A 112163-nucleotide genomic window follows, 5' to 3' on the forward strand; every position below is an offset into this window, starting at 1 on the left:
ACAGAGACAGACAGAGACAGAGAGACAGACAGAGACAGACAGACAGACACAGACAGAGAGACAGACAGACAGAAACAGACAGACAGAGACAGAGAGACAGACAGACAGAGAGAGACAGAGAGGCAGACAGAGAGGCAGGCAGAGCGGAGGTTCCTGGGCACCGGCCCTCAGGGCCTCTGGCAGAGCCTCGGGAGGCCCTCAGAAAGGTCCGTGTGCAGGGGACCGGTGTCTCCTCCTTGGTGGGAGGCCTGGCAGCAGCCTGAGTGGACACCCCCCGCTGGACACGCCCTGGGGTGCGGTGGGTGGGAAGGTCAGTGCTGGGGAGGCAGGCAGAGCCACAGCCCATGTGGAGGGCCACCGACCCAGGGGGCGCAGGCCGCGCACACGAAGGGGTGGAGGTGCCAGGGACCAGACGGCATCTGGACAGGAAGTCCGACCACTTCCAGACTGGAAGCGAGCTGGCTGAGATGGTCTGCTCCACGCGGATACATTCATTCAGGACGTGTCTATAAACCGTTCCCCTGACCTCTGCGAATGGACACAGCCATGCACGGGTTCAAGCTGCTGTGTCCCAGAAAGTGGTAGGGTGACTGGTACCCTTTCACGGTCCGGTCCTCGGGGTCACCGCTGACGGGACGGGTTTGGGGTGTGGGCACGACCCCGCCCGGCCACCACGTGCTCACGGGAGCCCTGCCAAGCCCCTGTCCTGCGCGTGCTCGCCCATCACGGTCTAATTACTCTCATTACCAGGAGGCTGTGATTAGATTTTTCCAGGGAGCTTCATTAGGATGAGAAGAAATCAGATTTACCCAGGATGGGAGGAAACAGTTGAAGAAGGAACCGAGCCCTGATTAAATCTTGTTCCATGACCCCGGTGTGACTCAGCTCCGACTCGGCCGAGGGACCAGGCCTGGGGACAGCCTGGCGTGGGGCCAGCTCACTCGGCAGAACCTGGCCCTTGCAGGGGGCGCTGGTCCTGGGCGTCCCTGGGACCTGCGGGGTCGTGCTGTACTGTCCCCGGCCCCGCACGCTGGCCGAGAGCTCTGTCCCCGCCCTGCCTCAGGATGGGAGACGCTGATCTAGAAGAGGCTGGGCCAGACTTGCAGCAGCTTCCGGAGGGGCTTCCCCGGGGAGAGACCCCGGCCCGCGGGACCGGCTCCGTCTCTGCTCCTCCCGCACGGGCCGCTCTCCTGCTCCACGGCCCTTGTCCAGGTCGGCCGCACGGGGAGAAACACTGTTTGGAGGGGCTCACAGCCCATCCTCAGGGCAGCTCCCCGAAGACTGAACCCCGTTTAGAAACCCACTGGCGCCAGTTCTGAAGGAGCCGCCCTGGACCCAGGGTCGGGGCCAGGACACACCCACGCGCTGAGGAGGGCGGCTCCTTCATCTCCCCAGAGAGCGACGTGCCATCATTTCGGGCTCAGCGGGGTCCCCTCCAGGCCCTCAGGGGGTGGGCGGAGGGACGGCCCGCTCGGAACTTGCCGGTGTCCTCCGTTCGGAGAGGCAGGACAGTCGCTGTGACCGGTGCTTTGGGCACTTGTGCAGGGTGAACGGATCCTGCTTAAGCTGCCTCTGGTTGTGTGGCCCGGAGCAGCCCTGTGACCTCTGACCCTTGGCCAGGGAGGACCAGAGAATAAACCTGAAACTGTCCATTCCCTTCCCCGAGGGTGACGAATGCCAGCCCCCCGGCCCCTTATCACTGCTCTGGTTTTAGGGCAGACAAGAGCCCCGCCCCTGCCCAGGCAGCCTGTTCGCCCCGCCCGCCAGGACAGACACATCGTAGATCCAGAGCCTGTTGATCCAGAGCCCACGGAACGGATGGGGCGTCACTCAGTGAGGACGCATTTCGAGGGGTCTTGCGACTTCACTGTGGAGGGAGGTGTCCCCTGGTAACCAACAGGCATCGCACTGACCACACGCCCAGCCCCACGCTCACGTAGGGACCTCCTTGTCCTATTGTCCTGTTGTAGCTCAGAGATGTAAAATGGGGCCTCATCCCCCCAGAAAGTAGCCTGTTAGTCACGCACTTGACTCCTGGGGGAGACCTCTGTGCCCTCGGATGCACTGACACCCACGGAGACCAAGGTACGCGCTCTGAGTGGACCAGCTTCTCGTGGATGGTCACTGACTCTGGTGAGTCCGCCCAGCAGGCTCCATGGTGCCGTGTCTCAGGTGGTCCATGCGGTCAGGGTCCACCCGACCCTCCCCAGGGAGCGTGGCCCAGCCCCGCCCCCTCTGCAGCCCAGATGCCGGAGGACCTGGAGCCATGCCCCCCTCTCTCGCCCCCTCTCATGCACTCCAAGCTGGGCATTCTGAGCCTATTTTAAGCCCGAAAACATGAGTGCTCCAAATTCAATAATCTTCTTAGCAGATCCTGATCTGAGCCCGTCGGTTTCTAAACGGCTTCAAACATCAGCCCAGCCAACCTCCAAGTTTCCGTTTGATTAAGCATTTTAGATTGAATTAGTGAGTCAGGAAAAACGAGAGTTATTAATCCGGCAAGATTCAATTGTTAACTTTACAAAATGAGGATTTCATTTCAAAATCTTATTGAACTGTCAGAATTCTATCCGGGCCATTTCATTGCATTTATTAGATTTCTCAGATAACTTGGCGGAACAGACTCCGTAGATAGAACAGACATTCCACAAAAAAGGTTTTCGTCTTTGATGCCGAGACAGTCGGTCAGGCAGACGCGCAGGCGAGTCTCCCCTCCGTGGCTCTAGAGTGACTGCAAAGGGACGCCCAGAAAGAGCGGAGGTGGATACCCCAAGCTGCGCCTGCACCTGGCCTCCACCTCGGCCTGTCCCCACGCGTGTGGCTGGCGCCTTCTCGGGACCCTGGCCTTCCTGGTGCGTGAAGCCATCTGCGCAGACCAGTTGCTCTGTTAGGGGATCCGTGTCATAAGCTCCTGAGCACAGCCCAGGTCCCCATGGCTCTGCAACGCCTGAGGGCTGAAAAGGAAAGACAAACACATCTTACACTGAAACGGATCCCAAATGGGCCTGGTATGAGCAGCAGAAGGAAGCATCAATCAGTGCCGTGTGGATCGGGAGGGGAAGGGCTCCCTGGGCACCTGAGCATGGCACACCCAGGCGAGACCTGTGCGACGAGGCAGGGAGCCTGGTGGTACCTGTCCTTGTCCCCACCTCCCAGCGGGGACAAGGCACCTGACCCTCTGTGCGTCCCTGCAGAGCAGGCTGAGCGGCGGCTCACCCAGCGGACACCGGGCAGGACCTGGGCTGGGGTCTGCAAGGGGAAAGCAGGGCAAAGTACAGACGGTTTCGCCCCAGCTGGTGTGGCTCAGCGGTTAGAGCGTCGGCCTGCGGACCAATGAGTCCCAGGTTCGATTCTGGTCAAGGGCACGTACCTCGGTTGCAGTTTGTCCCCGGCCCTGGTTGGGGTTGTGCAGGAGGCAACCAGTCAATATGTCCCTCTCACATCCATGTTTCTCTCTCTCCCCCTCCCTCTCCTTTTCTCCTGCTCTATCTGATGCTAAATGTAAAAATATCCTCAGGTGAGGATTAAAAAAATAAATAAATAAACAAAACAAAATACATACAGTTTCTTAGTGTCAGCTGTTAACAGAGACACATTAAAAGGCAAAAAGTGGGCCAGACAGAATACTTAGTATTCTTCCTGCTACAGGCTGGATTGTGTCCCCTTGAAATTCACGTTGACACCTGGCACTGGCCCCAAGTCAGAGCCCCAGGGTGCAGCTGTGCTTGAGAGGAGACCGTGAAGCCCTGATCAAGGTCAGACGGGGCCACTAGGGTGAGGCCATGATCCAGTGTGACTGGTGTCCTTGTAAGATGAGGACACACACACAGAGGGACGGCCACGTGAGGTCACGAAGCAGGCAGCCGCCTACACGCCAGGCTCCTGTGACACGGGCCACAGACCACATGGAGGGAGCCACAGCTCCTAAACCTGCTTCCAGACACGCTGCGAACTGGAAAGTCACGGGAAGAAGTAGAAAGTCCGCCCTCCGGGTGGGTCTGTGTCCTGAATGTCACTGAGCCTCGGGCTTGGGCCCAGACCTCTCTGAATCCTGGGGCAGGACCTCAGGGGCACCGGCCCACTCTACAAAGCCACACCGACTGTCACAGTGGCCCTGACGGGGAAGGTAACACCCGTCCCACAGCCAGACAGAGCTTCCCCACCCCACATGGCAGGGGGTGGAAGGAATTACCCTGCGTTCTATAAAAGGCCCAAAGCTAGCCCAGGTGGACTGGGTACCTTGAGGGCGGGCGCTGGCCTTTCTGGACGTTCCCCGGGCTCAGCGGAGGGCAGCGGAGCACGTCCGATGAGGTGGAAACCCTCCTGGCATTGCTGACTTGCATGCACTCCCCCAGGCTGGGCCTTGACATTTCGGAGGGAGCCGCTCAGGGGCAGCGCTCTGCCCTGGCAGGAGGCCCCTGCCAGCAGCTTCTCTCCTGGTGCGGACGGACCGCCGAGGAGGAGGAGCGTCCAGGAAAAGTACTGGCAGCCGCGGCATTTCGCTGCCGTGAGTCACGCAGACACACAGAGAACAATGTGAGTGCAGGTGGCCCTGCGTAGCTGCAGGCGTCCAGCCTGCACTCATCCGTGGCGATAGGGATCTGCACTGGGGGGTGAGGGAGAACCACGGCCTTGAAGTTAGGAAACTCGGGTGTTTTCTGAACCGGCGGCACACAAAGGCAGGCCTGTTCCCGGGTGCCAGCCACACCACCGTGGAGCCCCGGTCCCCGCACACCTGGGGCCAGGTGAGGGCCGGCCTGGCGGTGCTGGCTGCTGTGGGAACCCCTGTTCCGGGCCTGAGAGAGCAGCAGGCCGGGACCCGGCACCAGTGTTTCGCATGGAACTGAGTTCGGGTGGAGACTGCCAGCTGCTGACGGCTTCCCACTCCCTCAGAACAGGGGGGAAGGCAGAGCCCCCGCTGCCGCCACAGGCCACCTGAGTGCCTGCTGGGCCGTGAGCGTCTCGGTGCCCACCGGTGCCTGTGCCGGGACCCGCAGTGGCCACGCTGTGTGCGCAGCAGGGTGCCCCTATAAATTCACGGTGCAGTTCCCTAGGACCGGAGGGAGCTTCTGCCGGGCACACAAGAGGAGGTGCTCCCAGCAGCGAGGGAGGTCTGCCCCGGCACGGTGTCCTGGGACCGGAGCTGAGCCCGAGGGACGAGCTGCCCAGGGCGTTGGCAGACGTGTCACTGGCTTTTAACTTGACATCTTGCTTTAATCACTGCAATTCCTCTTTTATTGTGATATGTCTCACACTTGATCTTAGCCGAGAGGCCGAGAAGTGATATGACGGTGTGTTTTGGAAACTAGATGTTGAGTTTATCAGAGGCAGTCATGGAGGAAATCAGATGGTACCCCATGTTGGGTGAAGATTATTCATGTATTTTCTAATACTAAAACTAAAACTAAAACATTTTTGTTGTTGTTGTTCAGATAGAGTGGGAGGGGGAGAGAGAGGAAGAGAGAGAGAGAAACATCGATGTGAAAGGGACAAACCGAGTGGCTGCCACCCACACGACCCCAACCAGGGCCAGGTACAAACTGCAACCGAGGTACGTGCCCTTAGCAGGAACCGAACCTGGGTCTCTCTGGACCGCAGGCCGACGCTCTAACCGCTGAGCCAAACCGGCCAGGGCGAAAAACTAAAACATTTCTGTTCCTGATTCAAAACTCATGATCGTGGCATATTCATCTTTGTTTTTTTTTTATCCTCACCAAGGACATTTTTGCATTTATCTTCAGATAGAGCAGGAGGGAGAGAGGGAGGAAGAGAGAGAGAGAACCATCGATATGAGAGAGACACATCGAGTGGCTGCCACCCACATGACCCCAACCAGGTCCGGGGACAAACTGCAACCGAGGTAGGCATTCCTAGCAGGAACCGAACCCGGGACCCTGTGGTCCGCAGGCCAATGCTCTATCTGCTGAGCCAAACCGGCCAAGGCGCATATTCATCTTTTAATCTGACATTGGACTGAATTTGTCAACATTGAATGTAGATTTTTTTTCGGTATTAAAATCAGTAAGACAGGCATGTGGTTTTGTCTTTTCATATTTGGGATTTTTTGGTCTGGTTTTGATATCAATATATTGGTTTAGCCCGGCCAGTGGGGCTAAGTAGGTTGAGCCCTGTCCTGTGCACCTAAATTCCCACAGGGCACATGCCCAGGTTACGGGCTGGATCCCCAGTAGGCAGCGTGTAGGAGGCAGCCGATCGATGTTTCTCTCTTCCTTCCTCTCTCAAAAACCAATAAAAGCATATTTAAATATGTGTATATATATTGCTTTATTTCATAAAAACACATTTGGAAGCTTCTTCTCCACCTCTAGACTCTGGAACAGCTTGAGAGTGTTTGAACTTCGGAGCTTCTTAGCGGTTTGGTGTATTTCACTGGTGATGCCCCTGGGGAAGGTGCTCCTGGAGGGCTCATCAGACGCTGCAGCCAGGGCCCTGTCTCCGCAGGGCAGCTTGGTGCGTGAGAGCATCCACAGCTGTTCTCTCTTCCCGGGTGTTTGCCATTCTTTTTATTCTCCCTTTTTTCTTTCTTTTTTTTTTTACCCTCACCTGAGGGCATTTTTCCTTTTTTTTTTGTTCAGATAGAGTGGAAGGGAGAGAGAGGAAGAGAGAGAGAAACATCGACGTGAAAGGGACACATCGAGTGGCCGCAACCCGCACAACCCAACCAGGGCCGGGGACAAACTGCAACCGAGGTACGTGCCCTTAGCAGGAACTGAACCCAGGTCTCTCAGGACCGCAGGCCGACGCTCTAACCGCTGAGCCAAACCAGCCAGGGCTCATTTTTATTTTCTATGTTATACTCACTTTCCCCACCATATTTAGCTATTATTAAAAATAATTTAATTATTGGTTAACAGGGTCATCTCTTGGGTCAATTCATTTGTGCTGTTGATTTAATTAAATCAGACTTTTAGCTTGCAAATTCCTTCTTTGTGCTCTTAGTTTGTGTGTGCCTGTGTGTGGGTGCGTGTGCCTGCATGTAGGTGCCGGTGTGTGGGTGCGTGTGCATGTGTGTGTGCCTGCATGTGTGTGTGGGTGTGTGTGCCTGTGTGTGGGGGTGTGTGCCTCTGTGTGGGGGTGTGTGCATGTGTGCGCCTGTGTGTGTGTGGGTGTGTGTGCCTATGTGTGGGTGTGTGTGCATGTGTGCGCCTGTGTGTGTGGGGTGTGTGTGCCTGTGTGTGGGTGTGTGTGCATGTGTGCGCCTGTGTGTGTATGGGTGTGTGTGCCTCTGTGCGGGTGTGTGTGCATGTGTGCGCCTGTGTGTGTGTGGGTGCGTGTGTCTCTGTGTGAGTGTGTGTGCATGTGTGCGCCTGTGTGTGTGTGGGTGCATGTGCCTATGTGTGGGTGTGTGTGCATGTGTGCGCCTGTGTGTGGGGGGGTGCGTGTGCCTCTGTGTGGGTGTGTGTGCATGTGTGCGCCTGTGTGTGGGGGTGCGTGTGCCTCTGTGTGGGTGTGTGTGCATGTGTGCACCTGTGTATGGGTGTGTGTGCCTCTGTGTGGGTGTGTGTGCATGTGTGCGCCTGTGTGTGTATGGGTGCGTGTGCCTCTGTGTGGGTGTGTGTGCATGTGTGCGCCTGTGTGTGTATGGGTGTGTGTGTCTCTGTGCGAGTGTGTGTGCATGTGTGCGCCTGTGTGTGGGTGTGTGTGCCTATGAGGGGGTGCGTGTATTTTTCCTGCCCACGTGTGTTGAGCACTTAGTTCACCGTCATTTGTTGCTGGCCCAGAGCACATGCCACAGATCCCCCTCGAAGCACTGATCCAGCAGCAGATGCAGCCTCTGCTTTAGCCCACACTCCAGACATGCCTTATGGTATGAAGATGAATGCTCGGTCCTATTTCTTCTAATTTTGTAATTTTTTGATGTTACAAATGTAATAAGTAGTACCTTATCTTTTTTCTTTACATATGTTCTTTTCCTTCAATATTTTTACATAATTGGTCACCATGTTACCTATTCTGTAAACGGTTTTTCGTGTCGTTTGCTCAATTTTCCACTGATTTGCTCATTTAAAATTCTTAATAATTTAAAAAAAAATTTTTTTTTATCCTCACCCGAGGATATTTTTCCATTTTTTGTACAGATAGAGTGGGAGGGAGAGAGAGAGAGAGAGAGGGAAACATCGACGTGAAAGGGACACATCGAGTGGCTGCCACCCGCACGACCAACCAGGGCCGGGGACAAACTGCAACCGAGCCACGTGCCCTTAGCGGGAACCGAACCCGGGTCTCTCCGGACCGCAGGCCGACGCTCTAACCGCTGAGCCAAACTGGTCAGGGCTAAAATTCTTAACAATTTAAATGGTAATTGATATGTAACTTCGAAGAAACTTAAACAGTTTTTGTTTGCTGGGAGGGGCCAGGCTTGGGTCTGGAAAGGCGCTTGGGGTCATCTCTGTTTCTTCATCCAGTTGCTTTAGGAGGATTTGTTCTGGTTTAATAGCGCTGAATCCATTTCTTTCCTGGATACGATTTCTTTCTAAACATGTGGATCTGTCTTTCTCTCAGGAACGTTTTCTTAAGTTACATCTTCAGACACTTTTCTGCTCACTGTCCGGGCTCTGAGGGAGGAGGAGGAGCTGCTCCATGTGTCCTGCCTGTGCCCCCCGCCACGGGGCCACCCTCCCACAGGCGACATTAGTCTCTCGTCTCGTCCTGCTGACTTTCCTCCAGCCGGTTGTCCGCATCCTCACTCTTCTCGGAATCTCGTCCTCTCTTTCTGTTGCTTCACCTGTATTCCCTTCTCTTCCCCACTTCTAGCCTCGACTCTCAATTTCTCATGTGTCTTTTTTCCTCTCTTAGCTCTTTTGCCTGGGCTTTGCCCTCTTATTTTGAAGAGGGTGCATTTCCATGAGCTGTCTGTGTGGAGACCCTCAGGTCACCGCGGACTCTCTGTGCATCGTCTCAGAGGTCTGGCCTCCACGTCCTTCCCCGAGGTCCCTGCAGCACATTTGCACAGGCCCAGACAATGCACGTCTACGCGGACAGTCCCCTCACATCAGGGCCTTGCCATGCATGGGGAGCCCTCCCGGGGAGGGCTGGGGCAGCGACGGGCACCTCTGGCTCTCTCTCCCCTTCATGGGAGACACTCACTGCCCCAGACGTGAGGCACGACAAGGCTGGGCTAGGGCGCCTCCCCAGATCTCAGGAAGCCACCCCTGGGTGCATTCAGCCCTGGGCCCGGCTCATCTTCCTGCCCAGGGAGACCTGGTGTGTAGCTCCAGGTGGGAGCTGCGAACAGCCCCTCCTCTGGCTGCCACATCAGTGTCCTGACAAAAGTGGCTTTCCTTCGGGCCTGGTCCCCAAACTCCGCGGGGTTGGGGCCCAGGAAGATTTCATGAGCCCTTATTTGCTCTCTTTTCTCCCAAACCAGGGGTCTTTGGTGGGCCCTCCGTGTATGCCTCCGAGGTAGAGAACTCGGGTGTTCCTGGACATGGCAGCATCCTCTGCCTGCGGCCAATGTCCACTCTGTTAGCCACCATCCTGGGGATTCCTGGGCGTGTCTGGGGGTGGAGCCTGTGTCCCCTCTTCGCCTCTGCTGATTCCAGTTTGAATCAGGAGTGAGGGAGCACACACGTGGTCACCATGTGGGGCTGAAGTCACATCACACATCACACATTGTGCTTCAGCCCTGGCTGAGTGCGTCTCACCGTCGGGGCCACTCACCCTTACGGAATAGTTACGTGTGTGGACCTCAGGATTTGAAACAGCAGCTATTTCAAACTTCCTTTCAGACTTTAAAAAATAAAGAAACGTGATAAAAGCTTCCTTTGCTTACCCAGTGGCGTGGTCCTCAGCAGCTCCCTCCAGGGGCCTTCCTTCTGCCCGAGCTGGCATCGGGCCATGGGGCTGCTGCTCTGGAAGGGGCTGCAGGTGCTCGGACAGACCCTCGATCTTCAGCAGGAGCTCATCCAACAGGTCTGCAAACTCGTCCAGGGCGTGGTTCTGAGGGCACATGGACCAGTCAGCCCCTCCAGGGCCTAGCGTCTCCTCCCCCTCACCTGATGCACTTCGTGGTGCCGACTTTATTATTTTATTTTATTTATTTATTTTTTGGCATGTGCCCCTAGCCGCTAGGGCCCAGCGGGAACTGAACCTGGGACTCTACGATCCGCAGGCCGATGCTCCAACCGCTGAGCCAAATTGGCCAGGGCCCGTGACTTTCTACGGCATGTGCTGTGTGCAAGCACACACTGACCCTGGGTCAGGAGACCTGGTGGTTGGGCCTGATTTTCCTATCTCAGCTGCCTCACATGCCACGGCACACACAGGTGTGCACGCCTGTCCCTCAGGCGCCACGGCAAACACAGGTGTGCACGCCTGTCCCTCAGGCGCCACAGCACACACAGGTATGCACGCCTGTCCCTCAGGCGCCACAGCACACACAGGTGTGCACGCCTGTCCCTCAGGCGCCACAGCAAACACAGGTGTGCATGCCTGTCCCTCAGGCGCCACGGCAAACACAGGTGTGCACCTGCGTTATGGCTCAGATGCCCACGTGGAAGACTATTAGATGGATCTGAAGGCAGGAATCTATGAGAAGGTACATGACAAGCAGTGAAGCCCTATAAAAACGCCCAATGTCACGGTGACATTGGCTGGCTCAGAGCTGCCCAGGGTGACGCCTGACTACCAGCCATGGCAGCAGCTGGCACCAGTGTGCACACACCTGTGTTGGTTTGTCTGACTCAGGCCCTGGTGCGGCACTCAGTGACTAGGGGACAGGTGCTGTGTGCATTGGGGTGAGTACTAACGCCCCCTTGCTGACCCTCCAGGGCCACTCTGAGGCCAAAGGAGTCAGCAGGGAGCGTGGCTTGGCAGCTGTGACCTGCTCAGAGCTGTGAGAAGCCCTGTAGCTTGGCGATGCGAGCGCACAGTCAGTCATGCTCTGAAAACCGAAAGCAAAATTCTGCAGCGAAGCCTCATCTCGGATGCGCTCACTGGTCAAGCCCCAGGCTTACAGGGCAGGCGGCGGGTTCGGTCTCCTCTGGCGTCCACCTCTCCAGCCCCAGCGCAGAGCGGGCTGTCCCCCACATGGCGGCCGTCACATCTCCAAGCCTCACAAGAGATTGGTTTCGGAAACATTTTCTTTTTGGGGTAAAAGCCATGAGGGAACCTCTCAGCTGGGAAAAAGGCAAGAACACTGTCAGGAAGCTCTCGCTCAGAGGCAGAACCGCAGCAAAGTGGAGCCCGCAGTGGGAATCCGCCGCCCTAGGATGTTCTCAACACCACCTGGAAGACCCAGGCTGAGCTGGGCCTGCGTTTCCTTTGCAAAATCCTCAGCTCTGTTCTGGCGCCCCCTGGTGGGCCCCGCAGGCAGTGTGTGGGCCCCACCACGTGCTTGTGAGAAAGGCCAGTTTGCCCTGAGCCCCAAGCTCCTGGAACAGCCCACAAAGGCCCAGCCAATCGGTCCGGGCTGCGTGTCCTGCCACAGGCTGAGACCTGTGAGCTGCGTGTTTTAAGAAGAGGCCAGACAAAACAAGCGCTGTCCTTTGAAGCCTGCTTTGTGTCCCGCAAAACCTCGCCAGACAGCTGTCACCTCTGTGAAGAAGGGCTCTGCAGGTGTGAGCCCCAAATGCTGCTGCCCTCGGGAGCTCTCTGACCCCAGACAGGTTGTGTGTCACCGGGTGCCACCCCCCCCCCCCCACGACACCCCTCCCCTTCCCCCTACACACAGCCTCTGGCCGGTCTCGTGGCGCCCACGGAAAGCTGCATCTGTGGGGGTTGGGTGGGGCAGCCACTGGGATGTAGGCTGGTGGAGCAGGGAAGCTCCTAGGGGGACCCTACACTGAATGCTGTCTTCTGAGGACCTTTCAGACTGGGTGGGCGGAGGGGAGGGACCCCAGGGGAGGCAGTGACATGGAGCGAGCAGCTGTAAGTGTGCTGGCCAGCAGAGCAGGGCTCCAACACTGCGTCTTCACAGGGACACCTGGGGAGTTTGCAGAAAACTGGGGTGCCGGGCCCCGCCCTGAAAGAGGACGCAGCTAACCTGGAGGAGCTGGGGAAGGCCCGCTGAACGCTCAGACCAGAGTGCTGGTGCGGGGCGGCAAGGTGGGCGGGGTGGCAGGAGCACAGGAGGCTCCTACACTGTGATTTCAGGTGGGCGACGAGACATGGCTACATACAGGTGTGTCTGAACTCCTGCAGGGACACAGTAACACTAATAATGGCCCGCTGGCCCTGGCCGGTTTGGGTCAACAGTTATAGCATCGGCCTGCAGTCCAGAGAGACCTGGGTTCGGTTTCTGCTAACGGCATGTAACCTCGGTTGCAGTTTGTCCCCTGCCCTGGTTGGTCGTGCAGGTGGCAACCACTCGATGTGTCTCTCTCTCTCTCCCTCCCACTCTATCTGAACAAAAAATGGAAAAATGTCCTCAGGTAAGGATTAAAAAAAAAAACCACACAAAAAATGGCCTGCTGCTTACTGACACGTAACTGTTTCTGATGCCCTGTATCTCCATCTGAGTGCGAGCTCCAAGCAGGGTGGCAGGGAAGGTCGGAGCCGCCGGGGAGCTGGAGCCAGTGGCTCTGTGTGGTTGTGTGGTGTGTGTGAAATGGCAGGTTTGCAAGAGGCTGATCAGCAGGAGGGTGGGACACAGGGAGCCCCATTCCCAGCTCAGCCCGAACCCAGAGAGCACACCGCAGGCAGGCAGGCCGATGGAGTGACACCTTGGAAGACAGGAAGAGTGAGAAGCCAGGACAGGAGACAGCCTGCAGAGCAGCCATGAGAGGCTGTGGAATCAGAGGAGAGAGGGGTGGGAGGCTCCCTGGAGGCGGCGGCACCCTGGAGTGATGGGCCATCTTGCTGGAACTGGCGAGCCAACTGGACTGGTTTCAGCACCGCCCAGCGCAGGAGAGGGGTCTCGGCCATCATGCCCACAAAGTTCGGCCGGCTGGTGGAAGCACGTGGACCCAGGAGTTTCACTCCCAGCGGATGAGATGTTTGCAGACCTGGACTCACATCCAGGGTGGGACACGTACCATTGCACACCACAGAGCGGCCGCTGCTGCAAGAAGGCCCAGGTAGCACGCAGCTGCGGCTGGCCAGCCAGACGGGGAGAGGCTGTTTCCAGGAAGACAGAAGAACAGCCGGTGGAAGGTATCGGTGAAGGTGCCAGATGGAGGAGCGGGGTTGGAGAGCGGAATCCCACGCAGGTGGCTGTGGGCAGCCAGCATCAGGACCCCCGCCAGCTGCCGGGAGGAAACCGGCCACACTGACCTCCTGAGCCCTGGGTCACAGGAACCCAGACTCAGGTGGGGGCCTCTAATCTTTAAAATACGGAGAAACTGGGAGAAGCCGTTTCTGGATTGTTGATCCCATCACCCGGTGGGACCTAGCCCAGCGCCCTTCTCTCTTGGTCCTTCCCTGCCAGCCCGCGCCTCCCGGCCCTCTGACCCAGCTGCCAGAGGCCGTGCCTGCTGCCAGGGGCACCTGTCTCATCATCTCTGCTCCTGGCACCTGCAATGGCTCCAGAAAACCACCCCCCAGGAGAGGACGGGGATGCACACTCCTTCACGGAGGTCAGCTCAGGGGAGTCCCGTTGTCTGGTGGTGGTAACAAACCAGCAACCTGGCCTGGGCGCGTCAGGCAGCATCACAGCCCAGGACAGATGAGCCCTCCATCCACCCACACCGGCAGGATGTGAGGGAGGCAGAGGCCCGGGCACGGTTCCGGCACTGAGGAGGATCTCGAGGCGACAATGACCACGCACAGTGGCAATAACAACAGCTCGCCGTGTAGAGTGCAGAGCAGGGTCCGCGCTTTAACTTATCATGTGACTATGGCGGGAGAGCTGAGAGCGAGAGGCTCTGCATGCTGGACGGTGCTCCCCAGGAAAGGGCTCCCCGGAGAGAACACGGATCCCACAGGGAGACGGCTTGAGGAAGAGAATTCTCACCCCTGGCGCGCAGACTCCCGAGAGTGAGCGGTGCGTCCTGACGGCACAGGGCACTGTCCTGCTTTGCCAGCCGAGCAGATGGATGCACCTCAGGGTCAGGAGGAATGACAGGGTTCCCTGGAGCCACCGCACTCTCTGCGGCAAAGAACAGGAGTCCCAAGTGGCACACCCGCAGGCGGGCACTAAGGAAGCATGCCCCAGGTGTGCGGGAGGCCACAGCCTCCGATGCAGGAGGGACAGTGCACGGCAGGAGTGCTCAGGGCCGAGGAGTCCGGGCAGAGCAGGTGGAGCGAAGATGCTTTCAGAGGGCCGGCTCCGAGCTCTGACCTTGCTGGCTCTGCAGAGCTCAGGCCGCTCAGCCCGGCACTTCTGCGTCACAGCCTCAGGTGACGGAGCAGTGACAGGCCACGACCATGCAGGCTGTGGGCCCTCCGGCTCTGTGTGCAGGGGCTGGGCTCCAGATCGACGACATTTCTCACGCACATTTTAACACTTAACCTCCGTGAAAACTAGAAGCACTCCCGTTTTCTACTGATAGAACCCGCAGTTCAGGTCAATGAGATGGCCCAGCAAAAGCCACCTGGCTGGAGAAAGAGCAGGTGGGTGGCCTGACCTCCCGAGTCCACGCCGGCATGCGCACTCCCCACAGGCGGTTCAGGGGACAGCATGACAAGCGTGTGCTCCCTTCTATTCTCACCATGATTACTGGTCAGAGAGGAAAATGCAGCTGGTGTTTAAAGGCCACACGAACAGAGGACCAGGCCTCTGTGTCTGTTCCTCACTCACTGGTGAAGGTCAGCCCCAACCTTGGACAACCGAACCCAGACGGGCTATCCCCGCTTGGCCAGCCTGGGGAAACCGGGCACCGGCCAGCTCTGGCCGAGACAAATACCAGCCGCTCTGCAGGTGAGCAGAGGATCTTCTCGCTGTCACAGGGGACATGTATTTCATGATAGATTTTCTTCAGCCAATTATGTCTAAAATGTTATCACGTCAACATATGCTCAATAGAAAAGCCTCCTTCCCTCTGCCCGAGGGTCATGCTGCCAGGGCAGGGCCCACGCTCTCCAGCTGGGCTCCACCCACATCACAGGGCTCCACCCACGCCACAGGGCTCCACCCACATCACAGGGCTCCACCCATGTCACAGGGCTCCACCCACGTCACAGGGCTCCACCCATGTCACAGGGCTCCACCCACATCACAGGCAGCCCCAGCTGGTGACACTTGTCCTACAGACCCAGGCCGTCCACTGTGCAGGCCACCCTTGCCTGACAGCTCAGAGCACTGTCTCTCAGTGTGGGATGAGCCCCTGGTCTGGAAACTTCTGGAACATGTCTGAGCTGTTCCTTTGGGCCGCATCACAGAGCAGGCCCTGTCTGGGAGGCCGGAGTGCCTGTCATACCTGGCTCCACGCCGCCATGTGACTGAGGTCCACAGGCTCCTGCAGAAACCCCTGCTGCAGCTGGTCGGCCGCCTCCCCTGCCAGGGAGAGCAGGTGGCCGGAGGCTGCGCACCAGGTGAGGCCCGTCCCGGCGATGGGCAGCTGCCAGGTGCAGAGAGAAGGCCGTCAGACGGGCTGGCCGCAGGGCGACTGTGCCCGGGGCCCGTGCAGCGGGAGCGACTGGGCTCTTGGTGCCCTGCAGGCACTAACAGGGCGGGAATGGCACTAGAGTGGGACTCGAGGGGCATGATCAGTTTCCTTCAACACCGGGTTTTGTTAGAATTTTGTGACGAACACAACAGAGCGGCTACCTCCAGCCAGTTCCCAGGTTCTCGCCAGTAGCCGCGGACGCCCTTCTCCGCCAGGCGGTAGAGCTGGAGGCACAGGTGGGTCAGGGCCAGTGCCAGGAAGGCCAGCTGAGGGGCCGCGAACAACAGACAAGTGTGCTGATGGAGTGTGAGGAGCCCTGTGCCCGAGAGTGGGGAGCCCTGTGCCCCGAGAGTGGGGAGCCCTGTGCCCCGAGAGTGGGGGAGCCCTGTGCCCCGAGAGTGGGGAGCCCTGTGCCCGAGAATGGGGGAGCCCTGTGCCCCGAGAGTGGGGAGCCCTGTGCCCAAGAGTGGGGAGCCCTGTGCCCGAGAGTGGGGGAGCCCTGTGCCCAAGAGTGGGGAGCCCTGTGCCCCGAGAGTGGGGAGCCCTGTGCCCGAGAGTGGGGGAGCCCTGTGCCCGAGAGCAGCCACAGGGCTGGGAACTCACCTGGGGAAGCACGAGGTGGTACCTGGGGGCTGAGTCACTGTGGAAGATGGTGACCGACTCCACAAGGGGGGAGAGGACAAGGCCCCCGGCCGGGAGCACCTGGGCGCTCAGGGACACGCTGGAGAAGAGGCGGGCTGGCGGGTTGTAGAGGGTGAAGTGCACGGACAGGACCCCGGTGTGGCGGCCGACCCACCGGCGGGCCCTGAGGCTGGTCAGGGCTTCTCGGGCCGCAGGCCTGCAGAGTGTGGGCGTCAGAGGGCGGGAAGGCCAGGCGGGGACGTGTCCGGCCCAGGCCCTGCATCTCCTGCCATGGCTCCTGGTCCATGGAACTGCACAGGTGGCCGTGTGTGTACCCCAACCCCTAACTGTCCATGGTGCCCTCCCCTTCCCGGGCAGAGCCCAGCCTGAGGGAGCCCTGGAGAAAGGCAGCCTTGTCCCCCAGGGCACACCATCTCGCCGCAGGACCCCAGGACACTTGCTGTCTCTCTGCTGTGGACCCCATCCTTGGAGAGCAGCCACCTCTGCCATCTGTGTCAGTAATTGACCACTTCCCCTGCTTGGCGTTGGCCTGACTCAAAGGCACCGTCACTGTCACCACACAGCTCTGGGGTGTCGGCACTCAGGCCGACGGGGAGGTGCAGGCCGGCAGGCTGAGCACGGCTGCGGCTGCCACGTGAGTGCTGATCTGCCGGGCTGTCCCCAGCTGTAGTCAAGGGGGATCCACCGTGGCCGACCTCGCCCCTGAGCTCACACAGAGGCCCACTAGGTTCTGGGCCCCTAGGGCAGTGATTTCAACCAGTGCCACAGAATTTCCAAAACACGCAGGACCTGACCCTCGGGTGGGGGCACCGGCCTCTTCTCCGTAGACGGCCAAGTGAAGGAGGACAGCAGCCAGCGCGACAGCCGTCTGGCGCGAATGCCCGTCGGGGGCACAGCACACAGGCTGCAGGGCTGAGCTCCATCCATGTCATGTCGCACAGTGAGGCGTGTCTGACTGCTCAGCTCTTGGCATCAGAAATCCTTACATATGAGTGTAGGCACCTGATTTTTTAACAAGTCGCTTTGGAGCCCAAAGGATAGGTAATTACCATTGTTATTTTTTGTAAATCTATCAAAATTATACCTATTTTGTCAGACTGACAAGAATATACTTTGCAGCAATCAGTCTACGCGCCGTGAGATGCGAAAGGCTGGGAATAGCGCTCTAGACCTCCCAGCAAATTCTGCAGGGCCGGCTTGTCCTTCGCACAGGAGACAGGCCTGCTGTGCCTCCCGCCTGCAGGCTGACCCACGGCTCTGTGGTTGCACAGGAGTGATGGGCGTGGTCTCCGGGCGTGGTGTGACCCTCATGTCCGGTGGCCGTGTGAGAGCCATAGGTGAGCAGGCACGGACAACACCAACCCCGTCACACTGACCCCCCGTCCACCAACCCCCCGTCACACCAACCCCCCATCACACTGACCCCGGTCACACCGACCCCCCGTCACACTGACCCTGGTCACACCGACCCCCCATCACACCGACCCCCCCCGTCACGCCGACCCCCCTTGTCATGCCGACCCCCCATCACTCTGACCCCTGTCACGCTGACCCCTTCGCCATGCCAACCCCCCATCACCCCAACCCCCAGTCACACTGACCTTGTCCTGCCCAGGCTGAGCTCACAGTCCTCCCTGTGGGCAGAGGGGTCCCTTGGGGGCACTCTTTGTATCTCTGTGTCTGTAAAGCAGGGGGCCTTGGGGGCTTCAACTTCGGGGTGACAGGTAGGCAGAGAGTCTCTGATGAGCCCCGCGAGTGGCCCTGGCAGCTGTGGAGCAAGCAGAACCAATGCAGGGGTTCAGACACGCGTGTCAACATCCACCCTGCGTCTGGGCCGCACGGGAACATGCACCCACCTGAGACCCGGCCCTGGCCCTGCAAAGCCTCCATGTGGCCCCAGGGCCCAGCTTGAGCTCCAGGACCAGATCCCCCACCCCCCACATAAAGGCTGCACCTGCGGCGACCCCCGTCTGAGCTGGGTCATCGGGGTTCCTGCCAGACGCACAGGGGACGAGCTGCCTGCACTCACACCCTCCCGTCAGGAGTCAGGGCCTTTCTCGTTGAACATGAAGTGCCCTGGATGCGCACAGAGCCGGGACGGGGGAGGCGGAGGCAAAGGCCGTCAGCCCTCCTGAGCCCAGCACCCATGATTCACCCATCATAGCCAGCGATGGTGCCCAGGGCCTGCGGTTCCCTGCCCACGGGCCACCCAGACTTTCAGTCAGTTTTAAGAAGTAAAAAGAAAGCGCTTCTTACCTCACACGAACTGCCAGGAGGAAGTGTTTGCTGCTTAACGATCGGTGGGCCGATCAGGTAGCACTGTCCTCCCAGGGCCCCGGGCTGCACGGAGAGAGACCACACTGACCCCGGGGCACCCTCGCCGGCCGCCCGGTGGGCACGGCCACCGGTGAGAGATCAGAGGCCAGGCCTACTTCCTTTCACAACCTTCTAGAGTCAACCAACATCCTCAGAAAGAGAGGCTGCCTCCCCGGGCTTTGGACCAGATCTGAACCATCTCTCTCTCCCAGGCTTCCCCTGTGTAGGGCACAGTGAGAACCCCTGGGTTGGAGAATGCGGGACTGTGCCAGTTTTCTTAAAAGGTAGAAACTAAAACATAAGCAGGAACTGGTCATTACACAAAACCATGTTCACTGGGAACCTTTTCTTCAGGACTCGGGACAAGCCCCGCCTCCTTCTAGAAGGTTCCTGGTGCTCCCGTCTTAGCTGTGCTCCCCCTGTCCCCAGGCACCTGCATCCCTTGGTCACAGCACGTGACATTCTGAAGCCGCCTTCCACCCACCGGCCCACGGGCTCTGTGGACCGGCAACGTCCTGCCTCCAGCCCCCGTCTGGCAAATGCAAGGCTCTGGGGAAGCCCCTGTAGTGAAGGGGGCGTGCTGGGCACAGAGGCAATGGCCTTCAGTCCAGCCATCGCTCCTAACCTACGCCGTGCTGAGGGGGCACTTGGACGGTTTCGCCCACAGTGAGTGGGCAGGAGCAGAACCACGCCCACCTGAGCGCTCGGCATGCCGGCTGCGGGCGAGCCGTCCTGGTACAGGCCGTCCAGCAGCGTGGTCAGGCTCCAGTCCCACCAGGCGTCCACGCTGCTCAGGCCGCCCAAGGAGCTCCTGGCACCTCTTAACAAGAGCAGAAACCAAAGTTACTCTCCGGCGTGGATTTCAGGTCTGCAGTACAGGCAGAGCGCAGGAGCGCCCGCTGAGGGGCCGACAGAGGCAGCACGGTGCACACACTGAGAGCAGGTGCTGAGCCAGACAAGCCGCGGGCACCTCGCGGGCCGGCAGCAGTTGAGTAAGGTGGGCCCACGAGGCCGCAGAGCCAGGCACAGATGGAACCCGCAGGCCCTCCTGTAGGCACCCAATACTATTCACGTGTCGCTGCTCTATTTGTGGCTCACTTTTTAAATGTTTTCATTGGTTTTAGAGAGAGAGGAAGGGAGAGGGAGAGAGAGCAATATCGATGTGAGAGAGAAATATCACCCATCAGATGCCTCCTGGACGCACCCCAAGGGGACTGAACTCGAAACCCAGGCACGTGTCCTGACGGGAATAGGACCAGCGGCCCTTTGGTGCGTGGGAAGACACGGGGCCTGTGGTTCACTCAGCTTGGAATCTCATGAAGAGTTCAGAAAGACTTCAAAGAAAAGTTAAATATGTAAGAATCCAGTAACATGATGTTTTCCGTTAAGGCACAGGAACCAAGCAGCCCAACGGCTCACTTCACAGATGAGTCTATTAAGACTCAGGGTCAAAGGATTTGTCCAGTCACCTGGTTGCCAATGGAGGGCTGCAAGTCCAGGGCCCGACCCTGCAGAATCCACCCCTCCCGGTACTCCTACCTGGGGATTCTGGCAAATGCTAAACCCTGCGGAGCTGCTGACATCCAGGATTAGGTCCTGAGGAGGGTGGGGGAGGGTCTATAGTAAGGTTTTGCATCTTTGTGGGAAACATGGTCTATGCCCACCAGGGAGCAGCCTGTGCCTTCAGTGCAAGCACCCAGCTCTGCACAGCTACCGTGGCACAGGTAAACACCCCAGCCCCGCACAGGGGTCATGGCACAGGTAAACACCCCAGCTCTGCACAGGGGTCATGGCACAGGTAAACACCCCAGCTCTGCACAGGGGTCATGGCACAGGTAAACACCCCAGCTCTGCACAGGGGTCATGGCACAGGTAAACACCCCAGCTCTGCACAGGGGTCGTGGCACAGGTGAGCGCCCAGCTCTGCAGAGGGGCTGTGGCACAGGCATGAACTCTACTGCCACACTGCCAACGTCACCTTCACACGACAAATGCGTCGGGTCTTGCTGGCCTCCAGAATGAGACATAGAACGTAAACTAGCAGAGGCAGAATTTTCTAAGGGTGAGATTCCCAAGTCCAGAGGGAACCTCCCAAAGGGTCACCTTGCGCACACAGCGTCACCTGCCAGCAGGAACTGCCCTGCACAGGGCGGGGCTGAAAGGCGGGTCATTGACAGAAGCACTGCTTCTTGGGGGGGGGGGGGGGCAGAGAACACCACTTCCCGCCAGGAGAGGGTGCTGCAGAGCTGTGGGGACGCAGGCTGACTGCTGGCCTCTAGGTCCTGCCCCCTGGTGGGTCTGCAATCTGCACTCACTCCCACCATCTGGGTGGGTGTCAATCACTCTTTCTCACAGAAGATAAAAACAAATGACCTTAAATAACAGACATGATTACAGTCATCCCTCGCCACTTCGCGCTTCGACTTTCGTGGCTCTTTCGTGGTTTTTTCAAATACATTAAAAAGTTGATCGAAACAGTGGAAATGATACAGCACACGCTCGGCTGTCTGAGTCAATTATACACCCCTGCATTACAATTACAATTACAATTACTGTGTGTATGGACTGTAGGCCTATGTATTGGAGCACCCCAGGAATCCTTCAACGCCAGGTGCAACCACTAGAGTCTGGAACCGATTAACCACGATAAATGAGGGACGATTGTAAATGGATTTGCCAGCCACCTCCTAAGCCAAAAAATTCAACAAAAATACTTTACATCAAAATAAACTACCAAGTCAAAGGCAGCCTATTCACAGAGGAGCTGCAGGAATGTGTTTTTGAATCTGCTCCAGAAAAAGTAAGCCCTGCAGCATGCTATTTCCCGCCACTGAAGCCGCAGGGGAGAACCAGCAGGAAGGCGTGTTGTGCCCTTCAGAACCCGAAGCCAAGCTGCGTCACAGACCAGCCGGACTACACGCCTAGCAGTGACACTGGGGTGCACCCTGATCTTGAGACAGTGCTCAGGAAGGGGGTGCCACGACAAGGACACACTGACCGGCGTGCCTGGTCTCAGAAACACTGAGTATGGAGAGGAGCCCGGGGGAACCAGGGTCCTGTGGGAAGCGCGGAGACTCTGCTCCGGTCTGTCGGTTCTTCAGTGTCTGCACACATGGACGTCACTCCTTTAGCAGGAGGAAACAGGTGGACCCTGAGGGGCCAGGGGCTGGCGGGGGCCTGACGGCTGCTTGAGGCTGGTGTCACTTACTGTGAATTGACAGCTTGTGATGGAAGAGCTCAGCTGTTTTCCCTAAGACGGGACTGTGACACCGTCTTGCCACCGCCTCTCAGCTCCCAGTGCTTTGAAATGCCCTTGCTTCACTATTTACCGAACAAGACCCTGTGGGGCACCAGTCTGGGGAAGGAGGCCTCCTCCGACCGGTGGGGCATGTGTCCTCGGGCCGGTGGGGCATGTGTCCCAGGCACCATCTCCGCACTTCCTCCGAGGGGCGTGGAGAAGAGCCTCCCCGGGGAAACCTCACTGGGAGGTGGGTCAGGGGTTCTGCTACGCCCCTTCCTCTCCCTCCGTGGGCGTCCTAGGGCAGTGGCCCCGGCCCAGAGAGCTGGCCCCCACGTCCTACCTGGTGAACGTGTCCCGCAGGGCCCTGTTGAGAGAGTGCTCGTCCCGGGAGCGTGTCCCATGGACCACAAACAGGTGCAGCAGCAGCATGAGCAGGTGCATGCCCGTGTCTCTGTGGGAAAGACATTAACGTGAGCGTCTCTCAGACCCGCCTGTGCAGACCGGCAGCCATGTCTAGCAGAAGTGGTTTTCACAACCCTGGGTGGACATGTGTGCAAGGGGTGAGGTCCCTTTATCTGCACAGCGACATCTACTTTTTCTAGCACCGTTTTTGAAGTGAACGGCCTTAGTGCTTTGGTCAAACAATCAGTGGGGTGCATCTGTGTGGGTCTGTTTCTGGGCTCTCTGCTGTGTCCTGGTCTGCACAACTGCCTATCACCAAGCCCGCGGTGTCCTGGTCACAGGGCTTCGTGGCGCATCCTGAGGCCGGGCAGGCAGGGCTGACACGTGTTCCGTGTTGAGAACTGCTGTGGCTGGTCCAGCTCCTTGCTGTGCACGTGGGTTTTGGAGCTGGTTTCTCAGTATCTGTGGAAAATCTTGTGGGGTTTGGTTGGAACTGACACTGGGTGATGCGGGGTCGCCAGTCGAGCAGCGTCTCTGCATCTCGTCGAGTTTTGATCTCCTCCCTCAGTGCTTCGTGGTTTCGCGGGAAACTCTGCGAGTTCTCTGATTTGCATCTGAGGGCCTCCTGTCTGGCGCTGCAGTGCGTGGCATCGCTGTTCGATTTCCACTTCCCCACCTGAGACTGGCAGGAACACGCCTGGGTTTGTGTCGACGGATCCTGCACCACACCCACCTGCCGGTTCCAGGGCCTTTCTCATCGACCACTCGGGATGTCCTTCCAGACGGTTCATGCCACCTGCCAGCAGCCTGTTCCGTCTCTCCCTCCGAATCCGGATGTTCTCCGTTGAGCCGGGCTCAGGGCCACAGACGTCCTTTGTGAGCTTGGGGACATTCCCCTCTGTTCCGTTTGCCGAGGTTTCTTTGTTTTCGTGCCGGAATGTTGCGTTAAATGCTTCTCGTGCATCTCTGAGAGGCTCGTATGATCTGTCTTGCTGGTCTGTTCACGCAGAGACTCGGTGAGCACTTTCTTCTGTGTGTCCAGACTGCAGGTGGCAACACCTGTCTCCACTGGCTTCTCTGTGCCGCAGCCTCTCCCGCCTCCCGGGGGCCGCGGGCACTGTCACTGGGGGCAGCAGGCTGGCACAGTCTGGTCCTGGTGGAACCCAGCTGAGTGGGGTTGGTCACCCCACAGGGGACACGTTTTCCATCAGGAAACACTTGTCATCTGGTTCTTTCTCTTTCCCTTCCTTTATGTTGGCTGCTGTACAGTTGATGCCTGGACGTGTGAGTGGGATGAATGCTGCAGGTGGCCATGGCCGGGGGGTCGGGGGTCCTGCCAGTCCCTTCGGGGCTGCAGCAGCTCCACAGGGAGACATGCCCCCTCGTCTCCCGCCACTCCCCGGGCGCGGAGGCTGGGGAAGACAGCCGACCTTCACTGCCAGCTCGCTACCGCTGGTCCCCCGTGGGTGGCTCGGGCGCCTCCTGGCTGCCACGCCAGCAGCACTGTGTGGGAAGACGTGCAGGGATCCCCGAACGCTCGACATGTGGCATCAGCCAGCTGTGAGGGAGCTGATGACCCCGGGACTAGAGACAGGTCAGCTGCTAACTGCACGAGTCTCCTACAGCCGTCAGCCCACCCCAGGCAAGGTGTCCGAGGCCACGCTGGGGAGGGCTGCCCTGCACACAGCACACATAGTGCTTGTGAGTCAACAAAAGATGTCCGCTTTGCAGAGTCCGCAGCCTTCTGTGCGTGTTCAACAGTGCGGTTCGCAAGTGCTGACCCCAGGCTCCCCCACGCCCCAGGCAGGGCGTCCATCTTACAGCTCCAGCACCATGGGTGCTGCATGGAGGAGCAGAGGCTGGTGCAGATGCCCTGGGGGCAGACTGTCTGTCCTGACCCTGGAGCCCTGGCCAGGTGGGAACAGTCTCCCCCCTTCTCGCCACTGGTCCTTGCAGAACCCAGGTGACCCCAGTCAGTGTCTGGGCATCCCATTAACTGGGGTGCATGGGGGTGGCTTTGGGACCAACAAGGTGTCCCCCCTGCCCCCCCAAGATGCTGGCCTGCTGCTTTAAAAGGACAGGTGGACCAGAGCGTGAGGCCTCCACTGACCTCAGCACCGCCCATGTGTGTGTCTGTCTTCTCATCCTTCCCCGGGCAGCCCTGAGCCGGGCTGCAGACGGAGGACGTGCCCAACGCAGGCGCCGCGTTCGCTGTCGTTCAGCTACAGCCTGCGGGGACAAGAGAGCCATAGCCAGGGCTCCAGAGCAGAGAGCAAGGCTTCGGCGACTGTTAAGCCTAAGAGGACAGCGTCACGGCCTTTGCACTCGGCCTGGGTTTGGAAAGTCACGCAGTCACTCTTGCGGGTCCCACACACCAGCTTGTTGGGCAGCTGACCAGGGAGGGGAGGAGACTGTTACCACTCTGTCCTGTCCCCATGGCCTCGCTGCAAGGGACCACTTGGCCCTCACACACTCCTGGCCACCAGCCAGCTACAGGGCAGTTTTCCTCGAGACCCTCAAAGTGTGGAAAGACATTTTAAAGTGTGGTCTCAGCAAGAAATGACCTTTGTTTTCCGTGGCCAGAGCTGCCTCCATGTGAGCCACAAGGCCCACGCAGGCCAAGCCACAGCACGCTAAGTTCAGTCAGGACCCCAGAGCCGTCCTCACTCTCTCAACTGTGCCTGCGCGGCAGGGACTGCTGCAGCGGGGCGCGTGGGTGCTGGGGAGTCCCTCCAGGGTGTCCAGGTGCTCAGTGGCCTCCCATAACGACTCAGTGAAAAAGTTCTCGTCGTCTCTCCTTTTCCAGGCAAAGCCCAGAGCCAGCAGGCCCACCTGCAGAGAGACACGGGCCACGCAGTCACCGCACCCTGGCCGTGCGCCTTGGAGCTGGCCCTGCTCCCTGTCAGGACCCCGCTGCCCAGCGTCAATGCCCCGTGCCACTTGCCCTCAGTTCCCGGCCCGCCTGCTCCTTAGCGTGGCATCTCCTGGGCGCAGTGTCCTCGACAGGACAATGGGCACCGAGGACCGCGGGAGGCTGGCGGCCACCACAGCAGCCCTGCCTCCCGTCTCACACGCTCCCAGACGGAGGCACCCCCTCCCTCCTGAGCCCCCTGGGGCTGCTCACCAGGAGTGGCTGGGTGACGAAGACGCAGCAGGCCACAGAGACGGTCAGCAGGCACAGCCACTGTGCGCACTGCGTGGGGCTGAACCTGCCCGGAGACCTGCCGTCACCCACTGTCCAAGCTCAGGGCCCCGGGGGTCCATCCACCCTGGGGCAGGGACTGTGAATGTAGATGGGGGAGGGGCGGCAGGTCTTTCTGCTCAGAGGGGCATCAGCCCCCTGAAGCTGCTCAGTGGAAAGAGAAAGGAAAACCCACAGACAGAGAGGAGGGCGGGGTCACACCACCAGGAGAACAGTGGACCGCGAGCGAGCAGACCCAGCCAGCGCACAGGGTGGCCAGCACCTGCTCCTCCTGAAACCCTGCGGACGAGGCGCCACCAGCCAGAACTCTCGTCATGGGTGAGGGTAACCTGGGCCCTGGGAACCACGCTGCATGATCTGGGGTTGCTGATGATGGACTCAAGTTGTCCCGGGACCAGGCCGAGGCAGGTGTGTGGTAGGACAGAATCACAGCTGAGGACAGGCTCAACCCTCCTGTCTCACAGGTGTGCACCTTCTCAGATGACAGGTGAGTCAAGACATGCCCTTCGCCTCCCCGGGAGCTCAGCAGCTGGGTTCCCTCCTGCGACCTCCCATAACACTGGGGATCCCGTCAGTCTGGGGACAGTCTCCAAGTGGCCAGGCCCAGCCACCCTGTAGGACGTGCACAGGACATCCCTTGCCCCAGCGATGGGGGAACAGGAAGGGCTGAGACAGTAAGAGCTATGCCGGGGCCACACCTCACAAGTCCCCAGAAACGGAAGGGTTTCCTTATAAACAGTAGACTTGCTGTCCAAAGACCTGAGGGTGTTCTGTGGCCTACCTGTATCCTAGAAATCCTGTCCCCAAGCCACAGGCCATGGAGACCATCCCACAAATGACCCACGCTGCAGAGCGCAACCACGGTCGTGGCGCACTTGGCCGCTGGGATGTGGCGAGTCCTTCAAACGCACGGCAGGGGGCTAGGGAGGAGCAGACAGAGTCCAGGGTATGAATAGACCTCATCATTTCCAAATGTAACCATACCCCGTGTGGTCACTGACTTGTATGTCCCCTTGCCTGGGTCACAGGGACCAGACACTGAGTGAATATTATTCTGGAGAGTGTTTCTGAGTGAGCTGAACATGTGAATCAGTGCACGGAGTAAAGCAGATTGCCCTCCCCAGAGTGGGTGGGCCCCAACCAATCAGGTGAAGTGGGTGGGCCTCATCCAACCAGGTGAAGGTCTGACCAGAACAAAGGCCGGCCTTCCCCCAGTAAGAGAGAATTCCTCTTGCTCGGTGGCATTTGAATTAAGACATCAACTTTTTTCGTCTTTGGACATAAACTAAAACCTGGGTTTCTTCTTTGGGCCACCAGCACAGGCCTTGCTGATGACTGTCCACAGAGCAGTGACCCCGGCCAGTGCCAGAACCTGTTGCTCAAAGGCCTGGGGGCCTGGAGCTGTGAGAGCACCTTGCTTGTGTCCACACCACCTCTGGGTCCTTAGGCCACGGGCCTCCCTAGGCCAGGCCTGAGACGGCGCCCTCGGACATACTAAATGCTAGTTGGCTGTCCCCAGGACCCAGTGTGCAGAAGACCAGCCCCTGGGACTCAGCTCCGGGGTTCCTGCTGCGCTTGCACAGTCTGAGCTGGGGACGGCACTAATCTGCAGCAACAACGTGAAGCCTCGGACTCTGGCTGCTCAGGGAAAGCAGAGCACCTAGCACTGACTGTTTAGAAAGACATGACAAGCCACGCAAGTTCACGCCGGAATCACCGGGCCTCGGGGATGCTTCAGTTCAGACAGGCCTGGTTGACACGGGACCAGGACCCTCAGTCACAGCCTGCTCCACTCCAGGTGTGGCACCCCACCACCCACGTCACCTCGTAAACCGAGAACGCAGTGGTCACTCTTCTCCCTCGGAGCCTGCTGGCCAAGCTCAGCCCCGCAGGCTTCCAGCTCACAGGGCGGACGGCTGGCCCCACTGCCGCTGGCCGCGCTCTGGGCCTGGGAACCCCCAGAGGAAACGGTTGCTGTGTTTTGCTAGAAAAGACAAGGTCAGGATGAGGTCGTGCCCCATGGAATAGGGTGCTCTCCATAGCAGCGCCCTTGTGAGCCGCTCGGGACAGCATGGCCCAGCCAACTCGCCATGCTTAGGCTGAGGATGGATTCTGGGGGGGCTCAAGGCAGACTGGGGCAAAGGGACGAGGCTCAGGCCAAAGAACAGGGGGCAGGATGGCTCTGGACAGGGCAGCAGAGGTAAGAGCTGACTGGGACGCGTGCCCCCCAGGAACGGGCCCTGACCAGAACGCAAGGGACCTCGTGTGACGGCACGCTGCACAGGCAAGCGTCCGCTGGGCTAGAGTGTGGCCGAGGCTGGGGTGACGGGCACCCGCATGGGCAGCGTCTCCTGCCCCCACGCCCTCCCCTCAGGCCCAGCTTCCAGAATGTCACCCCTTTCCTCTGGCCTCACAGAGATCCCTGGCCTCACAGAGATCGCCCATGTCCTGGGGGTCGGCCTTCTGTCTCCACAGGACCCTCATGCACTCCCAGGCTGCGGCCAGCACGGGGCTCCTCGTCTCCATCCGCCCTGGACCTGACCATCGTGGCCAGACCACAGCCAAAAGAAAACGCCAGGAAACCTCAGGGAGAGAGTTTTCAGAAGTAGTCGCCGAACCATTCACCTTGCGTGTCTGCGCTCCTGCCATCCTCCGGGAGTCGGGGTCTGGTGGGAAAACAAGGCAGATATGCGTGGAGGCAGGGAGGACAGGCTCCCGGAGCGCTCCCCTCAGGAAACACCCTCCGCCCCTCGACTCCACGGGTGGGCCTTCCTGAGACGCAGGGTGGCTGCCACCCAGGTGGGGGCCTGGACACCCTTAAAACGTCTTGTGAACATGTGAACTGAGGCTGAACATCCCCCGCAACGAACAGAGGGTGGGAGCAGCAGATGCCATGCCGCCTCCCCCGGTGGGTGGGACTGTCCGACCCTCCTGCTCAGACGTCCCCGCTCTCCTGTTGCTGTGATTCTAACAGCAAACACCTCTCCAGCTCCTCCGGTGCGGGCTTACCCTCGGCAGCTGGGGCCGGCATGGCTCTCAGGGACGGGCGTGGCTGTGCTGAGGGGCATCCGTGGACTTCCTGAGGGCGAGGACAGGGCTCAGGGAGGGTGTCCTGGGACCCGCTGGGGACAGAAACGCACAGACGGGACACAGGTACCTGGCTGAGCCTGAAGAGCAGCGACAAGAGCTGAGCACCCGGAGAAGCCAGGAGGGTGCACAGGAAGCCCGTCCCGAAGGACCCCAGAGGGACAGCAGCAGGGCCGACACCCGGCGGGAGCTGCGGTGACAACAGCCATGCCACCCAAGTCAGTGCGGCTCAGAAGGCACGGCCACTGGTGCCCACGCGTGCTGCCCACGTGAATACCACATCTGCTCCCCCCAAGCTCTCTGCCTGACCCTCGGGCCCCCATCTCAGGGGTGAAAATGAGAAAGCTCCCAGGAATCCTCTGCTTTTCTCCTGCACAGATTCCTCTGGAGCAAACAAGTGTTTGCCGAGCGCCTGCTTGAAGCCAAGCATCCTGCGAGCAAAGCCGGTTCAAGCCTCGCCACAACCCGAGAAAGAGCCATTGACATCCCCAATGCAGGGAGAGGCAGAGATCGGACAACTGGTTGACCTTGGAAGCGAGGCCCACCTTAGGTTTCGTGACTGTGACCGTGGCCTCAGGGAGTCAGGTCTCGTCCCCTGGTGGACACAGTCGTCCCCTTCCTGCTACTCAATGAGACTTCTCTCCCATCTTTTTACGAATTCTACACACTTGTTCTTTTTAAAAGGGATCTGCCGACCCACCACTGTGACCGTGAGCTCTGAACTCTGGTGCCCTCGGTAGGCACACGGCCAAGCCCACCTGGGAGATGGCTGCACACCCATCCTCAGCTGTAGGGGCTATGGATGGGCTCGCGGTTGCCATAGAAGCAAACGTGCCTCCCTCTCCTCGCCCACAAGGGGTGCTGCAGTTGCCCTCAGGAGAGGCAGGGTCTCTATTCTGACTGTGTGCCCTGACTTGGGCTCCGTCTGTCTCACGGGGACACCGAGAGCAGAGCTGCCCACTGCAAATCCACATCTGCAGGCAGGTGGCCACCAGGACTGCTGTTTCTTCATCGGAGAATTTAGAAAACTCGAACTAACTGCCGACCTTCAGAGAAGTCAGGAGCCCCCCAGGACTCCAGGCGGCTGCCCCGGGGCACCATGCTCTGCGGCGGCTCCCACACGGTGTAGTCAGCAGAGGCAGAGCTGGCTGACCCTCGGGTCCCTGGCCCCCGCCAGGCCCACATCTCCAACAGCCTTGAGCACCCGGACCCTCCCCGGCTGTGACCTTCCTCCAGAGGGTCACCCTGAGGTCTGGCACGTGGGAACCATTTGCAGGAGGGGTGTCGTACCTGCTCGTGTCCTGCAGCCGTGACCAGGGCTGCCAGGCAGGCGTAGGCGCAGAGCAAGGTGAAGGCCACACCGAGGCGCGGCGTGTGCAGGAGGCCCCTGCCCGACGGCCGGCTGTGCACAGAGGCCCACACGTGGAGGTCCTCCAGGAGCTCCGTGAACTTGGAGTACAGAAGCTGAAATGACCGTGAGAGATGCTCTTTGGCACCGGGCACTTAAACCAACAGCAGGGCACCCAGGCTGACCACCAGTGACCAGAGCGGAGACCCGGTTTCGTGCTTCTCCGGCCCAGCCCATCCGCAGCCCCGCAGTCCGCCATGCTCTCAGCCTGCTGGACATGCCCAGCCCCACCATCATGCCACTGGGCCCTGGAGCTCTGGGCCCCTATCCGTGGCTGGGTGCCCTTGGGCACACGGACGTCACCTGCCTTCTGGAAGCCGAGGCCCCGGTGCAGGCAGGCCAGTTCTCGCTCCACACGGCCGTCCCGCCTGCCTGCGGCCAGCCAGCACTCGGCGGGGAAGAACCAGCGTCCGGATCCCGAGGGCAGCTCCCTCACCATCACGTGGCTGACGTACCAGGCAGGAAAAGCCCCTCGGCCATCATGCCACAGGCGGATCTTCCGGAGCCGGCCCAGGGGAGCCGGAGTGCTGAGGACACACAGCGTTTCGTCAGCTATGGGCACAGTGCCCCCCTCGTCCTTCAACAAATAGAGGGACACAGGAGGCCCCTCGGGAACACGAGAGTGTGCATGGTGGGTCTCACAGGTCCCCCAAGTCACAGGACACAGAGGCCCGGCTGCACGAAGCAATGACCCCCGGAGCTCCTCCCAAATCCAGCCACTCTAACCTGAGTTGACTTCAGGTAAACCATGAGGGTACTTTGCCAACCGCGTGAAATCGCGGGCCCGGCTCGACCACCCAGCCTTCACCCACCTGCCTCCCGTGCTGCGGATGGGAGCCCCGTACCTCAGGACGAAGGTGTGTCTGGAATTCCGCTCAAACAGGGGCTTCTCTGGACAGCAGAGCTCTCTGGGCTCGGAAAGTCCTCTTTCACCACACAGAACAATGCAGACCTCCAGACAGAGACACGGGGCTGAGTTCAAGGATGGGACGCGGGACCCTGACCAGCGCCAGTCAGTTAACCCTGTGCCCTCTTCCCAGCACCTCCAGCCTGGAAGCCGAGCCCCACGTCGACCCTGAGGCCCGTCCTGGGACAGACCCTGCAGGATGGGTCAGGAAAGGCCAGATCCAACCTCGATGTCTAGGGCACATGGCTGTCTCCCTGTGGGCCCGTCCTCTTCCCTCCACTCAGGGGACCCTGGGGACGTCGGGGACTGGATGGGCCAGGGGCAGGTGAGGGGCCGCACAGACGCCCGTCCCGTGGCTGTTCTGCTCTGCATCGGTGGCTCCTGTGGCACAGATGTGTGTGATTCTGATGAGTAGATGGGCCGACTTCTCATTCCTGTTCTTTTACATCCTTCCCTGTCATAAAGCTTGTTTCCTTTGAGTGATTTCTATGTTTTTTTCCACTTTCAAGTCCCTAGTCCTCAGGAGTTCATTTTTGGGCATAACGGGAAGTAAAGATTTAATATAAATTTTTCCACAAGGAAAGCCATCGTCCCCAACTATTCCTTTGGTGGCCTGTGCTCCCCACTGGTGTGCACGACCCCCACACGCCGGGTCTAGAGCCTGGAGTCTGCCTGGTGCACCTGTCTGTCCACCTCCAGCCACGTGGCACAGTCTCAGCCCCTCGGGGTCCCTGGTGCCCTCAGGCCCTGCCCCACTCTTCTTTCTCCGCAGTGGGCGTGACGGTCCCCACAACCTTCTGCCAGTCTTGCATTTTCCTCCACATACATTTCAGAATCAGTTTTTCAGGTTCCACAAAATCCTTCCTGGAATTCTGGTTGGATTTCATTGACCAGAACCTCTTTCTGTCTTGGTTTTCCATCTGTGAATGGGAGTATTAACGGAACTCTTTCCAAAGAGTGCTTGGGGCTTGGGGGGGAGGGGGTGGTAAGTGACACAGGAAAGTCCTGACTCCATGGGCTGGCACCACCATCACCACCATCACCAGTGCTGCTGGCCAACGGGGAGAAGCGACGAGGAAGCTCTTCCTCCCGGGATGGATGTGCTGGGCACATCCTGGTGCACACGCAGACTTCTCACGACGGCCACGTGTCTGGTGTGGCTGTGACCAGGGTGCGTGGCCTGTCACGTGTCCTGTGTGGTCCCTGTGCAGGGGCCTCGGGGTCTCCTGAACCGAGACCCAGCGATTCTGCTGAGCGCTCCTATTCATTCTGATGGTCTGACTGTAGACCGCTGGGCTCCCTGGAGACTCGGTGCCTGCCCTCGGCTGAATTCCTCTTTCCTTCCAAACCTCGGGCTCTTGTTTGGTTCTGGTCCTGTTGTCTCACTGGTTTCAGGACCATGAACACGGGTGACGGCAGACACCCTGAGAGGCCGTCAGGTTTCACCTCCAGGCCAGTGTGTGCTCTGGGGAGGCCTTCACGAGGCCAGGACCTCCGTGCCATGAGCCTGTCCGTGGGGTGCCTGTCTGACAGGTCGCCCCGGAGGAGGACGACTGCCCTCCAGCAGGCACCGTGCTCCCTTCTGCTCCGATCTCACCCTGCAGCCGCCCCCCTGCCCCTACCTGGCCCTGCTCGCTCCTACTGTGGGGCCTGGAAGCAGCCCAGGCTTTCCTGAGAAAGAGGGTCAGTTCCAACCACAGGGAGCCACCCTCCCAGGGGGTCCGTGCAAGCTCACACCTCTCAGGGGGCCAGGTGGGACAGGCTCCAGGTTCCCTGTGGCCTCAGCTCCATAGACCCACCCGCCCGTGGCCTCCACCTGCCTGTGGCCCACCTCCCACCCCGTCTCTTCATGCTGCCCCGTCCACCCTCCATGCTGCCCCCCACCAGGAACTCTGGGGAACCACTGTCAGCCCAAACTCCCTGCCAGCCATGTCCCTGCCTGTCCTCAGAGTTGGTGTGGGCCGTCCTCAGGCCTTCTCTCCAGGTCTCCCTCTGGTGGCGGGTGACGGGTTCACACTAACTAGAAGCACAACCCGCTTCTCAGTCTCGGGGTTCCACTCAGAGACCATCAACCGGGCTGGCTGCTTTCTGCCGGGGGTGGGGGTGGGGCAGCCCGGGAAAGATGGGACCAACGGCGACAGGGACAGACAGGCGGCCAAATCTCCAAACCACGCATTCAAACCCTCGCACACGCCCGTCCACGCCCACACGTGTCTCCCAGGGCGCCCGGTCACCTTTGCGGTAAAGCGGGCCGGAGCCCGGAAGCCTGTGTCCACGACAACCGCGTACAGCTGGTGACCGGGCGGGGCGTTTCCTTGCAGAAAAATGTAGCCAGTTTTCTTTTTCTCACGAAGATCTATGCGTTTGCTTTTAGTGACCAAAAGTGCATAAAGAATTGTAAAAACCACAATAACGATACTGGGAAGCAGGTTTTCCGGGTGTCTGTGAATAAAGGGGAGGAATAAAGAGTGAATTAGCCACGAAAATAAACATGTAGTCAGAGACCGACAGATGCCCATGTACAGGGCTAATACATAAACACACACATGCACACACAGGGCTAACGCACAGGTGCACACCCACATGTACACACACACATGGCTAACACGTGAGCACACACACATGCATATGCACACAGGACTAACAGGCACATGCACATACAAGGCTAACACACTAGCACATATGCACAGGGCTAACACACGAGCACACACACACATGCACACAGGGCTAACACACTAGCACATACGCACAGGGCTAACACACAGGCACATACACACATGCACACAGGGCTAACACATAAGCACAGACACACACACATGCTCATACAGGGCTAACACACAGGCACACACACACACACATGCACATACAGGGCTAACACACAGGCACACACACACACATGCACATACAGGGCTAACACACAGGCACACACACATGCACACAGGGCTAACACACAGGCACATGCACACAGGGCTAACACACAGGCACACACCTGCAGGAGGGCGCCCCTAACCCCGGTGATGTCTGAAAGCACAGTAGAACCTGCTGCCCTCTGAGTCCCAGTCCCTGGACGCCTGCTGACCCTCAGTAATGACTAATTACTAACTATCGTGTCCACTTCCTAGCCCACGAAGGCGTCAGCCCTGATGACTGGTTAAGCAGTCAAGGTGGAGTTCCCGGTGACATAAACATGAGGGGGAGACGGGACCCAGCACACCGAGAATGCACACTCTGACCGACGCACACAGGCAGTGACCCCATACAGCCACGGGCGGCCCGGAGCCATGTGTGGGGGACGGACGGATGGACAGATGAGGCAGCCGAGCTCCTGCCACTCCAGCTCACGCTCTGCTTACATTTCAGACCTGAATATACTTGTTCTGTCTACACAAGGCGACAGGTCGAGGTGTTTTACATCCGTCACCTGAATGGGGCACTGCTGAGAACGGGGCTGTGGCAACGAGACAAAGGACCCGTGGGTCAGGCTGTCGTCACTGCTGCCGCCGACCCAGCCAGTCGGTCCTAGTCGCCCACATTCATGCTGCACTCCGGCTAAGATAGGGTGACTCCGTGTGTTCACCCTTCTCCTGGCAGCGAGTGTGAGGACAGACAGATAGACGAGGATAACTGCGTAACAGTGAATGACAATTACCTACTAAGACGTGTGTTCTGAAAGCAAAATGATCACCAGTAACACAGGTCTGAGCATCTGCTAAGTTAAGTGTGGGCAGCCGGAGCGGGTGGTAGGTCAAACAAAGTGCTCCCTGGCTGTGGAAAGGGGGACTCACCCCTGGAACTCGGCAGTGTCCCCCGTCTCAAAGCTGGTGTTCAGGCTTCTTCTTGCGATGGCGAAGGCGGTGAAGGTGGCGAGGCGGCTGTAGCTGGAAGGAAGGCACAGTTAGTCCCTCTGTGTGCCTGGGGCACCTGTGTGGGGCCGGGAAGGTGAGGGGTGACGAGGTCCACCAGTTACAGCTGAGGTTCTGACTCAGTTAAACGTGCTTGGCTAACAAGGTAGAAATGTGGGGTGCAGCCGCTACCCTCACATCTGCGTCTGTGCCCGCGGGTCCCGAGGCCGCCCAGCACTGCTGTCTGTTCTGCGGACCTGGGAGCACATCCCAGAAATCTCCGTGACGACAGGGGACCATAGTGCTGACGTCTCCATGGCGACAGCCCCTCCACAGCCCAGCCTTGGCCCTGAGACTGAAGACTTGACAACCAGTCACACTGTGCACTGTGCCTGTGGTCCTGGCAGTGCAGGTGACCATCACCAATAACTGCTGCCATGGCAACTTCCAGAAGACTGACTTTTCAGAAGTCAGCCTGTCTCTGCTCCCTGTCCTGTGAACAGGCCTGCTGCTGGGATCTGTGCCTGGCAGAGGTGTCGGCAGAGAACGCACGCAATGGAGGACAGATGACGCATTAACACGGAAGCAAATGAATCGCTGCGCACGAAACCCGGAGCCACGACCAGCCTGACAGTGCTCCCAGCGATGGCACCTCAGAGTCGGGAGTGGGACGTGAGAAGCCGGGGTGGCGACGGCACCCACGTGGTGTGACCCAGACCGCTGCCTCCTCACAGGCAGCAGACGCAGTCTCCGCGCCTGAGCTTTAAGAAGGGAAGGATGACTTCCATGCCTAAGAGCTCTTGCTCTCCATTCTGAAGACGATGAAACCACAGCCTCACAGCGCGGTCAGCCTGCGTCTAGATGCCAGAGAGCTCTCCCTGGGTGGCCGCCACGGTAGGTGCAGGCGTCTGGCGCCAGGAATTCACCCTCACAGCCACGCTGGCAGGAGGGGCGCACGGTCACAGGGTGGGAGACATCAGCAGTGCAGGAGCACGGAGTGCCCACCGCAGGCCCAGCACCCACCACCAGCTTGCTGACCGTCCAGTGGACGTGGGCTGCACACAACCCACGCACCCCGGGAGGGCGGTGACAGGGACTTGAACCCCGAGCTGCACCCTGGAGGCTGCTACCCAGCGGGAAGGATGCATAGCGGGAAGGATGCATGCCGGGCACACAGACTGGTTTCACTGGGACGAGTCAGGCCCAGGGCTGGGTGGAACACAGGGAGAACGTGGTCGCTACAGTCTCCTGTCCCCCCAAGTGCCTGTGCTCACCTGCAGCTCACTTTCCCTGCAGAGGCGCCAGGCTGTGGGGAGAAGCTCTCAGACTCCCGCCGCCTCCCATCCCACAGCAGGCAGCGGGCCCCCTGCAGGCGCACGGTGTAGTTCACAGCCTCGGCCAAGTATCTGTTCGGAGGGTCCCTGTCATAGTCCGCATCCAACAGGGACAGGTACCCCAAGGCGGGGCCTGAGAGAGAAAAGGTGAATTAAGAATCACAACCTGAAGTTTGCAAAAAGGCCCAGCCCATTCCCACGGGACAGCAGGGACAGGGACTGGCACAGCAGGGCACCTCGACGCAGACACACGCACAGCAGAGGCTTCTCCTGTGCAGGGAACTGAGGGCGAGCGTCCGGCCCACCGACCTTGCAGCAGAGCGGCTGGGACGAAGACCTGTGCCGTGAGCCCTGGCCAGAAGTGCACCTGCTTCAGCAGGAAGTCAGCAGGAGTCGGCCTCTCGGAGAACCTGGGGACGGGCAGCAAGCCATGGCGTCCAGTCTGCTTTGGGTTTTTCCTCCCAAAGACCCTGCCATACCACGCTGTGCAGAGCCGTTCTCACGACAAGGAGGCAGGCTGCACCCGATCCCCCTACATTGTTCACCAGGAGATGAGGGACACTCACCCTCCCCTTCATTAAAGGACTGACACTAGCCCAGACGTGGGGCTCAGTGGGCAGAGCGTCATCCATGGACTGAGAGGTCCCTGGTCAGGGCACAGGCCCGGTTGCAGCTCGATCCCCAGTGGGGGCGCGCAGGAGGCAGAGGTCCTTCCTCCCTCTCTCCCTCCCTCCCCCTCTCCCTCTCCCTCTCCCTCCTCCTCCCTCCCTCCCCCCTCTCCCTCCCCCCTCTCCCCCTCCCTCCCCCTCTCTCCCTCCCTCCCTCTCCCTCCCTCCCCCTCTCCCCCTCCCTCCCTCTCCCTCCCTCCCTCCCTCCCTGGAAGTGGCAGCCTGAGGACAGCAGCAAGGGCGCAGGGAGAAGCTGCTCAGAGCCTTGTGTGAAGGGCTGAGTCAGAGCCCAGGCCCCTCCACTAACAGGCAGGCTTCAGAGGCTGGACGGCTGAGCTCACCCAGCAGGCGCGAGTGAGCCCAGTGCATGCGGAGCCCACGCAGGGCACGGCGTGGACATCGCCCTGCTGACACACCCCTGGGCAACCCCGGCCTGGACAAGAGTGGCTGAAACCCGTCACATGGGTGGCCCGAGCTGAGAGAAGGGACATGGTCGAGGACACACGGCCCAAGCACCTGGCCCTGCAGACCACCTGCCCTCCTGTGCCTGGCCCAGTGCCCAGCCACTCAGTGTCCCGGGTGCCGCCGTCACATGGGGTGCCCGTCTCAGACACCAGATCACTGGGGGAGACTGCGTTCACCACGCTCCTCAACGGTCACTTGGGACACAGCTTCCATGTCTTTGTTTCCACAAGGAAGATTAAGAGAGCCTGGCCAGGTGTGCCCTGAGAGCGTGGGCGTCCTCAACAGGACAGTGCAATGTCACAACAATGCAGTCCTCGCCCGGCACACCCACAGGCAGAGCCCCTCTCAAGACGGAGCGGACGCCTCTGCCCGGAAGGTGGGCGCTTCCACTGCATTTCCTCACTCAGCCAGCCTTATGCTGCCTCCAAGCAGCTTCGTTCACAAGACGTCTGACCCTTGACCCCGCAGCCCTGCCCCGCGCACCTCACCAGCAGCAGGACCGGGAAAGCTCTCGTGGCCGGCTGGGAAAAGTCCACCCGGATCTGCAGAGACTCTGAGGGCGCCGCAGGGAACCCGGTGAAGCGGTGCACGTTCACTCTGCCCCGGCGCAGCACCCAGGCCGTGCCGCCCCTCCCGGCACCCTGCCAGCACAGGACAGCACGCAGGTGGGCTTTGGAAGTGAAAAGGCACCAAGTCCCTGAGGCTGCACCGTCCTTACTGGGTCATCTTCCTCCCCAAACTCCATGGTCACAGGTGTCCTCAGCCTCTGTCTGTGGAGAGGCCTTCTGCTGGAGCAGTTGGACAGGGACAGGGTGAGCACAGTGCCGACCTGGGGACACAGCACGCCCACTGTGGTGACGCCAGCCAGGCTGCTGCCAACCGTTCACAGGGAACGCAGCGGCTCACTGGTTAGAGCGGCAGGACTCGGGGGTGAGGCTTCATTTGCATCACTCTCATTAAATTCATCATCCTTAGTCTGTGAAAGCATCTTGTTTTTCCCTTTAAATGCTCCTGTAGAAGACACAGCCGAGGGCCCACCGAGCCGCTGGCCGGTGCGTCACTGGAGCACACCTGCCGGGGTCGTGTCGGAGGCCTTCCTGGTGCCGGGGACACGCGGGGCAAACAGTGCGTGTTCTACATTTCCTCCTGTATGCGATCTCCAAAGTCACAACGCCCTGATTGACATAATTTAATTGGCTATATATGGATTCTCCTAATTCGTTCAAATAAAAAGTAGACTGACCCTCTGATGAACATTCAGGTTATCAGAACTGATGCTGTTTTGAATAAATACATAAAACACCTTGTTTGAAGAACTTTTCTTGTTCCCCTGGGGGGACATTCCTGAGTGTGGGGTAGTGGGCCTGGGTCTGCTTCTCAGACCTCAGACACCTGCCCGCTCCACCCCACAGAGGTCAGCCTTTCCACAGCTGCACTCGTCAAGCTGAAAACCCACTCTAACCTCTATTTCTTTATTGCTTGTTCGTTGGAATCATTTTCATGTGCTGCTTAGCCATGTCTATGCTCCTCAAAAGAGGGGGTGCGAATGCTTTCTAAAATTAGCATTTTTCGAACAAAATAATGAGTTTGTCAGTCATATGTACTCTCTTTCGTCAGACATTATTGGGGGCCCAGGGAGCCAGGCCCTCAAGCGAGTCCGGGGCATAGAAAATATAAGAACATGGTGCTCTGGCTAGACCCCCAGCCCTACGACCTGGAATGCAAGCAGATGTGAGCCTGTGTCCATACAACCTCAAAACCCGCACCACCCTCCCGACATCCCCATTGTTACACACCCTCTGATCTGGTCCCTCTTCTGCCCAACCTCCTGGGGGCCCAGCGGCCAGCCCTGCTGGGATGCTCCCTTGGACCCCTCTGGCCTCTGGCCCTGATGGTGGGTCGAAGCAACCCCACAGGAAGTACCGAGGGGCCCATTTCCCGGATACAGGGATCCCGAGGGCTGCTGAGATTTTCTTGCAAGGTAACAGATAGCAGTACGTCTGGGGGCCACTCTCGGGACTGAACACAGGGCACACAGGCGCCACCTGGCCCCTCGCTTCATCACCAGAGCACAGTCGCTGTGCGTGTGAGGTCGCCAGGACGACCAGCTGCCTGCACGTTCGTTGTACCTGGTCAGGAGCGCGGCTCCACGGAGAGGCGCTCCTCTTGAGGAGCAGGAGCTGGCTGACGTAGCAGGAGCTCTGCCTCTCCGGCCCAGCCAGGTCTGCAGGGAGGTGCACCTGGACGGGGCCCAGGCTCTGCGAGGTGCTCCTCGGGGGCCGGTGGAGCTGCGTGTGGGCCTCCGTCCGCCCGGCGCTCACATGGAGCTGGTGCTCCCCGCCGCGCGAGGACAGGCAGCCCTGGAACAGCACGGGGGGTGGACGCTGATGGGTGGGGTCCGTGTCCTGATGAAACCAGGAAGGCGGGAGCAACTGGACAGGCCATCTGGGGGCTTGGGCCTGAGCCGAGACTGTCACAGGGACAGGGAGGCCAAGTGGCAGGGACACAAGCCACTTCGTTTAGGTGCCTCCTTCTGTGACATCATCCACTTGTGACAAATGCTGTGCTTCGGGGATCTGAGCCCAGCCAGGGAGCCTGCGGGCCTGGCGGCCTGAGCACAGGCAGGGGCCAGGGTGCAGCTGCTTCTCAGCGTGGGGACAACCTGTGACTGAACCAGGTCGGGCACCCGCCTACCTTCTCATGTCCCCAACATCACACAGAGCATCAGTTAAATGACCAGCGGGACTGGTAGGAGGGAGGGTGAATGGGACAGAGGAGGCTCGGAAGCCTCTGGAAGGTAGCCAGTCAACCCCTGAAACCCTTCCCTGTGGTTACTGCAGCAGAAACACGTGAAGAGGACAGCTCCTACATCCCACATCCCAGGGCCCCAGGGCCCCCCACCCGGGGACGGGACAGGAGCGGCGTTTCACTATCCCACGCAACATAGGCTCACAGGGAAAATTCACAGAGATCAAACTGCCCCGGCATCGCCCACAGTGCACCCCAGGAACCCACTGCATTCTGGATCTGAGAGCAGTTACTGAGCTGCGCCCTGGGGAGGGCAGGGCAGCGCATCGCCCAGAGAGAGAGGACGACATACCCACAGCGCGTCCGAGATGACCTGAGCACCTTCCTCGAGCAGGTGGCCTGTGAGCTCCAGGACCCTGGACACAAGAAGGACGAGCCCCTGCAGCCCGGCCTCGTCAGCCGTGCAGCCTGAGGGGGGCCGGCCAGGGGCCAGCAGCGAGCGGGCGTGTCTGAGGACGAGACGTGCACTCCGGACGCTCAGCTGCAGGGACACGAGGCAGGGACAGAGCACAGGCTCAGACAGGCACACACACTGCCGCCTCGTCCTCGTCTTGTCTCATCTCAGGGAAGTACCACGATGAGCCCAGGCTCCAGGGGTGGGTCAGAGTCGGGTCCACACAACTTCACAGGTGACCATTCACTCCTGACAGTGTTCCCACCCACAAAATGACCAAAAGAGAATGAATGGTCTCTGCAAAATAATCTCGTTTCAGTGAACTTGGCCGAGGCCAACAACTGTTCTGTTTGGTCCTTCTGCGGGTCGAGGAACGGCTGGCTGTTCCTGGCGATGCTGGTCCACCATCAACTGAGACCAGAGCGGGACGCACGCCCACCCTCCGGAGCTGAGCTCAGCACCTCACCCCCGCACTGATGGGGAGACAATGCTCCCCATCATAAGCCTTCCCTTACTCAGAGCAGAATGACCAGCCTCAGAAGCCCTCTGTGCCTAGAGGCAACTTGCTTTGAACCCACAGCCCCCTCACAACCCTGTCCTGAAGGGCTCCCTTCTAGAACTTTCTCCCCCGCATGGCCATTCTGTCCTCCAGCCACACAGACCCTCTTCCTGCTCCCAAGTGACAGACGGTCACCTGTACCCACAGTGCCCCCTGTGATTCCGTCCTGGCTCTGCCCAGGAAAGCCCACTCTCCCCGTCTGTCTCTGAGCCCCCACTGGGCCGTTTCAAGCGGACACAGAGCAGAGAACAGCATATGGCAGGACATGCCCCTCGGCTGTCCTCTCTGGGGGTCTGCCCCTACTCCCTACTTAGCCACTGGGAGCGTGAACAGCGAGCTCGGGCACACCCTGCCGAGGGCTGTGCTGCTGATGGGTAAGGCTTGTTCTAGACACCCACACGGGGCACGGCGCCCAGCAGAGAGGACACCCACACGGGTGCTGTGCTTGCCCTGGTCCTGCAGACCTGTGACTGTCCTGCTGCCAGGACCCGGCGAGCTGCTGCGCTGAACCCCACTTCCCTGCACCTCAGCAGCTTCTGGTAACCTCGAGGAGAGACACTCTGCTCTCTGACTGCTGACGCGGCTCAAAGACCCTCCCGGCTCCGAACCTTCCCAGCAGCACAGCCGGCCCGGTCTGGACTCGCTAAGACTGCAGGAAACACCCAGGCACGAGGTGACTTGCCACCGAAACAGACTAAGAATCGAAAGAGCGACCTTCTGTCTAAACTAGACCCACTGCGGGTTTTCCAGTGGCCACCTCAGGAAAGGCCCCTCACGATGACGAGGGGCGATGCCATGCAAGCCCCTTCTTAGGAAAAGGCCTGTTTCCAGCCCCCGTCCGGGCTGCTCCGCACACATAGCTCCTTCCCCCAGAGCGGACAGAGGCCGTGGGCGCAGAGGGCAGGGAACTGCACAGGGCACTCACCTTGGGCAGGAAGCGCAGGAGGTCCCTCAGCAAGAGGACGGAGTCGGCCACCTCCTCCTGAGCAGGGGAAAGGGGCAGAGGAGGGTCAGCCGGTCCAGCTAACCATGGCGCGATTCAGCTCGCTGTGCAGGGACGGAGCAGATCCCATGCTTTTGGGCTCAGAGACCACGGGACACCAACAGTGTCTGGAGAGACCTCGGCCCCACGTTCTCCCACGTGGGAGGCAGCCCTGCCCTGGGCCCGCTGGCCAGCTCCCAGCCCCAACAGGAGGTGGCAGCCGGAAGGGAGTGGGGCAGTGGAGGGGAGGCAGCCTTGGCCACAGCGGCCTGGGGCAGGGTGCTCTCGGATGGAGCTGTCCCCTCAGTGGTGGCAGGACGGAGGCGCAGACATGCTGGGGCAAGGACAGCCACACCACAGTTCGCGGCTGCTGCCTGGGCTGCTGCGTGGAACCATAGACCTAACTCGACCACACTGTCGTCCCCGAGGTGAGATCAGGTTGGGTTTACACAGTTTTCCCCTGCAGCAACATGGGCATATCCGCAAGGACGGGGCTGATGTCTGTCTCTCTGACTGAACCAGCCGCTCTGGTCTGGGAGACCCAGGAGCAGCACAGGCCACAGCCACGCGTCTCGCCCATGCACGGGCCGGCCCACCTGCTCTACTGATCATGTCTCCCAAGCACGGCTGCTCGCTGGGGAGCCGGCCGGTCCTAGTCCCTGCAGCACAGACAGATGGCGCCCACACCACTCTGGGCCGTACCTGGTCTTGGGGAGCCAATCTGCACACTGCAGAAATGAACACGTCCTGAATGCGTGGCCACTGGGCACACGAGGGGCTTCCGGCCTCCTCAGCCCAGCGGCTCAGGACCCTGGTGGCCATGGCGACGTAGTGCCTGATCTCGGCATCCCTGCCGGCCAGCTGGAGGGTGGAGAGGGTGTCCAGGCTGGAGCGGTACCTGCAGGAAGCAGAAGCGTGTCCACGATCGCTCCGACATGCTCCAACATGCTCTGACATGCTCCCGGCGTCTCAGTCGCCCCGCCGAGGGTGGTTCGGCGCAGAAACACCTCTTGGCAGGGCAGGAAGAGAACGCCCCGGGGAAGGTGGGTCTGTGGGGGAAACTCTGAAAAGACACAGTGAGCAGCAATAGAAGAGTCCATGAGACGCCTTTGTCAGAACTGAACAGGTACAGAAGCCGAGCAGGACGCAGGCGGATGACGGAGGGTGGGCAGAGCTAGGCAGAGACCACGGCAGCGACAGCGGCTGGGGCCTGAGGACTCCAGTAGGTGGACGTGGTGGGGAGCACCCAGACCAACAAGCAGGGGCACCGGCCCTCCCCGTGGGTGACACCAGGACCAGGCGCGGCTTGTCCCAGGGATGTGAGAGGGATTCGAGTCTGAGTCCCACTGTTGACCCGCACGCCAACAGGCCAAAGGACAGCCCCACGGTCACCTCGGTGGGCTGAGCAAAAGCACTGACAAAACCAACACCGTTGCGTGATGAAAACACCCACAAACTACGGACGCAAGGGAACCTCAGGCCGACACAGGACACCCATGAGGAGCCCACAGCGCACGCCACACAAAGGCAGAGGGCTGAGCACTTCCCTGCCGGAGGAGGGGCGGGAGCCAGACCAGGATCTGCACGTGTGACTTCTGTCCAGTAAGAAATGGAGGTGAGAGTGTGCAGGTCGGAGAGGAAGAAGCAGCACTCTTCGCGGTGAGTGATCTGCACAGAACACCCAGAGCACCCTGCAGGACGCCTCGGCAGGGCCAGCCTGGGAAAGCCAACGGTACCCCGCGAAAACTCCAGGTCCTCACGAACACACATCCGCCCACAGCCGCACCAGAAAGCATAAGATGCTTGTGATGGATTTAACAAGAAGTCCAACGCTTGTGCATAGAAACAATAAAACGCAGCTGGAAGAAAGGGGAGATCTGACCAGGGGAAACCCTGCACGGATCAGAAGACTCGTATTGTGAGGACGGCAACGTCCCCACGGTGACCCACGGACCCAGTGGGATCCCCACCAACACCCCGGCGGCTCGTGCGCAGATATTGACCGAATACTACCCGGGAGATTCAGAATAACCGAGGCGACCTCGAGAAGGAAGGACAGAGTTGGTGGATGGTGCTTCCCCGTGTCAGAGTGACTGCGGAGCCACAGGGCTTTGGGCTGGCGGTGCTGGTACAGAGCGCACGCACAGGCTGATGGGAGAGCGGTGACGGCCCAGAGATGAGACTGACATTGGTGTCAGCTGGTTCTGACAAAGTGACTGGACAGCTCAGGGGGAGGCTCATCTCAGCCTGTGGTGCGGGGATACGGGGCAGCCACATGCAGGACAGCCCGGGGCTGAACCTCAGCACACACACCGGTCGGTCTCCGGGCTCCGTGAGTCGGACCCTGACTGTCCGAGGAGAAAGAAGGATGATCTTCCTGGTCTGGGTCAGGTGACAGTTTCTTAGACACACCAACAGCACAGGCAGGGGAAGAAACAGGTCGGACTTCACGAAACCAACACGTCTGTGCCTCAGGGACACCGCCCGGAAGAAAACACAACCCGGGACTGGGAGCACGTGTGAGAATCACACCCACGAGGGACAGGCACCAGGCACACGGGAGGAACCTGGACAGCGCAGTCACTAGAGGACCGTACTACTGAAGACAGTGTGAGAGCAGACCCCTCAGCCAGGAGATGGAAAGCACAGGGACGATGCAGCACCTTCACCACCGTGCGGGCTGGGGTGCGAGCAGGGACGATGCAGCACCTTCAGCACCGCGCGGGCTGGGGTGCGAGCAGGGACGATGCAGCACCTTCACCACCGCGCGGGCTGGGGTGTGAGCAGGGACGGTGCAGCACCTTCAGCACCGCGCGGGCTGGGGTGTGAGCAGGGACGATGCAGCACCTTCACCACCACGCGGGCTGGGGTGTGAGCAGGGACGGTGCAGCACCTTCAGCACCGCGCGGGCTGGGGTGTGAGCAGGGACGATGCAGCACCTTCACCACCACGCGGGCTGGGGTGTGAGCAGGGACGGTGCAGCACCTTCAGCACCGCGCGGGCTGGGGTGTGAGCAGGGACGATGCAGCACCTTCGCCACCGCGCGGGCTGGGGTGCGAGCAGGGACGGTGCAGCACCTTCGCCACCACGCGGGCTGGGGTGGGAGCAGGGACGGTGCAGCACCTTCGCCACCACGCGGGCTGGGGTGCGAGCAGGGACGATGCAGCACCTTCGCCACCACGCGGGCTGGGGTGCGAGCAGGGACGGTGCAGCACCTTCGCCACCACGCGGGCTGGGGTGCGAGCAGGGACGGTGCAGCACCTTCACCACCACGCGGGCTGGGGTGCGAGCACGGACGGTGCAGCACCTGTGCTAGCTCAGAGGGGCTGGACTGCATGGAAGCGGAGCAGCTGCTCCGTGGTCCGGCAGGGCCTCAAGGTGCTGACACAGCATTGCTGTGAGGCCCACGGCTCCACTCCCGGGAGCCCGGCGAGGGAAAGGGAAGCATGCCCACACCGTGTCCACAGTGGCACTGCTCTTCACGGCCAAGTCCAACTGTGCCATCCACTGACGATGGGTAAACCAGCCGTGGCGCATACATGATGTTGTCAGTCAAGAGGAATGATTCCGGCCACAACAGACACGTAACATGAAGTGCGTTTAGGAAGCGTCACAGAAGGCCACGTGGGCACCACGCCATCCGCATAAAATGTCCAGAGTCAGCATGTCCGGAGACGGGAGTGGGCTCGTGGATTAGATCCAGGACGGGCTGGAGGGAGGAAGTTGGGTGGGGCAGGGACGTGACCGCCACTGAGAACCAGGATTTTGGGGAGTGATGTCAGGGTCTCTGACTAGACTGGCTGGGCACACAGGAGTCTCACTCACACGTCCTCGCCGGGGCAGCGGTCCCCATGGAGACGGGGCAGCACAGTCACGGCCACGGTGCAGGGCTGCGTCCGGGAGCCCTCGCCGTCGGAGATCACAGTGGTCAGCAGGACTAGGCGGGCAGAGGAGGGTCGTGTGTCAGCAGAGCTCCTCGCCCAGCGTGAGCGCCAGGGCCACAGACAGAGACCAGGGACCAGTCTCAGACCTCTGCTGCCTTGCTCTGTGCCTGGCTGGAGATGGACCTGCAGGGTGCTGAGCTGATGGTGCCGCTCCCATCCCTCTGGGGAGACCACACGCCACAGGGGACAGGACAGGACAGGGCAGTGAGTGTGGAGCAGGGAGCGGCAGGCGCCACCGTGTGGAGGCCAGGGAATGACCCTGCCTGCTCCGGAGTAGTCAGGTTACAAAGGTGCGGGGTGCTGAGCCAGGGAGAGGATCGAGGCTCGAGGCTCGGGGCTCGGGGAGCAGGGTCCAGGCTGCACTCCTTGCACCAGCCCTGAGTGGGCGCAGGAACACAGCAGGTGCTGAGGATGGCGAGGGAGCGCCCACTGCTCAGGAGTTCCTGCAGACACGGGGCATGCGGGAGGGGGCTTTACGGGGACTTGGGATCTCCTTTCTGCACAGGGCCCAGGGTTAGTGGTGGGGTCCTGCAGGTGAGGGGAGCCAAGTCCTGCCCCATCATCCTCTGTCTGTCCCGACCTGCAGTCTGCGGACCCTGTGGAGGCGGAGGTCTGGGGAGGGGAAGCCCTGTCTGAGGCAGCCCTGGTCTGACCCAGCTGCTGGGAAGGCGGCAGGCCCACAGCAAGAACGGTGAGCATCCATGCTGAGGTGGTCCGGAGGACAGTGGGGCGTCCAGTCTGCGCGCTCCCAGGCGGCCCTGAAAAGTCCCTCCCTCTCCCAGCCACACTTGTCTCACTGGGCCACCCTGAGGTCACGGCACCCTGCCTGAGCAGAGCTTCTGACTGGGGCCAGGCCAGGCCTCCGCAGGAGAGAGATTCACATAAATCAGGTGGAGGAACCAGCTCAGGCTCGCGGAAATCATCTGAGCAGCCCCATCTAGGATCCTGGGTCAGAGACCCAACCTTGCCTCCCCGTCAGAACCATCTGGAAGCTCATACACACTGTCCCCAGAGAGCCTCATTTAACCACTCTGGGTCCTGCAGGCTGAGATGCTCCCACAGTGGCTGTGTCTCTAACACACTCAGGTGAAGTGGGTCCCGGGGGGGCTCGACCTGGAGGGACCAGGTCAGAGGAGAGGCATCCTCTCAGCGAGAGACCGTGACTCGGCTTCGTCGACACGCCAGGCCCTCCAGGGACCGCTATTTCATCAGTAAGCAAGAGGCAGCTGGGTCTCAGGTACTGAGTTCAGATGCAGGATGCTCCCCAGCATTTTATCATTTACATCATATATCAGATATCAGAATTTATTTACATCACTAATGTCCTTTCTGCACTGAAAAGTAGGCAATCAACCTAAAATTAAAAGCACCAAACTTATCCCGATGAACAAATAAGACTTTCATCTTTTTAGTTCTGGGAAACCAAGGGAAAGGTTTGGAAGCACAGCCTGTGCCCAGATGGCCAATGGTGACTCACCTTGATAACCATCCCCGGGCTCCCCAGCGGGGAGCGCAAAGTAGTGCTGGGCATCTGTCCCACGGTACAGGGTGCGCTCGGAGGCGCTTCCTACCCGGTAACTGAATTCGTAGCGGAAGTCCTGCGATCCGTTCCACAGAGAGAACAAGAGCATGGAGAACCATTTAGTTACACCCCAATAACCACTCCTACCCCATCCTCACTCCACCTAAGGGCTAGTCACAGACAGGCTTGGGGCAGGTGCAACAGTGTCCCTGGTGCACACGCAGGGGATGACCTCCTGCCTCCAGGCCCCATTGTCCACAAAGCCTGAGGACACCACACACAGGTGGGTCTGACTTGGGGTGGTAGCTCTCCTGGCTGGGACCTGTGACGGTCACAGCTGCAGAGCATGGGGCCCCCTGGGGTGAAGGGGGTGAGGCTGCACCTTCCCACTGGGGGACAAGGGGACACAGCAGGTGGGATAGGGCACTGTGGGGACCAGTCTGAGCCTCAGAGCAGGGCCTGTGAACTGGTCTGCAGGGCAGCAGGGTGGAGCTTCCTGGAGTGAAGGGGGTGAGGCAGCACCTCACTTCCCAATAGGGGACACAGCAGGTAGGACGGGGCACTGTGGGGACCAGTCTGGGCCTCAGGGCAGCGGGACAGGACCTCCTGAGGATGCAGGGCGGGTTCTGGGGGAGCAGCAGACAGGACAGGGTACAAGAGCTAGTGGGCTGTTCAGAGCGACAGGCCTAGCACTGGCCCCCAGACACTTTGCACCCCCAGTGCTTCAGAGAGCAGGCCAAGACCTCCCCTTTCAGGACAGACGTGGGGCTGCCGTCCTCACCGGTCTCCCTGACATGCAGAAGATGCTGAAGACGGTGTCTGCCTCCAGGCCCTGGTGGGGCTGCACCTGGCAGGCCATGTCCTGTGGAGCCCGGCTGACAGGCAGGTACAGCTGGGCTTTCCCCAGAAAGCTGTGCCCCAGAGCTGCAGATAAGAGATGGGGCGACGCCAACATTGGAGAATAAGAGCAGACCCTGAAGTTCTTAAGCACAGCCTGTGGGGTTCCAGACCTGTGCCATCGGTGTCCCTGTGAACAGCTAGAACTGGGGTTCCTGGGCCCACCCAGACCTGCGGGGTCAGACACCAAGGGGGTCAGCGATCCGCATCAGCTCCTTCTCCAGGGACCCTGGGTCGGGGGTCAGAATGGCAAGCGGAACCCACACCCGGCAAAGCAAACCTCTCCGGTGCGCGCGGATCCCTATTTGGAAACGCACGAGCATCGCTGGGTTGACCCCACAGCACTGACAGGTTCTGTATTTGGCTCTTATCAGCGCGGTGATACTGTACACATTCTGTGATGCTGCACAGCACTCAAAGTCGGTGCATAAACAAACCTTCTCTAACATGCACAGTATGGTCCCGACAGCTAAACATTATTGTCCGTTGTCCGCTATGGTTAATCACCCTGAACGATTATGCTCATACAAGAACTGGTTTTGCACTTCCATGTCCTTCTGTTGTGGGGAGTTACAGGCATACGTTGTTCAGGACCCGGAGGACGGTGGTCCTCACCCTGCAGCAGGACCCGGAGGACGGTGGTCCTCACCCTGCAGCAGGACCCGGAGGACGGTGGTCCTCACCCTGCAGCAGGACCCGGAGGACGGTGGTCCTCACCCTGCAGCAGGACCCGGAGGACGGTGGTCCTCACCCTGCAGCAGGACCCGGAGGACGGTGGTCCTCACCCTGCAGCAGAACCCGGAGGACGGTGGTCCTCACCCTGCAGCAGGACCTGGAGGACGGTGGTCCTCACCCTGGCAGCAGGCATGTTGCTGAGCTCCCGCCAGGCCTGCTCCACCCGTCCCCACCTCACCACCCCACCCTCACACCAACCCCGGGGATGGCACACTGAGCTCGGGAGAGGCACTTGGGGAAGGGACGGGCACCCCTGAAACAGCCGCAGGGGAGACTGAGTGGCGTGCAGGGAGAGGGGTGCCAGAGCGCCAGGGACAGCGCAGAGGCCGCGAGGGGTAGAGCATGGGCGCTGGGACCATCCTCAGTGTCTTCTGGTTCCGACAGTGGCCCAGATGAGAGCAGGCTTCACGCTCATCCCTGGACACATCTCAGAGACGAAACTTGCCAAAGGGCAAAAGGCATTTGTGGAAAGCCACCCAGGGTCCGGGTCTGAGTGCATCACGGTGACAGGAAGGTGCTGACAGAGGTGTCAACACAGCCAGTGAGGGTCACACCATGTGGCCTGGCTGGGGCCCATGGTCCCCCGGAAGTTGGCCTTGTGTCTCCCACAGGATGAGCCGACAGTGAGCACTGACGCGGCAGTGGAGATGCACGCTGGGCCAAGCTAGTGCAGGACGGGGACACCAACCCCACCCTCTGTGCTGCTCCTCAGAACCGAGCACCCCAGAAAAGAGGGAAAGATCCAGAAACTACCTAAGAGGGGGATATTACCCCAAGTCCTGTAAATGCAGGGGAGCATGGGTCAGGTCAGCACGCGGCACGTTGAACCACAGTGGCCCACACACAACAGAAACCGCATGCTGCAGCTTTGAAATGCACTAAGAGCTGCCGACCAGGCACAGGGAGGGGGAGGGCCCAGGACAAGCACACAGGTGCAGTTACAGCGAAGGTGGCTGCTGCAGGCTTCCAAGGGGAGCACCTGCCTGACCCATGGGAACAGCGACCGTGGGCACAGCGCCTCCTTCCCCAGCTGCTGTCACAGGAAGTGATATGGAGCAGGCAGGTGACGGGCCATGAGGGCGGCCAGGACCCAGGGCCCAGCACGGCTCTTTCAGGGACCACTCTGACTCGAACAGAGCCTCTGGCTCCCTGCAGCAGGTCCACCTACCCACCGCGGCTTGCAGGACGTACGTCTCTCCAGGGCTCAGCGAGTACGGCTTTACTGTCACCGTCTGTCCCGTGATCCCTACAGAAGAGGAGGGTGTCGGGGACACGCGTGTCAGGGCCGCTGAAGGACAGCAGGTCAGACACACCCCTCATGTGGTGCCACCGCAGGCCTGAGCTGGCGGCAAAGCAGGTACCGGTTACTCCTGCCGTCTCTATCCGGAAACCCCACAGTTTGCCCGACACCCCTCTTGTTATGCAGCTCAAAGCTCATCTCCAGCCTCCCCCACCCAACAGGGGCCAAGCAGCTCAACCTGACGGTCAGAAAGGATGTGGCCTCACAGACAGGGCAGTCTGAGGGAGACAGCCCACATGTCTGCCTGCAGGCCGGGAACTGAGATGGGGGCCGTCTGGGGACAAGACCCACACGTCCACCCGCAGGCCGGAAACTGAGACGGGGGCCGTCTGAGGGACACAGCCCACACGTCCGCCCGCAGGCCGGAAACTGAGACGGGGGCCGTCTGGGGACAAGACCCACACGTCCACCCGCAGGCCGGAAACTGAGACGGGGGCCGTCTGGGGACAAGACCCACACGTCCGCCCGCAGGCCGGGAACTGAGACGGGGGCCGTCTGGGGGACACAGCCCACGTATCTGCCTGCAGGCCGGGAACTGAGCTCATGCTCTCAGGCAGCAGCTGGGGGTCTGCAGGGCACTGCCTGTGGGCTGACCACTGACCACCGGGCCTGACCCTCACAAGGCAGAGGCTCACTCAGCTGCCACCTTGCTCCCAGGGCCGCATCTGTGCTGTCTGTGGACGGCGCCCACACCCGGCAGGCACACAGGATGTGTGCACAAAGGGGTCGGCCCGTCCTCTGTGCTGTGTCCGCTCAGCAGCCTCTTCCCCTTGCTCTGCACACGGGGCCTCCTGGAGGCTTGGAGCCTCTGCCACTAGGCCACAGAGGGACATACAACTAGAAAAGGCATCATGATCCCAGTCCTTCTCTCTTCCAAGGAGAAGGTGCGGGAGAAATGCAGGGGCTGGTCAAACCTTCCGAAACAGCAGGGGGCCCAGGACGAGGGGGCGCTCATACCCGATGCGGTGTAGCTGCGGAACACAGCCCTGCTCACGGGGGCCTTGGGCCAGTCGACCAGGAGCGCAGGCCCGGCTGCCCTGGTGGGGAAGAAGGGGCCCAGTAGGTTGTCCCCGTCCCTGTGGCTCTTGTCGGCACCGGCACTTGGTCCTGGCCCTGGACGGTGGAGGCTGGGCCCTGGGAGGACACATCAAGCCAGCGATGTGAAGACTGGTCACTCCTCTCAAAGGGAAGAGCTCAGCGTCAAGCCCAGTGCTGCTTCCAGGCCTCTGGACCCTGCTGTCTGTCTGCACCACACCCAGCAAGATGGCGGCGTCACCACAGCCAGCGGGGTGGGTCTGCTCACTCAGCGCACATGTGCTTGGGCGCGGGCCGGCTGCCATTCTGTTGAAACACAGCGCCCGGCCAAGCGAGCCCTGCATGGGGCCGTCTGGGGAGCGCGCTGGAGGACAAGAGAGCTGTATGCCGCTCCGCTGGGTGCCGGAAGCAGGGGGCCTGCGGTGCAGCAGGTGGACGAGACACAGGGCCACCCAAAGGAGCATAGACTCCCCCACGGCCTCGGGGCGCAGGGAGGGCATGTGGGCCTGGGTTTCAGAGGATGGGGTGGAGGGCGGACCGAAGTGAGGACAGGACATGGGCTGCAGGACGAGGTGGGACCCGCAGAGCTCAGTCACCTGGCCTGCCTCTCGACGGCACCGCTTCCTGGATGTCACTGTAAGAGGCTTCGAAGTCTGTGGAAGGACAGTGAGAGCCTCCGTGTGACTCGGACCCCTGAGCGCACGGGACTGGGGTCCGGAGGGAGCACCGTGTTATCCCGGTCCAACCAGGGCCCAAGCCTTGCTCTGAGGGCACCAAACCCCTCAGAGGCCGTGCTCTGCACATCGCGACATCGGGGGGCAGTCACTGTCCCCCGACCCCCAGGTGGCTGGGGCTCCACGTGGTGAGCTGGGGGACACTGAGGCCCGGGACTGTCCTCCTGGGGACAGGCCTCTCTCTTGTCTCTCAGGAGAAACTGACAGGAGTGTCTGGCTGCCACTCTGTCCCCAGAGCACGTCCCTGCCTGTGTTAGAGGGATTCATGGGGGCCCTCCCGCCAGCAACCCCGAGGCTGGGGCTCCGGGGTGCAGCGAGCTTTGCAGGCACCATCACCTCACTGTGACCCTGAGTGGCAGTCAAACGGCGTCACAGGGAGGGCCGGGGGAGGGGTGCTGGCCAGAGCCTGACCACTGACAGCGAAGGTCCCCAGCTTTTAGGCCCAGACATGTGTTCTGTCCGACCTGAAAACCGACACAGGGAGCCTGGGCCATCAGGAAGGACGGTGAGGAAGGTGCACGCCTGGAGCACAGAGCCCGCCGCCCGCCGCCCCGGGTCAGAGCGGACCTGGCAGGGGAGTGCCCCACAGCAGGGGCAGGGGTCAGGAGAGAGCCGCGTGGATGCCTTCACTTACCCGGGGTGTGAGGTGGACTCCCCAGGGACCCCTCGTCCCCGGGGTCCCCTCTGGGGGCCACCGTGTCACCTGCAGCAGGAACATGGTGTCCTGAGACCATGGTCTCCGTGGAGCCTCTCCCCGTGACTGGAAGGTCAGGCCGGCCCGGGGTCCGTGGCCACGGCTCCCTTGAGGACGGCGCAGGCGGGGCGTGGGGCTCTGCCCTGCGTGGCCTTGGGGACAGTGGGTAGGACTCTGACGACTCCAACAAGGCCTCAAACCCCGAGGCACCCAGCAGCCCCGCGGTCCTACAGAAGGGAACTTAAACACAGTTCACCGCGTTAAAGCCTAGACAAACACACTTGGTCCTCAAGTATCCAGAGCACACACGCGCGTCCTGTCCTAAACAAGCCAATGTCAGCGTGAAGACTGCACTCGGGAGACCAGCGCCCCGGGCAGACGGCTGCCGGGACGAATCCGTCTCCCCGGAGCTTACCTCCCTCAGGGCCGGGCCACCGGGAGGGCCCCGCCAGCACTCTCTGCACCCCCGGCTGTTCACCTGGACTCTAGAACTGCACCCGGAGCCTCTCCCGCCCTCCCCCAGCTGACGGTCCGTGCCCGGGCACAGTGCCACAGGACTGAAGAGGGCAGAGGACAAGGAAGGGCTTTGCAAGGACGTGAGAGCAGCTCGCGGGGATGTCGGCTCTCCCTGTCCGAGCGCGAGGCAGAGGCCCTGAGAACAGGGCTGGGATGCACCCGGTGGGTCGCACTGCCCTGTGGAGAGTGTGGCCACCATGTGACCGCCGCAGCCCTGTGACCCTGAGCCCAGGTTTTGCATCAAACCCACGCGGTCACCGGCCAGAAAGCACATGGCCCGCTGTGTGCTTCTGTCCCTTCAGCACGGAGGCCAATCCCCGTGTGGAAGCCTCCCGTGGGCCGTGCAGTGGAGGAAAGACAGACACTCAGGGAGTGTCGGAGGCACAGCCCTGCTGAGGGTGTGCACAGGCCGCTCAGAATAAAGCCCCTGTTGTCTGGTCAGAGTGGCCGGGCACATGCCGGTGAGGACTCCCCTACCCCAGGCCCAAACCCAGAAGCCCACCACCCGCAGGCAGCGCCCGCCACCAGGGCCTGCGTGTCCCACACGGGATTTCACTGGACATCACCTCCCTGCGAAGTCTTAGGACCTACATTTTCCACCCATGGATATGGAGTCTTAGAACAGTGCTCCAATCACAGCCAGTGGTGCGGAGTGAGGACCACCCTCCACGGCCACCTACAGACCCCAAAGACAGGAGACCTTGGAGGGACGGGGCTCCAGAGAGGAGCCGCTCACATGTTATGTCAAAGCTCTCGCTTGTTTCTAAGCCAGGAGGCCGCCTGGAGGCACGGTGCAGCCCCAGGCAGCCCCAGGCTGAGGTGCAACATCTGAGCCTCGGCTCTCTGACGTCAACGCGTCACCCTCACCCGAGGTGAGCTCAGGAGGGCCTGGGGACGTGATAGCTCATGGGCACGACCATGCACAACGGTCAAACAGTTCAACTTCGCAAATTTATAGCAATCTCAAAATAACTGTTTGCTCATCCAACCAAATGAAGCAACGTGGTCTGTACCTTCCTCTCTGTCCTTTCCTGTCGCGTTGACCAAAAAGAGGTCCCAGGAGTAAGAGAGCACAGCCTCCCCGCAGTCCTCACAGGCCGCCCGGAGCGAAAGCCCCTCGTTCCAGTTCACGGGGACGCCCCTGAAGGTGACCCAGGAGATGCGCACCAGTCTGCAAGGTGCAAACCGGGTTTCGGGGTTCAGGGGAACAGCATGAGGCTCTCTGGCTGCATTTTCCAGGTCAGGGCTGTTCAAATCGCTCTCCGTTGAGCCTTCATTATGTGAATCAACAGCAGAATCACAACCCACATGACCAAGCACCTGTGGGTAGCCCAGCCTGCACTGACTCAACCCAGCACCCAGTCCCGAGACAGACGTCCCACCACACCCCTCCAAGCTCAGAGGCTGTGCGGCTTCCTCCAGGGACCTTCTGGAGCTCGCCCAGCCCAGGTTGCAACCACGAGCTGTTTTTACACAAGATGACGGTAACCGCCCAGACCCTTTGCAGGGTCCAATGATGGGGGCAGCCCTGCCTGCCCGGGCCTGCCAGGTGTCCTGAGGAGCTATGGGCATTGGGTGGCAACAACCCCCACCCACAGGGAGGCCAGAGCAGCTACAGTCAAGGACTGGGACTGGAACTGGGACAAGAATTGGGCAGGGGCTGGGGCTGGGGCAGGCCCTCAGGTGCTGCTGGGGCCTCCCTGCTTCGGGACACTGGTCTGTGCTCACAGAGATCCTGAGCCCCTGTGCCCTGCAGTTCCTCCGTCACACTCAGCTGGCAGGTCCCTCCCACCTGTGGGCCATGCTGCCCAGTGGCGCTGGGAGGCTGTGAGCAGAGGCCCTGAAGCACTCGGCCTCCTCAGCCCCGGCCCTGGCCCTGGCCCTGGCCCTGGAGCTGGCCCCCCTCAGGCAGCAGCAGATATGAGGGGCACCGCCCAGTCGGTGTCTCAGCCCATCTCCCGCATGCAGGTCTCTGGAGGCTCCCAACCCCAGCCAGGCATGGAGCACCCAGGAAAACCCACCGATAGGCACTGTGGGGACAGCAGGGCAGGTGGTACCTGAGCGCTGAGTCGGGGAGGGTGGACAGGAACACCTGTGCCTCTGAAGAGTTCTGGCCGTGGCTGGACACGGTCAGCGTCACAAGAAACTGGTCGTAGCTGCTGCTGAGAGAGTCTGCCGCGAAGGACAGGGTGGGGGCGCCCGTGTTCAGGCTTTGTGCAGAGAGCCCAGGGAAGCAGAGGCCCCCAGGGGTGCTGGCTGGGGTGCACGTCCAGTGGTACCTGCAGGGAAGTGTTGGAAGGGCTGATGTGTCTGCTCTGCTCAGTCGGCAGCCATGGTGTCACCTAGGGGCCTTCCTGAGGGCTGGTCAGGAGCCCGGGAGCCCGTGTTCCAGGTCACTGGTGTGGACATTGTCCGTGGAGGGTCTGTGCTCTAGGATAATGGAATGTAGATAGTGTCCACATCAGGACACTGGGTCAGGCCACCCAGAGAGGGTAGTGGGTGGAGAGGAGGATCAAGGCCTGAGCCGGGGATCCAACATCAAGAGACCCACCCTATAGAGATGCCTGCACTCAGGAATCCAGCCTCCACACCAAACGATCACAGACCAGGCATTTTAATAGAAAAATAACATGCTTGCTGTGGACTGGATGTGTATCCCCCCAATTCCTGTGTGAAGTCCTAACCCTGGGGGTGCTGTGAGGAGGCAGGCCTTGGGAGGTGAGTGGATTGTGATGGTGCAGGCGTCGGGAATGGGGTTCGTGTCCTGATATAGAGCCCCACCAAGTCGGCCCTTCCGTGATACAAGGACACCGTGAGAAGTCGGGTCTGTGAACCTGACCCTGCCCTTCCGGCCTGAGACGTGAGGGACCCAGTCCTGCTCTGTGGACATCAGTCCTCTGTCTGTGGTCATCTGTTATGGCCGCGCCAACAGCTAGAGCACTGGTAACCCTCATCTCCACAACCTCGTCTGTCGCACTTTAAATACCGAAGTATAAAGCTTCCGTGTTTATTTCCATCTCTCTCTCTTTTTTTAAATATATTTTTTTCTTTATTGATTCTTAGAGAGAGATGAAGTGAGAGGGAGAGAGATATAGAAACATTCATGAGAGAGAACATCGATTGGCCGCCCTCTGCATGCCCCCCACTGGGGATCAGGCCCACAACCTGGGCATGTGTCCTGACCAGGAATTGAACCAGCAACCTCTTGGTGCAAGGGTAGACGCTCAACCACTGAGCCACACCAGCCAGACTCCACCTCTTTCTTAAGTTCCCCTACATTTCAATCCTAAATGAAACGTTATTTTGATTAATAAAAGTTGAGGTACTTAAAGTTGTTTGAAGTTTGACCGGACGCCCCCAAGCTGAGTCCGGATAGGGCGGCTAAGGCAGAGAAAGGCTGGGGGGGGGGGGGCTGCACGGCCTGGGTGCTCACCTGAGAATGGCCCCAGGCCTGTCGGGGTCGTAGGACAGGGACCCCCTGAGGACGACGGTGGACGAGGGTGTCCTGGGGACGAACAGGTGTGTGCCCTCGGAGATCACACTGACGGGCGCCCGGGCTCGCACCTCCACCCCCACGCCGTAGTCACTGTGCACAGGGCTGCCTTCCACCTGCACCTGGAAGGCGGACAGGGGGCGTCGGGGGCCCGGTGGATAAGGGGGCGTCGGGGGGCAGACGGTGCTCACTGGAGCTGGACACTCGTGAGTCCACATGTGTCTGCAGCTCCCGCCAGAGGCTTCAGGTGCTACACAGGAAGACTTGTTCTTTCAACCAGCCAGGCACCTTCGTCAAAATAAGCGCCCTCCTGTGTGCCCACAGGAGACAGAGTAGCGGGAGTCCCTGGGAGCGGGAGCATTTTCCTACCCAGGTCTCTGTTTGCACGAAGCTGGGGTTCTGGGTCTGTGGACATAAAGCACCCCAACTATTCCCTGGTTTGTAACCCGCTCTGTTGAGAGCACATTTCCCGTGGTCTCGAATTTTGTTTAGCTCACCTTGGGCTCAGCTCCCTTCCTAAACCCAAACATAGAATGGACTTAAACAAATGTCAGCAGATAACACCCCTCTGGGTGAGAACAGGTGGGGTGTCTCGGAAGCCGGTGGGAAGGAGCAGTTTGTCATCGCAGGTCCCTGCCCACCTTGGCCAGTGCAGTGTAGTTCCCAGGCTCCAGAAAGTAGCTGGGGATGGTGACGGTCTGCCTGTGAGTGCTGACGGCCGGCGGCAGGGGCACCTGGGACCCCGCGGAGTCTGTGAGGCTCCAGGCGTAGGAAAGGCCTTGTGAGATGTCACAGAGAATGGGGCCCTCGAAGGTCACTCCCAGGGTCACGGGCTGAGACCGCCACACCTGCGCAGCGAGAGCAAGAGGTCTCCTTCAGGACAGAGCCAGCCTGTTCCCGAGGGAGTGTGAGACCTGTGCTTGCCTAGAGCTCGTCACAGGTGTGTGAGCACAGGCGGGTCTTCCACTAGACCCGAGGCACTGAAGCAGACTGTCTGCATCGCAGAGAAAAGTAAAATGGTGAACTATAAAACCAATGAGAAGAAAGAATAAAGACTTATACTCATACACTCATAGGAGAAAAACCCGTCTAAGCATAAATTAATGGGAAAATATTAAAGGAAAAGGTTAATAGATTTGATTACATTAAAAAATGTTAAAGTTCTGAATATAAAAAATATAATTTGAAAAAGCAATCAGAGAAAAAGGAGAATCATCTTTAAATATATGGGAGTGAACAGCATTTAAAATAGATAGAAAATTTCAGTCTCCACCAGAAAAGCAAGGAGACGTGGATCGGCAAGCCAACAATATAAATTCTTACTTCACTGCATGGTGTTGACTATGAAATCATGTCAATATTTTATACACTCGAAACTCCAGTTGAAGCAAAAAGAAAAAACAGTTTCTGATCATTGGAAACAAAAAACATAACTGCATTTTGAACATGTAACATAGAATAAAGATGCATTTCTAGGGACCTTAATACAAGTGTTTTGAGGATCTAGTCTGAGGGCAACGAGAACATCAGAGAAACCTGAAAGCTCACTAAGGTTTACTTCTCGTTGTCATGTTGGTATTGTCACTCTGAAAGCACTTTAGTATTTATTGGAGAAATGCTGATAAACAGTTGCAGAGCTGAAATGCTGTCAGCAGGTGGGCGGGAGCTTTCTGAAACCAAGGCTGGGGCAGAGCCCCAGAGCTGCCCCCAGAGCCACCCCCAGAGCTGCCCCCCAGCAACCCCCAGAGAAGCCCCTGAACCACCCTCAGAGCAGCCCCTGAGCCGTCCCCAAAGCTGCACCCCCAGCAGCCCCCAGAGCCGCCCCTGAGCCATCCCCAGAGCGGCCCCCCCAGGTGCCCCCGGAGTCGCCCCCCCGGAGCACCCCTCAGAGCAGCCCCAAGCAGCCCCAAACAGCCCAGAGCCCCAAAGGGGCAGCAGAGCATTGAAAGATAGTTACAGCCCAGGGAACAGTGTAACATTCTAGATTATTCAGACCCACTGCCAAGCCAGCCCACCACAGGTGCAGGGCGCCCCCTGGAGGATGTTTTTTTAATCCTCACCCGAGGACATTCTTCCATCTTTTGTACAGAGTGGGAGGGAGAGAGAGGAAGAGAGAGAGAAACACCGACGTGAAGTGGCTGCCACCCCCACGACCAACCAGGGCCGGGGACAAACTGCAACCGAAGTACGTGCCCTTAGCGGGAACCGAACCCGGGTCCCTCCGGACCGCAGGCCGACGCTCTAACCGCTGAGCCACACCGGCCAGGGCCCCCTGGAGGATTTTTAATGAAGATCTTTGGTAAACATTGGAAAGGGAAACCCTCGACGAGCTGGAAAAAAAGATTTTAAAATACACTGGTATGTTACAAACAAATTTTGCTTTTGGCTTTCTTTAAGTGACTTTAGTCATGATTTAAATTCTTTCACAATTATTTTTCTTGTTTCTACTCTGCATATGAAAGCATTGTAACATTTATCTGAACTGCCCAGATTTATGAGCACACTGTAACACTGAGATGCTGATTCTTGGCCCATCAACAATAACAGACAGACAGAACTACGAAACGCCTGCGGTGAGAGTTGGTCCTGAGATGCGGAAACACGTGTGAAGGCTTCTCGTGGCCTGAGGAAGCGTTGGTTCAGGAATTGGAGGGCTTGCCCCATGGACATGCCACAGGCCTCGGGAGACACGTGTGCAGGCCGCCGTGCCTGCTGTTTGTGCTGCTGGAACCCCGTTCTCGGCACACACCATGTATGCAAAGCTCCTCGAGGGGACTGAGCTGCACTCAGAGTAGAGGACACCGAAGGATGGGCTCAAAGGCCAGGGACAGGCGTGTCCCTCCCTGGGGTCCTCGGTTCTGGGGCTGACCTGGATGAGCGCCCTAGTGGGCTCCACCTGGGAGAGCGGCTGCGTGTGGTCAGTGACCGCAGGCCTCACCTGCACCTTCCCCGGCCCTGTGCTCCTCACAGGGGGTGGCTGGCAGGGCCTGCGCACGATGAAAAGGTGCTTCCTGAGCGAGGCGGCGCTGACGGCATTGAAGGCCAGGACCTTGACTGTGAACTCTCCTTCCCTGGGAGGGAGCACAGACACAGACGCTGACTCGGCCCGTGTCAGCAAGCCCTTCACTGTCACGCTGGCCAAGTCTGTGTGATCACAATCACGAGCCCTTTCCCAGAGGCACGGCTGCCCGCCCAGCACAGGTCGGGCCCTGACCCCAGACTGATGCACCTGCAGTGTGAGAAACAAGCACCCATGTGGGGACTCGCTGCCTCCCTCCTCGGGAACCCTCCCAGCCATATGGCCTGGCCACTCTGTCTGCCTCAGGGGCGTCCCCGGCTACCCAGGTGATGGGCACTTGGACATGTGATTGGGGACCTCTAGACATGTTCTTTCTGCTCTGTGTCCTATGTCCAGGCCCCATGGCCTGCAGGTGAGGCCAGACCAGGAAGGGGCAGAGGGTCCCAGCTTCGGGGTGTGACAGGCAGTTCCTGGCCGAGCAGGTGTTCACTAAGGAAGTGCAGTGTGTTATGCAAATACTGCAAACTCCAGGCAGTAGAGACTGCTGGGCTTGAGACAGAGCCCTCAGAGGGCCACCTGTGAGCAGCCAGGACGCACGCCACTGCACCCTGGAGCCTCACCTGCCATAGGCGTGGCTGGCAGAGCTGTTCCCCAGGCCGCCAGTGCCGTCCCCAAAGTCCCACAGGTAAGCAACATCGGTGCCAAAGTTGATTCTGCACTCAAAGGCCACCGTGGCGTTCACCAGAGCTGAAGAGGTGGACGTGAGCCGGTTGGCGACGACTCTCGTCTGCACCTGGACACGGTGGGGCTCCGAGGTCACACTGCTGATCCCGTTGGAAGCCTGGACCACCACTCGGTACCTGCGGGTGCCGGGGAAGGGGCAGCAGGGACAGGTCAGAGAGAGAAACTCTACATTACTTCAAAGAAAGGCAAGAGCTGGTGTTCATCTGCAGGAGTTATCGGAGCACCCAATGAATTAAACCTTCCTGGGGACAGAGGGGTGACACGGTTGACCTCCCTCTTCATTGTGCAGTGACCTCACAGTGAGGGGTGAGCCCTCTCACCCTTCCTTACGAGAGAGATGTGCTCAGGTCACACTGGACCTGGAACTGACTGGTTCCAAGGCCCACCCTCCATCGCAAACTCGAATCCACGTTTGCGTCCAGCTCTCAGAAAAGCTGGGCGGCACGAGGTGCGACGTGACGCTCAGAAGGATTGCAGAGGCAGCGCGACATTCCCAGACCACGCACGCACCACTGGGGGACAGTGAGTCTCCTCCTGATGCTTCTGTGCGTTGTCCTCACCGGCGGGTCTTCTCCAAAGAACCAGGTGAACTCCAGGGGAGTGGCTTCCTTGGTAACCGCCACGAAAGTGATGTCGGTGTCAGTGGCAAACACGGTTCCATTCGTGTAGACAGAGACGGCTGAGACGGAGGAGAGGGGGTGCTTCAGCCTGCAGGGCTGGGGTCATCCAGGGAAGCTGCGCGCCCCTTCCCACGTGGTCACGGCTGTGAGTGGGGAAGGGCCTGTGTATCTGCGCTCTGGACCATACACCAGCAGCAGTGGGAACCTGGGGGGCACTTGGGCCCAAGCGCATCACGTGACCTGGCTACCTCTAAGTGCACAAAACCCCCCATCTGCCGTGCCTCAGGTCTGTGCTCCCAGTGCAGCCCCAGACCAGCGCAGTGAGCGCGGTGCGCATTCAAGGGCGAGCGGGTCCGGGCGGAGCTGATCACAGACGCTGTGCCAGCTGGGCCTTGTTCCCTCAACCCCCTGCAGGAGTTCCCCTAGATCTGGAGCTGGAACAAGACGTACGCTGCATCCGAAATCGAACCGCCAGGCTGTCCCAGGCCTGCCCGTCCCCTGCGTGAGTCTGGGAGCTGAAGGACACATTGAAGGAGGAAATGGAGGGGAGACGGTGCGTGATGACGGAGCCTGGGGGAAAGCAGAGGTGACGGGAGACCGCGTCAGACGGCAGCACTGCTGCACGCGGCCCGGTCCCATCGCAGCCCTTCCCCCAGACTCACACCCAGAGCGCGTTCGGGGTCAGACAGACCCGAAACATGGACTTGTCACACGAGTTCTCTCACTCAAGGGTCACGTGCCTTCTCTCCAGAGAACGCCCTGCACGGTGAGTGTTAGTTCCTTTGAAACGGGCTTTGTCTCTGAGCGAGGGGAGACTGCTCGGTGACCACTGTGCGGGAGGCGGCCGGGTCGCACTCGAATGCCCAGCACCCAGGGCTGGCTGCCCAACCCGAGGGGACAGCTTACTTCTCGGATCCATGGAGGAGCCACCAAAGGCAAGAAGTTGGTCCCCACGGACGCTGCTGGAGTTCACGAACACGGACACGGCCCCGTGGCCCATCTCCACGTAGTAAGGCCCGAGCCGCACTTCAGCACCGAGACACTCGCTGCCGAGAGCCGCCTCCAGCGTGTAGACGCCTTCTGCAGAGAGGAAGGGCAGCCGTTGTGAGCGTCAGAGCATGCGCAGCGGCTAACATGTGTGGACTGGCCACGAGGGGTGGCTGCCGTGGAAAATGACAGGAAAAGGGACTGTTTCCTCCTGTGGGAATGGGCCGTTGTGTGGTGAGACCCCTGAAGTGTCAGGGCCCCTCACTCAATAGGGCACTGCGTGTGGCTCGACACTCTGCTGCCTCAAAACTTCATAATTTTCTAACAAGGGCTGTGGCATTTTCATTTTGCCCTGGGCCCTGAGAATTTCTTTTAATATACTTTCTTTATTGATTTTAGAGAGGAAAGCAGAGAGAGAGAGAGAGAAACATCGATAAAAAATAACATCGACTAGCCACCTCCTGCATGCCCCCCACTGGGGGCCACAACCCGGGCACATGTCCTGACCGGGAATAGAACCGGGACCTCTTGGTGCAGGGTTGACACTCAACCAGCGAGCCACACTGGGCGGGTGAGAATTATGCAGCTAATTCTGTGCAGTGGGAAAGTCTCAAGAATGAAAATAGATACTGGCATCCCACAGCTGGCAGAACTACACCTAACGGTCCGTTCCGCAGACCGTCCAACGGAATGCGCCAGAGATCTCCCATGGCAGGTTAGAGGGACAGCCCAGCTCTTCCTGGTTCACACCCTTCTGACTCGACCACACGTGACCTGTAGGTCGTCCCATTGTGGCGCAGCCTGTTTCTCCACTTTGAACTGGCCCTGGCCTCTGGCCAGTGGACTTGGACCTGTCTACGCACTGGGACCCCTCTCGCCTGCTTGTCTCCCTGTGAGGAGGCCGGCTAGCCCGTTGGGTGATGCGAGACGCAGGCCTGAGGCCCCCGCCACTCAGCTGGCAGCCAGCCCGCCTCCAGGAGCAGCCCCTGGCTGGAGCCCATCTGGGGCTGAGTGCACACCTGTGCTTTATGGGCTGTGGGTGGTTGTGATGCGCCACAGGCAATGACGATCCCGCTGAAGAAACATCAGCAGCTCTAACCCCAACCTCACATGTGGGTTTTCAGGTGCTCATTCAACTCCCCAGCTTTAAAATGTTAGGTGACTTCTGACGGTCCCAGGGTGAAGTCATTCGGTGGCCCTCACCCTCAGCTGAGTGGGTCCCAGTTGCCCACCTGGCCCCACGCACACCTGGGTCCTCGCCCCACAGAACTGGGCTCCACTTCCCTACCACAAACCTGTCCGGGAGCCTCCCTTTTCTGCTTGCAGGGTTCCCTCGGGACCCCTCCTGGGGCTCGGCCACGGGACGGGGGCTATGCCTCCCTCTCCAGCCCCACACTGCTGCCTGCCTCGTCCCCGGACCCCGCCAACCGCGAAGTGCACAGTGCACGTATTCCACATCCGCCACGGTCTGCGGAACGGAAAACTGAAGCCCGTGATCTTAGCAAACGGCTTTCAGTCCGCTCCGCTCTTCCCATGCAGAAAGCAGGGGCCAGGCCTCAGCCCTCGGGACAAGGCCCTGCCCTGCTGGCCGCCTGTCCTGTGAGTAGAGCGCATGCTGCCCCAGGGCTGGTAGCAGGTGGGGAAGAAAGTGCAGATGGGCAGGCAGAGCGCAGCTCCTAAGCCCTTGCTGTTGGGATGGGAGTCTGACCGTCCAGGGTCCCCTTGGTCCCAGTGTCCCCAGCCCGTTCCTTGGCTCTCACTCCCGTCAGCCTGTCCCCGTGTGCTCCTGGCACTGAAGCCCAGCGCATACCTCTCCTGTACTGGTGGCTGGCAGTGATGGCCATTTCCCCAGATGCACGGTGGACCCTCATCTGAACCCCAGAACCGTCCCCGAAGTCCATCACCAGACACAGAGCGGCTTCGGGAGCCATTTGAACCCGGAACCCCAGACCCAGAGGGGCCTGAGTGCCAGCTTGCAGTGAGCGATGGATGACAGGACCCTCCGCATCGTCAGGACCCGGGGCTGGGATGGCTCTGGCGTGACACTGAGCGAGGGACCAGGGCTGCTGGCGACCAGGCTGGGCCGTGGAGAGGCTGTGGGAGAGGGTCAGAGCCTCAGGCCTCACGACGGTCTGACACAGCGGGCACGTGTCACCAGGAGGGACAGGACTCGGGAGAGAGCCTGACTGCAGGGCTCAGTCATATCCTCCAAGTGGGGTCCCGGGGCAGCACCAACTAGAAGGACCTCCAAGCAGCACAAGAACACTTCCATGGCCGGGGAAACGGGGCGAGCGTCTCAGTGGCCGATCTCCACCCGGGGTCCCTCCCCTGCACATGCGCCCTGCAGGGCCCACCAGACACAGGCAGACAGCTTGTCTGAACACATGGCTAACATGAGATTTAAGGGCACTAGTGGAAAACGGTGGCCACCTGTGTGGCCCAGGGCCTTGTGCCTGGAAGGAGGGGCCGTGGCTGCCACTGCTACTGGCGTGAACAGGGAAGACGATGAAACCACCAGCTCACTGGGCAGCTCCTGAAGGCAGGGAGCCCCTGAGAGTGGACCCTGGCCACCATGCCACCCTTTCCTTACCTTCTGGACAATACAGTGGACTGTGAAGTCGAGGTGCTGGTCTGAGCATGTGCGGCCACCTGGATGGGGGCCCTCATGGTGCCAGTGGCTGAGGTGACACTGGTCCCAGGAAGCAGCTGGACGGCCGTGTCCTCTGCAGAATGCAGTGGCCCCACGGTACAGGAGGGGACCTCCACCTTCAGGCTGCAGGGGCCCACAGGACAGGTGCACTGCATTGAGGGTGGCACCAGTGAGGGTCAGGACAGACCAGAGCGTATCTGCACTGATGTGTCCTTGGCCAGACAGCCAGCTAACAGGAGCTTGTACAGCCAGCTGCCCAGCTTGGGTGGGGGGTGGTTTCCAGTGCTGACGCCCATCGAGGACAAGGGGGACACCCGTACCCTCTAGTGGAGCCAGGAGAGCACCCCAGAGCCCGCCGCGGCCCCGGGGCACTTCCGCAGGAGCTGGGCAGTCACAGTCAGAAGCCACACTGCGCTCCCGGTTAGGCTGGTAGAAGTGAGCTGCTTTCACATCAGCTGTAGAGCCAAGTTGGCAGCTCAGACACGGTGCTCAGATGTGACCCACATGGGCCCTTATCGCGGAGACAACTTTCAGCTGTGCTCCAGGATGTCCAGCTGTGTCCAAAGGACCGGAAGTTCAAAATACGGTTTCCAACAGGCTCGAGGCCACCTGCGCCCCCAGACACCCACCTGGACCAGCCCCCAGAAGGCACTGTCCGCTTCCCCGGCCACGCACACGGGTCGGCGATGGGCACCAGGGCCTCTGCTGCTCCAACACCCTGCGATTCCCACAGAGGGTGCCGCAGGGACTCTGAAAGTGAGGGAGAGAGGAAACCTGTCGACTGCCACTCCCGCACCTGGAGCATCGACCACGCGGCCCCGGCTTCGCTCAGTGTGGGTGGTTCCTGGCACCTACGCAGGTCAGGAACAGCCCAGAGGACCCCCTGGCAGGCCCCTGCCCCTGGCTGTTGCGGCAGGTGTCACCTGGGAGACAACGCAGGTAGAAACAGAACCAGTAAGCCTCCGTGAGAAGTGTCACTGAGGGTGGAGCACATATGAGTGTCGACTAAAATCTGCGGGCCACTGTCTACAGACAGGACATTTCACCACACAGCGTCGAGGGACCCAAGGCCCTAGTCTGTCCGTCCGGAGCAGCAGTCAAGGCCATCAGGGGGTGGGGCTTGTTGGGGACGGCACAGTGCAGTGTGGTGGAAGTGGGCAGCGTGGGAGGGATACGTGGGGAACCCCTGGCAGGCAGGGAGGCTGTGGTCAGGGCTCCGGCTCCATCTGAGGAGCTCGGGACCCACTGAGGGTTCTGACGAGTGTGCCACTGGTCCAGCAGAATCTGAACAAAATCACGCGGCTGCCACGGCTGAGGTGTGTTTGAATTTACCCAAGGTTCCCACACAGATAGAACCGGTCTTCACCAGCCTGGCTCTTGGTGCAACCACCGAGCAGCCAGCAGGGGACAGACAAGGACACCGTTTAAGAAGAATTGGGGAAAAGAGGGGGGTCAAGCTCTACTTTGGCAGAGGAAGATGGTCCCTGGGCACAGCTGTCTGCTACGCTATTGAGTAATCCCAGGCTTGTCCAGCCCTCACGCTTGTCTTCCGAAGGCCAGGGAAATGAGGGACCTGAGGACCAGGACAGGGACAAAGGACTCTGTGCAAAGATCTGAGCACAGGGACCTGAGCACAGGCCAACCCACCTCTCCTCTCTACACGACCACCCCCTGGGCCCGGAGCCCCCATGTCACGTGGGGTGACATCCAGAAAACACCTCGTACATGGCCAGCCCCCAAATAACTCCCTTCCTCTGTGGTAAGTAGACTGCCCCTGACCCCGGCCCAGCTGTGCACCACAGGACAGAAGTGCCCTCCTGAGGGGAGACACAGATGATGGTTCAGTACGAGAGGCTGCTCCCTGGCCCAGGGAAGGAAGGTTTAGGCCCTCGCCTCTGGCCATTTTGGCATGGGCACCAACTGTCCCCATCACGGGGTGCTGGGCTGGCCCCCTCGTTAACTTGCACCGTTGCTGAAGGGAACCGTGCTGAGGGTGAGGCACACCCGGCCTCAGCCGCATGCCGTGACTGTCTCCCTTGCATCACCGATCTGTGCGATTCCTGCTTACGAGCAAGCGTTCCCGAGCATCACCAAGGAGCCGGCTCCGACTGTCCCACGGGGCTGCCTCTGGGGCTGCCTCAGTCCAGGGAGGTGGCAGCAGTGCAGGCGCAGAGGCCCTGGGGCACAGGCTCCCAGGGATGGCCTTCCTCAGCCCTGGGGCAGCTGCTCACTTCATCACAAGTTGGATGGGGGACATGTCCCCAAATTAAACATGAACAAGCCCTGGCCGGTTTGGCTCAGCAGTTGGAGTGTCGCCCTGTGGTCCAGAGAGACCCGGGTTCGGTTCCAGCTAAGGGCATGTGCCTCAGTTGCGGTTTATCTCCAGCCCGGGTTGGGTTGTGCGGGTGGCAGCCACTCGATGTGTCCCTTTTACATCGATGTTTCTCTCTCTCTCTCTCTCCCTCCCACTCTATCTGAACAAAAAATGGAAAAGTGTCCTCGGGTGAGGATAAAATAAATAAACAAATATGAACAAGCCCGACAGCACAAGGGACCAGGTCCAGTCTCAGGGACCCCAGTCCCAAAGGCAGGTCACCTCCCTGAAGCCGAGGCCTGGGGCAGGAGGGTGGGGATGTGACTGTGACAGCCCACGGTGCCACCCAGCCCTAGCAGGACACATGTGCAGGTTCTCGGAAAGCTGTGGAGGGTTAGAAGCCAGACCCTGGTCTCAATGACATCTCCCTGGTGCTGGGTTTGTCCCAGGCTCCACACTGGGGACCCGACAGAAAGGGACAGCCTAGCTCTGTCCCCAGTGGGCAGCGGGCAGGGCTGGGAACACCGAGGGCACCCTGGGTTCGCAGGGAGAGCGAAGGGCACTTCTCAGGGCTGAAGGCAGCCCTCAGAGGACCCTGTGCTGGCGGCTCCAGTGGTGACCTTCTGAGTTCACGGGACACCACACAGCCACTGCCACTGCAGACTCACACCCTCTGGGCAGGAAGGTGGAAATGGTGGCAGACTCGGGATGTGCCTGAACTCACAGAGACCGCCAGCGTCTGGAGCGCATCTTCGCCGTGTCGCAGGCCAGGCAGGGAGGCCCGCGTCACTGCACTCTCCTTGTCACCTCAGCACAGCCTTGAGTTAAAGCTCAGTGCTGTGCACAGTTCTTCAATCCCAGCAACTCCTTGGGAAAAACCACCTTCTCTCCACTGATACAAAGGTGGAACATTCCTTTTGAAAGAAAACCTGCCCCGTGCCTATTTTGAAATACAGCCTCTGAATCCCGAGAACAGGCAGCTCACCTTTCCTGGTCACCAGCATTACCCTTGGCTGACTCCTGGGCCGGCGGGACCGAGGTCTTTCCTGGGGTCGGCTGCTCACGACCATGGCAGTCAGCGGGCCGGCTTCCTCCGAGGTCCCCTAGAAGACAGTGAAGTGGGCAGCTGCTCCCTGCAGCCTCCACAGCGTGAGTCCCTCGTATCAGGACAGGGCCACGCCTCAGGGACAGAAATGCACTCCCCACTCCCTTCAGAGAGCTCCTCCTATCGATGCGCCGAGGTGGGGGTCCTGTGTCTGCTGGGACAGGCCACCTCTCCAGGGCACGGCAGGGACACTGAGGTCTGCTGTGGACGACGGCACTGGGCACCCTCGCTGCCCCCACTCGCCCCAGCTCTGTTTCACTTAGTGTTTCACTGAGACCCCTCTCCCGGCTGCAGGGCTGTGTGTGGGTTTGTCCTCACCCGGAGAGCCGGGGATGGAGACCAGGGTATCTGTGGCTCAAGCTGGCTCCTGGGTGGGGGGGCTCGGAAGGGTTGGGCTCAGGCACGTCTGTGTGACACTTTCTCAGGACTTCACTGTTTCCCAGACTCTGACAGGCTGGTGGGTCAGCAGAGCCCGAGCCCCTGGGGGTTTAAGGTGGCTGCTGGGTGTGACTCAGGCCTCCCACTGTCACCTGGCCCCTCCCAGGCCCTCCTTTCGCCTCGCCCTCTGGTTCCTTCCGCTGTGTCTGCTGGGGGTGAACCCCAGAGACCTCAGGAAACATGTACTTTCATTTCACCAGGGACTTGTGCCTGCAGGAAGGACCAGCGCACGCCAAGGCCCCCTGAAGCCTGTGCCCTGACCTGGAGAGAATGTGATTTTACCCTCCTGTGATTTTACAGGGAGCGGTCAGAGCCACCGGCCCACTGAGCTGGCGCCACCCCAGGTCAGAGGGCTCAGAGGGGCGATTCCTGCTCCACCTTTCCCTTCCCAGTGGGACCAGACGTACTCAACACGGCCCAGAAGTGAAGGGTGCAAGGCCGCACAGCTAACCCATGTTGCGGGCCGGTACAAGGAGCAGGGAGGTGACGGGACTAAGGGAGAATCCTCCCTGTGCGGTGCCCGCGTGCTGGCCGCAGCCGCAGAATCCTCCCTGTGTGGTGCATGCGTGCTGGCCACGGCCACAGGGCTGCCTGAGTTTAACTCAGAGGTTAGGGTCAGGGTTGGCCTCTCCATCTGATCAGCCCCATGTTGGGGCACAGTGTCCGGACACAGCTTGTCAAGCACCGGGGAGAGGTCGGGCGGCTGGCAGCCCGTGGTCTGTCACCTCAGGGTGATCCCTCTGCCACCAGCATGGCAGGACCATGAGGACAGAGGGCTGCTGTGGGTGGGGCTGGCTGGACAGCGCCACCTGGAGCTCTCGAGGTGACTTCAAGAGCAAATATTCCGAATGCACCTAGCTCAGTGGCTTCGAGATGGCTTCTTTAGAAAATCCCACGGAAGCCCCTGCTCAGGAGCTGCCAGACTCTCCAGGACGTGAGGGGCCCCTGCGGCCTAGCTGAGGACAGAAGCCTGCGTGGCAGGCAGGAGCGCGGAGCCTTCCAGAAGCAAAGCATGGACCCAGCCTCCCACCTGTCCCTTGTTCTCACTAAGCTTTTTGTTGTTGTTAATCCTCACTTGAGGATATTTTTCCATTAATTTTTAGATAGAAACAGAGTGGGAGGGAGGGAGAGACTGAGTCTGAGAGACAGGAACATCAACATGAGAGACACCTGGACTGGTTGCCTCCCACAGGACCCTGACCAGGCCAGGGATCAAACTTGAAACCCAGGTACATGCCCCTAACAGGGAATCAAACCCACAACCCTTCAGTGGGTGGGCCGCCGCTCGGACCACTGAGCCAAACTGGCCAGGGCAAGTTTTCACTAAGTTTTGATGAACAAAAACCCACTATTTGGATTTTTTAACCACAGATTCTGTTTCAGGTGTAATACCCTCCTGACTCCACAGGACACGGGGACTTAACAGACACACCTAGAGGAGACCACACTGGAGAGCAGCGACAACCAGGCCTCTTCTGTCGCAGTGCTTTGACCCTCCCAGCACCCAGCCCTCCCGGCCAGCACATGGAGCCCGGCACATTTTGGTAACTGATTGAACGCAGGCAAAAAGAAGAGGAGATTGCTAGATCTCAGTAGAAGTCCACTTACCTTTCTCCGAGTGGCTCCCAGGAATGGGCGGCAGCAGGGAAAGCAGGGCCAGGGCTGGGACCAGCAGCCCGCACCCCAGCCCCATGGCTCCTGCTCGCACCCGATCACAGCCCTGGGCCAAAGCGTGCGGGGAGAGCCTTTAAATGACTGCTCCTGGGGCAGTGGGGCAGCCGCTTCCTCCTGTTAGCACCTGTGGACAAGCACCCACTGTGAGTCCCGAGAAACATCCTCCCACAACAGGGCAGCCTCCTCCTCCTGTTAGCACCTGTGGACAAACACCCACTGTGAGTCCCCTGAGAAACATCCTCCCACAGCCAGTCTCCCCGCCCCCTCCCACAGATCAAAGTGTCCTGAATGGTGCTGATGTGACCCCCCCCGGAGGCCCAACAGCAGCTGCACTGCAGCGACCTGCTCGCCCTCCTGGGGGCCTGGTGACACAGCTGGTGCTGTCCATCAGGGACACCGAAAGCCATAGTCCAAGCTGGAGGAAACGCAAATCTGCTGCCCCTGGGACTGAGAGCGGCCACCTCGTCTGGCACAGCTCCTGACTGCTGAGTCGGCACACGGTGTAGAGAGTGTGTGTGTGTGTGTGTGTGTGTGTGTGTGTGTCTCTCCCTCCCTCCCTCCCCCGCTGGCTTCAGAACACAGTGAAATACCAGAGCTTGGTGTGCAAACACTGACAGGTGGCCCCGGAGGCGTTTGATCCTTTGGTCACCGGGAGTGGGGGGACGACTTCGGGTCCCTAACTACGCCCTCCGGCCCCTCGGCCCTCGCTCTGCAAAGACACCTGCAGTGGTTGCAGTGAGGGACACAGGGCACGGAAGGGCCTGGTGAGCATGCTGCTCTCTCAACCGCGCAGCCGGAGAGGAGTCGCCGTGACCCCGCCGCACTTGCCCTCCTCCACTGCGATGTGGACAGTGCGGCCCTCACCCCGGGGGCCACCTCGGCCCGCTCACCCGCTGCCAGCCTGGCTTTATCCTTCATCCTTTTCTTGGGAGCACTTTCCCCTAAAGCCAGTGAATAAAAACATTATTCAACAGAGGGAATCTTGTGTCTGGGTCAGCTCAAGCATGTGGTGTGAGTCACACAGTGTGTGCTGTGTGGGGGGGTGTGCACAGAGCACACAGAGAGCAACTCAACAGTGACGTCCACAGAGCCTCGGGGACAGGGGTCACAGGTGACTCCACCTCCTGGGTCAGTGACTGCACTGAGAGGCTGTGAAACCAAAGATGCTCAAGCTCCCTCGACCCCACTAGCCTGCGTGTCATCTGAACGATGCTCTGCCCACTTGGCAGCATCCACCAAGAACACGAACGCCATGAACACCTTCACTGCCTGTGCAGCGCCAGCGTCCAGCCCAGGACCCCAGGAGCGGCGTCCCCGCAGGGAGGGTGACCAGGTGCTTGGATGTCAGCCCGAGCTGCTGATGGAGGCCCTTACACTCCCTGCCTGCACAGGACGGCCCGGGAGTGAGGGCCTGGGCCTGGGGTCTGGCCCTGCGCAGTCGGTGACAGCAGGTCTGCAGTGCTGTTGTAAAGAAAACACCACTCTCCGAGATGTTTGTCTTGAAATTGGTTAGTTTTCTAATTATATCCATTCATCTAAAAAGGGACTAAACTGCCAGGTCCTTTGGGTGCTGCTCCGTTGGGCAGGGCTGTGCGTCTCCCTGGTCTGTGGGGGGAGGAGCCAGCCATTCGAGCCCAGGCAGAGGCCCGCACGTGCGCCAGCGAGTCCCGCGAGAAGCAGAAACAGACCCTATGGACACACAACGGAGAGCAAGTCTCAAGCCGTTTTAAGATCGGTGTTACTTCAGTCAACGGTACACAGAGCTGAGGGGAATTATAGCTGGTTTTATGACTAAAACTTCATGGAAACCTACTTCACTGCAGCAGGTTTGAAATTAAGATGCTCTTTCCACGTTTGCAAAATGATCAGTGAATGCTTCCTTTGAAATGTATCATTCATGATCCCGGCCACTTAGCCACAGAGCGGGAATGGGGGATAAAGCAGTCAGCATTCTGGCTTCTAACCCCATCCCAGCCACTGGCTGTATGGCCTGGGTAGGTCCCTGAACTGGGACCTGGTGGCAGGCCTCGGAGGCGGAGCTGTCCCAGCTGGGCGGCCTGGTGTCCTCAGGGTGGCACGGCAGCGGCGAGGGCTGCGCGTGTGGGCTCTTGGAGGGAACACAAAGGGATTCCGTGTCGTGCCGGCCTGAGACTCTCGCATGGTTAACTCCGGTTAGGAAGCAGCACATTACCCTCATTATACAGTCAAGACTCTCATCCAAACGTTCAAAAGTAACCGAATCCCCAGACGGCAAACCACTGGCCCATTCTCTCTAGCAGAGTCTGAGCTCGTCAGCCATGTCCGGGCAGAGGCCCCCCCGTGGAGTGGGACTACCTGGCTGCGAGTGGAAGAGAGGGAGAGGCTTCGACGGGCACGACGCCGAGTGTAAGCGCTGGTTCACGAACCTCCTGTCCCACCTGCACTAGCATTACTCCCAGAGCAGTCACTCAAGTACACTGGTTTCAGCAAATCAGAGGGAAAGCCATGAAAGAATTTTTCACTTTTGCTCACATCCCATTTCTTCCTCTTATTCTAAGCAACTGCCTTATTTCTCAATTTGTAATGAGACATGAAGATAACATGGGGCTGTCCACTGCCCGACAGGCGAGACAGTTGCTCCAGGGAAAGTGGCAGTTGGGCCTCAGGACGAGGAAGCAGGTCCACTAGCCCTGAGCAGCTGCGGCGCAGACACACTGACCGGGAAGGCTTGTTCCTCGTCAGACACACAGGTGCTCCTTCCGAAGGACAGGTCCCACGCACGGGAGAGAAGCGTGACCTGGGCCCACCCTGGTCTCAGGAGGACCCTGGGGCAGCTGCAGAGCTTCATGGGCATCACGAGGTCCCACACTGCAGCTCGAGCCGGAGAGGTTCTGAGCAACCTGGGGGGCAGAAGGGCCATCCCCGCCTTCCTGGGCCCCAGAACGAGGAAGACAGAGCACAGGGCAAGGGGAGTGCTCCAGGGCTGTCCTGCCAGAGTGATGGCCACAGCAGCCGAGCTGCAGACGGTGCCTGGGGAGTGCATGTCAGCATGGCAGGTAGGGGGTCGTGACAGCGTCAACACAAAATGCTGTCTGAAGTCTGACAAATAAATGCTCTTTCAGCATCTTCAGAGCAAAACAAATCAGACATGAGAACACAGAAGTAAAACAAAGTAACCTGTTTATCCAACTGTTTCATTAATTCAATTTCTAGTTAGAATATGATAGAGGGAGAAAGGGGGAACATGTGGATTCATGCCGGGTGAGGACAGACGAGGACCGCACCCCCTGCCGGTCCGGGCCGTCACCTGGGCTCCTCCGCGATCTGCGGCGCTACGACAAGGCTGGGATGAAGTACTGCAGGGACACGTCCTCGTGCAGCAAATCGAAGTGAACCATCTTGTGACTCACCACATCTGTGGACAGAAGACACCGTTCCCGTGGAGCCCCGCACACGGGTCCCCCCCCCGAGTCCTGGGCCATGAAGGTGCCGCCTGCTCCTGGTGCGCCCAGCCCCCGGGGGTGGTTTGCGAAGTCAAGGTTGGGCACTGCCAGGGGAAGGCAAATCCCACACAGAGGCACAAAGCAGGTGGGCGCCCAGAGAGGGGTGGTCGAAGAGCAGCCAGGACCTGACCACGGACCTGGGGCAGGGAGGGGCAGCCGCCCCGGAGGGACTGCAGGGGCCAGAAGGAGGCGGGCAGCGAGGATGCACAGTGACAGAACACTCTTGCCCTCTGTGGAGGCCCTGCCTCTCAGCCCCACAACATGCCAGAGTCCAGGCCAAAGCCTCTGCGGATGCAGCACAGGGGACAGAGACCCCCCATCACCCACCCAGGCCGCCCACTGCACCCAGGCTGCTCCTTGCGGTCCCTCCTCCAGCCATCACCCACCCAGGCTGCTCCCGCCTGTGGTCCCTCCTCCAGCCATCACCCACCCAGGCTGCTCCCGCCTGTGGTCCCTCCTCCAGCCATCACCCACCCAGGCTGCTCCGCCTGTGGTCCCTCCTCCAGCCTCTCATGCTAAAGGGCTGATCCTTGACACAACCATCTAGAATTTCCATCCCTTCTCTACAGAGTGCTGATTACGAGGCCCACTCCTGGGCTCCCTGTCTCAGCTCTGCTCGCTGGGGCCTAGAGCCCGCGGCAGCTGTCACAGGGGCACTTCCGCCCAAGGCGAGCTTCCTTTCAGGGCTGAGAGCTCAGCAGCAAGAGGGGCGAGTCAGCCCTTCCTCAGGTGCGGCTGCTGAGTGCGGTGCTGAGGCCAAGGGGAGAGGGAGAGGACAGACAGCAGGTTGAGACACGGGAAGGAAACGAGGGCATCGTGGGTCCCAGCCAGGTAGTAGCTGGGCTCCGGGACATCAGGTCCGGTGAAGAGAGGACGGGACCGTCAACACACTCTCCCTTGGCCTCTCCAGGCGCAGACCAGCTCCGATGCCTCTGGCCTGGGAAAACCTGAACATCGGCCGGCCTGGACAACCAGAGGCCACCTGACCGAGCTGCCACGTGTTTACAAGACCACATAATGCCTAGGAGACGACAGCTGACACAGCATGTGGAATGTGGAAACACTCCAAGTGCAACTCACTGCAGACACCCTTGGTGGGGTTCACTTGCTGTCCAGCAAGAAACTGCAGGAACTTCCGGATGTCTACGTGCACCTCCGCCATCTCTGCCGGGCTCCTGTCCTGGGACACACCTTCAGAGGCTAAAGCAACAGGCACATCGTTGGGGGTGAAAGGGATCAAGAGGCAGCCCAATGACTGTTTGCTGCAATAAGCCGGTTGCGTCGCCCTGACGCCAGCATGCTGGAGTCGGTGACATGGTCATTCATTGAGCAAGTTACCAAGCCCTGACTCGGGAATACTACGCCACCTCCAGGGCTCTCCACTGCAGGGCTGAGATGCAACCCAACCTCCCCTTAGGTCAAAGGAGATGGCACCCCTCAGTCCGCGTCTGTCTAGTTAACGCAACGTTAGTCCACTTCCGTCTAGTTAATGCCACCTTAGTCCACTTCCGTCTAGTTAACACCACGTTAGTCCACTTCCGTCTACTTAATGCCACGTTAGTACTCTTCGTCTAGTTAGCACCACGTTAGTCCACTTCCGTCTAGTTAACGCCATGTTAGTACTCTTTGTCTAGTTAATGCCACCTTAGTACTCTTCATCTAGTTCATACCACATTAGTCCACTTCTGTCTAGTTAATGCCACATTAGTACTCTTTCTAGTTAATACCACATTAATACTTGTCTAGTTAAGACCACATCAGTACTCTTCGTCTAGTTAACGCCACGTCAGTAGTCTTCGTCTATTTAATGCTAAGTTAATCCTCTTCCGTCTAGTTAACACAAGGCCTCATTCCAGAACAAAAGGAAAAACTTCCCACTCTGGAAAGCATCAAAGTGAGACCCCCTTGTGGTTCATTAAAACAAGGTGAGTGAGACCAGAGTGAGTCGTCTCGCTCAGCTGCCATCAAAGCCTTGCCCACGTGGACCTCACCTGCTGCACAGCACCCCCCCACAGGGATGTCCCAGCCTCGCAGCAACACTGAAATGTGCCCAAGCGCCCCCGAGCGACATGTCAGTTCTGAAAGTGGCAGGGGCCTGGTGCATCTGTTTGGGACACACAAGTGACTAAAAGGGTTTCACATCACTTTCCCAGGTCCTCGGCCTCACTCCCTCTGCCCACCGCCCCCCGCCCCCACTCTGTGACTGCCCCACAGGCTCCAATTGCGTCAACCGCCCTTGTTCCCCGAGGCTCCTTATCCCTTGTATGAGACAATCGATCACGTGAGAAAAGTCTAATTTGCTAACCTAATTTTGTAAGTGTTAAAGAGACCAAAGTAGGTGAAAATAAGAAATGTCATCTACCTTTCTGGCTGCACTTCAGGTGAGAACCTGCCATCTTTTAGCAGCAGAAACAGGGACTTAAGGCTGGCAGGGCCCTGGGAGATCACTGGCCTCGGCCCCAGGTCCCGACCCTGGGCCACCCTTCTGTTCCAGTGCAGGCTCCTCTGCCCGGGAGGCCCACCTTCTCACACCGCACCCACTGCAGCCGCAGGTGAGCCAGCCTGTTGTCTGTTTTCTCCCCAAGCATCACCCACATTTTAACTCTTCTCATTATTTAGAGGCCTCAGTAAGGTATGAAACAATTTTTCAGAAGCAAAACACAACACACCAGAAACGTACCTGATGGGGGATTTCCAAGATCTTTGAAATGAGTTGTGACACACACTAGTTCAGATTCTATTTTCAAGTTCAAGTCTCCGTTTAGGTTTGCTTCGATGATCTGAAAATGCAGTATTTCACACAGTTTTATCCTCACCCAAGGACCTTTTCCTTTTTTGCATTTATCTTCAGATAGAACGGCAGGGAGAGAGGGAGAAAGAGAGAGAAACATTGATGTGAGAGAGACACATTGACAAGTTGCCACCCACACAACCCCAATCGAGGCGGGGGATGAACTGCAACCAAGGTACATGCCCTTAGCGGGAACCAAACCCCGGACTCTCTGGTCCACGGGCCAACGCTCTAACTGCTGAGCCAAACTGGCCAGGGCTTTCACACAGTTTTTTTGTTTGTTTGTTTTTTTATCCTCATTCGAGGACATTTTTCCAGTTTTTGTTCAGATAGAGTGGGAGGGAGAGAGAGGGAGAGAGAGAAACATCGACGTGAAAGGGACACATCGAGTGGCTGCCACCCGCATGACCCAACCAGACCCGGCCGGGGACCACCTGCAACTGAGGTACGTGCCCTTAGCAGGAACCGAACCCCGGTCTCTCTAGACCGCAGGCCAACACTCTAACTGCTGAGCAAACCGGCCAGGGCTCACACAGTTTTAAATAACAAAAGGAAAGCAAAAAAATATTTAAAACACCCAGACATCAGCTGCCTTCACAGGTGCCGAGGGAGCCCCACAAACCCGTAGGACAGTCCTGACAGCATAGAGACCGGCACGGACGGCATCACAGCAGAGGAGACAGGCTGGAGGACCGGGATCTCAGAAACCCCACAGGGAAGAGCCCTCAGAGTGGAGAACTCCACAGGGACACCTGCAAACAGGTGGAACTGGGCTCTGCCAGGAGGCTGGTGGGTGGGACCTGGGAGGCCTGGCTCCTTGACAGGAGAAGAAACGTCGAGAGAAGTCCTGCTGAAGAGGACGGCACCCTAGGATTACAAGGGAGGGGACAAGGGAATGGGCTGGGCCCCGAAGTCCCACAGAGGAGGCCACAGGGTGCTGTGGGCCTCTCCCCAGGCTCCTCCGCTGACTCATCCGCTGCACAGAAAGAACAAACAATCGTCCTCAGGCGATTGCCCTGCCTCTCCAGGGCTCTACAGCTCTCCCAAGGCCCCCAGGGCATCCCCCGAGGACGCGTCTAACTTGACAATGGACAAACAGCAAGACAGACCAAGCACTGGAGCACTGATGTCGGAGCGGTTCCCACTGACTCACCAAAAGCCAATGAACTGAGACTACGCTATGCCTTGGAAGAAACTTACTCTTAAGTGAGTACAACTGTGAAGATGAAATGGCCCATAAACACTTTCTCGGCTTCAGAAAACTTTGCAATTCCAAAGATCTCTGCAAGTTGAATTCCATTCCCGGACATGGGACAACAGGTTAACACCACCGGGTTGCAGTCCCACAGCAGCATCTGGGACACAAACAGTGTCCCCTCCCAGGAAGCTGGCAGGTCAGCAGGGGTCTGAGACACTAGAGGTAACTCATGTAGCGCTGAGCACTCAGAGGAGGAGGGTCTGAAAGCTGCCCAGCAGCGCGAGAAGGTCTGGGAGCTATGGTGACAAGGCCAAGTGCTTTCAGGGTAAGACAGCGAGACAGAACCAGGAAGGAACTGGCGCTGTGGGAAGGACAAGCGTCCAGGAGGTCCTGCAGGGAGGGTGTGGCCGCAGGACAGTGATGAGGGTTGCAGAGGGTGGAAATCAAACGTTTTTGCTTCATCAGGACAGTGGTTTTTAAAAGCGTCAAGGACGCCCTGGCCGGTTTGGCTTAGCGGTTAGAGCGTCGGTCTGCGGTCCCAAGAGACCCGGGTTCGGTTCCCGCTAAGGGCATGCACTTGGGTTGCAGTTTGTCCCCAGCTCTGCTTGGGTCGTGCGGGTAGCAGCCACTCGATGTGTCCCTTTCACATCGATGTTTCTCTCTCTCTCCCTCCCACTCTATCTGAATAAAAAAATGGAAAAATGTCCTCGGATGAGGATTAAAAAAAAAAAAAAAAGATTTAAAAGCGTCAAGGACACAAATTAAAACAACAATGGCCCTGGCCGGTTTGGCTCAGCGGTTAGAGCGTCGGCCTGCGGTCCGGAGAGACCCGGGTTCGGTTCCCGCTAAGGGCACGTGGCTCGGTTGCAGTTTGTCCCCGGCCCTGGTTGGTCGTGCGGTGGCAGCCACTCGATGTGTCCCTTTCACATCGATGTTTCTCTCTCTCTCTATCTCTTCCTCTCTCTCCCTCCCACTTTATCTGTACAAAAAATGGAAAAATGTCCTCGGGTGAGGATAAAAAAATAAATAAATAAAATAAAATAAAATAAATAAAACAACAATGAGGTATCACCTCACACCTGTCAGAATGGCCGCAATCAACAAATCATCAAACAACAAGTGTTGGCGAGGATGTGGAGAAAAGGGGACTCTAGTACACTGCTGGTGGGAATGCAGACTGGTGCAGCCGCTATGGAAAACAATATGGTGCTACCTCAAAAAATTAAAAATTGAACTTCCATTTGACCCAGTGATCCTACTGCTGGGAATATACCCTAAGAAGCCTGAAACACCAATCAGGAAGAATATATGTACCCCCATGTTCATAGCAGCACTATTTACAATAGCTAAGATCTGGAAACAGCCCAAGTGTCCACCAGTAGACGAATGGATAAAAAAGCTGTGGTACATATACACAATGGAGTACTATGCAGCGGTAAGAAAGAAAGATCTCTTATCCTTTGAGACGACATGGAGGGACCTGGAAAGTATTATCCTAAGTGAAAGAAGCCAAGCAGAAAAAGACAAATACCACATGATCTCACTTATATACGGAATATAATGAACATAAAGTCTGAGGAATACGGTAGACCCAGACACATGCAAGTAGGGCACAGACTGACATCCCTCAGAAGAGGGGATGGGGGGTGGGGGGGGTGGGAAGAGATAAACCACAGAACTTATATGCATGTATGCATGACCAATGGACATGGACAACTAAGCCGGGGACAGGGTGGAGGGGGGGGTGGGGTGGGGGGTGCCAATGGGGTAAAAAGGTAAAATATCTGTAACAAAAAAATAAATAAAAATTCATAAAAAAAAAAAATAAAAGCGTCAAGGACAGCCCTGGCCAGTTTGGCTCAGCGGTTGAGTGTCAGCCTGCAGACCAGAGAGTCTGGGTTCGGTTCCTGCTAGGGGCACGTGCCACAAAAAAAATAAAATAAAATAAAAGCGTCAAGGACAGAATGAAGTGTTTGGGCTGAGTGGAGGAAGGGTTCAGGAGGACCTGCTGTAGATGAGGACCACCCACCCCACGCCCACCGCAGCCCCGCGCTGCCCTGCTGCAGCCCAGCACGAAGCACAGAAGAGACACGAGAGTGTGGAGAGCGAGACGCTTGGCCAGGAGGAGCTTCGTCCTGGCTCACAGGACACGCAACTCTCTGCCGATATCAGCATCTCATAGACAATGTACACACTGCCCTGGCAGGTCTGACTCAGTGGTTAGAGCGTCGGCCTTTGGACAGAAGAGCAGTGGGTTCGAGTCCGGTGAAGGGCGCATACGTTGGTTGAGGTTCGGTCCCTGGCCCTCATTGGGGTTGTGTGGGAAGCAACCAATCGATGCGCCTCTCTCACATCGATGTTTCGGTGGAGTACTAGCTCGCACGCTCTCTCTCCCCATCCCACTCTATCTGAAGATAAATGGAAAAATATCCTTGGGTGAGGATTAAAAAATAAAAGAAAATGCACACAACAGCAGACGAAGCAGAACGTTCTGTCCTGACGGAAGAAAGGAGCCAGCACTGTTGCGCCGCAGCTAATACACTGGAAGTGCAAATGCGCATCATCGGGGCAGATGCAGACCCTCTCCCCAGGGAGGCGCTGGAGAGCGCCAGGGCAGGTTCCCGGACACCTGGAAGGCTAGTGAGGGCCTGTGCTGAGCGTCAAGAAGCCCACGCCTCGGGCAGGCACACGGCCTGAAGGGACACTCAGAGCTCTTTTCTAAAGAAGTTGTAACTTACGAGGTGATTGCTGATATTTTTCATTTTTTCCACAACGCTCTTCATAGTCTTCAACACGGGCAAATAAATACTCACCTAGAAGCCCAATGAGAAAAACCAAAGTGTGAAAATGTTAGTCTACCCAGGGGCTGACCGGTGCGTGCTCACTGCCTAGGTTGGGGATGCGTGTATGCTTAGAAGCTCTGGAATCCTGCGTTTTTAAACTGTCTGGCTAAAGTTCTTTTTAAAATATGGAAAGAAGCCCTGGCCAGTTTGGCTCAGCAGTTAGAGCATTGGCCTGCAGTCCAGAGAGACCCGGGTTTGGTTCCCGCTAAGGGCATGTGCCTTGGTCGCAGTTTGTCCCCGGGCCCTGGTTGGGTCGTGCGGGAGGCAGCCACTCAATGTATCCCTTTCACGTTGATGTTTCTCTTCTCTATCTCTCTTCCTCTCTCTCCCTTCCACTCTGAGCAAAAAATGGAAAAATGTCCTCGGATAAGGATAAAAAAGTAAATAAATAATAAAATAAATAAAATAGGGAAAGCAAAACAATCAGATAGTCTCACTAACTCACGCCTCCCTATGGTACCTCCGAGACATGTCCCTGTGGACTGCCACCCTCCAGCTAGGGGCCCTGTGTGTGCCCAGGGGAACCAGCTGTCCTCTGGGGGGTGCACCCAGGACTCAGGTCTTTCTACCCAAAAAAGCATCTCAAGGAAGTCCCTGCACCAGTGTCAGACAGGGTTCCCGACAAGGCTCAAGACAGGGCTGCTCCCCAGGCGGTGAAGACACGCCCTCGACTGAAACTCCACCCCGTTTTCTTCATTGCTCCTCCAATACATCTGAGCAAGAGGCAAAGGAGCCTCAGCATCAGCGTTACTCCCCGTTGTTCTGGGATTCCTGTCAGCAGGACTGAAGTGGCCTCTCCCCTTGGTGTCACACCCTGGACATCACAAGATGAGGGATAAGCAATCACTTTCTGTGAAACCCAAACTGGTGCCTAAGGCCAGCAGTTCTGAAGAAAGGATGGTCCGGCACAGGACTTCCTTAGTGCGGGTGAGTTTGAGGTGCAATGACTGGGCGGGACATCCATTCCTGCCACATCAGCGCTGTTTTAGGGACTTTGCATGAACAGCCAAAGGCAAACATTTCCTCCCTGGAGCATCTTTGAAAATGAGTATCATCTCCCAACACAACGTATGCACAGACTGTAGCTCAGATCGGGGGTTCACATGAGGCCACCTCGCGCGGTGGAGCAGCAGGGCTGTGCGTCACTCACGTCACAGTCTGGGACTGTGGGTTCTTGCAGGTTCTTCCACAGCTTCCTGGGGATGACCTTGATGGGGATGTCGTGGGTCACCATGCGGCTACTGCTGGACACAGACACCTGCGAGAGAAGAATCGTGAAGGAAACAAAGAAGGACGGGAGGACAAACGGTAAAGCTGAAACACCGGATCCAGGGGGATGTTCTCAGTTCGTTCACGGAACCCACGCGGGCGGGTCTGGCGGGTCAGGAGGGGAGGCGGGGTCCAGCGGGACGCCTGCTCCAGCTGGCCTTTCACTGGGCGACCAGGCCCCTTCCCGCGGTAAAGCCGGCCTGGGGCCCACGCAGCGGGGCGCCCTCCCCTCACCAGCTCGATGGAGACGGTCAGGCAGGGGAAGTGCCTGTTGGTCAGCTTGACTTTCAGGGCTCTGGCGTTCTGCGCCGTTCTCAAGGCTCGAGAGAGATTCTCCGTCGTGAGCTCCACGTAGATCTCGTTGTTCTCCTGGGAGACGCCCTCCATCTGGAACTCGCTGAAGAAGTTCTCCTGCGGGGCCACGGGCCATGGGGTCCCCTGCGCCCGCTGGGGGGTGGGGGGCGGGGGCTCTGCTCACCTGCGGCAGCTGGGGGGGGCGGGCTGGGGGGGCGGGGGCTCTGCTCACCTGCGGCAGCTGGGGGGCGGGCTGGGGGACGGGGGCTCTGCTCACCTGCGGCAGCTGGGAGGGGCAGGCTGGGGGGGCGGGGGCTCCTGCCGCAGCTGGGGAGGGGCGGGCTGGGGGGGGCGGGGGCTCTGCTCACCTGCGGCAGCTGGGGGGGGGGCGGGCTGGGGGGCGGGGGCTCTGCTCACCTGCGGCAGCTGGGAGGGGCAGGCTGGGGGGGCGGGGGCTCCTGCCGCAGCTGGGGAGGGGCGGGCTGGGGGGGCGGGGGCTCTGCTCACCTGCGGCAGCTGGGGAGGGGCGGGCTGGGGGGGCGGGGGCTCTGCTCACCTGCGGCAGCTGGGGAGGGGCAGGCTGGGGGGGCGGGGGCTCCTGCCGCAGCTGGGGAGGGGCGGGCTGGGGGGGCGGGGGCTCTGCTCACCTGCGGCAGCTGGGGAGGGGCGGGCTGGGGGGGGCGGGGGCTCTGCTCACCTGCGGCAGCTGGGGGGGCGAGCTGGGGGGGCGGGCTGGGGGGGCGGGGGCTCTGCTCACCTGCGGCAGCTGGGGGGGCGAGCTGGGGGGGCGGGCTGGGGGGGCGGGGGCTCTGCTCACCTGCGCCCACTGGGGGGGGCTCTGCTCACCTGCGGCAGCTCGCACCACATGCTGACCCCGCCGCCCGCCGCCGTGTCGGGCAGGATGAAGTTGAGCTTGTGCGGGCGGATGCGCAGGGTGCAGGCCCGGGCCAGCTTGGCCACCATGCAGCTGACGCCTGCGGGGCGAGCGCGGTCACTGCGGCCTCCCGGTCACCCGGCCACCGGCGCGGCGGGCACCACTCGAGAGCAGGTCCGCGCCCAGAAACCACCTCGGCAGGGCCAGGAGGCCGCGGGCCGGGTCGGGGCTCAACCTCCGGGGTGTGCGCCGCTGCCCACGGCCCGTCCCCGCGCCCGTCAGCCCCGCGCAGCCCCCCAGCCCCTCAGCCCCGCGCAGCCCCTCAGCCCCGCGCAGCCCCTCAGCCCCGCGCAGCCCCCCAGCCCCCCCAGCCCCGCGCAGCCCCTCAGCCCCGCGCAGCCCCCCAGCCCCTCAGCCCCGCGCAGCCCCCCAGCCCCCCAGCCCCGCGCAGCCCCCCAGCCCCTCAGCCCCGCGCAGCCCCTCAGCCCCGCGCAGCCCCCCAGCCCCTCAGCCCCGCGCAGCCCCCCAGCCCCCCAGCCCCGCGCAGCCCCTCAGCCCCGCGCAGCCCCCCAGCCCCTCAGCCCCGGCCCCCCCGCCCCCCAGCCCCGCGCAGCCCCCCAGCCCCTCAGCCCGCGCAGCCCCTCAGCCCCCCAGCCCCGCGCAGCCCCTCAGCCCCCCAGCCCCGCGCAGCCCCCAGCCCCTCAGCCTCCGCGCAGCCCGCTCCGAGCCCCCCAGCCCCCGCGCAGCCCCCCAGCCCCTCAGCCCGCGCAGCCCCTCAGCCCCGTGCAGCCCCCAGCCCCGCGCAGCCCCTCAGCCCCGCAGCCCCTCAGCCCCCCAGCCCCGCAGCCCCTCAGCCCCGCGCAGCCCCTCAGCCCCGCAGCCCCTCAGCCCCTCAGCCCCGCGCAGCCCCTCAGCCCCGCGCTGCCCCTCAGCCCCTCAGCCCCGCGCTGCCCCTCAGCCCCCGCAGCCCCCCAGCCCCGCAGCCCCTCAGCCCCGCGCTGCCCCTCAGCCCCTCAGCCCCGCGCTGCCCCCCAGCCCCGCAGCCCCTCAGACCCGCGCTGCCCCTCAGCCCCTCAGCCCCGCGCTGCCCCTCAGCCCCTCAGCCCCGCGCAGCCCCCCAGCCCCGCAGCCCCTCAGCCCCGCGCTGCCCCTCAGCCCCTCAGCCCCGCGCAGCCCCCCAGCCCCTCAGCCCCGCGCTGCCCCTCAGCCCGTCAGCCCCGCGCTGCCCCTCAGCCCCGCGCAGCCCCTCAGCCCCGCGCAGCCCCCCAGCCCCGCAGCCCCTCAGCCCCGCGCTGCCCCTCAGCCCCTCAGCCCCGCGCAGCCCCTCAGCCCCGCGCAGCCCCGCGCAGCCCCCCAGCCCCTCAGCCCCGCGCTGCCCCTCAGCCCCGCGCTGCCCCTCAGCCCCTCAGCCCCGCGCAGCCCCCCCAGCCCCGCAGCCCCTCAGCCCCGCCCGCCGTCCCCGCAGGAAGCCCGCCGCCCTCCGCCTGCCGGCCCGCCCTCCCCTCGCTCCTCTCTGCACCCCGGGCGGCCGCGACCCGCTCACGCGTGAAGTGGTTCAGACAGGCCGCGTCCACGATCTTGGCGCGAAACTTCATGACGGACACACCCCCGGGGAGCGCTGTCCGCGGCGGACTGGAGTCCCGCCCTCCGTGTCCGGCCGGAAACGCTGCCGCGCGCTCGTAGGTTCCGCCCGGCTCTCCCGCCCCGCCCTGCGCAGGCTCCGCCCCGGGAGGCCGGCGGGTCCCGGGACACGCCCCCCGGGGCGACCGGCACCTGCTCCAGGAACGCGGCGTCCTCCCCCCCGGTGTGCGAAGCGGTTCCGAGGACTAAGGGACGCGCGGCCCACTGCCAGGTCTGTCGGAACCTCAGACATGCAACACCTTCCGGGATCGGGGGCCCAGGGCCGGGCCGAGGGGCGCCCCTCCGCGCCGGGCCCGCCCCGCCCTGGAGCGCCGCGCGGGCGGAGGCTGTCACGTGGTTTCCGTGACCGGTCCAGACGGCGCTGACCTCGGGTTTCCCGCGCTGCCCCCGACCCGCCCCGCCGAGTCCCGGGAACGGCGCGGGGACGGGAGCCGAACGGAACCGTGTCCGCCGTGGCTCTTTCGGGACAAGCTTATCCCTGCGAACAGCGCGTGTTTATCGTTATCATGTATGTTTGTTACGATGTCCCTCCTTCCCCCGGTGACGCCCTCCTCCTGATCCGCCCTCCGCGCTGTGTGTGTTTTCAGGTGATTTCTTAGAGAAAGAGGAAGGGAAACATCCATCGGCTGCGTCCTGCGCACCCCCCTCCCCACTGGGTCCCCAGCCCCGGCAGGTGCCCCGACCAGGAGTGGAACCAGGACCTCAGTCCACGGAGCCACACCGGTGGGCCACCGTGTGTGGTGTTTCCTGTGCTTGGAAATAGGAGCCTGCAGTTTGCTTTTAACTTGACGTGGAAGCTAGATTCCTACAACGGTGCTGTTTTAAGACTACGGCAGGAAGCCAAGTTCCTGTCTGCATTGCTGCAGACCAGTGCTGGCAAACCAAACACCATATAATGTCACATTGAGTATTTTTGTTAACAACATGCTTTATTACTTAGTAAATTAATTTTTAAGGTGACAAATTATTATGTTTATCCTCACCCGAGGATATATTTCCATTTTTTTGTACAGATAGAGCGGGAGGGAGAGAGAGAAACATCGACGTGAAAGGGACACATGGAGTGGCTGCCACCCGCACGACCAACCAGGGCCGGGGACAAACTGCAACCGAGGTACGTGCCCTTAGTGGGAACCGAACCCGGGTCTCTCCGGACCGCAGGCTGACGCTCTAACCGCTGAGCCAAACTGGCCAGGGCCAAGGTGGCAAATTATTAATAGAGGTGGTTGCTACAGAGATTATGAACATGATTTTAAAACGTATCTAAGTAAGTGCTGTAAACAATGTTTCATAATAAATTGACCTTTACTTTAGATCATTTAATTCTATTCCATAAAAAATAAAACTCTTTAGCCCTGGCCGGTTTGGCTCAGCGGTTAGAGCGTCGGCCTGCGGTCCGGAGAGACCCGGGTTCGGTTCCCGCTAAGGGCACATACTTCGGTTGCAGTTTGTCCCCGGCCCTGGTTGGTCGTGTGGGTGGCAGCCACTCGATGTGTCCCTTCACGTCGATGTTTCTCACTCTCTCTCCCTTCCTCTCTCTCCCTCCCACTCTACCTGAACAAAAAATGGAAAAAAAAATATCCTTGGGTGAGGATAAAAAATAAATAAAAAATAAAACTCTTTAAAAACTTCCTCAGTCATGTGTGATTATACATTCTCAATAGACAAAGGCCCAAATAATAGAAGGAAGTATGACCCAATAAATATAAAATTAAGCTGTGATCTTTTCTTGAAAGACAAGAGGAATCTTATGCACACTTGCAGTTTCCTTAAATTTAAATTTTCAATTAAATTTAGCAGATTAATAATCCGGTGTCGATAATCTATTGACACTATTTCCCTACATCTTTTACAAATGGTCCCAAGGATGGAGATCCCCAGAGATCTCTGGGAGCCTGTGTGAGACTGAGCTTCCCAAAGGGATGTGTTCAAATGCTGTGGGTGTAGCCAGTGAAGCCCCTTCGGATTTAAAATAGGCCACACCCCAGGGGTTAGTCACTCAGCCACAGAATGGTCTGGGGAACTGTGTTGACGTTTATTATGTTTGTTTATTGTGCAAGAAGTGCCCTCATCTTGTCCTTAAATGGTGGTCAGGAGTGGGGCTGGAACTAGAGGAGTCAGGTCTTCACAGCGGCAAAGACCGCGAACTGCCAAGGGTTTTTCCCACTTGTCCAAGTTTCCCTCTTGGCAGCCATGTCTGGGAGTTTCTTCAAACAGGCAGTTTTATTTCTTCTTTTATATGTTTTTTAAAAACGTTTGTCGTGGCTTGTGTAAATTATATCCTCTAACTGATGGTTGTTTGTACTGATGAATAATGCTGATTTCTCAGTGATCATTTTGTATCCACTAACTCATTGCAGTTTTTCCTTGTTTGTATTTTTTAATACATTTTATTGCATTTCAAGGAATTCATCAAGTCATCTGCAAATATTCATTCTCAGACTTCCTCACTACTTTTAACCTCTAATTTCTTTGGCTATGTAGTTGCATTGACCAGGGCCTCCCGATCCGTGTTCACCTGGCATGAAGGAATGAACAAAGGCAAAGATGCTGTTTATGAGAAAGGCTGTTGAATAATACGTCGTCTTCTAGACAAATTCATTTGTCAGTGCTCCAACACTGTGATTCATCCTCAAAAGCTAAAGCACCACAAGGAGATTGAAATCACTTTCATGGTTTTTATTAGTAAAATTCATTCATTTTTTACTGGCAAGTGTGAACCCAATATTCGATTCCTACGCATGCAGGGAGTCTAAGGGATAAGAACATGAGTATCCAGACCGTGGCCGTGGCCAAAGGCATCGGGCCCTCTAGCTGTGGTCCTCCGGGCTGCCGTGGACCCTGAATCTGTATAAACACGTGTACTTTGGGTGTCCCCAGTTGCTGAGGATTTTAAGTTTCACACACAGTATAGGTTCAGAAACTTCATGCTGTAAATAAAGAAAAGATCCAATTAATGCCTTAACAAGAAATCCATCTCGAAGAACCCTACGGAAGCGGACGTGATGGGAAGGTCCGTCTCTCCTGCCTTAAGTACAATCGGACACGCTCTGAAGGCTGAGATGCGAGCCCCTGTAAGTAAGGAGGTCCTAACGAGACGTGCAGGGTGGAGATGATGACAGGTGGCCTGGACAGCCACGTGCTCTCCCTGCCACTGCCACCCCCACAAGGCTGCCTGCTGGCCACCCCGGGGAGGGACAGACACGGATATTCAAGCACATATGAAACATTCATTTCTAACGCACGGTTTCCTCACCGTTGGCCAAGCAGCCTCCTGAAACCCTCTTTCTACATGGTGCGGTGTGTCCTCTACATCTCATTACTGGCAGTGGCCCATGAGAGACCATGAGAATATGTCTCATGTACCTGAATGACCTTCAGCAGGGTTACATGTTAACAGCTGGTATTTTTTCTCACTGAGTTAGGAAGAGAAGGTTGCCGATCTTATCTGGAACGAAGTATTTATTCTCTCTTCCTCTAAGGTCTCTCTGCCCCTAACCATGTCACACGCTCCATCACCCTGACCTTTTTCTTTTCTTTCTTTATTTTTTTATCCTCACCTGAGGACATTTTTGCATTCATCAGATACAGCGAGAGGGAGGGAGGCAGGAAGAGAGAAAGAGAAACATCGACGTGAGACAGACACATCGACTGGCCGCCACCCACCTGACCCCAACCGGGGCCAGGGACAAACTGCAACCGAGGTACGTGCCCTTAGCGGGAACCGAACCCGAGTCTCTCTGGACCGCAGGCCGACGCTCTAACTGCTGAGCCAAACCGGCCAGGGCGCTGTCCCTTTTTGAGGATGGTGAGTCAGTGACTATCTAACCTAACAGTACAGGGAACCAAACAGGTAGGATAAAGGCTGAGAAGGTGAACCTCTATGTTTTTTAAAGTGATAGAAATGAGGGCAAATTAGGCTCAGAAGCCACTTTGGTATTTGCTTGTCTTTTGCACTAAAATGCACATAAGCACTTGGAGCTAAGAACTGAAGTTCAGGTAAGCCTGGCGCACCTCACACTTTGGTCCCGTTATCACCACTGCGCATCATGCAACCCCGGCGCACCCCTCCCAGGGATGGAGCCCCACACCCTGCCGGTGCGCTCGTTACCTGGAGCTCAAAGGTTTGCACAGTGTCTCCTGTTTTGTTATATACAAACTGACCTAGGGAAGTCTCTTCTCCTTCACACTCACTCGAGATGCCCTGTGGAAAAAGTGACAGACAAGCAGGCTGTCAGGAGTGGGTACCCCATCAGAATAGTGGAGGCAGCATCCATTCTCCAGACACCTCAGGGTCCCCAGGGCACAGTGCTGTGCCAGGTGCCAGTACCACCCTATGCACCCAAATGTGTCGAACTTGAGATCCAGAGGCATTTCATGAAACTGAGCCCTCCCCCAGACCGGACACCAAGGGATGGAGCAGGGTATAAACCTGTTAGAAAGCACCTGCAGCTGGCCAAGGGGACTGGGGCGGTGGCCCAGAGAAGGCACGAACTTTCCTGGGGCTGCAGAAGTGCCCAGATTCCAGGGGGGCTGACAGCCTTTTGGAGAAGCAGTTAGACCCCCAGTGCCTGGTGGGTCACCACCCCTGCCCTAGCCCAGCCCAGGATTGTCTTCTTCCTCCCAGCTCCTGGACAGCTGGCCTGGGAGCACTCTGCAGATATGGGCGGTGCAGGCGTGCCCAGGCTCGGAATGGTGGGCCACACACCTCTTTGTCCGGCAGGCCCAGCATGTGGTCACCGAACAGGATGCCTCCCGGGGGCAGGGGCCAGCTCCACACTCCAGACTCCAGAAGAAATGGCCCCACCAGGCACTGCCCTGTGGACCTGCCCTGCCCCCCAGTGTGCAAAGCCTCCCACCAGCCTTTCACTGGTTAGCTCCTGGATGTGACAAAGAAGCATCCCAGGCAGGTGAGGAAAACACCTACCGAAAAAGGCGAAGACCCTGTCAACACAGGACGGAGCTGAGAACATGAAACAAAACTGTGACGTCCATTTGTATCCAGGCTCAAGAGAGGACACTGCGTCCATGAAAGAGGAAAGCAGACTCTGCACAGAGGACTCTTGAGAAGAAAAACGTCTTAGAATCATGAAGAGCCCGGCCGGTGTGGCTCAGTGGATCGAGCGTCGTCCCATGGACTGAGAGAAAGAATAACGAAGTGAAAAATTCAACACAGAAGTTCAAATCAATTGATGAAATCTTTCAAAAGGCAGAACAAAAAGCAAAAAGAAGAAAGAGATGATGGAAGAAAACGCAGACCCAGATGCGAGGACCACCACGCTCTCAGGACAGGGAACCGCCTGGAGCCCTGTGCACCGGCCAGCTGGCGACGGTCAGAAAACGGAATGTGTAAATCATCTGTCATGAATGAACATACTGGGAGGGTGTTTACACTTGTGAAGAGAGGTCAAGATGAGGCACATGTCATCCTCAGGCACGTCAAACATTTTACACTAAGCAAACGATATTTGAGGACCCTTCATGGCTCCACGAACAACAGAGTCCCATTGTCGCAGTGAAAACACGGAGCCATGATTACAACCAAAAGTAAGATGGATCATCTAGCCCTGCCCGAGACGAAATACGCTTCCCGCGGCACCCGGCAGCCTCACCCCCAGGGGCAGGTCCAAGAGAGAGAACCAACGCCCATTCGAAAACGGGACACACGCTCACAGCAGCACCGCGCATAACAGCTAAAAATGTGGACACGACTCAGAGGTCCACCAGGCAACCAGTGGGTAAACAAAACGTGGTCTGTCCACACAATGAAGTATTTTCAGCCACTTCAAAAACAAAAGATAACATAGATGAACCTTGAAAACACGACGCCAAGTGAAAGAAGCCATTCACAAAAGACCACCCATGTGATTCCTCTTCTGTGAAGCATCCACAGGCCAAGCTATAGTCACAGTAGACGGGCGGCCTCCTGGGGCTGGGGGACTGAGAGGGCATGGGAGGTGGCAGCCAAGAGGGACAGGTTTCTTTGAGGGTGATAAGAATGTGTTAAATTGGTTATGGTGATGGATGCACAGCTCTGTGACTACCAAAAGCCACTGAAGTGTTCATTTTAAGTGGATGCATTACATGGTGTGTGATTTACGTCTCAATAATAAAGACACAAGCTCATGGGAGGCCAGGAAGCCATGAAGAGAGCTCATCATCATTTCCCACCAGAGAACATCAGGAGATAGCAACCAAAACTGAGGAATCAAGAAATTAGCATCAGCAACCATGAATGCAAGAATCCAAATAATTATTTTCAGCTAACACTGTTGTGGGTGGAAGCTTCTGGAGAGTAAGAATTGGGGGGTGGGAAGGGGGCAGAAGAAGCAGAACAAAGACAAACCGTGTCTCATCGTGAACGTGTGGAGATGGTCGCTGTTTCATGATGCATGTATGACTTTGATGAAAGTAAAATTAAGTCACAGAAATCATCTGGTCCAACCCTCTCACTTTGCAGATGACCAAGGGGAGCCCAGGAAACAAGTGACGTTCTCACAGTGATGCAAATGGTCAGCTGCACAGCTCAGAGGAGATCCCAGCTCCTAATTCCTGGCCCACCTCCTCTACCACAAGCCCCGCCGGGAGATTTAGATAGCTTCTCACGTGGACAGAGAATTCCTTGGGTGCACTGGAGATGCTTCCTGAGGGAGACACCTTCTCTGAGATGTGCTCCATGGTAACAGCGGTCGGTATGATCCTCCCAGCGAGCTTGATGAGGGCGTGGCCCTGGGAACCTGGGAAAGCCCAGCACTTGCCAGGGTGAACGTCCGGCTGGAAAGAAAACGCAGTTCATCTCTTACCTGTTTATATAAATTCACTCCTACAGTATTGGCCAGCTGACCCTGTTGACCACAGACCTTGTGATGCCTATACGATGAAGGCCCTGGTATGGGATGTGTAGCAAACGACAAAACTTCAGACACCCAGAAGGTTGGTTGTTCTTCCAACTCATGTTATGCTTATATCTGTCAGAGACCTGTTATGTGAGTCTCTTTTCTTTCAGTGTTCTAACTAGACCAGAAGCTACTAGAAGGCAATTAGTTGGTATGAGTGGTAATGGGATGCTGGTGGTGCTGGTGATAGTGATGGTGGTAGTGATCACTGTGATGGTGATGGAGGTGCTGGTGCTGGTGCTGGTGATGATGATAGTAATCACTATAATGGTGATGGAGGTGATGGTGATGATGATGGTAGTGATGATGGTGATGGGGGTGATGATGATTATGGTGATAGTGATGGTGGTAGTGATCACTGTAATGGTGATGGAGGTAATGGTGATCACTGTGATGGTGGTGGTGGTGATGATCACTGTGATGGTGGTGGTGGTGATGATGATGATGGTGATGGTGATGGTGATGGTGGTGGTGGTGATGGTGATAGTGATGGTGGTAGTGATGGTAGTAGTGATCACTGTAATGGTGATGGAGGTGATGGTGATCACTGTGATGGTGGTGGTGGTGATGATGATGATGGTGATGGTGATGGTGATGGTGGTGGTGGTGATGGTGATAGTGATGGTGATAGTGATGGTAGTAGTGATCACTGTAATGGTGATGGAGGTAATGGTGATCACTGTGATGGTGGTGGTGGTGATGATCACTGTGATGGTGGTGGTGGTGATGATGATGATGGTGATGGTGATGGTGATGGTGGTGGTGGTGATAGTGATGGTGGTAGTGATGGTAGTAGTGATCACTGTAATGGTGATGGAGGTGATGGTGATCACTGTGATGGTGGTGGTGATGGTGATAGTGATCACTGTGATGGTGGTGGTGATGGTGATGTTGATAATGATGGTGGTGATGGTGGTAGACTGATGGCGCTGGAGGTGGAGAAGACAGTGATAGTGGTTGTAGTGATCACTGTGATGGTGATAGAGGTGACAGAGGTGATAGTGGTGGTGGTGAGGATGACAGTGGTGATGGAGATGGTGGTGGTGGTGATAATGGTACTGATGTTGGTCCTGGTGCTGGCGTCAAGGGGAAAAATGAAATACCATTTTCCAGATTTAGACTGTACTCTGGAGTGAGACTCAAAGGTCTGCCCCTGAGAGTATTTCTGAACTGGAAACTAACTTCTCGTGTGCAGACCCAGTGTGAAGAGCCCTACCATCTGTCCGTGTCTACTGCCCTCGGTTTAAGGGAAATATTCGCGGGAATCTTATTTGGAAACGTCTCCTGTTACTAGTGGACTTTCTGAGAATGAGCTGGCATGAACAGCACAGCGCCGGGGTGGACCTTCGACACCGGCGTCGAGGGACTGGACTCTGCTGGGCAGGGAGCCACGGATCCCCTGAAAGATGCCGACTGTGTGTGTCCTACTTGAGAATAAATAATCTAGTTTACTGATCTTCAAATAATACATCAATCATTAATTAGTTAACCCACCATAGTTTACTGACCATAAAATAAGAACTAATTCATGTCACTGAATGGCAATGAATATGCACAGGGCTGGGTTTGGATTCTGTGACAAGTTCAGAGGTGTCTCCGTTTTAAACATTAATGTTTTCATGACAAAAAATAAGACAAAGTCCTAAAACATCCACAGGATACTCCTGCTCTTACCTGAAGGATGCTGTCTGGAGGCATTTCATAACTCAGGAACCCGATCCCATGCCAGTACAGCTTTGCTGTGTCGCTTCTGTAACTTTCCGAGGTCCCAGCTTCAATGATGGAGGCCCCTAAAATGATCAAATCGTTTTTAAAATAAAAAGGTACAGCGCCCAAAACACCTCATTTAGATTTTAATCATGTTGTTGGAAAATGATTACTGGGAAAAGGATAAATACGATAAAATTTATACTCGGCGGTTGGCAGGAAATGTCTCACTTTCCGTTTCTTCAGCTCTGAAATTTGTTATTGAGAAAGCCCTGTGTATTCTATGTAGCGTCACAACATTTCCGAAACTGGTATCATGATCAAATACTGAATTCTGAAGCAGTTGATTTAGAGATGGAGATGTTATGGGGCTTGTGTTTGTTACCCGGAGACATACAGACCCCATATTTTAACAGCTCGTGTGATCAGTGAGGCTGTATGCCAGCCCAGTTCACCCAGAAACAAAAGTGGTCAAAACAACAACGTCATAAATGTACTAACAAGTTACATTCATAATAGCTTTTCTGCAGGTCTGTGCGCTTTCATTTTAATCCAAGATCTATAAAACATACCCATCAACTATTATCCCCTCAGGTTACTTCATTTTAAAAGCAAAATGTATGTTTGCCCAGACAGTGTGGCTCAGTGGTTGAGCAATGACCTATGCACCTAGAGGTCGCCGGTTCGATTCCCGGTCAGGGTCCAGGCCCAGGTTGTGGGCCCAGGCCCAGGTTGTGGGCCCGATCCCCAATGTGGGGTGTGCAGGAGGCGGCCAATCGATGGTCTCTTTTATCGATGTTTCTATCTCTCTCTTCCTCTCCCTTCCTCACTCTCTAAAATCAATTAAAAGAGCCCTGGCCGGTTTGGCTCAGCGGTTAGAGCGTCGGCCTGCGGTCCAGAGAGACCCGGGTTCGGTTCCCGCTAAGGGCACGTACTCAGTTGCAGTTTGTCCCCGGCCCTGGTCGGTCGTGCGGGTGGCAGCCACTCGATGTGTCCCTTTCACATCGATGTTTCTCTCTCTCTCTGTTCTTCTCCCTCCCTCCCACTCTACCTGAACAAAAAATGGAAAAATGTCCTCAGGTGAGGATAAAATAAAATAAAATAAAATAAAATCAATTAAAAGAGAAAATTAAAAATAAATAAATAAAAGTAAAATGTATTTTTACTTAAGAAATCAAGACAATGCAAATCACTTCCTCAAATTTCATCTGGACGTCACAATACAACATTAAAAGTGCGTGTCCTAAGACGGCACCATTTGCAACAGTGACTGTGCCTAGGGCTACCAGATGGAGCATGTCAAACTCTAAGACACTCATAGAAATCTGGATTTCAGGTGAACAATACATAATTTTTAGCACTAGTATGTCCCATACAATATTTGGAATATATTTGTACTAAAAACTTCTATGCTGTTTGCCTGGACTTCAAATTCAGCTGGGCGTCCTTGACCGTCTCTGGCCAGCCCGTGTGCGCCTTGTGTTGAGGGAGGCTGCACATCGGTCAGTCGGCATCCCCACCCCACTGCCTGACGGGACAGAAGTACATGTCCCCAGGCTTTCGCTTCACGCTTAGGTCTAGGACCCATCTGGTGTTCGTGTTTGTAAGGTGTGAGCTCTGAGCAGGGTGTCTTTTTGCATCTGAAAGTCTAACTGCCCCAGCTCTGCTGACTTGCCTTTTCTCCCTCATCAAGCCAATCCCTTCGACCTCACGGCGGGCACTCATTCTGGCCTTTCTGTTCCTTTGAGCCCACAGCGCCGCGCTGTCCACACTCCTGCAGCTTTGCAGAAAGCCTCAAAATTGGGCCGTGGAGTCCTCCTCCTCTGTCCTGCTTCTTCACACCTGCCATGGCCATGCTAACTGCCCTGCGTCCCACACACTTCAGGGCCAGCCTGCAGGCTTCTGCTAGCAGCCCTGCGGGACTCTGCCGGCCGGCGTGGGGTCAACACACCAGCGGGGGGATGGCCATCTCACCATGAACACCTTCAGATGCACGAACAGGGCGGATCGGTACATTCCGTCTGCTCTTTTCCTCGCTTTGGGGTCTGTTTCTTTGTTTTAGCCACACAGATCCTATGCATAGCTTATTCGATTTATGCCTAAATACTGCTGTTGTGAATAGCCCTGTTTTTGTTGTTGTTGATCCTCATCCAAAGCTATTTTTTTCCATTGCTTTTTAGGTAAAAAGGGTAGAAGGGAGGAGGGAAGGAGGGGGGGGAGAGAGAAAGAGAGAGAGAGAGACAGACAGACAGACATTGATTGGTTGCCTCCCTCACGCTTGTGCCCCTACTGGGCTGGGAATCGAACTTGCAGCCCATGAGTAGCACTGTTTTCAGAATTTCTTTTTCCAATTTATTCTATTCCTAGTATCTGAAAATCGTGTATATATATAGAATTTAGCTTGTTAACTTCACTGAGCAGTTCTAGTCGATATTTTGGTGATTTTAGTGCAAACAGTATACAGGGTTCTAGCGTCTGTGACGTTAACCTCATCGCTGTCTGGGTGTGTCCCACAGGGCCAGCTGGCTCCGCCCCCTTTCCCACGCCAGGACTCTGGATCCGCTTCGCTCTGAGATGTGTGCCAACCTGGAGGGAACAGCCACAACCCTCTCTGTTCTCCTTTACTGTCTAGATTTGCTCATTTCTCTCCTCGAATCACCAGGTGCATAGTGTGTTCCCTAACGAAGAACCGGAGAAATGCAGAGAACAGAGTCCGCGTGGACGTATTTCTCACTCCCGCTCACCTGCCGACTTGAGGGCGTAGTCGGCCATCTGGACCTGGTCCTCTCTCAGCTTTTTCAGCACATAATTGACCAAGTTGGACATTTCCTGTACAAATAGAAAAAATATTTTCTGTTAACAAGCCCTGCAACGGCTGAAGTTTGGACCCTTCACAGTGTGGATTTGGACCTAAGTTCCATGATCTGCAAAAGAAGAAGGAGGCTGTTTGCCCAGCCGCACGCTGGGCCGGGCACTGCCCACGGATTTCCCGTATCCCCTGCACAGCTCAGTGGGCTCCGTGCCTCTCGGGTAACTGAGCTGTGTTCCCTCACTCCCCCAAGGTCACAGGGCGAGGTCGGACCTACGCCCCTTCCGAAGCCCTGATGACCACCCGTCGTGGTCAGTGAGGTGGTCAAAGGACACCGTCTGTGTGACCCGCCAGGTCCTCCTCTGTCGGCGTGTCTGCTTGCTAATCGAGACTGGGACGTGCTGTAGACATCTGGGAGGGAAGTCAGTTCAACGACAGTACGTGACTGCCTGTTAGAAATCCATTCATTTGAATTAACATTGGTTCCTTAAGAGGTTCTGATTCTACACAAGCACGTGTCCGACAAGCACGCCAGGGACAGCTGGGGCGGAGGCAGGGTCCTGAGTCTGAGTCCTGTGCCTCCAGGAGCAGACCTCAGGAAAGAGGGAGGAGGAGGAGCAAAGAGGTCCCTGCTCTCAGGCCCCCCCCCAGCCTGGTGCCAATAGCATCTAACAACAGCTTCAGGGCGGGGAATAAACTATCCTGTGTCTAGACCTTCAGAATGGCCTTTTGTTTGCTTGTTTACTGGAAAATAAACAGAATTTGATATTTATTTGGGTGGGAGGTGAGTCCTGTTGTCTTCTCTGTGACTGAGCCTGAGGAAGTGGGCCCAGGGTCAGGCCTTAGGGGAAGGAAGCCAGGTCAGCAAGGACACCTGGGGAGGGACACAGGGGACATCTCATCTGAGATGCCAGCCCTTGATTTCTCCTGGCAGAGAAGTGGGGGAGGTGTCCCCAGAGGGAACACTGCCCTGCCGCCCCGGGCTGCCCGGGCCGCCCCAGCCCGCCTCACCTCGCCCACGGCCTCGGGGTGGTCCTGAGCCTCCGCGGGGTCCCCCCCAGCCTTCCAGCTGTCATTGAAGCTGTGCAGACCAGTCTGTGTCTCTCTCAGTAACGCCTTCAGAACATCAATTTGTTTCATTAAAAGCAGAATTTCACGGTAGTTGTTTTCCAGAGTCTGGCTTTCCCTCCTGTGGATGGAGACCCCCCCACCCCAACCATGTGAAAGGAGGGAGAGGCGGGCTTCCAGCATCCCCGGTGCTGGGCTTGGGCAGCAGAGAAGACAACCTAAGAGCCAGGGAGCTCAGGGAGAACCATGCTCAGGACACTGCATCTCAGCACACCTGCAAAGTGAGACCTTCTGGGGGCTTTCCTGGGGGCGGGGGCTGAGCCCACGGGGTGTGCACAGAGCGGGTGAGGGGGCTCCGCCAACCTGTCCCTCAGGAGCTCTGCCCGCCCCGTCCCCCCTGCCCCGGCTCTTTCCATCTGAGCCTGGTCTGCAGACCAGCCCTGGCAAGGGGTGGTGGAGGGTCCAGCCCCCCCGCAAGAGTTCGCTTTAGCAGTAAGGGTTCTGCCACCTTTACAGTCTGGAAGTGATTGGTCACGTCACACCAATAGGTATTTCTCTAAGTTTAAAAAAGGTAAGCACGAATCTAGTATATTTTTTCAATCTGTAAAACAACATGTTCACAATTCGAAAAATACAAAAATTCGAAGAAATAAATGCTGTTACATTTTAGTGTGTGTGTGGCAGTTTTTATCCTATGCAAAAAAAAAAAAAAAATAGTAACAAAATGGAGCTCATTTTTATAATCTTGTGACGCACGCACTTCCCAGATGACTGAGACTGTTTGCAGAAAGAGTCCACGGCCTCAGCGTTTCCCCAAGGCGGGCATGCTCGGCCCCAGGCACCCGCCGGCCTTGTCTCTCATCTAGGTCGTTTCCATTGTTTGAGTCATAAATAATATCGAAAGCCCCTCCCGGTGTGTATTCTGTTAGACAATGATCTACAGCAGTGGAAAAGATCGTCGTTTTACCATGTCACAGAAGCACGTCAGTATTTGGAACCGGAGGGAAAGGCCCACGTGTCAGAGAATCTCTCACCTGATAAGTTCCACGTGCTCTTTTGGCATCCGAAGTCGGGCCTGCAAGAAAAAAAAAAGCCCCTGCAAACCTGGCCAGAACCCCGCCCCCCCCCCCTCCCAGCTCATGGTGAGCCTGTGACTTCCAGTGAGTCCTGGTCGCGTCGTGGCTGCCGACGGGGGGTGGCGACGCTGGCTGCTCGTGGAGGGTGCTCGCTGTGGACCAGCGACATGTTTGCGGGGAGCCCCTGGGGCCCCTGTGGCAGCGGGGATCGGTGGCTGAGGCTGCACAGTGTGTGACAGTAGGCTGTGTCCTCAGCACAGTGGGCAGCTCAGCCGGGCGGGCCCGGCTCTGCAGGTCCAGGTGCGGATTCCGGCTGGGCTGCCTGTCACACACCTGCTTCCTCAGTTGTTCTGATCCGGCTTCCTCGTCCACAAATGCATTTAGTGATACTCTGCTAAAGGGGTGCGCTTTGAGGGTAGATTCCCTCTGGTGCGCGGCTGTCGTCCCCCGGTAGTCACAGCACACGGGGAGATGGAAACATCTAGGTTTTGCAAAGCGGTGCTCTCTCTGAGATTCCATGTGCAGGGTCACCTGACTACTTTTTGTTTACCCTCCGGGGAGCTGATGCTAAATAACAAATCAAGGCTGGCTAACAGATTTAGCAACAGGGGTGTTTATGTTTATAATATGGAACATTGCAAACAATTCAGTTGCATGAAGCATGTATTGAATACATTACTTATCACATTATCAGCCCGCCGTACAATGCTGTTATAAAATAATAGCTAAAGACAAGGGAATGTATTTAAAATTGAATGTAAACAGCTCCTCTGCATGCAGCAGGGGACCTATGAAGAGTCAGACACAGTGACTATCAGTCTCAAGTGGTCGCCGAGAGAAACGGACCAGAGTAAAACCCTCTCCTCACGAAGAGTAGTGGCCTTGGAGGAAATCACTGACCAGAGCCCTGGCCCAGGCATTAGTCCTACTAGATACTCACGTGCAAAACAAAGAGACCACTGCATTAGACCACCTTGCAGCATATTCAATCTCACATGAGTGACGCACAAAACGATTTAACAAAACATCACCTGGTAACTCGAAAGCCTTGAACCATATTCTGCAATTGCAGTGTGAAATCGTCGGGGTTTCTGAGACGATTCTCCATTCAGCCACGCGTAACTTCTCAACCCTGTCAAAAGATCGAGGCCCCTTAGTTTTCCTGGAAACAGGTGCACGATGTTCTGCATGCACTGACGGGCGTTCTCTACCCACGGAAGGTAAACACACTCTTGGAGAGCCCATCAGGCCCTTGGGTGTCAACGTAAGGAGCTGGAAAAATCCATCCCCCGTCGAAACAGCCACGAGCTGCAAAGAGGAACAGGATCCACCTTTGGTGAATTCTGAAATCTGACCCAAAATCCACAGCGAGCAGAGGGCTGGAGACAGGAGCAGATTCTTTTAGGGGCGAGCAGGGTGGCCTCGTGGCTCGCTGGCCACCTCCCGTGCCCACGTGGTGGCAGTGGCCGGACGGGGAGCTGGTGCAGAGGCTGGCCTTCACCTCACCCCACTCCCTGGGGCCAGACGGCTTTCTAGGGGCTGCAATGTCTGTTGGAAGACTGAAAGTCAACCTGGCGATGCCCACCTGGGCCAGGGACAGCGAAGGAGGCAAGGGGCAGGCACAGACACAGGGAGGGAGAAGGCGGTCTCCCTGCGGGAAGGAGGGCTTGGGAAGGCGAAGTCAGTGCGCATGCTCGGAAAAGGCCCGGAGAGACCCTGCGCCTGCCCCCTGGTGGTCTGTGGGCGCTGCGCAAACCGGGTGAAGTTCAGACAGAGCCGTGGGTGGCCCAGCTTAGAGCCAGGAGGCCAAGACTAGGAGAGTAGTTCTCTCTGTCTGTCTGTCTGTCTCAGACTCATTGGTCAAAAAGACTGTTTTTTACCATTGAGTGGTTTTGGCACCTTTGCCTAAAACTCAGCCCGCCACAGAGACAGAAAGCAGATGGGTGGGTGCCCGGGCTGAGAAGAGGGGACCTGGGGTGCAAAGGGCATGTGGGCTTCCCTTTGGGGTGATGAAATGTGTCGAGTTGGAGGTGGGGGTCACACAACGTTGAGATGCACTGCATGCCTGGGAGTTGTTGAACTTGAGAGGGTTAATTTTGTATCACGTGGATTTCCCCACAGTAAAGAGAGGGTCTGAGTCCAGTGTATTTCCACCGAAATCATTTCCACGCCACGTGTCTAAAATGGACCTGGCGCGTTTGTGGGCAAGGTGGCAAGGTCTCGGGGGGACGGCCAAGGAAGCAGGCTGCGCCCGCTGGGGAGACGCACATGCTTCCGTCGGAGAGGAAGCTCGGGACCGTGGGGTGTAATTCCCACACGAGGAGCGTCCTGAGCACCCGTGGCTCTCTGCTCACGCCACAGCCCCTGCCCCTGGGAAACCCATCACAGAGTGGTCCTGAGATGGGGGGCCTGCAGCAAGGGGGCGGCCGTCTTAGGGCAATGACTCGAGGTCACCAGAGACCGCAAAGCCAAGCAGCGTGTGGCCGTCGGGAGAAACGGGGACATTCAGGGGCGGCCTGTGGGAGGGGCGGAGCCCGGCGGGTGCAGGGAGCCCCAGTCTAGGTATCTATCTATGCAGTCCTGGAAACAGCACCCCAAGGGCTGCTGAACTACCCAAGGGTGTTTCCTGGCAGTGACTGCTCTGGGTTCGTGGTTTTCATGGGCCTTCTATCTTCACACTTCCATACATTGAGGAGCGATTTTGCGGGGAATGGGGAGGTGGTGATGTGTGATACGGACGCTAGGAGCGGCTCGTGGCATGTTCGGGCCGTTGGGTCCGGAGTCCTGTGATGAGTGACAGACTTTGAGTGTCAACCCCCCAAGGCTGAGTCGCCCAGAGTTAGAAAAGGTCAGTTGTATGTGTCTGCAATAAAAATGTTAAGTCTTAACTTCAGAGCAACTCCTGTGCTTTTAAACTATGATTCTAAGAGAAAAAAAATGCTTTCTACGTTTTCAGTCAAGAAGCCTGTAATTGCTTTTGCAATCAGAAATAAAAGACAAAAAAAAGAAATTGTCATGCCTGGCCAGTGTGGCCCAGTGGATTGAGCATCATCTTGTGGACTGAGAGGTCCTGGTTTGATTCCCTGTCCGGGGACATGCCCGGGTTGTGGGCTCGATCCCCAATAGGAGGCCTGCAGGAGGCAGCCGATGGATGTTTCTTACATTGATGTTTCCATCTCTCTCTCTCTAAAAAAAAAAAAATCAATAAAACATATTTTAAAAATCTTCAGGCCCTGGCCGGTTTGGCTCAGCAGTTAGAGCGTTGGCCCGCGGACCAATGAGTCTCGGGTTCGATTCCAGTCAAGGGCATGCACCTTGGTTGAGGTTTGTACCTGGCCCTGGTTGGGGTCATGCGGGAGGCAGCCAGTCGCTGAGTCTCTTTCACATCGATGTCTGTCTGTCTCTCTCTCTTCCTTCTCTCTCCCTCCTCCCTAGGACTGTCTGAAGATAAATGGAAAAATACCCTCGGGTGAGGATTAAGAAAAACAAAAGATCTTCAGGGTGGTGCAGTCAGTCACTGCCAGGGCTCCTGTCATTTATTTACAAACGTTGTCATTGCCCCGGGACCTCTCCTGACCACAGAGACATCTGCGAGGCGGGTCACTTAGTAAGCCTTACCTATAAGAAGAAAAGTCAGCATAAACACCACACTTAGGAGGATCTTCCACGAGCGAGTCGTCCTGGAAAGAAGAAAACACAGAAGGAACTGAACATGCCAGCCTCACGGACCTTCATTCGAAGGCTCCGGCCCAGTCTACAGTGTGCTTATTCTGGGCTGAATTAATTTAATTCCTAGCCCATTTCCTTTGAAATTGCGAGAAAATAGTTTCCGGGGGGTATCCAAAGGTCGCTGCAGACAGGAGAGCCCTCCTGATGGACGGAGTTAAATGAAAATCCCACATGACCATGTTCGCTAAAGGTTCATTAGGGCTTTGATCAAACCCCGGCTGGGTGCCTGGGCCCACCCGCGGACTCTGTCCTGGGCAGCTGCTGTGGGTGGCGACTTTCATACACTGGCTATTGTGGGGGTGCCCTTCTTGTGCAGTAACCGCAGCACCGCTCTGACTTTGTGGGCACTTTCTGCCAGGTGCTCCACTGTCCCCACAGGGATGGTTACTTTGTTCTTTTCTGTGTTTGCTTTCCCAGGAGGCAGCACAGAGGGGCAGGTGCAGGGGCCGTGGGTCCTTAGCCCACCCAGGTGCGCAGGGCCTCCTCCCTGCTGCCTCCCCGCAGGTGACGCCACACCTGTTCTAATGAGTCGAACCACAGCTGTTGGCTCAAACTGGGTCCCCTTTAACACTGTGTTGTCAAGCGCCACCCAGGGAGGCAGGAACCCCCACTGGAGTGCCGCCCCCGCCACCAGCAGACCACAGACATTGCACCGTGAGGAGCGTCTGCAAGGTGGGCTGCATCTCGCTGGGGCTGAGGTTCTTTTCTAGTCATTTATTTGTCTTAATCCTCACCCCAGGATATTTTTCCACCTATTTTCAGACAGAGTGGGAGGGAGGAGGGAGGGAGGAACATCGACGTGAGAGGGACACAACAGGTTGCCTCCCGCATGACCCCGACCAGGGCCCAGGATGAACTGCAACTGAGGTACGTGCCCTTGACCTGAATCAAACCAGCGACTCGTTGGCCCTCGGGCCGACACTCTAACTGCTGAGCCAAACCTGCCAGGGCTGAGGTTCTTTCTTGTGTTTATTTTTCAATTACAGTTTACATTCAGTATTATTCAGTATCGGTTTCAGACACACAGCAAAGTGGCTACAAAATCACACACTCTACAGAGCGGCCCCCCCGCTGCTTCAAGTACCCACCTGGCCACACAGCGATCAAGGCTTGTGGCCTCTCTTCCCTACGCCAGGACCTACGTCTCTGGGACGGTTCTGTATCGACCGACCCACCTGTACTGCTCACGCCCCTCCCCCTTTCACAGGCCCCCCACCCCCTCTTCCCTCTGACAGCTGGCAGTCTGTCCTCTATCTGTGAGTCTGTTTCCGATGTGTCATTTTGTTCACTAGATTCCACATGTAATGAAATCCTGTGGTATTTGTCTTGGTATTATGCTCAGGGAAATAGCCGGAGAAAGCGGCTTCTCCTTCCTCGTCCTCGTCCCCAGCTGCTGTGAGTCACCCCAACACCCCGGGCACAGGGAGACAGCCTGCCACCCAGAGTTCTGTCATCCAGAGACACCTTCAGCGCAAACGCTGGTGAACAATCTCTGAAAAGGAGATGCGTTCTTACTGGGTTACTGTCCCAGTAAACAGAGCCCCTAGGACACAGCGGGAACGACAAGATCTGAGGGGACACATTGTGCGGCTACCCACCAACATGCGCCCCGCGCCTGGCGGCCCTGGATCAGAGCTTGAATACTGGAGCTCCCCCTGGCTTCTTCCGCAGGGCCCTGGGGCAGCTCCAGCCTTCCACTCATCCCGGGGACAGATGTGATGGACGGCGGGCGGGAGAGAGAGCCACGTGTTCTTATCTCATGGAAAGCAGGACACTCCACAGAGTGGGCTGGGCTGGCCCGGCCGGGCCCTCTGTCGGGCCACCCTTCTGTGACACGTCACAATGCCGTGTCAGGGGTGCAGGGCCCCCCACCCGCGGTCACATCCTGACCAGGCTCTGTAATGGGAAGGTCCCAGAACCTAACCAGGGTACAAGGGGAGAATGAAAATATGATTTTTTAATATCTCTTCCTTCCCCTTCCTTTATTCACTCACAGAACGTGTAATTGCTTAATCAACTATATGTTGTTGGGTTGTTGTTTTTTTCCCCTCACCCAAGGACATTTTTCCATTTTTTGTACAGATAGAGTGGGAGGGAGAGAGAGGGAGAGAGAGAGAGAGAGAAACATCGACATGAAAGGGACACAATGAGTGGCCGCCACCTGCATGACCAACCAGGGCCGGGTACAAACTGCAACCGAAGTATGTGCCCTTAGCGGGAACCGAACCGGGTCTCTCCGGACCGCAGGCCGACGCTCTAACCGCTGAGCCAGACCGGCCAGGGCTGTTGTTGGGTTTTTAAAAATAATTTTTCTTTATTGATTTTAGAGAGAGAGGGCAGGGGAGAGAGAAAGTGAGAACATCGATTGGCCGCTTCCTGCACGCCCCCCGACTGGGGATTGGGCCACAACCTGGGCATGTGCCCTGACCGGGAATCGAACCAGCGACCTCTTGGTGCAGGGTCGACACTCAGCTGCTGAGCCACACCGGCCGGACTCAACTATGTGTTTAACCGTAGGTTCTGGCTAAGATGTTGTTGCAATTCTCAGTTGACAAGGCAAGAACAGAGACTTTTAACCTGCCCCGAATGCACGCGCCCGGCCACCCGGCACAGCATGTGGAGGCTGATGGACCAGGTCTCCGGACACCCAATCCCCACTTCCACAACGCTGGCAGTCCTGTTCCGGGGACCAATCGTGAAGACATCCCTCCAGACCCAGACCGCCGCGGGACTCAAGTCCAGGACCGCGAATCACCAGAAGCCTCCCGTCTTGTTCCCACACTCCCTTTCCTGACCCCTATACCAGCTTTCTCCTAACAACCCTAAGGGGAAGGTGGACCTGCAGGACTTCACCTGCCACCTCCCCAGATTTTCAGCGTCTGACGTTAAACATGCACTTACAGTCCAGTCCCTGTCTCTGCTTTTGGGCTGGAGGTGGCCCAGACTCGGGTGACCTCTGGTTTCAAACCCAGTCCTCGGTGGTAACAAATCAGTCCTTTCCTGGGTTTGCTTGAGTAGAAAGATCAAAGATCACAGATACAACAGAAGACCCCACAATAGCACCCCCCTAAATCACCCCTCCCCTTCCTTTCCCACTGATGGCTACAACCTGAAAACCGTCATTCCCAGTCATGTTTTGATATTTTAACAGATAGGTCCATAGGGTGTGTCTGTGCTTCACCCTAAATGACACACTGCTCAGTTTCCTCACGGTGTCTGGAGCCCCAAGTTCGGTGTTTCATTACGCGGACGTGGCCATCACCTCCCGGCCGTGCGAGGTCAATGCTGGATGGGTCTGGTTTCCCAGCAGCGAGGTGGGGTCACAGCCTGTCCGAGTGCACCTCCCACACACAGGACAGGAGGCGTGGACAGGCTAGCAGCACGCTTGTTTGGGGTAGAAATGCCCAGGTGAGAGTTACTTTTCTCCCCGCCCTTTGGAGACACTACCCCACGGGTTCTGGAGCCGATTGCTGAGAATTCTCCCTGATCTGCTCTCGTCTTCACCCCCTGCCCCTTTTGGGGGACAATTTGGTCCTTTTCCTCGTGTAGTTTTTAAGACTTTGCATTTGTTGCCCTGGCTGGTTTGGCTCAGCAGTTAGAGCGTCAGCCTGCAGACCAGAGAGACCAGGTTTCGGTTCCCGCTAAGGGCACATACCTCGGTTGCAGTCTGTCCCCCGGCAACCACTCAATGTGACTCTCTCACATCGATGTTTCTCTCTCTCTCTCCCTCCCTCCATCTCTCCCTCCTGCACTGTCTGAAGATAAGTGCAAAACAAAAAATGTCCTTGGGTGAGGATTAAAAAAAAAAAAAAGACTTTCCATTTGTCTTTTATGTTCTTCAGTTTCTCTTCACAGAGCCTGGGTGCAATTAGCTTTTATTTTGCTTCCTTTCATGGTTTCTTTCTTTTTTTTTTTTTTTTTAATCCTCACCTAAGGACATTTTTCTATTTTTTATTCAGGTAGAGTGGGAGGGGGAGAGAGGAAGAGAGAGAAACATCTATGTGAAAGGGACACATCGAGTGGCTGCCACCCGCACGACCAACCAGGGCCGGGGACAAACTGCAACCGAGGTACATGCCCTTAGCGGGAACCGAACCCGGGTCTCTCGGGACCGCAGGCCGACGCTCTAACCACTGCGCCAAACCGGCCAGGGCCCTTTCATGGTTTCTAATCTCTTTACTCTCTGCTGGTTTCAAGGTAAGTGCTACTTCACAATTCGCCCCTTCGCTCTTTGACTCTGGGACATCTACACCTACCCCAAGAAACCCCAAACCTCCTACCTTCTCCCCTAATGGTCCAACGTTCTGGAGAAGCACAATGCTGTGCAGCGAAAGGCTGCCCCACTCACCTCTGCCGTCCGCTGCATCCGGTGACCGCGTCTTCAAACGTGTACCGTGCACACAAATACACAGGGCGGGCCAACAGGTGCAGAGTGTGTGTGTGTGTGTGTGTGGAACACGACACAATAACACTGTTTCTCATACTCACAACTGTAACTCTACTTTTGCCCCGCCCTGCACATATTTATGTAAAATATGGTTATGTCCCTCCTCTGTGTGTGTGTCTGTGTGTGTGTTCACCTCCAACACTGTTTAAAGTAAAGAGTAGCTCACTATAAACCATCTTCTGCATTGTGCTTTTTCCATTTACAAATGTATCTGGGAAGTTTTTCTACATACTTTGAGGTGAACTTCCTCGTTTTGTTTGGTTGCGTGGTGAAAGGGTTAATAATGTTTTAACAAAATCAAACTCCATTCTGACCAGTTATTCCTGCACGTAAACACCTGAGCAGTTGTCTAAAAACCTGGACTGACACCCAGAGGAACCATAAGATAAGGGGTAATGATGGCCTTGGGGAACTCGGAGGGACCATAAAAAGGAAGGAGATTAATGATGGCCCAGACCTCTGCCGGAGCAGACTCCTTACCTCTGAGACAGCTTGTATCAGCCCGACACCAATTACGCGGTGCCAAGAGAATGCAGGGGTTTTTTTCCTTAATGTAGTTTTTTTAGTTTCTGTAGTTTGGGCCTATAAAAACCTGAGAACAAAGAGATTTCGAGGCTAGGCTCTTTCAAGGAGTCAGCCCGCCTGCACCCAGGCGTGTGCAATAAAGCCACTTGGCTCTGCACTGGCTCTGGTTGTGGATGTGACCTCCCGCCGCACAGACCTTTTACGTGGTACCTTGGTGCTGTGGGCCTGGAGCTGTCCCTGAGCACTCCGATACTGAAGAGGACACACAACAAGCAACCACGTGCTACACCGTGCTGCCGGGCTGAGGCTGTGCGGGGTGGGGGTGGGGAGCTGCTTTTCCAGCTACCTGCTCCTGTTTCATTTCTTCCTTCTTTGCTTGAAGATGTTTTTTCTTAAATCAGGATCATTCAAAATTTTATTTATGTACATGTTGTGTAACTTACGTTAAAACTCTTTCAAACTACTTGCCTAAAAATAAACTGTCTGGAAATCATTTCCTGGTGAGTCACCGTCTTCTCTGGGGCCCCGTTCCTCAGTGGCCTGGGGTTTTGGAAAGCAGGCTGGTTCTGGGCGGGTTTCCTACGCTGCTCCTCCAGTTTATTGGCTTCCCATGGCCCTCAGGCTTCCAAAGTTGTCTGTAGGAGGTGCCGGTAGGGACATAAAGAAACCACGTCCCCTTCCGTGCCTACAGAGATGATGTCTTGTCTTCCCAGTGGGGTTGAAAGCCCAAACTGCTACATAATACTGAAACACAGAAATATTTGCCAAAAGGGAGGTTTGTCCTTCAATTCTTTTACATGATCATCAAAGAGAAAAACAGCACATTTCGAAATCCCTCCGCTTTGTGAAAGCCAGGTCTAAAGAGTGTGGTGGGTGATCCAGAGGGGGAAACAGTGTGTCCCTGGTGGGGGCCTCTTAGCTCCTGGGGTTGCAATGTGTCACCGGGTGAGCAAAGCAGAGAGTGAATTGTCCTGGGGGGTTTGCGATCAGAGTCCGTCAACAACAGGGTAAAGAAGGGAGACTGGAGTCCTGGCCAGTTTGGCTCAGCGGTTAGAGCATAGGCCTGCAGTCCGGAGACACCGGGGTTTGGTTCCCGCTAAGGGCATGTACCTCGGTTGCAGTTTGTCCCCGGCCCTGGTTGGGTCATGTGGGTGGCAACCGCTTGATGTGTCCCTTTCACGTTGATGTTTCTCTCTCTCCCTCCCTCCCACTCTATCTGAACAAAATATCGAAAAATGTCCTCGTGTGAGGATGAAAAAAAAAAAGGAAGAGAGACTGGGCCGCAGGGAGTGTCCAGGGCTTTGAAAAATCGGAATTTTACTCAAATACATTTTTTCTATTCTCAAAATAGTCATGAACAGGAGATAGCTACATAAGCTTTAAGATATCTCTAATAAGATGTCTCCGTATAATATACCTATGACATCTTATAGATATATACAATATAATAAAATATAAAATATATAAAGATAACTATATGTAGATAGGTATATAAGATACCTATTTTATCTAAACATCTAATAAAACTGAATAAAATAGTGCTCAAAGTGAGATCAATGTTGGATCCTTCCAAACACTGAACTATAACGTGACAGAAAGACCACACATGACAAGGTGCAGGAAATAAAGACATTGACTAGTCTCACTGTACATATTCTTGTTCATGTTTCCATTTGCAAGGCGCCTTACCTAGGTCCTCATTTGACCAGCACCTGCAAGCATTTGTAGTCTCAATCAGGCCGCAGAAGTCAACACTTTCTTCTGAGGCTGCTCTTCCAGATCACACAGTGACAAATTAGTAAGGGAGGTGGTCCGCTGGGGTAGGTTCTGCACTCTCCTGTCGACCCAGTGCAGAAAGAGAGAGAGACTCTTCAGTCACATGGCTCCAGCTGCTGGGATCAACTTTTATTTATTTATTTATTTATTCAATCCTCACCTGAGGACATTTCTCCATTTTTTGTTCAGATAGAGTGGGGAGGGAGGGAGAGAGAGAGAGGGGGAGAGAAACATCGACGTGAAAGTGACACATCGAGTGGCTGCCACCCGCATGACCAACCAGGGCCGGGGACAAACTGCAACCGAGGTACGTGCCCTTAGCAAGAACCAAACCCGGATCTCTCTGGACCGCAGGCTGACGCTCCAACTGCTGAGCCAAACCGGCCAGGGCATCAACTACTTTTTAAAACAGTTTTCTCTTGATGGCGCAACCCCACCCCCCAGGCAGACAGTGCTTTGACTTGTGAAAAAGAAAGTTGTGTTATGGTGGTGATGGCCTCCGCACCTCTCCACGCAGTAGGACAAACGCTTGATGACTTGTGAGGCTGCGTGAGGGGCCAGCTGCAGACCCTGAAATTCATCACAATATTATGTGAGAGCCAGATGGACCACGGAGCGAGGGCGAGTTCCTGCCATGAGTTATCTTCTCCCCACCCTTTCCTATGTCACCTGCCTTCTACTACGTTGTTTAATAAAAGCGACACCTTGTTTCACTGAAGTTGCCAAATACCACCATTAAAATATGTTGATTTTAAAACATGTTTTCTTTTTTTTTTATCTTCCCCGGAGGACATTTTTGCATTTATCTTCAGATAGAGCAGGACGGAGAGGGAGGGAGAGAGAAACATCGATGGGAGAGAGACACATAGAGTGGTCGCCACCCACACGACCCCAACAAGGGCCAGGGACAAACTGCAACTGAGGTACGTGCCCTTAGCGGACCGAACCCGGGACTTTGGTCCGCAGGCCCACACTCTAACCACTGAGCCAAACCAGCCAGGGATAAAACACGTTTTCAAGAGAAGACCAAAGCTCCTCCCTGTTGCTCCAGTCACCGGAACAGGACTTCGCCAGGGTCTAGCCAACAGCCCACCTTGTCCGACTCCACCAGGTCACACCAAGTCTTCTCACAGTGGCTAGCGCCGCAAGCTTTTCCCGTGACAAAGTTCCCATGCCTGCTGCGGCCGCTTAAAGTCACCAAGCAGGGAGCAGAAATGATGTCCAATCGGGGGAGCAGGGTGCAGGCCGCAACCCCCTCCCTGTGTGGACCCCAAACCCAGCACGGCCAAAGTTCGCGCTAAGGAAATCCAGGGTTGGGGCTCAGCACAGTTCCTTAGAAACAGGGGCAACGGCTTTTTAAATGTGTCTCAGACACCCGGCTGGGGTGGCTCAGTGGTTGAGCCTCGACCCAGCGCCAAGAGGTCGGGCCAGGGCACTTGCCCAGGTTGTGGGCATGCAGGAGGCGGCCGGCCACTCCATGTGGTCTCTCGTTGATGTCTCTGATGTCCCTATGGCCCTCTCCTGTCCTCTCTCTTTAAAATCAATAAAAGAATCGCAACTCACAGGGCAGAAATCGTTCTGAAAAATCGAGGTGCGAGAAAGGACATTTCCAGGACCCTTTGACTGCTGATGCACGATGGGCAGACGTGCCCGCTTGCCGAGTTTCCCAGGTACTGATCCTCCTCTTTTTAAAGTGCGTTCAGGACCCGGAGTAGACCCGGGCGGGGCAATCGGGGCGGGGCGGCGGCGGGGCAGGTGAGGACTCGGAGGCCCGCCCCGCCCCTGCCGCGGCCCCGCCCCTGCCGCGGCCCCGCCCCTGCCGCGGCCCCGCCCCTGCCGCGGCCCCGCCCCTGCCGCGGCCCCGCCCCTGCCGCGGCCCCGCCCCTGCCGCGGCCCCGCCCCTGCCGCGGCCCCGCCCCTGCCGCGGCCCCGCCCCTGCCGCGGCCCCGCCCCTGCCGCGGCCCCGCCCCGCCCCTGCCGCGGCCCCGCCCTGCCGCGGCCCGCCCCTGCCGCGGCCCGCCCCGCTCAGGTCCGGGCGGTTGACTGGCAGAGTCCGCGCTCCGCCTCTGGCACTGATTGGCCTGCTGCGGCCCCACAGGCTGCACCGATTGGCTACTGGCGCTCCAGCCGCGCCCGCCGGTTGGCCGCCCGTCGGTTGCCCGGGCGACGCGAGTTGTTGTGGCTCCGCGCGGCGCCTGGAGTGCGGACCGGCCCCGCCTGGCCGGCGGACTCGGCCTCTGGCGCAGCGGGAGGCGCCCACCGAGACCCACGGCGACAGGTGAGCGGGGCGGCCGGCCGGGGGCCCGCACGGGGAGGGGCCTCTGCGGCCCGGACCGGGGACCTGTCCTCCCAGGTCTACCTGCGAGGACGTGCACGCCCTTCCTGGCGATGACACGCCTGCGTCCGCGCAGGGGGAGGCGGACCGACGGCCGCTGCCCTGAACGCCGGCGCCGCGGTCTCCGGGCATGAGGAACGCGGGCAAGGAGCTGCACGGCGCCCCCAGCCGCTACGCGCCCTGCGGTGAGTGCCCGCGCCCCGCGCCGATGGACGAACGCGTGATCCCCAGGAAGGGGCACCTCTCTGGCCCGTGTCAAAGCGAAGGGAGACCGGGGAGGAGGGCGGGGTCCTTCTCTGTGTTTCAGAAGACAGATCAAAGCCAACGAAAAGCCGCGCTGCCGGCTGCCCGGGGGTCGGGCGATCGCATCCGTCTCACCTGTTCCCCGTGCCGGCCTCTCCCCAGCTCCATCCGTCTCACCTGTTCCCCGTGCCGGCCTCTCCCCAGCTCCATCCGTCTCACCTGTTCCCCGTGCCGGCCTCTCCCCAGCTCCATCCGTCTCACCTGTTCCCCGTGTCGGCCTCTCCCTATCTCTGTGCGTCTCACCTGTTCCCCGAGCCGGCCTCTCCCCAGCTCCATCCGTCTCACCTGTTCCCCTTGCCGGCCTCTCCCTATCTCTATGCGTCTCACCTGTTCCCCGTGCCGGCCTCTCCAGCTCTCAGCTCTTTTCTCCGAATGGCGACCTAGTGTCTTTCTGCCGCAGCAGCATCCAGTGTCTCCCTGATTGCCTTACTCCGGCCCCTAATGTGGACCCCAACCCTTTGCTCGAAGCGCCTGACACAGAAACCGGGCTGCCCTGGGTTCCTGTGGCTTCTCAGTCAGCAGGGTCTGAAGCTGGGCCGGGGGGAAGGAGGAAGGCTGTGGGCTCCTTCTGCTTTTGTTTTGATTGTTCCCTGTCCTGGGATAGGCTGGAGAGGGGGTGGAGGCGGGATCCAGGAGCTGCTGGGAGCTGGGAGCGGCAGGGTGGGGCTGGCAGGTGACCTCAGCCCTCATGTTGCTCCGAAGTGGAACAGAATGTGGCCTTCACATGATCTACTGTGGGGGACACCGTCTGGGGACAGGGGCTACAGGAAGCATAACGGTTTTCCCTTCCCTCTGTGTGACCTGTCCATGCCCCAGTGAACGGCCTCCCCTGTATAAAGAAGCACTGAGAATAAGCACTTTTATGCACTAACACTTAACCTCAAAACAGCATGACAAGGTATCATTAACCTCCGTT

At 58.1% G+C, this 112163-nt stretch overlaps 6 protein-coding genes across 7 annotated transcripts in view; 1 reads left to right on the forward strand and 5 right to left on the reverse strand.

Annotated features, from left to right (window-relative positions):
* Positions 1–15311: 15311 nt before the first annotated feature.
* LOC118620316 (polycystic kidney disease protein 1-like 1) lies at positions 15312–28340 on the reverse strand. Its single transcript, XM_036247392.1, has 7 exons — positions 28251–28340; positions 27935–27975; positions 27134–27293; positions 17750–17916; positions 16110–16344; positions 15668–15772; positions 15312–15458 (listed from the first exon to the last, which is right to left on the reverse strand). The coding sequence occupies exons 1-7, from the start codon at positions 28338–28340 to the stop codon at positions 15312–15314; spliced, it is 945 nt and encodes a 314-aa protein (XP_036103285.1).
* Positions 28341–28345: 5 nt separating this feature from the next.
* On the reverse strand, positions 28346–37765 carry LOC118620317 (polycystic kidney disease protein 1-like 1). The gene is made up of 10 exons (XM_036247393.1): positions 37739–37765; positions 37504–37661; positions 36197–36297; positions 35828–36020; positions 34497–34589; positions 32946–33153; positions 30650–30756; positions 29687–29860; positions 28467–28586; positions 28346–28388 (listed from the first exon to the last, which is right to left on the reverse strand). Exons 1-10 carry the CDS (start codon positions 37763–37765, stop codon positions 28346–28348), a joined length of 1224 nt encoding a protein of 407 aa, XP_036103286.1.
* A 1388-nt stretch (positions 37766–39153) lies between these two features.
* On the reverse strand, positions 39154–70226 carry PKD1L1 (polycystin 1 like 1, transient receptor potential channel interacting). Its single transcript, XM_036247394.1, has 22 exons — positions 70119–70226; positions 67953–68070; positions 61923–62096; positions 61467–61586; positions 60907–61075; positions 60273–60512; positions 59572–59704; positions 57275–57481; positions 56574–56755; positions 55198–55419; positions 54154–54311; positions 52565–52864; positions 51793–51849; positions 51119–51295; positions 50030–50107; positions 48011–48153; positions 47185–47305; positions 45589–45700; positions 42466–42661; positions 41707–41763; positions 40121–40184; positions 39154–39380 (listed from the first exon to the last, which is right to left on the reverse strand). Exons 2-22 carry the CDS (start codon positions 68035–68037, stop codon positions 39154–39156), a joined length of 3222 nt encoding a protein of 1073 aa, XP_036103287.1. The 5' UTR covers positions 68038–68070; positions 70119–70226.
* Positions 70227–70249: 23 nt separating this feature from the next.
* On the reverse strand, positions 70250–84550 carry HUS1 (HUS1 checkpoint clamp component). Its single transcript, XM_036247316.1, has 9 exons — positions 84479–84550; positions 82908–83035; positions 82002–82178; positions 81649–81756; positions 80394–80468; positions 76347–76446; positions 74747–74866; positions 73471–73578; positions 70250–70308 (listed from the first exon to the last, which is right to left on the reverse strand). Exons 1-8 carry the CDS (start codon positions 84528–84530, stop codon positions 73496–73498), a joined length of 843 nt encoding a protein of 280 aa, XP_036103209.1. The 5' UTR covers positions 84531–84550; the 3' UTR covers positions 70250–70308; positions 73471–73495.
* A 2836-nt stretch (positions 84551–87386) lies between these two features.
* SUN3 (Sad1 and UNC84 domain containing 3) lies at positions 87387–102040 on the reverse strand. Its single transcript, XM_036247395.1, has 10 exons — positions 102033–102040; positions 101751–101812; positions 99164–99264; positions 98091–98131; positions 97000–97177; positions 95924–96008; positions 93147–93262; positions 91183–91350; positions 88688–88780; positions 87387–87506 (listed from the first exon to the last, which is right to left on the reverse strand). Exons 1-10 carry the CDS (start codon positions 102038–102040, stop codon positions 87387–87389), a joined length of 972 nt encoding a protein of 323 aa, XP_036103288.1.
* Positions 102041–110838: 8798 nt separating this feature from the next.
* Positions 110839–112163, forward strand: part of CUNH7orf57 (chromosome unknown C7orf57 homolog) — an 11670-nt gene continuing 10345 nt past the window's right edge. The window contains exon 1 of one of the 2 annotated variants that reach the window (XM_036247195.1): positions 110839–110887. Coding sequence is in view for 1 of the 2 variants with exons in the window: in XM_036247194.1 (XP_036103087.1) it covers positions 111075–111129 (55 nt within the window). In the remaining variant the exon portion in view is untranslated. Of the gene's footprint in view, positions 110888–111037; positions 111130–112163 lie in introns of those variants that run through there. The other variant, XM_036247194.1, reaches the window with a different exon arrangement.

Source organism: Molossus molossus, unplaced genomic scaffold (genome assembly GCF_014108415.1).
Source record: "Molossus molossus isolate mMolMol1 unplaced genomic scaffold, mMolMol1.p scaffold_m16_p_7, whole genome shotgun sequence".
NCBI lineage: Eukaryota > Metazoa > Chordata > Mammalia > Chiroptera > Molossidae > Molossus > Molossus molossus.

What these genes read in the sequence shown, in the direction of transcription:
- HUS1 (XM_036247316.1), bottom strand. Translation starts at nt 84,530, where the DNA reads ATGAAGTTTCGCGCCAAGATCGTGGACGCGGCCTGTCTGAACCACTTC. An exon ending in TGACCGTCTCCATCGAGCTG is followed by an intron (nt 81,757 to 82,001) that starts GTGAGGGGAGGG and finishes CTTCTCTCGCAG; the next exon opens with GTGTCTGTGTCCAGCAGTAG. An exon ending in AAAATATCAGCAATCACCTC is followed by an intron (nt 76,447 to 80,393) that starts GTAAGTTACAAC and finishes CTGCATTTTCAG; the next exon opens with ATCATCGAAGCAAACCTAAA.
- SUN3 (XM_036247395.1), bottom strand. An exon ending in CAAGGCTTTCGAGTTACCAG is followed by an intron (nt 98,132 to 99,163) that starts GTGATGTTTTGT and finishes TTTTTCTTGCAG; the next exon opens with GCCCGACTTCGGATGCCAAA. An exon ending in CCAAGGAATTCTCTGTCCAC is followed by an intron (nt 88,781 to 91,182) that starts GTGAGAAGCTAT and finishes CTTTTTCCACAG; the next exon opens with GGCATCTCGAGTGAGTGTGA.
- PKD1L1 (XM_036247394.1), bottom strand. Translation starts at nt 68,037, where the DNA reads ATGGTCGTGAGCAGCCGACCCCAGGAAAGACCTCGGTCCCGCCGGCCC. An exon ending in AGGCCTGGGGCCATTCTCAG is followed by an intron (nt 55,420 to 56,573) that starts GTGAGCACCCAG and finishes ACTTCCCTGCAG; the next exon opens with GTACCACTGGACGTGCACCC. An exon ending in GCCCGGGGATGGTTATCAAG is followed by an intron (nt 45,701 to 47,184) that starts GTGAGTCACCAT and finishes CTGCCCGCCTAG; the next exon opens with TCCTGCTGACCACTGTGATC.
- LOC118620316 (XM_036247392.1), bottom strand. Translation starts at nt 28,340, where the DNA reads ATGCCGGCCCCAGCTGCCGAGGGTAAGCCCGCACCGGAGGAGCTGGAG. An exon ending in CTGCGTTCTCGGTTTACGAG is followed by an intron (nt 17,917 to 27,133) that starts GTGACGTGGGTG and finishes CTTGCTCCACAG; the next exon opens with CTGCCAGGGCCACTCGCGGG. An exon ending in CTCAGCCTGGGCAGGACAAG is followed by an intron (nt 16,345 to 17,749) that starts GTCAGTGTGACT and finishes CACACTCTGCAG; the next exon opens with GCCTGCGGCCCGAGAAGCCC.
- LOC118620317 (XM_036247393.1), bottom strand. Translation starts at nt 37,765, where the DNA reads ATGGAGTTTGGGGAGGAAGATGACCCA. An exon ending in CCGGTCCTGCTGCTGGTGAG is followed by an intron (nt 36,298 to 37,503) that starts GTGCGCGGGGCA and finishes GCCCGTCCCCAG; the next exon opens with GTTCTCCGAGAGGCCGACTC. An exon ending in CCCAGCCGCTCTGCTGCAAG is followed by an intron (nt 36,021 to 36,196) that starts GTCGGTGGGCCG and finishes TTTCTCTCTCAG; the next exon opens with GCCCCGCCTTGGGGTACCTG.